The sequence below is a fragment of the Bufo gargarizans genome, unplaced genomic scaffold, assembly GCF_014858855.1.
Source record: "Bufo gargarizans isolate SCDJY-AF-19 unplaced genomic scaffold, ASM1485885v1 fragScaff_scaffold_689_pilon:::fragment_2:::debris, whole genome shotgun sequence".
NCBI classification, from domain to species: domain Eukaryota; kingdom Metazoa; phylum Chordata; class Amphibia; order Anura; family Bufonidae; genus Bufo; species Bufo gargarizans.
Window position 1 is genome coordinate 248,736 of NW_025334165.1, and position 126,265 is coordinate 375,000.

Consider the following 126,265-nt stretch of genomic DNA (forward strand, 5'->3'; position numbering starts at 1 on the left):
GCTGTGCTTGGTGAGCTGAGAGAAGGCCACAACGCTCACAGGATTGCCGGTGCCTTCTCAAACAGTTGATTGGCGGTGATCCAGTGTGTCGGACCCCCACCGATCAGATCAAAATCTTGAAAAACCGTTAAGTATTCTGGCGGCAGTGCCCAACTCGCCGCGAGGGAAGACACCGGTATTACACAATGCATCTAAAATGCAAAATGAAGCAACTGTGCAATGGATCGGAATAAAAAAATAATAATAATAATTTTTAAAAAAGTCTCATCGTCCTATGTCTGCAGCCCATATGCAGACTTATGAGTCTCCATGGTAACAAACCCTGGGGAGTATAATCTTTCGCCATTTCTTCCATTTGTCCCCTACTGTGCATCTTTATAGCCTACTAGGACAGACAGATCTGCAGGACCAGACTACACAGAGTCTGTAGTCTGTTACCATGGAGACTCATACATCTACATGGGATCTGCAGAACCAAAACGGTAAGAAATTTGCTTCTTTTTTTTTTAATCTATATTCACCGAGACAGGGCTCAGCCGCCTCCGACTCTCCAGTTGTTGTTAAACTACAACTCCCAGCATGTTGCCTTCGCTTCTATAGGGAACAGAGGAGCAAATGTGCATGCTGGGAGTTGACATTTCACAACAGCCTTGAACTTCTCTGGTGCTGGCTCTAATTACAAAGTTTGCTGAACTTGTAGTAAAGTCAGTCTCCCTGCTGCAGTGCATCGTGGGAGCTGAGCTGTCGTGTCACATGACTGCGTCTCAGACTATTCACTGTTCTCGGAAAGAAAGCTGCGCTGTCACTTGGGGGCTTTGTATTGAGGACCATACGAGGAGGTGCGAGCCGTACCGGACACTTTCACCCTCTTGACCGTCTTGCTGGAGTTATTGGTTACGTGCACGTTCACACTGATGGGCTCCCCGTGGTAATACAGCTGGAAAGAGACGGCATTTTAAGAGGAAGATGATGATAATTATTATACACACGCGGACATAACGTAGGGAAGATGGACGTCACAGAGGAGAACGGGAGGTGGGCCCGGTGTGCTAGGAACCAGAGCTGCATCGGAACACTCATCATGTAATGCCACATTCAGCCTGCAGAGGCCACTGCAGGGGAAAGTGTGGCCGGATCCACGGTGGTAATCATATTTACCTGCCCGCTGGATTCCGGCTCCATCGCTACCGCGCCGGCTTTGCAGGCATTGGGTTTCTCCGCATTAAAAACAGATGCTGACTTGAGGAGACCCGGGACCTGCAAAGCCGGCGGTCATGTGACCACCGCAGCGGTGATAGGTCGCCCATGCGCTATGTCATTGACTGCAGCACATCACCCGTGTCAAGCCAGATGTTGACGCAGGAAGACCCGGGACCTGCAGTGGTCGGATAGTGATGGAGCAGTAAACCCAGCGGTGGGGATCGGGCAAGTATGGTCCAGCCATGCTAGGGGGGGGGGGGGGCGCAAGTAAGAAACATCCCCAGAGGTGAACAGCCCCTTTAAGACTAGATATAACTGATTGTGGAGGGAGACAGGGGCCATCTTCAATGAGACGACCCCAGAAGGTTAAAAAACTAAGAGTAACATAAAAAGCAAAAAAAAATAAAAATAATTATATATATATATATATATATATATATATATATATATATATATATATATATTAAAAAAATTATGATATTAACAGGATAAAAAAACTTTACTAAATAAAATATTCAATTAATATAACAAAATAAAATTTTACTTGGAAAAAAAAAAAAAAGTCATTCAATAGTAAAACTGAATGAAAACAGCAAAAAATAAAAAAATAAATTGTTAAAAAACCAACTCCTTCCCGTACCTCCTTATCAAGCGAAGCCTCCAGGTGCAGCGACCGGTCGGACATCAGGAAATGCCTGGTGGTCTCGGCTATGGGCTGTGGCCCCGACTTCTCTGGGGCGAACTGCACCTTCCGGATGACCAGACGCACGGAGTTCCTGCCACCGGAGGGGAAAAAAATAAAATAAATAAACGTACAGGATTAAGATGAAAGTTGTCAGAAATGCCCTTGCCGCCCACATTGACCAATCAGTGCTCAGCTTTCATTTCATAAAGGGGAAAGAAACAGGATGTGAACAGAGCCCTACCTATGTTGATACACTGTAACAAACCTTCAGCTCTCAAAAAAATAAAATCAAGTTTCTATTCAACTGCAAGCAGAGATCTTGAAAACATTGTCAAACAAGACAGAACTGGACACTATGGGCCACGCTTAGGACGAATACAGAAAGCAGAGCGCACGTGACCTCTGCGTTATTAACCAAACATGGACTTGACCGACGCCACCCCGCAGGCGTCAGCTGTTTCGGAGGAAGCTGGGTGGCAATAAGCAGGGACCATCGCCCAGCTCGCAGGGCTAGTATTGATTTTCATGCTCGCCAGCTGCCCTGAAGGTCACCGGGAAGGTCCTGCCCGTGGCGGTGTGTCTGTGCTGTATGCAAGGGGCAGGCGCATAGTAAGCGATTGCCATTTATGCAATTGCTTATTACATCTCAGTACATCGCCCGACACACAGCAAATAGCTATAGCCCGCCAGGGCCGCACCTCCCCTCCTCCCCATCAGGACAGCAAGCATGCCCTCTGTTGGCCTTAAGCTCCGCCCCAAACGCCAACATTTACCTCGCTAGAATAAACATTGATAGCATACCGCCATGGGCAGGGCCTTCCTGATGACCTTCACGGCAGCTGGCGAGCAGGAAAATCAATACTAGCCCTGCAAGCTGGGCGATGGTCCCTGCTTATTGCCACCCAGCTTCCTCCGTATGGCGCTGCCCCCCACCTCCACGACGCCCTCTGCCGTGTATGATCAACCAGCTGTAGTACTCTGCTCCGCTAATACCCCGCTGTGATATCGGTGCCCCCCTCCGTTTGTGCCAGCGGGGACCGTAACGAGCACGGACCTGAAGGTGATCAGGTGGATACAGTTTACTGCTCTCTGTTATCAGGCGGCCGACGACAGCATTATTCCCAGCCCCCCTGCGATGACTCCGTTATTTCCCAAATCTCCAGACACGTCATACGTGAAGCAAGAGCTTGCAATCTAAAAACAGCGGCGTGCAACACGCCTGTACTAGCTGGGGCTAATTATAGATGTAGCGGCCCTTTAAGAGAGCGCTCAGTGCACTTCCCCTTCACGTTAATAGTAACAGGCTGCGAGCGGAAACTACCGCGCCTCCTGGCGGGTGACCACAGACTGGGGGGGCTGACAGTGTAATATAGATTGTGTAATAACACCTACATATAGAAGCGCTCCTTATTAACCCCTCAAGGACAAGCTCACTTTTTTCCCTCGTCTGCTCAAATTTTTGCCTCCTAGGTGCCACTTTTGGGCACACATACATTAAAAGGGGTTCTCCGGGCTACAGATAGAGGCGACCTATCCCCAGGATGGGTCATCAATATCACATTGGTGGGGGTCCGAAACCCGGAACCCTGTTGATCAGCTGTTTCAGGCAACCGCTGGGGCCAGGAACTATACCAGTGTACGGTGCAGAAGCAGAATGCGCCGTACTGTGTGTAGATTCTGGCGCCGGCTCAGCTCCTATCCACTTGAATGGGAGCTGCAGTACCCGGCACTGCCACTACACAGAGGATGGCGCCGTCAGCTTCCAGCTGCATACTCTGTAGTGATCGGCGGATGCAAGATGACAGACCCCCGACGATCTGAAGATAGGTCATCAATATCCATAGCCCGGAGAGCCCATTTAAAAAGGTATACTATGAATGCAGCACTCAAATGGTTAGAGATCCGGCGGCTATGTATGGCCCCGATCCCGATTTTCCCCCGCTCATACTGGTCATGGCTGGGTTGATGGGGTCTGTCTGGTAATCCTTGCGTCTGAGAGATACAATAATAATAATGGCCACAAGTAACAGGATACAACCGATGCAGAGTTTTACAGCAATGGATACAGCAGCGACTGACCCCCAACTAAAAACCAGCTCCATTGGTCAGAACACAACATGGGGGTCGCAGCGTTCGCCAAGGACCCCTCCGGATGATTCATTTCCTATGAGTTATGTATGGGGTGTAGTTACCTGGAGACGCGGCATCAACATCACGGAAGTCTCCTGGCCCCGCGTCCCATAGGGGACAGTATATAAAAGGGAAACACCGCAACCAACGCTCAACCCTTAGGGGACGCTTCCTCCAACTCTCCCGGTAATAAGCAAGACAATATAACCCAGCAATTACCGCACACAAATACATTATGGAAATGACGCAGACACACTGCGCCCACGGCAGATTTTAGTATACCGCTCCGCCATGACAAGTAAAAATATATCGGAAGAGACTGAAAGTGAAAACGGCGTTTTTCTATCTTATTCCTATTCAGAGATATGATCTCTAGAAATTACAGAGCCCAAGCCTGAGGCTGCACTACCGACAGGTCCTGGGGACATTTCCCTTTTCTGATTTCGGGGATGTCCACTCTTGTACCGGGGGATGAGGTGTGGCTTCAAATGCCCATCCTCGTCAATGTTAACCCTCCTTTGGCGTGGATCTCTCAGTAGTGCAGCCTCAGGTTTTAGGTCTTTAACTTTGAGTGATCATATCTAAGCACAGGAAGGAGATATCTAACGAGGGTTTTCCCATTTTTTGATTTCACTCTCAAGGGTCTCCTTTCAGGTAGCATTACTGGGGTACCTAGGTGTGTTGCTCTGGGTACTGAGATTCCAAGCCTCACCTTTTGTGCATCTTTTCCTCCATGGATTTGGCACAGAAGGCACGGATTTCATAATCAACACCGCAGGCCTGGAAGGAATGCAAGACGAGGAGAGTCAGCATGTACGACACTGGGCGTGCCCCCTGCGGGAGCTAAAGCGTTCACCGGTGCCGCTTGAAAAGAGGGGGTCTTCATGAGACAACCCCTCTGTGTAGACATGGTCCACTGGAGATGTCAGTACTACCACCCAGGTGTAACTCACCTTCCCGGTGTCCTCTGGTCCTGGCTGGAGCGTCACTGAACATGGCAAGTTCTGTGGAATCTGAAGAGGAAGAAAAGTGACTGAAACGCGCCGGTTGGTAACAGAAGAAGGATCCGGGGAGGGAAGGGAAGGGAAGGAAGCAGGGAATGAGGAGGCCTGACACTCACCGTGAAGTAGAAGGGGTGGGCCTGGTCCCCCAGCTTCTTGACCAGCCGCTCCTGCAGTCGGGTGAGAGGTTTCTTCTCCTCGGGCAGTGGGGGGAAAGCCTGGAACGTGGAGATGAAGAGGTCCTTCCGGAACGACAGGCCCAAGACATCCAGGTCCTCCCGGCCATAGCGAAAAGCGCAGGTCAGTGTGACGTAGACTGCGGGGAGAGAACGAAAGAGAGGGGTCAACAATGGCGAGGCTAGTCTTCAGTGATGTGCAGGGGGGGCACTGGCTACCACCAAAACTTGTACGACCTCGTTTCTCATGGTGACCGGCCTAAAACAAGCCTGTAGCACAGCAAGCACAACGTCCTGTGCATGCAAATGGTGGTCACCCACAGGGGAGGAGAGGTGGTCGCTAACCGGATCCATAAAAGTCTGTGGAATTCACTGAGGGGAAGGAGCAAGGACAACACTCTACAAAGGCACATACAGCTAATGATACTGTGTATATGGTGTGGCGGGGGAGGACTTCAATTAAAGGGGCGCTCCACAGCTAAATGTGACTTCATGTGCAGAACATGGGGAGTTCCGGTACAAATGATTTATAATCTAATATATAAAGCTGAGCGTGTGTGTCCGCTAAAGGAATCTGCACTGTCGCATTTACAATCTCTCAGCTCTCTAGGACGTACCGTTCCTGAGATATTCCCAAAAAATGCATTAGCCAATAGAAGCTTGGTCACATGACCCTTATCAGCCAATAGAAGCTCGCAGGTCCTCCAGGTTTCCATAACAACCCAGCCATTTATCTTCACTGCTGTAGATGAGCTTTAAAGGAAATCTGTCACCAGGATAATTGCTATTGAAGTAAAGCCCTGGCCTAATAGCACTTAGTACCTTATTTCAAGATGTGCCTTTGTTCCAGCAATAGATGTTTTTATCCTCTAAAAATCCAGTTTATTTGGTATGCAAATTAGCCAGTAAGGTGCCCAGAGGGGCGTCACTCTTGCAGGAAGAGCCCCCTGCCACAATGTGCCCACCCTCAAAAGACTTACAACCCCGCCCCCAGGTCCCACTAAGCCACGCCCCTTATCTAGTTAGGCCATGTCCCCTCTCACTCCTGAGCCAACAGGGATTGAAAAAATTAAGGTAAAAATCAACTTCTGTCAGCAGCAGGGGTGGGAGGGGGGGGGGGGGGGGGTGACTTTCTCCCTGCAGCTCACACTCAGACAGCACAGTGCTGCTGTCTGAGAGCGAGCTGTTCTAAAGGACAGCCTTGTCTCCTTCCAGGCCTTGCATCAGACGGAGGACAGGGAGTCTGAAAGCCGGACTGTTCAGCCTAAAACTGAACCTCTGGCCACCCTAGGGGCAGGCTGCTGTGGAGGTCACAGTTAGGCCCCTTTCACACGGGCGAGTATTCCGCGCGGGTGCAATGTGTGAGGTGAACGCATTGCACCCGCACTGAATCCTGACCCATTAATTTCTATGGGGCTGTGCACACAAGCAGTGATTTTCACGCATCACTTGTGCATTGTGTGAAAAATCGCAGCATGTTCTATATTGTGCTTTTTCCACGCAACGCAGGCCCCATAGAAGTGAATGGGGTTGCGTGAAAATCGCAAGCAAGTGCGGATGCGGTGCGATTTTCATGCACGGTTGCTAGGAGACGATCGGGATGGAGACCCGATCATTATTATTTTCCCTTATAACATGGTTATAAGGGAAAAATAATAGCATTCTTAATACAGAATGCATAGTACAATAGCGCTGGAGGGGTTAAAAAAATAAATAAAAATAATTTAACTCAACTTCATCCACTTGCTCGCGCAGCCCGGCTTCTCTTCTGTCTTCTTTGCTGTGTGCAGGAACAGGACCTGCGGTGACGTCACTCCGGTCATCACATGATTCATCACCATGGTAAAAGATCCTGTGACGGACCATGTGATGAACGGGGTGACGTCACCACAGGTCCTTTTCCTGCACACAACAAAGAAGAAGACAGAAGAGAAGCCGGGCTGCGCGATCAAGGCGAGTTAAATTATTTTTATTTATTTTTTTTAACCCCTCCAGCGCTATTGTACTATGCATTCTGTATTCAGAATGCTATTATTTTCCCTTATAACCATGTTATAAGGGAAAATAATACAATCTACAGAACACCGATCCCAAACCTGAACTTCTGTGAAGAAGTTCGGGTTTAGGTACCAAACATGCCAATTTTTCTCACGCGCCTGCAAAACGCATTACAATGTTTTGAACTCACGCGGAAAAATCGTGCATGTCCCCGCAACGCACCCGCACCTTTTCCCGCAACGCCCGTGTGAAAGAGGCCTTAAGGGTATGGTCCACTATGGAGGTCAGTGTTAAGGGGCAGATTGCTGTAAAGGCCACTGTTAAGGGGACGGGCCCCTGTGGAGGTCACTGTCGAGGGGGTGGTATGCTGTGAAAGTCACTGTTAAAGGGGAAAGCTGCTGTAAAGGTCAAAGTTAAGGGAGTGGGCTGCGGTGGAGGTCCAATTTTAAGGCACAGGGCACTGTGGGGAGGTCACTGTTAAGGGGGCGGAGTACTGTAGATGTCACTGTTAGGCCTCTTTCACACTACCGTTTTTTTTTTCCGTTTTGCGGTCCGTTTTTTGCGGTCCGTATATGGAACCATTCATTTCAATGGTTCCGCAAAAAAACGGAATGTGTTCCGTATGCATTCCGTTTCCGTATTTCCGTTCCGTTGAAAAGATAGAACATGTCCTATATTTGGCCGCAAATCACAGTCCGTGGCTCCATTCAATGGGTCCGCAAAAAAAAAACAGGAACACATACGGAAATGCATCCGTATGTCTTCCGTATCCGTTCCGTTTTTTGCGGAACCATCAATTGAAAATGTTATGCCCAGCCCAATTTTTTCTATGTAATTACTGTATACTGTATATGCCATACGGAAAAACGGAACAGAACAACGGAACGGAAACGGAACCACAACGGAAGCAAAAAACGGAACAACGGATCCGTGAAAAACGGAACGCAAAACACTGAATTCAACATACTGTAGTGTGAAAGAGGCCTTAAGGGGGCGGAGTACTGTAGATGTCACTGTTATAGTGTTGATATCTTTTAAGAACACACAAACATTAAATGAAATAGATTAAATATACCCGAGCGGCTCCTTCAGCTAGTATATACATATATATTTATATTGCCATGGAAGAATAAATATACACAAGGAGGGGAAATTAATAATTACCTTTGCGGTCCTTCAGATAATCCGTATCCACCAGAACCACTCCATCTACAAAACAAGACACCAATGGGTGAGGGGCCCGACAGCACTACATTACACACCGGGCGCAGATCCAAAAAACCCACCCCCAGTGCTGAATTCACAATTCTGCAGGCGTCAGAGACTATATCTCCACATACTACCTCCTTGGGTATAATACAGCAGGAGTAATGTAATGTCTGTACACAGTGACTCCACCAGCAGAATAGTGAGTGCAGCTCTGGAGTATAATACAGGATGCAACTCAGGATCAGCACAGGATAAGTAATGTATGTACACAGTGACTCCACCAGCAGAATAGTGAGTGCAGCTCTGGGATATAATACAGGATGTAACTCAGGATCAGTACAGGATAAGTAATGTATGTACACAGTGGCTGCACCAGCAGAATAGTGAGTGCAGCTCTGGAGTATAATACAGGATGTAACTCAGGATCAGTACAGGATAAGTAATGTATGTACACAGTGGCTGCACCAGCAGAATAGTGAGTGCAGCTCTGAAGCTTTATCTCCAACTTGCTTCCCTCACCATCAGCGGTACTTTTGGGGGATGAGCCCAAACAAACAGTGTGTCCAACATGGACAATACTTCTAAGGTCCAGATAACAGTGACAACGCCCTGGCTGGACACTACTGGGAATTTCTACCGCAGCCCTCGGTGACACTAGGAGCTGTGTCTGTGCCATCCTGGTCATCTACAAGGGCACCAGAAGTTTGGGACAACATGGTGAGAGATCTGGGGTCTCACTCAGCTTTCCGGGAGCCCAGCATGGCATGTTGTCCGCACTGCTGCCCGGGTGTCGGCCTCCTCATTTTCAGCTGCAATTCTCTTAAAGGCGCAGACTTCCATAAACATAAAACCCAGACACCATCCTGGAATAAATCGGTTCTCACCAACAGGATCTACTCGATCAAGGTGATCCACAAAATCCCTCTTCCCCAGGTAGACCGTCAGCTGCAGAGAGAGGAGGTGAGGTTAGATAAGGAATGTACTTTTGCCCCCCAGACAGTTGAGTAGAGCTCCCCCTGCTGCCCCCCGGTGACATTACCACATCCCGCAGCTGCTTCTTGTAGACAGTGAGGCCCCGGGGTAGGACGCAGCGGATCCTCTCCAGATCGGACAGGTCCATCCTGGCAGCTCCTTATCTGCTGTGTGCAGCGCTCTATCTCTACCCCCTCCTGGTGTTTACCGCTCCCTCTGCCCGTCCCACCCGGGGGACCCTCCGCAGGCCTCTGGAGATAAGACTACACTTACTATTGGCGGACCACATGGGCCCAGGGAAGCTATGGCGACAGTAACATTAGGAGCTAACCCCTTCCTCACCGCAGGGCAGCAAGGATCCACAAAGGAGCACTTACCTTACAATTCGGGCTGGATTTCTTGAAAACTCTGCAAAGAAAAAAAATATATGACGTTAATGTTATAATAATCGTATTGTTGTGATGTCATCATACGTCACACACACACACGTCCAGGCGAGCATGTGATGTCATCATATGTCACACACACACACGTCCAGGTGAGCATGTGATGTCATCATACGTCACACACACACACGTCCAGGCGAGCATGTGATGTCATCATACGTCACACACACACACCCGTCCAGGCGAGCATGTGATGTCATCATACGTCACACACACACACCCGTCCAGGCGAGCATGTGATGTCATCATACGTCACACACACACCCCCGTCCAGGCGAGCATGTGATGTCATCATACGTCACACACACACCCCCGTCCAGGCGAGCAGGTGATGTCATCATACGTCACACACACACCCCCGTCCAGGCGAGCATGTGATGTCATCATACGTCACACACACACCCCCGTCCAGGCGAGCATGTGATGTCATCATACGTCACACACACCCCCCCGTCCAGGCGAGCATGTGATGTCATCATACGTCACACACACACCCCCGTCCAGGCGAGCATGTGATGTCATCATACGTCACACACACACCCCCGTCCAGGCGAGCAGGTGATGTCATCATACGTCACACACACACCCCCGTCCAGGCGAGCATGTGATGTCATCATACGTCACACACACCCCCGTCCAGGCGAGCATGTGATGTCATCATACGTCACACACACACCCGTCCAGGCGAGCATGTGATGTCATCATACGTCACACACACCCCCCCGTCCAGGCGAGCATGTGATGTCATCATATGTCACACACACACCCCCGTCCAGGCGAGCATGTGATGTCATCATACGTCACACACACACCCCCGTCCAGGCGAGCATGTGATGTCATCATACGTCACACACACACCCCCGTCCAGGCGAGCATGTGATGTCATCATACGTCACACACACACCCGTCCAGGCGAGCATGTGATGTCATCATACGTCACACACACACCCGTCCAGGCGAGCATGTGATGTCATCATACGTCACACACACACACGTCCAGGCGAGCATGTGATGTCATCATACGTCACACACACACACGTCCAGGCGAGCATGTGATGTCATCATACGTCACACGCACACCCGTCCAGGCGAGCATGTGATGTCATCAAACGACAGACACGCCCAGGAAATCATGTGAACGCCTCACCCCTGCTCACTGTGGATGTATATTTTATATAGGCTATGCCTTCCAAGAGTCAGAAAATCTCTATTTGCAGCACGGGTCTACCTTGGGTCCTGTTTACCATTCCTGCAGGGGATTTCACTTTTCTTCCCCACCTCTGCTTGTTGTCAGTGAAGCGTTCCTGCTCTTTATTTACAGGTAGACTCACCCGCTGAGGGTTTGTTACAGTCACATCCAGTGCAGACCAGCAGCACAAAACCCTCTCCTGACCCAAAAAGTCTGTTACAGTGGATCAGGCTGGAGTCTGGACTGCAGACAATTGTAACAAACCTTCAGCTGCGAAAATTATTAGATCACGATGGAGGGGTTTCCTGATTGCCATTCACTGCCAGCAAGCAGAGGTCTTGAAAATGGTACAGAACTGAAAAGACAAAACAGGTAGAACTCAGCATAATTGTTGACGCAGAGAAGCGCTTCCTTCCTGAACGCCCGCTGATGAGGAGGAGGGCGACAGCTGCGCGGAAAGGAGCAGCACCTCTGACAGTCACAAGGCCGATAGATTGTAAGCTCTGCCTGCACACGTCCCACCCAGCTTTCCCAGACTCCTGGCCGGAGGCAGGCCTCATCCAACTCGCCCAGAGACAGATACAGCCATGATAAAGGCATTGCTCACAGCAACCAATCATAGCGCAGCTTTCATGTGTAACACAGCTCCTGAAAATTGAAAGCTGCGCTGTGATTGGTTGCTATGGGCAGCCCTGTTGTCATGGCGCTCCCCTAATGTTTTCTATAGGCTGGGGCCATTAACCCTTTCCTGCAGGCTGTACGCCCAATATGAGGAGCTGTGCCAGTGGCTGGAGTGCACGCCCACGGCAATGGCTGTGCAGCCCCTTACACGCCTTGGTCAATAGCAACGGCGGCATCTAGGGGGTTAGCTAGAGGAAGGGGACTCCTGCTGTGTGACTAGGAGGCCAGGCCTGTCAGTTTACTGTTGACAGGCAGCAAAGATATATGGGGGTCATTTATCAAATCAGTGTAAAGAAGAACTGGCCTTGTAGCCCATAGCAACCAATCAGATTCCACCTTTCATTTTTCACAGCTCCTTTGGAAAATGAAAGGTGGAATCTGATTGGTAGCTATGGTCAACTAGGCCAGTTCTACTTTACACCTGTTTGAATGACCCCAATAAAGTTTATTTAAAAAACAACTGTGGGAGGTTCGGCAGGTGCCTGTGTGCAAATCCTGTCCTCCACGTCGCACGACTAGTTTCCCTTGTAAATGCGGCGCCCCCTCCATAGTGTACACAGGTAAATGAGCGCGCCGCGTACATAATACCACCGCCATCTACCCAGGACGAGGGGAGCGGGGGCTCCATGCAAAAAAGGAGGACATAGAAATGCGAGAACAGCAGTGGAGACTGACAGGGCAGGGGGTTAGGAGACAGAACGGGGCGCTAATCAACAAAAAAGGAAGGAAGGAACAGGAAAAAAAGGGAAATGTGAATGTTACCCAAGAAATACGACCGCAGCGGCCGGCGGAACAGGAAGCCTGGTGCGCGCAGGAAATATGCCCCTCTCCCCCATTTAATGACTAATGTCCCCACAGCTCACTCTCCGCTATCGACCAAAGATGGCGGGACACAAGAACAGTAAGATTCCTTTAATCCGGCATCTTTAGGTCCATCAAGATGCCAGATCATCAGAAATTCTGGACTATCAGACATGGAGGGCATCGCTTATATGAGAGCTGGCGCTACGGAGACCGCCACAGGGACAGGCGCCTCGCCAAACCGCAGCGCCGGACTATCAGACGTGGAGGGGATCGCCACAGGGACAGGCGCCTCGCCAAACTGCAGCGCCGGACTATCAGACATGGAGGGCATCGCTTATATGAGAGCTGGCGCTACGGAGACCGCCACAGGCACAGACGCCTCGCCAAACTATCAGACGTGGAGGGGATCGCCACAGGGACAGGCGCCTCGTCAAACTGCAGCGCTGGATTATCAGATGTGGAGGGGATCGCTTCGGAGACCGACCACAGGGACAGGTGCCTCTTCAAACTGCAGCGCCGGACTATCAGACGTGGAGGGGATCGCTTCGGAGACCGCCACAGGCGCCTCTTCAAACTGCAGCGCCGGATTGTCAGACGTGTTCTCTCTTATCAGGATTATTGAGGATTCCTCTATGAGGGTCCAACAATCCAGAACATCTAATAGTCCGGCATCTATCAAGTGTTATGTACGGCGGCGGATCAAAGGAATTACTACGAAGACATGAGCCAGCAGGGGGCGACACTGGGCAGGAGAGCAGAGACGTGCGCTCCCTCCTGACGGACTGAGATTTAGCAGAACTTCACCACGTAAAGAGGATTCCAGCTCTGGGGGTATTAATTCAGCACTGGAGCCGCCCCTTTAAGGCTCTGGACGTGGAAGCTGCACGGGCGCTCTCTGCATATAAGGGATAAGACACCGTTCTATAGGGGACAAGGACAGCAGACACAAAACAGAGATTGGGGGAGCGCCAGGATGAGCAGAAAAGGCAGGACAGGCGAGGATGGAAAAGCAACAGGAGGATCAGGATGAGCAGACAGTTAGGCCAGGATGTAGGCCCCCAACACGGGTTATAACCCAACATTCATACAGTCCTGAATGGCAGCAGTAGGAGGTCAGAGGAGTGCAGGACACAGCAGGAGGCACGCCGGGGGTAACTACTCCCATCGGACACATGAGCGAGGACTATCAGAAGTCAGCTGTAATGTGGCCATAGGGGGCGTCACCTCTAGTACAGGTATGTCCTGGGGCAGGAGATACCAGCGCACGCCCCGGCGGGCAGGAGATACCAGCGCACGCCCCGGCGGGCAGGAGATACCAGCGCACGCCCCGGCGGGCAGGAGATACCAGCGCACGCCCCGGCGGGCAGGAGATACCAGCGCACGCCCCGGCGGGCAGGAGATACCAGCGCACGCCCCGGCGGGCAGGAGATACCAGCGCACGCCCCGGCGGGCAGGAGATACCAGCGCACGCCCCGGCGGGCAGGAGATACCAGCGCACGCCCCGGCGGGCAGGAGATACCAGCGCACGCCCCGGCGGGCAGGAGATACCAGCGCACGCCCCGGCGGGCAGGAGATACCAGCGCACGCCCCGGCGGGCAGGAGATACCAGCGCACGCCCCGGCGGGCAGGAGATACCAGCGCACGCCCCGGCGGGCAGGAGATACCAGCGCACGCCCCGGCGGGCAGGAGATACCAGCGCACGCCCCGGCGGGCAGGAGATACCAGCGCACGCCCCGGCGGGCAGGAGATACCAGCGCACGCCCGGGGGAAGTATATACCAGTGTACCCCCGGGGGCAGTATATACCAGTGTACCCCCGGGGGCAGGAGATACCAGGGCACACCCGGGGGCAGGAGATACCAGGGCACACCCGGGGGCAGGAGATACCAGGGCACACCCGGGGGCAGGAGATACCAGTGCACACCCGGGGGCAGTAGATACCAGTGCACACCCGGGGGCAGTAGATACCAGTGCACACCCGGGGGCAGTAGATACCAGTGCACACCCGGGGGCAGTAGATACCAGTGCACACCCGGGGGCAGTAGATACCAGTGCACACCCGGGGGCAGTAGATACCAGTGCACACCCGGGGGCAGTAGATACCAGTGCACACCCGGGGGCAGTAGATACCAGTGCACACCCGGGGGCAGTAGATACCAGTGCACACCCGGGGGCAGTAGATACCAGTGCACACCCGGGGGCAGTAGATACCAGTGCACACCCGGGGGCAGTAGATACCAGTGCACACCCGGGGGCAGTAGATACCAGTGTACCCCCTGGGGCAGGAAATACCAGCGCACACCCGGGGGCAGGAGATACTAGTGCACACCCGGGGGCAGGAGATACTAGTGCACACCCGGGGGCAGGAGATACCAGTGCACTATATATACACACACACATGACAGATACGGGACTCACTCCGCGCAGAACTCACCGTGTTCCCGCTCTCTCCCCCATCTTCCCGGATCCTCCGCCTCACACACGGGGCCGCGCTTACTGCCTTCCTCCCCTGGCGAGAACGCGCACGGTTTCACACAGGGCGGGGCCACCGTGTACGTCCACAGCCACTGTGAGTTATTATTGGCTGAGAACGGTTCGGGCTGACACGCCCACCTACGTCATTGATACGGCGGTGATCCCGCCCCCTGAAGGTGTGTAGTGACGTCATGACGTGCAAAGACTGATGGCATCTCCGTGGGGGAGATTCGGGATTGAAACCCTCTGATTGGTTGAGGGTGGTGCGCTTACAGATATGTAAATTAGCTGGCTGAGCCGGCGTTCTGATTGGCGGACTCTGGGCAATAGGCATCTATACCAATCACGTGCTTCTGATAGGTATACAGGGAGGGGCCCCTGAGTACAGTGACAGGTGAAAGGGGCCACATAAAAGAAGGAGTGCCGCCATAGTGACAGACACGGTGTAGTCACGTGACACTGTATGGAGAGAAGCATTGGTCATGTGATTCAGGTGTGTCAGTCAGTGCCACTGCCACAGGTGTGTAAAATCCACCACAGAGGGGAGCACAGCGCATACAGGGCCCGCGGCCATTACCGCGCAGTCCAGAGCCTCGGCACATATCTGGGCATAACTACAGACAGTATCACACATGGCAGGATTAGATACACAGCTCAGCAGGCAGTATCACACAGGATAGGATTAGATACACAGCTCAGCAGGCAGTATCACACAGGAGAGGATTAGATACACAGCTCAGCAGACTGTATCACACAGGATAGGATTAGATACACAGCTCAGCAGACAGTATCACACATGGCAGGATTAGATACACAGCTCAGCAGGCAGTATCACACAGGATAGGATTAGATACACAGCTCAGCAGGCAGTATCACACAGGAGAGGATTAGATACACAGCTCAGCAGACAGTATCACACAGGATAGGATTAGATACACAGCTCAGCAGGCAGTATCACACAGGATAGGATTAGATACACAGCTCAGCAGGCAGTATCACACAGGAGAGGATTAGATACACAGCTCAGCAGACAGTATCACATATGATAGGATTAGATACACAGCTCAGCAGGCAGTATCACACAGGATAGGATTAGATACACAGCTCAGCAGACTGTATCACACAGGATAGGATTAGATACACAGCTCAGCAGACAGTATCACATATGATAGGATTAGATACACAGCTCAGCAGACAGTATCACACAGGATAGGATTAGATACACAGCTCAGCAGACAGTATCACACAGGATAGGATTAGATACACAGCTCAGCAGGCAGTATCACACAGGATAGGATTAGATACACAGCTCAGCAGACAGTATCACACAGGATAGGATTAGATACACAGCTCAGCAGGCAGTATCACACAGGATAGGATTAGATACGCAGCTCAGCAGACAGTATCACACAGGATAGGATTAGATACACAGCTCAGCAGACTGTATCACACAGGATAGGATTAGATACACAGCTCAGCAGACAGTATCACACAGGATAGGATTAGATACACAGCTCAGCAGACAGTATCACATATGATAGGATTAGATACACAGCTCAGCAGGCAGTATCACACAGGATAGGATTAGATACACAGCTCAGCAGGCAGTATCACACAGGATAGGATTAGATACACAGCTCAGCAGACTGTATCACACAGGATAGGATTAGATACACAGCTCAGCAGACAGTATCACATATGATAGGATTAGATACACAGCTCAGCAGGCAGTATCACACAGGATAGGATTAGATACACAGCTCAGCAGACAGTATCACACAGGATAGGATTAGATACACAGCTCAGCAGGCAGTATCACACAGGATAGGATTAGATACACAGCTCAGCAGACTGTATCACACAGGATAGGATTAGATACACAGCTCAGCAGACAGTATCACACATGATAGTATTAGATACACCTCTCAGCAGGCAGTATCACACATGATAGTATTAGATACACCGCTCAGCACACAGTATCACACATGGCAGGATTAGATACACAGCTCAGCAGGCAGTATCACACATGATAGGATTAGATACACAGCTCAGCAGACTGTATCACACAGGATAGGATTAGATACACAGCTCAGCAGACAGTATCACACATGATAGTATTAGATACACCTCTCAGCAGACAGTATCACACATGATAAGATTAGATACACCGCTCAGCAGACAGTATCACACATGACAGGATTAGATACACCGCTCAGCAGTCAGTATCACACATGACAGGATTAGATACACCGCTCAGCAGACAGTATCACACATGGCAGGATTAGATACAGCCGTGTACATAGTGGACAGGGATGTGGCTTTCTGCTTCCTCTTTCTGTAGCAGATGGGTTTTCTGTTGCATCACAGGACGTCACATACAACACGTACATACAATAAAGCCGCCATATACAGGGGGAGGTTATCTGTGTAGAGGAGACAGGCACAGAGCGCTGCTGCACAGAGGGTCGATATAGAAGTCTCCCGCTGTCCAAGTACTGGAGCTAAAAAAGGGAAACAAAAATGTATAAAAAAATAAATTATAATTAAGAAAAAAAACTTTCCCAGTAAAAATTATTCATAATGTCACAAAATGTAAATGAAATAAAATTAAACATAATTGGGATCATAATGACAGTAACTATAAAACTATCACTGAAGTCACATTGCTATCTGTCTATCTATGAGATCTCACACGAGTGCCGGTCACCGCCGGGCCTGCGCAATATTAAGATCAGTGCCTCTGCCTATAGTAGTCAGAGCGCATGCGCAGCCCGGCGGTGACCGCCGCTTGTGGAGATATCCAAGCCAGGCTAGGAGGACTGCAAGGTCACAAGCTGAGGGGCCTGGGCACTTGCAATATTTTTCAAGATCTCTATGTGGGTCAGACACATGAGAAGTACTATTCTAATAAGAGGTGGCGGGAGGCGTTCTACAACGCGACCTGTGTAGGTGACAGACTCCCTTTAACGTCATCAGATGTCACATAGTATCTGGAAGACCCTGACATTATTGCAGACCTCACCCTTGCAGTATCCTCATAGTGGTCACCACGCCTGTTTCCTGCACATTATGCTGACATATCTGCTCCATTTCATTTTAAAATTTGAAATCTTAAACGGATGTGGTCTCACAGATCTACACAAGCACTTCACATGTCACATAGACTACAACGACAACTGTAACTTTTATCTTTGAAATCAGAAAAAAACTGTGATTCCGAAATGTCAGGACAATCATGCACATTATATATCTATTACACAGGAATACATATTCTGGGTAACAGAATATAAAACTACTATAATACTGCCTCCTATGTACGAGAATATAACTACTATAATACTGCCTCCTATGTACAAGAATATAACTACTATAATACTGCTCCTATGTACAAGAATATAACTACTATAATACTGCTCCTATGTACAAGAATATAACTACTATAATACTGCCTGCTATGTACAAGAATATAACTACTATAATACTGCTCCTATGTACAAGAATATAACTACTATAATACTGCCTCCTATGTACAAAAATATAACTACTATAAATACTGCCTCCTATGTACAAGAATATAACTACTATAATACTGCCTCCTATGTACAAGAATATAACTACTATAATACTGCTCCTATGTACAAGAATATAACTACTATAATACTGCCTCCTATGTACAAGAATATAACTACTATAATACTGCCTCCTATGTACAAGAATATAACTACTCTAATACTGCTCCTATGTACAAGTATATTACTACTATAATACTGCTCCTATGTACAAGAATATAACTACTATAATACTGCCCTATATACAAGAATATAACTACTATAATACAGCTCCTATGTACAAGAATATAACTACTATAATACTGCTCCTATGTACAAGAATATAACTACTATAATACTGCCTCCTATGTACAGGAATATAACTACAATAATACTGCTCCTATTTACAAGAATATAACTACTATAATACTGCTCCTATGTACAAGAATATAACTACTATAATACTGCTCCTATGTACAAGAATATAACTACTATAATACTGCCTCCTATGTACAGGAATATAACTACTATAATACTGCCTCCTATGTACAGGAATATAACTACTATAATACTGCCTCCTATGTACAAGAATATAACTACTATAATACTGCTCCTATGTACAAGAATATAACTACTATAATACTGCCTCCTATGTACAGGAATATAACTACTATAATACTGCCTCCTATGTACAAGAATATAACTACTATAATACTGCTCCTATGTACAAGAATATAACTACTATAATACTGCTCCTATGTACAAGAATATAACTACTATAATACTGCTCCTATGTACAAGAATATAACTACTATAATACTGCTCCTATGTACAAGAATATAACTACTATAATACTGCTCCTATGTACAAGAATATACCTACTATAATACTGCTCCTATGTACAAGAATATAACTACTATAATACTGCCTCCTATGTACAAGAATATACTACTATAATACTGCCTCCTATGTACAAGAATATACCTACTATAATACTGCTCCTATGTACAAGAATATAACTACTATAATACTGCCTCCTATGCTACAAGAATATAACTAATATAATACTGCTCCTATGTACAAGAATATAACTACTATAATACTGCTCCTATGTACAAGAATATAACTACTATAATACTGCCTCCTATGTACAAGAATATAACTACTATAATACTGCCTCCTATGTACAAGAATATAACTACTATAATACTGCCTCCTATGTACAAGAATATAACTACTATAATACTGCCTCCTATGTACAAGAATATAACTACTATAATACTGCCTCCTATGTACAAGAATATAACTACTATAATACTGCCTCCTATGTACAAGAATATAACTACTATAATACTGCTCCTATGTACAAGAATATAACTACTATAATACTGCTCCTATGTACAAGAATATAACTACTATAATACTGCTCCTATGTACAAGAATATAACTACTATAATACTGCTCCTATGTACAAGAATATAACTACTATAATACTGCCTCCTATGTACAAGAATATAACTACTATAATACTGCCTCCTATGTACAAGAATATAACTACTATAATACTGCTCCTATGTACAAGAATATAACTACTATAATACTGCTCCTATGTACAAGAATATAACTACTATAATACTGCCTCCTATGTACAAGAATATAACTACTATAATACTGCTCCTATGTACAAGAATATAACTACTATAATACTGCTCCTATGTACAAGAATATAACTACTATAATACTGCTCCTATGTACAAGAATATAACTACTATAATACTGCCTCCTATGTACAAGAATATAACTACTATAATACTGCTCCTATGTACAAGAATATAACTACTATAATACTGCTCCTATGTACAAGAATATAACTACTATAATACTGCCTCCTATGTACAAGAATATAACTACTATAATACTGCCTCCTATGTACAAGAATATAACTACTATAATACTGCTCCTATGTACAAGAATATAACTACTATAATACTGCTCCTATGTACAAGAATATAACTACTATAATACTGCTCCTATGTACAAGAATATAACTACTATAATACTGCTCCTATGTACAAGAATATAACTACTATAATACTGCTCCTATGTACAAGAATATAACTACTATAATACTGCTCCTATGTACAAGAATATAACTACTATAATACTGCTCCTATGTACAAGAATATAACTACTATAATACTGCTCCTATGTACAAGAATATAACTACTATAATACTGCTCCTATGTACAAGAATATAACTACTATAATACTGCTCCTATGTACAAGAATATAACTACTATAATACTGCTCCTATGTACAAGAATATAACTACTATAATACTGCTCCTATGTACAAGAATATAACTACTATAATACTGCTCCTATGTACAAGAATATAACTACTATAATACTGCTCCTATGTACAAGAATATAACTACTATAATACTGCTCCTATGTACAAGAATATAACTACTATAATACTGCTCCTATGTACAAGAATATAACTACTATAATACTGCTCCTATGTACAAGAATATAACTACTATAATACTGCTCCTATGTACAAGAATATAACTACTATAATACTGCTCCTATGTACAAGAATATAACTACTATAATACTGCTCCTATGTACAAGAATATAACTACTATAATACTGCTCCTATGTACAAGAATATAACTACTATAATACTGCTCCTATGTACAAGAATATAACTACTATAATACTGCTCCTATGTACAAGAATATAACTACTATAATACTGCTCCTATGTACAAGAATATAACTACTATAATACTGCTCCTATGTACAAGAATATAACTACTATAATACTGCTCCTATGTACAAGAATATAACTACTATAATACTGCTCCTATGTACAAGAATATAACTACTATAATACTGCTCCTATGTACAAGAATATAACTACTATAATACTGCCTCCTATGTACAAGAATATAACTACTATAATACTGCCTCCTATGTACAAGAATATAACTACTATAATACTGCTCCTATGTACAAGAATATAACTACTATAATACTGCTCCTATGTACAAGAATATAACTACTATAATACTGCTCCTATGTACAAGAATATAACTACTATAATACTGCCTCCTATGTACAAGAATATAACTACTATAATACTGCTCCTATGTACAAGAATATAACTACTATAATACTGCCTCCTATGTACAAGAATATAACTACTATAATACTGCTCCTATGTACAAGAATATAACTACTATAATACTGCTCCTATGTACAAGAATATAACTACTATAATACTGCTCCTATGTACAAGAATATAACTACTATAATACTGCTCCTATGTACAAGAATATAACTACTATAATACTGCTCCTATGTACAAGAATATAACTACTATAATACTGCCTCCTATGTACAAGAATATAACTACTATAATACTGCTCCTATGTACAAGAATATAACTACTATAATACTGCTCCTATGTACAAGAATATAACTACTATAATACTGCTCCTATGTACAAGAATATAACTACTATAATACTGCTCCTATGTACAAGAATATAACTACTATAATACTGCTCCTATGTACAAGAATATAACTACTATAATACTGCTCCTATGTACAAGAATATAACTACTATAATACTGCTCCTATGTACAAGAATATAACTACTATAATACTGCTCCTATGTACAAGAATATAACTACTATAATACTGCTCCTATGTACAAGAATATAACTACTATAATACTGCTCCTATGTACAAGAATATAACTACTATAATACTGCCTCCTATGTACAAGAATATAACTACTATAATACTGCTCCTATGTACAAGAATATAACTACTATAATACTGCTCCTATGTACAAGAATATAACTACTATAATACTGCTCCTATGTACAAGAATATAACTACTATAATACTGCTCCTATGTACAAGAATATAACTACTATAATACTGCTCCTATGTACAAGAATATAACTACTATAATACTGCCTCCTATGTACAGGAATATAACTACTATAATACTGCTCCTATGTACAAGAATATAAGTACTATAATACTGCCTCCTATGTACAAGACTATAACTACTATAATACTGCCTCCTAGCTGTGAGGACGTGTGTCAGCTCTCCTGAGGCTTTGGATGTCTGGAGAAAGCCCAGGGCGGGGCCACTCTGGGTGGGAATGCTCCCCAAGCAAGGCCCAGGCTTCAAGGCCTATTCTGGGAAACAATTCCCAGACCTCTCACACCATGGATAAACATCCAAAAGTTTCTTTGGAAGGAAGGAATGTTCCGAGTGTTGCCAGTCCCAGTGCAGCAGGAAGCAAAGAAGAAAAGAAAATGTTTGAAGTAAAGAAGGAGACATCCCTGAGTAAGAGCATGGCTGCAGGTGTGCAATCCACCCCACCCGCAGGCAGACAGAGGAGAACGTCCCTGGAGAAGCAGACCATGCAGGAGAATCTGCAACAGTCTGTCCTGATGCGGTCTGACCGCACACGTTATGGAAGTGGGAACAGCGCAAAAGTCGCCAACACGACAGATGAGACCAGAGGGAGTACTGCAGGAAGGCTTCATGGGGCCACAAGTGCGGTCACTGGGAAGAACCAGGGGCCCAGTCACCAATCTGGAGATAGTGACCTCGCAGCAGTGACCACGGCTGCACCAAGCCCAGTGCAAGGACCAAGCAGAGGGACGCCTGTAAGGAGCCATTCTGTGAGTACACTGCCGACACAGCCCCCCAATACTCAGCGTGCACCAGAACTATGTCTGGCCGAGCGGATCCCAGCTCTGGTCAAGAGACTAGAGACATTAAAAAAGACAAAACTACAGCTGCAGAAGCAGATAGATTGTGTCTATAAGCTAAAGGCAGCAAACCCCAACAATCAGGCTGTTCACGACAAGAAGCTGAGCTCCCTCGCTGTGCAGCTCGCTGACACTGTGCAGGACATGGAGGCTGTATTGGAGCAGATGGGACCAGTCGCTGAATCCTTCAGGAACCAGCAAAGACATGAGGAAAGACCTGCGCCAGAACCATCTCCATCTAAACCCAGGTCTCTAACCTGTCCAGATGACACCCAGCAGGCCTGTGCAAGACCAGTCCTCAGACCAGCCAGCTTCCCTTTTGAGAATTAGAATTTGTACAGAGAAGTGGGAGAAAGTGTCCAGCACCAGCAAAGACCTGCAGAGACTCCTCAAAAGGTACCACAAGTTCCAGCAGTTTGTACTGTGAAGCAGGACTATGGACTCCAACCAGAAGGTAACTCTGCAGTAGCAGTGCAGTCACCACAAGCGCTGGGGGGCAGTAGAGAGCAGCAGGACTGTGGACTCTCGCCTGAAGGTAACTCTGCAGTAGCAGTGCAGTCACCACAAGCCCTGGGGGGCACTAGAGAGCAGCAGGACTGTGGACTGAAACCAGAAGGTAACTCTGCAGTAGCAGTGCAGTCACCACAAGCGCTGGGGGGCAGTAGAGAGCAGCAGGACTGTGGACTCTCGCCTGAAGGTAACTCTGCAGTAGCAGTGCAGTCACCACAAGCCCTGGGGGGCAGTAGAGAGCAGCAGGACTGTGGACTAAAACCAGAAGGTAACTCTGCAGTAGCAGTGCTGTCACCATGAGCCCTGGGGGGCAGTAGAGAGCAGCAGGACTGTGGACTAAAACCAGAAGGTAACTCTGCAGTAGCAGTGCAGTCATCACAAGGCCTGGGGGGCAGTAGAGAGCAGCAGGACTGTGGACTCTCGCCTGAAGGCAGCAGTGCAGCAGAGAGCTCACAGGTCATGGCTCAGCAGGACTGTCGGGGCTTTGTAGAGCAGGATCATACTGCCAGTGACTGCATGTGATGTTACTGATGATGTTTCTGCAGAGGGGAGCGCTTCACAGTCTGTGTGGGATTTGGGGTCATCTCTAGACTCGGGTCCACCATTAGATCAGCCTTCAGAGGCTTGTGACCCGCAGAGTATAAAGGATGATGGTGGGGAGGGGGCTGTACAGTCTGATGCACAGCACTTCCCCCCTTTAGTTACTCCAGAAGTGTCAGACCCGCGTAGTGCAGGCGGTCAGCAGCCACCACAGCGCCCCCAAGTTCAGCAGGAGGGTGGAACTGGTGGTGTCTCCTCTGGTAATGCCTGGAGTCGTGGGTCACCATCCTTCACATCTAATGTGAACTATACAGGTCAGGCTTTTAAGAGGAGGAACGTGGTCAGGTTCAGACATAGAGGGGCCAAGGAGGAGTTGCCACCAAATGGGTTTTCCTGCCATCTAACATCCTGGCAGTGATAAACCTTCCTGACAGGCAGGGGTATGACGTCAGCTTTAAACTCATGTCTGACCTGGACCGCTTCTGGGCTCATTTCTCCCGGGTGAGAGATGCTGATGGCTGGAATAAGTTCAGCCTCATCCCCATCTCTAGACCAGACACAGCAAGCGTCACCATAATATTCTGGAACGAGTCGGTACCCTACCAGGATATTGTTGTATGGCTAAAAAGACACTGTGACCTAATGTCAGATCTGACCAAGACTAGGGACGAGGATGGCATATGGACTGGGGGGTGGAAGGTCCTGGTAAAGTTACGGCAGGTTAACAACATTACCCAACATCTGCCCAACTCATTCTTTATTGGCCGGGAGAAAGGGGTATGCTTCTATGCGGGTCAGCCTGGAAAATGTTTTAAATGCGGAAAGGCCGGTCATATTGCGAGTGTGTGCACCCTGGTAAAATGTAATTTATGCGGGGAGATCGGCCATGTCAGCGCCACCTGCCAGAACATCCGGTGCAACCTCTGTGGTAGGATCGGTCACTCCCACAGGGACTGTCCAGACGCCTGGCATAATGTTTGTAAGGACTTCCCTGATGAGGACTTGCTGGAAGGGGCAGATGACCTAGAGGAGGAGATGTTGTTGTCAGGGTCAGCAGTGACACCGCCCGAGCCTCAGCACAATATGGGTGACAATATAGGTGACATAGTGCCTGACCAGTCCCAGCCAGGAGCCACTGAGGGGAACGGGGAGGTCACTGAGTAGGTTGTGGGCACGTCGTCTTCTGCCCCAGCATCAATAAATCCACAGAAAAGACGGAAGAAGGACAAAACCAGCCGTAAGCCTGAGGGGGAATGAACCACTGTCCAAAAACCTTCCAAAAAGAAAGTAGACCCCGGGTCAGGTGTCATGACCATAACAAATAGGTACGGTGTCCTATCAGAGTCAGACGCTGAGGAAGAGATGGAGAGAGAGTTAAAGAGAGTGGTAGATGAATTTAATGAGGACCAAGAGGGCGACCCCCCCACAAAAAGGAAACCCCTGCGAGCTAAACGTCTGTCCGAATCAGACATGGAGACAGGTGGTCGGCAGGTGGGCTCAGACTCAGATCTATGATTATGGGGGTAATATCTCTGCTACTTGTGCTTTGCTTTGCTTTGATGGCTGACTTCAACCTTAAAGTGTTCTCCAGTAATGTGAACAGTGTCAGAGTGAGGAGGACCAGGCATGCGGTTTATGAACATCTAAGGTCTCTTGATGCTGATATATTCTTCCTACAAGAGATACGTTTAAATACGTTAGGACTCTTACGGGAAGCCGAGCGTGAATGGCGGTCTGGTCCATCCTTTTGGTCACTGGCTGTAGAACCAAGTGCCGGGGTCTCTATCCTCTTTAACACCAATGATGTAACTATACATAGGTTGACAGAGGTATTGATGGGAAGGTGCCTAATTCTGGAAGTTACTATTCAGGGTAGGAGGCTCCCTCTCATCAATATCTATGGTTCGCAGACAGTGACTGAAAGGATTAAAGGGGTTATCCCATCATAATGATCACTGTTAAATCTGTTAATGATTTGACAGTGATCATTTTTGTAAATATACTTTATTAACAAATCCCCACCGATTAGGATAAAATTCATACCCACTTACCTGATTGTTGTGACTCGGTCTCCCCTGGTTACGACCATTGTTCTTCTCCAAAAGCCGGAAGGTCGCGCTTGCCCAGAAGACGACTCCTTTTCTCCCGGCCGGTCCGCTCGCTGTTCTGAACGCGCACGCTGCCGCGCATGCGCGACAGTGACTTCTTCCCAACCAGAATAGTACAGAGCTGCGAACGCGCACGCCGGCTCTGTAGGAATAAGTCACCATTGCGCATGCGCGGCGGCGTGCGCATTCAGTCCAGCGCGCGGCACGGCCGGGAGAAGACTTCAATCAAGATGAAGCCCGTCCCCAGCCAGAATCCAGGAAGTGAACGCGCGGTGGCAGCAGGTAAGTATGAAAACGCTTAGTGGGATAACCCCTTTAACCTTTATAATGAAGTGAAGCCATATCTCTTCACATCTATCCCTATCATCATGGCTGGAGATTTTAATGCCGCCAGGGCATCTAGTGACAGGACCTCTAATAGGCCTCTTACCAGAGACCAAGGTCCTAAACAGAATCATTCAACAGGCCGGGTTGTCAGATGTGTTTGTGCAGGGTGGTCGGAAACCAAAATTTACTTATTTTTGTGGTGAAAGAAGAAGTCGGATAGATTTAGCTCTGGTGAGTCCTACAGAGACCATTGGTGAGAAAGATGAGAAGATCGTCCCTTATTCAGACCATCTGGCCTTATATTTCTGTTTGGGTGTCACAAAGTGTTCTGGGACAGGTAGAGGGTTATGGAGACTTAATTCCAGTCTATTAGAAGACCCTTCGGTTCAGAGTCATGTTCACTCTCTTATACAGAGTCAGCTAGAGAGAGTGGACTTTTATGGCAATATGGCCGACTGGTGGGAGGATGTCAAGGATGAGATCAGATCCCTCTTAAAGAGACTGTCAGTTATAAAGGGGAAGAGTAAGTATGGCCAGTATCTCAAGCTGCGGAAAGAATTGGAGTAACTCTATTCGGCGGGAGGGGGTGACCAACAAAGGATTGACCGGCTGAAATCTGAGATGAGGCAGTATCAGTACAGCAGGTATACCTCCCTGGTTCTTGAACGGGATTATGGGACCTTAGGGTCTCCTGATCCCTTTGAGAATTGCCGGGAGTGAGTGGCAAATAAATCTGTCACCGGTCTCGCTGACCCCCAGGGTGTTTTGCAAGAATCTCGGGAGGGTATCCTGGGGGTGGTGAGATCTTACTATGCTGACTTGTTTCAGAGGAAGGTTTTGGATAGTGACAAGATGACCCAATTCTTGGAGGCAACTCCGCTCCCTGATACTAATGATTTGGACTTTTCTCCTTTGACAGCAGATTTGACGGTGGCGGAGGTTAAAGAGGCCATTGATAAGTTACATCTGAAGAAGGCACCAGGTCCAGATGGGATAACAGCAGAATTCTATAAGACATTCAGAGACCTCTTGGCCCCAATCCTCGTGGATGTATATACAAATTGTCTAGAAAGTCACCTGATGCCTCCATCCATGAGAGTGTCCTCGCTGATTCTGCTGTCCAAAGGTAAAGAGCCGAGTGACATCAAGAACTGGAGGCCGATTGCCCTCTTTAATGTCGACAGAAAGATTCTGGCAAAAATTCTGTTTTCTAGATTAGTTTGTCTGTCCTCAGCACTGTTGTCAGGCTGTCAGTTTGGCACAGTAAAATGGCGGAACATCTCTGGAGCAGTCCTCTCGATAAGGGAGATGTTTGAGAGATGTAAAGCTCTGAGGTGTGGGAGATATGTCGTGAGTCTTGACCAGGCTAAAGCCTTTGACAGAGTAGATCATGAGTATCTATGGGCCACTTTGTCAAAGTACGGTATGCCGGGGCAATTCATCGATTGGCTGAAGACTTTGTATTGCGAGGCTGAGAGCTTTCCTCTGGTCAATGGTTGGCAGGGTGATACCTTCAGGGTTGAGGCAGGGGTGAGACAAGGTTGCCCACTGAGTCCACTGCTGTATGTATTTGCCCTAGACCCATTCCTGAGGTCACTGCAGGAGTGTGGTTTTCAGGGGGTGTCGGTCCCCCATTGCCTGCCCCTGAGTGTTGTTGCCTATGCGGATGATATGACTGTAGTGATATCTGAGCCTCGTGAGGTGGAGATGTTGTCTGCAGCCATCAGAAGTTACTCGGAGGCCTCAGGGTCTCTGGTCAACCTTGAGAAGAGTCAAGCTCTTTGGATATCAGACAGTGATCCAGATTTTGATCTGCCACAATTTGTGAGAGCCTCCACCTATATTAAAATCCTAGGGGTCAAATTTGGGAGGGATGATAACGGCAAACTAAATTGGGAAGAGAAGTTGGAAGCCGGAAATGCAAAGGTTCAGCGATGGAAGAACTGGAGGCTGACCTATAGAGAAAGGGTTAAAATGTTGAAGACTTACCTGGTCCCTGTCTTCTTGTATGTCTCTGTCGTTTTTCCTTTGCCGGAATCTTTCTCCGCTAGGCTCTTTAGCCTGTTCTTCCAACTGTTGTGGGGGAACAGGTTGAACCTGATAAAAAGAGGGATCACCTACCTACAGAGGAGAGAGGGTGGGTTGGATATGCTGAATCCAAGGGTGTTCTTTGACTCCATGTTTCTAAAAGTTAATTTTGGTTGCCTGAACTCAGAGAACAGCTCCCTGTGGGTGAACAGTGTCAGGGACTGGATATTGCCTTTTGCAGAATCTTGGGTGCGAGGCGGCAGTCTCAAGAGGGGTCGATGGACGAGTGACTACCTCCCCCAGTACTTGGACTATGGGCTGAAGTGTGTGAGAAGGTGGAAGATAGAGAAGTCCTACATTGAGGGTAAGCCAAGGAAAGATCTATATGTGAGGATCTGTAGGGCTTTCTTTTGTTCTCCACTAGTCTTGAGGGATTGTGTGACTAGCACTTTACAAGAAAGTCTGAAGCTCCTCAATGGCAAACGTCTCCCCGCCAAATTCTTTGACATAGCTTGGTTGTCATTACATGGAAAGCTATTTGTTAGGGGTAACCTAAAATTTTTAAGTGTTTCAGATAGGAACTGTCCTCTCGGTTGTTAGCAGGAGGAGACGATGGAGCGCTTCATATCTGACTTCAGGGTTGGGAGGAGAATAAGGGAAGAGGTGTCACAAAAGCTAAACATCCCATTACTGCAGTCCCTGACTTATCCTGACATCATCTATGCTGTTCCATCCAGAAATAGTAATGTAGACAGGGGGACAATGTACCTGATCATTTCAGTCATAAAATACTACCATTGGCACATGAGAACCCGCGTGTCTATACACAATGAGCCATTCCACCACACCACAGCCGTAAGCCAAATAATGTCCGGGCTCCTGTGAGTTAAGTCATTAGAGATAAGGAGTAACCTGAATAATAGGAAATTATGGAGGAATGTGTCTTTGATTTAAAACAGAAAATATGTTATTTTGTGTTTGTTTTGTTTTTTTGCCCCCCCCCCCTCTTCTTTTTCCTCCCCAGCAAATGTGGACTTTATCAGTTTAATATAATTCTATAGGCATTCTAGCTGAGTAGTCATTGTGTGTACAATGCCTGTTATTTTTTGGGTTTTGTATTGTAAGAATGTATTTTTATTGTATTTTTTTTGTTTGTTTTCACAATAAAAATTGACTCCTATGTACAAGAATATAATTACTATAATACTGCTCCTATGTACAAGAATATAACTACTATAATACTGCTCCTGCATACAAGAATATAACTACTATAATACTGCTCCTATGTACAAGAATATAACTACTATAATACTGCTCCTATGTGCAAGAATATAACTACTATAATACTGCCTCCTATGTACAAGAATATAACTACTATAATACTGCTCCTATGTACAAGAGTATAACTACTATAATACTGCTCCTATGTACAAGAATATAACTACTATAATACTGCTCCTATGTACAAGAATATAACTACTATAATACTGCTCCTATGTGCAAGAATATAACTACTATAATACTGCTCCTATGTACAAGAATATAACTACTATAATACTGCTCCTATGTACAAGAATATAACTACTATAATACTGCTCCTATGTACAAGAATATAACTACTATAATACTGCTCCTATGTACAAGAATATAACTACTATAATACTGCTCCTATGTACAAGAATATAACTACTATAATACTGCTCCTATGTACAAGAATATAACTACTATAATACTGCCTCCTATGTACAAGAATATAACTACTATAATACTGCTCCTATGTACAAGAATATAACTACTATAATACTGCTCCTATGTACAAGAATATAACTACTATAATACTGCTCCTATGTACAAGAATATAACTACTATAATACTGCCTCCTATGTACAAGAATATAAACTACTATAATACTGCCTCCTATGTACAAGAATATAACTACTATAATACTGCTCCTATGTACAAGAATATAACTACTATAATACTGCTCCTATGTACAAGAATATAACTACTATAATACTGCTCCTATGTACAAGAATATAACTACTATAATACTGCCTCCTATGTACAAGAATATAACTACTATAATACTGCTCCTATGTACAAGAATATAACTACTATAATACTGCCTCCTATGTACAAGAATATAACTACTATAATACTGCTCCTATGTACAAGATATAACTACTATAATACTGCCTCCTATGTACAAGAATATAACTACTATAATACTGCCTCCTATGTACAAGAATATAACTACTATAATACTGCTCCTATGTACAAGAATATAACTACTATAATACTGCCTCCTATGTACAAGAATATAACTACTATAATACTGCCTCCTATGTACAAGAATATAACTACTATAATACTGCTCCTATGTACAAGAATATAACTACTATAATACTGCTCCTATGTACAAGAATATAACTACTATAATACTGCTCCTATGTACAAGAATATAACTACTATAATACTGCTCCTATGTACAAGAATATAACTACTATAATACTGCTCCTATGTACAAGAATATAACTACTATAATACTGCTCCTATGTACAAGAATATAACTACTATAATACTGCTCCTATGTACAAGAATATAACTACTATAATACTGCCTCCTATGTACAAGAATATAACTACTATAATACTGCTCCTATGTACAAGAATATAACTACTATAATACTGCCTCCTATGTACAAGAATATAACTACTATAATACTGCTCCTATGTACAAGAATATAACTATTATACTGCCTCCTATGTACAAGAATATAACTACTATAATACTGCTCCTATGTACAAGAATATAACTACTATAATACTGCTCCTATGTACAAGAATATAACTACTATAATACTGCTCCTATGTACAAGAATATAACTACTATAATACTGCTCCTATGTACAAGAATATAACTACTATAATACTGCTCCTATGTACAAGAATATAACTACTATAATACTGCTCCTATGTACAAGAATATAACTACTATAATACTGCTCCTATGTACAAGAATATAACTACTATAATACTGCTCCTATGTACAAGAATATAACTACTATAATACTGCTCCTATGTACAAGAATATAACTACTATAATACTGCTCCTATGTACAAGAATATAACTAGTATAATACTGCTCCTATGTACAAGAATATAACTACTATAATACTGCCTCCTATGTACAAGAATATAACTACTATAATACTGCTCCTATGTACAAGAATATAACTACTATAATACTGCCTCCTATGTACAAGAATATAACTACTATAATACTGCTCCTATGTACAAGAATATAACTACTATAATACTGCTCCTATGTACAAGAATATAACTACTATAATACTGCCTCCTATGTACAAGAATATAACTACTATAATACTGCCTCCTATGTACAAGAATATAACTACTATAATACTGCTCCTATGTACAAGAATATATCTACTATAATACTGCCTCCTACAGTGCCTTTAAAAAGTATTTATACCTCTTGAACTTTTCCACATTTTTTATTTTTACACCTGTCTAAGTTAAATGTATTTTTGTTGGTATTTTATGTGATAGGCCAACAGAAAGTAACAAGTATGTGTGAAGTGAAAAGAAACTCATACATGATTTTCGACATCTGGAAGGTGTGGTGTGCCTTTATATTCAGCCCCCTGATGTAGGACCACCTTCCACTGTAATTCCAGCTGCAGTCTGTCGGGGAGGTCTCTTCCAGCTTTGTACATCTAGAGCAGGGGTGCACAACCTTTTCTGGTTGGGGGCCACGTTGTGAGCCTGAACCAATTCCAAGGGCCGAAAATAAAACTTAAAGGGGTGATACCAACTGAAATACTATTTTTATGGCATATTGAACATATAGTATATATCATAAATGTCTAGTTACACTTCTAGTACTCCCATTTAATGAGAAAATACATGAAAGATACATGTGAGCAGCCACAAGACATAGACGCATACATGTCTGTTACCAGATGATTGGGGGCCGCACAGAAAGGTATCGAGGGCCGTATGTGGCCCCCGGGCCGCAGGTTGTGCACCCCTGATCTAGAGGCTGACATTTTCGCCCATTCTTCTTTGTACAATAGCTCGCGCTCAGTCAGATGGGATGGAGAGCGTCTGTGAGCAGCAATTCTCAGGTCTTGTCCCAGATTCTCAGTGGGATTTAGGTCTGGACTGTGACTGGGCCAGTCTAACACAGGAATATGCTTTGATGTAAACCTTCCATTGTAGCTCTGGCTGGATGTTTAGGGTCGTTGTCCTGCTGGAAGGTGAACCTCCGCCCCAGTCTCAGTCTTTTGCATCCTCTAACAGATTTTCCTCTAGAATCATCCTGTATTTAGCTCCATCCATCTTCCCATCAGTTGTGACCAGCTTCTCTGTCCCTGCTGAAGAAGAGCCTCCCCACAACATGATGCTACCACCACCATGTTTCACGGTGGGGTTAGTTTGTTCAGGGTGATGTGCAGTGTTAGTTTTATGCCATTTACACCAAAAAGTTCAACTTTGATCTCATCGAAGCTCCACCTCTGACATCCATGGTACGTGGTGCACCACAGTTTCCACATCTCTTATTCACAATGGTGTAATTTGTCCACTCACCGTACGCTGTCACCATACCAGCTCGAGAACAATGCACAGTTTCAGAAATACTGAAAGTCAATGAAAGTCGATGAAATTTTAAATTGCCCCTTTTACCCATGACAGTAACGAGGGATATGTGTGCAGACTACCACACACCTTATATACCCACCGAGCCCCCTCAGCATATGTGGCTTCCTTCATGATCTACACACTGCCGACCTCAAAAGTAGGAAGTGGTCAGAATAATGTGACTCAACTGTGTCATAATCGTAATCCTAGTCATGTATCATACTTTTAAAAACAACGTTTTCACTTTTTCTGGTGCTGCCTGTTATTATGACGCATTCTGCCACTGCCACTGCCACATAAAGCTGAGATGATGATGATTATAATTTTTTTTATAGAACTGGTGATATGGACATGGTGCTGTTGACTTTGAGGACCTCTATTATCTTCATGATCATTACAGTATGGGTTATTTTATGGTTTTTCAAACAAGACTTCTACTAAAGCCCATATTTTTAGGACTGGTGATCTTTCACTGGTTTTGGACGTGGCCCCTTTATATATTCTGTGGACGGCTCGTTGTTTTACGCACATAGCGGTTTCTTCCTTGCCGGGCACGGACCTGTTATTGTCTGCCAATGTCATAAGATGTGTTCCTCTGTCATATAGGGATTGATGGTGCTGAAGAGATGTCCCTTTGTTAAAATATCTTCAAATATGTAGCTCTGTAACTGTTGTGGAACTTGCTTGAGCTTCACATTTTTCCTCCGGATATATTTTTGAGATATCCTTCCCTTCACTTCAGGACGGTTCTTTCTAGAACCTTCTATGTGATGGCTCCATTTGCCGGTCAACAGCTTTGTTGGCATTGCATACTCATACCTACAGGCAAATGCACTCTTCACGACGCCTCTTTGACCAGTAAAGTTGGCTCTCTTCTGTTGTTTAATCGACAATTGGTTTTTTTTATCCTCTAGGGGTCACTTTTTTGGGGTCAAAATAATCACTACACCCCTAGATACATTCCTTGAGGGGTGTAGTTTCCAAAATTGCGTCACTTTATTGGGGTTTCCACTGTAGGGAGTACCTCGTCAAATGCAACATAGCGCCTGAAATTTTTTAAAGCCCTGCCATGTGCCCATACAGCAGTTTACAACCACATTTGGGGTGTTGCCGTATTCAGGGGAAAATGGGTAACAGATTATAGGGTGCTATTTCTCCTGATACCCCTTGTGAAAATAAAAAAATTGGGGCTAAAGCAGCATTTTATTGGGAGAAAAAAATTATTTTTTCATTTTCACAGCCAAGTGTTTCTAAATTCTATGAAACTTCTTTTGGGTCAAAGCACTCATTATAACTCTCGAAAAGTTCCTTGCGGGGTCTAGTTTCCAAAATCGGGTCACGTTTTGAGGGTTTCCACTGTAGGGGTATCTCATGGTCTCTTCAGACGTGACATGGTGCCCAAAAACCATTCCGGCAAAATCCGCCCTCCAAAAGCCAAATGGCGCTCCTTCCTGTCTGAGCTCTGCCATGTCCCCATACAGCAGTTCACAACCACACAGGGTCAGACTGACCCACCAGAGTACCAGGGGATCCTGTTGTGGGTACCGGCCCTGATTTAATAGTTGGTTCCAAGGGTCCAGGAGAAAATACCCATTTGGAGCTTCCTTTTGAGACAATCACTTGCCATTATGGTCTATTTCTTTGATTCAAAATAAATTAGATATTATTGATGCTATACTGGATATGTCCGGAGAATAATTTCCTCTGGTGGGCCCCAGGAACCCCAGTCTGACATTGCAACCACTTATGGGGTGTTTCTGTAAACTGCTGAATCCGGGTAATCAATACTTTGTTTGTTTTGCTGTTAACCCTTGTTGTGCTACAGGAAAAAAATGGATTAAAATGGAAAATCTGCAAAAAATTACAATTTTAAATGTCATCCCCCATTTGCTTTAATATCTGTGAAAGACCTAAAGGGTTAACAACGTTTCTGAATTCAGTTTTGAATAATTTAAGAGGTGTAGTTTCTAAAATGAGGTCATTTATGGGTGTTTTATTTTGTTATTTCAGCCCCTCAGTCACTTTAGAACTGAAATTGACTTTAAAGAGGTTCTCCCATGACTAACGTAGTCAGACATCATACAGGACATGACAACCTCTGTCTAACAAAGCTAGAACCAGCCCTGTACCTCACATGGATCCAGAGATCTCCACATCCATTGCTCTGCTAGATTTAAACCAAGCTGACGGCTCAGGGGGAGTGTCTTTTCTGCTGCAGCTCAGGGGGCATGTCCATGCTCTCCCTATCACAGCTGAGGGGGCGTGTCTCAGCTCTCCCTATCACAGCTGAGGGGGCGTGTCCATGCTCTACCTATCACAGCTCAGGAGGCATTCAGTAGAACCGCCTCAGTTACCCAGCGCAACCAATCAGATTCCACCTTCTATTTTCCACAGCTCCTTCGGGAAAATGAAAGGTAGAACCTGATTGGTTGCTAGGGGTAACTAAGCCAGTTCTACTTTACACCGGTTTGATAAATCTCCCCCATGGTGAATGTTAATTAATACCTATTTTATGAAGTATCACTATCAATCTTAAAAGCAGAGAAATTCAGATTTAGAAAATTGCGAATTTTTTCAAATTTTCAGTAAATTTTTTACTTTTTTAATAAATAAAAGGTAAGACATATCGACTCAAATTTACCATTAACATGAAGCACAATGTGTCATGAGAAAACAATCTCAGAACGGCGTGGATACGTAAAAGTGTTCCAAAGTTATTACCACAAAGTGACGCGCGTCCGATATGGATATTGGGGCTGCGGGTAAGTGGCATTTAATACACGGCACTTATGTATTCTGATTACCCATGTTGCCTCCTTCCCTGGCTGGATTTATTTTTCCATGACATTATACACTGCTCTGTCCGTGGTTACAACCACCCTGCAATCCAGCAGCCGTGCTTGCACACTAGGCTATGTGAGCTCCCGTGGTCCCGGCCACCAGAGAGGCTGTGCTTTTTCCTATACCCAGCTGGATTGCAGGGTGGTCGTAACCATAGAAACGAGCACTGTGTAATGTGATGGAAAAATGAATCCAGCTAGCAAAGGAGGCAATACGGAGAATCCCAATACATTAGTAAGTGGCTCATATTAACTTCCTCTTCATAATAAATGCTATTTGCTGAAGCGAGACAACCCCTTTAAGGGGTTAAACAAGGGGTTTGTAAACATGGCGCTCTATTCTGGTGCCTGTTTTTAGGAGGTCTGCATTTTCTTGGCGGGGAGCTAGTCTGGTGTGCGGCAGTGTCCAGGAGGGGATCAGTCAGGGGTACGGTGTGGTTGTCGGAGGATCTGTATATATTTAAGGGTTTCTGTGTATACTGGATCTGTTCTGGGGTCTGTATAAAGAGGTGTCTGGTCTGGGGTCTATGGGGGTCATTTATGAAGCTGGAATATGCCTAAAACTGCAACTTCTCCTCGCTCACACCAGGCCTAAAAAAGTGGGCGTGGCATGGGCGGGAAGGGGGCGTGTCATTTACCATTCTCTATGCCTGTTTCAGAAAAAGGTCTAAATGTAAGACAGTTCCAGGCGGTCTTATATTTACAAGTGGCGCTGGATGCGCCAAAGCTATGTATAGGCCGGCGCATGTTCATAACTTTCACAATCCACTGCCAGTGATGGGGCTTTATAAAGACCGGCGTCTAAAATACCAGTCTTAATAAACGCAGGTCTGGGGTCTATATTGTTATTTAGAGGGTCTCATCTGGGGTCTCTATTGTTATTTAGAGGGTCTCATCTGGGGTCTCTATTGTTATTTAGAGGGCCTCATCTGGGGCTCTATTGTTATTTAGAGGGCCTCATCTGGGGTCTCTATTGTTATTTAGAGGGTCTCATCTGGGGTCTCTATTGTTATTTAGAGGGTCTCATCTGAGGTCTCTATTGTTATTTAGAGGGCCTCATCTGGGGTCTCTATTGTTATTTAGAGGGTCTCATCTGGGGTCTCTATTGTCATTTAGAGGGTCTCATCTGGGGTCTCTATTGTCATTTAGAGGGTCTCATCTGGGGTGTCTATTGTTATTTAGAGGGCCTCATTTGGGGTCTCTATTGTTATTTAGAGGGCCTCATCTGGGGCTCTATTCTTATTTAGAGGGTCTCATCTGAGGTCTCTATTGTTATTTAGAGGGCCTCATCTGGGGTCTCTATTGTTATTTAGAGGGCCTCATCTGGGGTCTCTATTGTTATTTAGAGGGTCTCATCTGGGGTCTCTATTGTTATTTAGAGGGCCTCATCTGGGGTCTGTATTGTTATTTAGAGGGCCTCATCTGGGGTCTCTATTGTTATTTAGAGGGTCTCATCTGGGGTCTCTATTGTTATTTAGAGGGCCTCATCTGGGTCTCTATTGTTATTTAGAGGGCCTCATCTGGGGTCTGTATTGTTATTTAGAGGGTCTCATCTGGGGTCTGTATTGTCATTTAGAGGGTCTCATCTGGGATCTCTATTGTCATTTAGAGGGTCTCATCTGGGGTCTCTATTGTTATTTAGAGGGCCTCATCTGGGGTCTCTATTGTCATTTAGAGGGTCTCATCTGGGATCTCTATTGTTATTTAGAGGGTCTCATCTGGGGTCTCTATTTTCATTTAGAGGGTCTCATCTGGGGTCTCTATTGTCATTTAGAGGGTCTCATCTGGGATCTCTATTGTTATTTAGAGGGTCTCATCTGGGGTCTCTATTGTTATTTAGAGGGTCTCATCTGGGGTCTCTATTGTTATTTAGAGGGTCTCATCTGGGGTCTCTATTGTCATTTAGAGGGTCTCATCTGGGATCTCTATTGTTATTTAGAGGGTCTCATCTGGGGTCTCTATTGTCATTTAGAGGGTCTCATCTGGGGTCTCTATTGTCATTTAGAGGGTCTCATCTGGGATCTCTATTGTTATTTAGAGGGTCTCATCTGGGGTCTCTATTGTCATTTAGAGGGTCTCATCTGGGGTCTCTATTGTCATTTAGAGGGTCTCATCTGGGGTCTCTATTGTCATTTAGAGGGTCTCATCTGGGGTCTCTATTGTCATTTAGAGGGTCTCATCTGGGGTGTCTATTGTTATTTAGAGGGTCTCATCTGGGGTCTCTATTGTCATTTAGAGGGTCTCATCTGGGGTGTCTATTGTTATTTAGAGGGCCTCATTTGGGGTCTCTATTGTTATTTAGAGGGCCTCATCTGGGTCTCTATTGTTATTTAGAGGGCCTCATCTGGGTCTCTATTGTTATTTAGAGGGCCTCATCTGGGGCTCTAATCTTATTTAGAGGGTCTCATATGAGGTCTCTATTGTTATTTAGAGGGCCTCATCTGGGGTCTCTATTGTTATTTAGAGGGCCTCATCTGGGGTCTCTATTGTTATTTAGAGGGTCTCATCTGGGGTCTCTATTGTTATTTAGAGGGTCTCATCTGAGGTCTCTATTGTTATTTAGAGGACCTCATCTGGGGTCTCTATTGTTATTTAGAGGGTCTCATCTGGGGTCTCTATTGTCATTTAGAGGGTCTCATCTGGGGTCTCTATTGTCATTTAGAGGGTCTCATCTGGGGTCTCTATTGTCATTTAGAGGGTCTCATCTGGGGTGTCTATTGTTATTTAGAGGGTCTCATCTGGGGTCTCTATTGTCATTTAGAGGGTCTCATCTGGGGTCTCTATTGTCATTTAGAGGGTCTCATCTGGGGTGTCTATTGTTATTTAGAGGGCCTCATTTGGGGTCTCTATTGTTATTTAGAGGGCCTCATCTGGGTCTCTATTGTTATTTAGAGGGCCTCATCTGGGTCTCTATTGTTATTTAGAGGGCCTCATCTGGGGCTCTAATCTTATTTAGAGGGTCTCATCTGAGGTCTCTATTGTTATTTAGAGGGCCTCATCTGGGGTCTCTATTGTTATTTAGAGGGCCTCATCTGGGGCTCTATTGTTATTTAGAGGGCCTCATCTGGGGTCTCTATTGTTATTTAGAGGGTCTCATCTGGGGTCTCTATTGTCATTTAGAGGGTCTCATCTGGGGTCTCTATTGTCATTTAGAGGGTCTCATCTGGGGTGTCTATTGTTATTTAGAGGGCCTCATTTGGGGTCTCTATTGTTATTTAGAGGGCCTCATCTGGGGCTCTATTCTTATTTAGAGGGTCTCATCTGAGGTCTCTATTGTTATTTAGAGGGCCTCATCTGGGGTCTCTATTGTTATTTAGAGGGCCTCATCTGGGGTCTCTATTGTTATTTAGAGGGCCTCATCTGGGGTCTCTATTGTTATTTAGAGGGTCTCATCTGTTCGTTTAGAGGGTCCGTTTCACCTTACGGACTTAGCCATTTTTTGCAAATCTGACCAGTGTCACTTTAAGTGCTGATAGCATTAAAACGCTTTGACTTATCCAGGCCATTCTGAGATTGTTTTTTCGTCACATATTGTACTTCACTAATTTGGTAAAATGAAGTAAAAAAAAATCATTTTTATTTATAAAAAAAATACAAAATATACCAAAAATTTGTAAAAAATTGCAAATTTCAATTTCTCTACTTCTATAATACATAGTAATACCTCAAAAAATAGATATTACTTTACATTCCCCATATGTCTACTTCATGTTTGGATCATTTTGGGAATGATATTAAATTTTTTGGGGGGATGTTACAAGGCTTAGACGTTTAGAAGCAAATCTTGAAATTTTTCAGAAATTTTCAAAAACCCAATTTTTAGGGACCAGTTCAGGACTGAAGTCACTCTGTGAGGCTTACATAATAGAAACTACCCAAAAATGACTCCATTATATAAACTACACCCCTCAAGGTATTCAAAACTGATTTTACAAACTTTGTTAACCCTTTAGGTGTTCCACAAGAATTAATGGAAAATAGAGATACAATTTCAAAATTTCACTTTTTTGGCAGATTTTCCATTTTAATAATTTTTTTCCAGTTACAAAGCAAGGGTTAACAGCCAAACAAAACTCAATATTTATGGCCCAGATTCTGTGGTTTACAGAAACACCCCATATGTGGTCGTAAACCGCTGTACGGGCACACGGCAGGGCGCAGAAGGAAAGGAATGCCATACGGTTTTTGGAAGGCAGGTTTTGCTGGACTGTTTTTTTTGACACCATGTCCCATTTGAAGCCCCCTGATGCACCCCTAGAGTAGAAACTCCAAAAAAGTGACCCCATTTTAGAAACTACGGGATAGGGTGGCAGTATTATTGGTACTAGTTTAGGGTACATATGATTTTTGGTTGCTCTATATTACACTTTTTGTGAGGCAAGATAACAAGAAATAGCTGTTTTTGGCACCGTTTTTATTTTTTGTTATTTACAACATTCATCTGACAGGTTAGATCATGTGGTATTTTTATAGACCAGGTTGTTACGGATGAGGCGATACCTAATATGTATACTTTTTTTTTTATTTATGTAAGTTTTAAACAATGATTTCATTTTTGAACCAAAGAAAATCATGTTTTAGTATTTCCATAGTCTGAGAGCCATAATTTTTTCAGTTTTTGGGCGATTAACTTGGGTAGGGTATGATTTTTGCGGGATGAGATGACTGTTTTATTGGCACTATTTTGGGGTGCATGTGACTTTTTGATCGCTTGCTATTTCACTTTTTGTGATGTAAGGTGACAAAAAATGGTTTATTTAGCACAGTTTTTATTTTTTACGGTGTTCACCTGAGGGGTTAGGTCATGTGATATTTTTATAGAGACGGTCGATACGAACACGGCGATACCAAATATGTATATATTTTTTTATTTATGTAAGTTTTACACAATAACAGCTTTTTTAAAACAAAAAAAATGATGTTTTAGTGTCTCCATATTCTGAGCTATAGTTTTTTTATTTTTTGGGCAATTGTCTCAGGTAGGGACTCATTTTTTGCGGGATTAGGTGACGGTTAAATTGGTTCTATTTTGGTGGGCAAACACCTTTTTGATTGCTTGCTGTTGTACTTTTTGTGATGTAAGGTGACAAAAAAATTGTTTATTTAGCACAGTTTTAATTTTTTATTTTTTACCGTGTTCATCTGAGGGGTTAGGTCATGTGATATGTTTATAGAGCCAATCGATACGGACGCGGCGATACCTAAAATGTATACCTTTTTTTTCCTCCTATTTTTTCCCAATTTTTTTTTTTTTTACTTTATTTGTGGAAAATGACGTTTCTGTTTATTTTTACTTTAAACTTTTAATTTTTTTGGGGGGGAAACTTAATTTTTTTAAACTTTTTTTCACCTTATTTTTTGTCCCACTTTGGGACTTGAACTTTTGGGGGTCTAATCCTTTACAATGCATTCCAATACTTCTGTATTGGAATGCATTGGCTGTATGAGTAATACTGTTTGTATTACTCATACAGCTTCCGGCCTGTGAGATCCAGGGGGCTGGATCTCACAGGCTCGTCACCGGAAGGTAGCGCGATGCCTTCCTTAGACATCGCGCTGCCTTCCATGCAATCGGGTCCCCCCCACAGCCGGATGGGGACCCGATGGCACCGCTGACCACCGCTGCCGCACCAGGTAAAAGCTGCAAACCGCAGGTCTTAATTGACCTGCGGTTTGCGGCGATCGCCGATACGGGGGGGGGGTCACATGACTCACCCCAGAGTTGTGACAGGATGCCCGCTGAATTATTTCAGCGGGCATCCTGTCACAATTAATCCCCGCTGCGCCGCAATCTACTTTTAAACTTAGGACGTACCGGTACGCCCTGAGTCCTTAAGGACTCGGCAAACGTGGCGCACCGGTACGTCCTAAGTCCCTAAGGGGTTAAGATTCATTATATAATGTAAGGTAAGCTCAATGACACAGCAGGCACAACAGAAAGCATAGAGTTAAACTGTTGTTGCTGGGCAGGAGTCTTAACCAATCACAGCCAGCCTCACACAGCCCAGGAGTTTTAACCAATCACAGCCAGTCTCACACACAGCTTGTGTGGGAAATTCCCCTAGGAGGAGCTGCTGGAATCATTATTCACCAGAGGAGAAGAGCTGAACAGGCATTCACTCAACTAAGAGCTGTGTTTTATGGAAGCAGAGAGGCCAAAATAGGTATTTAACCACCTTAGGACCGCCGTACGCAGGATTGCGTCCTGCCGGCGGTCCTGCTCTTCTGGGTGGACGCATATACGCGTCCTCCCGCGAGACGCGAGATTTCCTGTGAACGCGCGCACACAGGCGCGCGCGCTCACAGGAACGGAAGGTAAGCGAGTGGATCTCCAGCATGCCAGCGGCGATCGCTGGCAGGCTGGAGATCCGAATTTTTTAACCCCTAACAGGTATATTAGACGCTGTTTTCATAACAGCGTCTAATATACCTCCTACCTGGTCCTCTGGTGGTCCCTTTTGTTAGGATCGACCACCAGAGGACTCAGGTAGGTAAGTACAGTAGCACCAAACACCACACTACACTACACCCCCCCCCCCCGTCACTTATTAACCCCTTATAAACCCCTGATCACCCATGATCACCCCACATAAACTCCCTGATCACCCCCCTGTCATTGATCACCGCCCTGTCATTGATCACCCCCCTGTCAGGCTCCGTTCAGACGTCCGTATGATTTTTACGGATCCACGGATACATGGATCGGATCCGCAAAAAGCATACGGACGTCTGAATGGAGCCTTACAGGGTGGTGATCAATGACAGGCGGGTGATCACCCATATACACTCCCTGATCACCCCCTGTCATTGATCACCCCCCTGTCATTGATCACCCCCTGTAAGGCTCCATTCAGACGTCCGCATGATTTTTACGGATACATGGATACATGGATCGGATCCGCAAAACACATGCGGACGTCTAAATGGAGCCTTACAGGGGGTGATCAATGACAGGCGGGTGATCACCCATATACACTCCCTGATCACCCCCTGTCATTGATAACCCCCCTGTAAGGCTCCATTCAGACGTCCGCATGCGTTTTGTGGATCCGATCCATGTATCCATGGATCCGTAAAAAATCATGCGGATGTCTGAATGGAGCCTTACAGGGGGGGTGATCAGTGACAGGGGGGTGATCACCCTGATTACCCTGATCACCCCCTGTCATTGATAACCCCCCTGTAAGGCTCCATTCAGACGTCCGCATGCGTTTTGTGGATCCGATCCATGGATCCGTAAAAAATCATGCGGATGTCTGAATGGAGCCTTACAGGGGGGGTGATCAGTGACAGGGGGGTGATCACCCTGATTACCCTGATCACCCCCTGTCATTGATAACCCCCCTGTAAGGCTCCATTCAGACGTCCGCATGTGTTTTGTGGATCCGATCCATGTATCCATGGATCCGTAAAAAATCATGCGGATGTCTGAATGGAGCCTTACAGAGGGGGTGATCAGTGACAGGGGGGTGATCACCCTGATTACCCTGATCACCCCCTGTCATTGATAACCCCCCTGTAAGGCTCCATTCAGACGTCCGCATGCGTTCTGTGGATCCGATCCATGGATCCGTAAAAAATCATGCGGATGTCTGAATGGAGCCTTACAGGGGGGGTGATCAGTGACAGGGGGGTGATCACCCTGATTACCCTGATCACCCCCTGTCATTGATAACCCCCCTGTAAGGCTCCATTCAGACGTCCGCATGCGTTCTGTGGATCCGATCCATGTATCCATGGATCCGTAAAAAATCATGCGGATGTCTGAATGGAGCCTTACAGGGGGGGTGATCAGTGACAGGGGGGTGATCACCCTGATTACCCTGATCACCCCCTGTCATTGATAACCCCCCTGTAAGGCTCCATTCAGACGTCCGCATGCGTTCTGTGGATCCGATACATGTATCCATGGATCCGTAAAAAATCATGCGGATGTCTGAATGGAGCCTTACAGGGGGGGTGATCAGTGACAGGGGGGTGATCACCCTGATTACCCTGATCACCCCCTGTCATTGATAACCCCCCTGTAAGGCTCCATTCAGACGTCCGCATGCGTTTTGTGGATCCGATCCATGTATCCATGGATCCGTAAAAAATCATGCGGATGTCTGAATGGAGCCTTACAGGGGGGGTGATCAGTGACAGGGGGGTGATCACCCTGATTACCCTGATCACCCCCTGTCATTGATAACCCCCCTGTAAGGCTCCATTCAGACGTCCGCATGCGTTCTGTGGATCCGATCCATGTATCCATGGATCCGTAAAAATCATGCGGATGTCTGAATGGAGCCTTACAGGGGGGGTGATCAGTGACAGGGGGGTGATCACCCTGATTACCCTGATCACCCCCTGTCATTGATAACCCCCCTGTAAGGCTCCATTCAGACGTCCGCATGCGTTCTGTGGATCCGATCCATGTATCCATGGATCCGTAAAAATCATGCGGATGTCTGAATGGAGCCTTACTGGGGGGGTGATCAGTGACAGGGGGGTGATCACCCTGATTACCCTGATCACCCCCTGTCATTGATAACCCCCCTGTAAGGCTCCATTCAGACGTCCGCATGCGTTCTGTGGATCCGATCCATGTATCCATGGATCCGTAAAAAATCATGCGGATGTCTGAATGGAGCCTTACAGGGGGGTGATCAGTGACAGGGGGGTGATCACCCTGATTACCTGATCACCCCCTGTCATTGATAACCCCCCTGTAAGGCTCCATTCAGACGTCCGCATGCGTTCTGTGGATCCGATACATGTATCCATGGATCCGTAAAAAATCATGCGGATGTCTGAATGGAGCCTTACAGGGGGGGTGATCAATGACAGGGGGGTGATCAGGGAGTCTATATGGGTGATCACCCCCCTGTCATTGATCACCCCCCTGTCATTGATCACCCCCCTGTCATTGATCACCCCCCTGTCATTGATCACCCCCCCGGTAAGGCTCCATTTAGACATTTTTTTTGGCACAAGTTAGCGGAAATTTTTTGTTTGCTTTTGTTTTTTCTTACAAAGTCTCATATTCTACTAACTTGTGTCAAAAAATAAAATCTCACATGGACGCACCATACCCCTCACGGAATCCAAATGCGTAAACATTTTTAGACATTTATATTCCAGACTTCTTCTCACGCTTTAGGGCCCCTAAAAAGCCAGGGCAGTATAAATACCCCACATGTGACCCCATTTCGGAAAGAAGACACCCCAAGGTATTCCGTGAGGGGCATATTGAGTCCATGAAAGATTGAAATTTTTGTCCTAAGTTAGCGGAAAGGGAGACTTTGTGAGAAAAAAACAAAAAAAATCAATTTCCGCTAACTTATGCAAAAAAAAAAAAATTTCTATGAACTCGCCAGGCCCCTCATTGAATACCTTGGGGTGTCTTCTTTCCAAAGTGGGGTCACATGTGGGGTATTTATACTGCCCTGGCTTTTTAGGGGCCCGAAAGTGTGAGAAGAAGTCTGGGATCCAAATGTCTAAAAATGCCCTCCTAAAAGGAATTTGGGCTCCTTTGCGCATCTAGGCTGCAAAAAAGTGTCACACATGTGGTATCGCCGTACTCAGGAGAAGTTGGGCAATGTGTTTTGGGGTGTCATTTTACATATACCCATGCTGGGTGAGAAAAATATCTTGGTCAAATGCCAACTTTGTATAAAAAAATGGGAAAAGTTGTCTTTTGCCAAGATATTTCTCTCACCCAGCATGGGTATATGTAAAATGACCCCCAAAAACACATTCCCCAACTTCTCCTGAGTACGGCGATACCAGATGTGTGACACTTTTTTGATGCCAAGGTGGGCAAAGGGGCACATATTCCAAAGTGCACCTTTCGTATTTCACCGGTCATTTTTTACAGATTTTGATTGCAAGGTACTTCTCACACATTTGGGCCCCTAAATTGCCAGGGCAGTATAACTACGCCACAAGTGACCCCATTTTGGAAAGAAGACACCCCAAGGTATTCCGTGAGGGGCATGGCGAGTTCCTAGAATTTTTTATTTTTTGTCGCAAGTTAGTGGAATATGAGACTTTGTAAGGAAAAAAGAGAAAAAAAAAAATCATCATTTTCCGCTAACTTGTGACAAAAAATAAAAAATTCTAGGAACTCGCCATGCCCCTCACGGAATACCTTGGGGTGTCTTCTTTCCAAAATGGGGTCACTTGTGGGGCAGTTATACTGCCCTGGCAATTTAGGGGCCCAAATGTGTGAGAAGTACCTTGCAATCAAAATGTGTAAAAAGTGACCGGTGAAATCCGAAAGGTGCACTTTGGAATATGTGCCCCTTTGCCCACCTTGGCTGCAAAAAAGTGTGACACATCTGGTATCGCCGTACTCAGGAGAAGCTGGGGAATGTGTTTTGGGGTGTCATTTTACATATACCCATGCTGGGTGAGAGAAATATCTTGGCAAAAGACAACTTTTCCCATTTTTTTATACAAAGTTGGCATTTGACCAAGATATTTCTCTCACCCAGCATGGTTATATGTAAAATGACACCCCAAAACACATTCCCCAACTTCTCCTGAGTACGGCGATACCAGATGTGTCACACTTTTTTGCTGCCAAGGTGGGCAAAGGGGCACATATTCCAAAGTGCACCTTTCGGATTTCACCGGTCATTTTTTACACATTTTGATTGCAAAGTTCTTCTCACACATTTGGGCCCCTAAATTGCCAGGGCAGTATAACTACCCCACAAGTGACCCCATTTTGGAAAGAAGACACCCCAAGGTATTCCGTGAGGGGCATGGCGAGTTCCTAGAATTTTTTATTTTTTGTCGCAAGTTAGTGGAATATGAGACTTTGTAAGAAAAAAATAAATAAATAAAATCATCATCATTTTCCGCTAACTTGTGACAAAAAATAAAAAGTTCTATGAACTCACTATGCCCATCAGCGAATACCTTAGGGTGTCTACTTTCCGAAATGGGGTCATTTGTGGGGTTTTTCTACTACCTGGGCATTGTAGAACCTCAGGAATCATGACAGGTGCTCAGAAAGTCAGAGCTGTTTCAAAAAGCGGAAATTCACATTTTTGTACCATAGTTTGTAAATGCTATAACTTTTACCCAAACCATTTTTTTTTTGCCCAAACATTTTTTTTTTATCAAAGACATGTAGAACAATAAATTTGGCGAAAAATTTATATATGGATGTCGTTTTTTTTGCAAAATTTTACAGCTGAAAGTGAAAACTGTAATTTTTTTGCAAAAAAATCGTTACATTTTGATTAATAACAAAAAAAGTAAAAATGTCAGCAGCAATAAAATACCACCAAATGAAAGCTCCATTAGTGAGAAGAAAAGGAGGTAAAATTCATTTGGGTGGTAAGTTGCATGACCGAGCGATAAACGGTGAAAGGAGTGTAGTGCCGAAGTGTAAAAAGTGCTCTGGTCATGAAGGGGGTTTCAGCTAGCGGGGCTGAAGTGGTTAAAACAGTTATATAATGTTTCTACTGGTAATGTAATGATTAGAACTGTATACTGAACCAGTTATATGTGTGTTTACTTACAGTTCCACCAATTGCAAATACCATGCAACCAAATTGCAATTGCAAATTCCAATTCCATATTGCAATCCAAATTGCATACAACCATACCAGATCATACTCAACCAATCTACTAATATTTACTGCTAACTGCATACTGCAAATTGCGACCAAATTCAGCAAGTAAACTATTAGTTAGACCTCAGATATACCTCCCAGAGAGATCATAAAGTGCTTAAATACCCTAAAGTGACAGTACAGATACTGAAGAGAGAAATATATCCACGATTTTATGTTGAATGACAAGATTGAACAGTTGAACCACCATCTTATGCATACCGCCATTTTGTGATATCTTTTCAATACGTGTTATGCACATGGACTATCTGCTGCGGAGGCGGCAGTGTTATATATGAAGAAAAGTGGAAGTTAATAAAGAAGTTATTTCAAGCATTTGGTGTGCTCTTTAAACCTACTGTCTCCATAGAACGGCGCTAGAGGACTTACAGAGTAACAGACAGTCTGGTTAGACTAAAAGTCAGAGATATCAGAATTCTTCTAATGCCACAGCACAAAAGGCACTTCATAGTGCTGCCCCTGCCACAGGGTCTGAGGTGTATATTTACTGTAATGGGTCTAGGGTCTGTATCTATGCTGGGATGGGATGGGGGGGTCATATGTACTAGTTATGGTTGTAATTGGGCGGGGCATGAGAAAAAAAACATTTCTAACGCTTTTCGTCCCTCTTTTCGGAATCTCCGATACCCCTTCTCATAAACTGTCATAAGAATGATGTCCGCAGTGTCTCCGGCATAAATACATTGATGGTTATAACATGAACCGATACGGGCCAGGTGGCCTGACTCTTAAACAACATTTTAATGACCAATTAAATCCACTAATGGGGCAGATAGGGTTGTAACATGAGAACAAACATCACCTTTATTGCAGCCATATGTACTAAAAGACATCATAAAAACTGCAGGCTACCCTAGCAGCGGCCACATCACTATGTACAAGAGGGCTCTTAAAGCTACACTGTCCTTTTATTTGTTCTTCTCACAACTTAAGCCTTATGTTGTTGTCTCTATGTTATTTTACTGTCTTGTACCCAGGAATGGACCACCCTGATCCCAAAAACAGGTCCTAAAATCTCTACAAAACAGATTGGAGGCTTACAAGGTGTTCCCAAGTTGGATCAGTGTTGGGTTCCAGGACATGATAACCACAGTATGGACCTCCATGTTAAAGGGAAACCACAATGTCTGGTTCCATCAATTCAACCTGATGATTGTCCATGGTCTTCTGCTCCACCCCATGTTTCCCTGAGTGGCTCCTGCTATGAGTTACAGTTACCTTGCTCGGTGGCATCAGGTTTCTCAGTCCTGGCAGTCAATTTAAAGGGCAATCATCCTGCCATTCATTGCTTTTTTTTTTATTTTAGATCCATACCATATCCTGGCTACTGTTCTAATTGACCCTAATCCTGACTCCTGATTGTCTCTGATCCTGACCTCTGCGTTGGTCCTAGATATTGCTCATCTCATTCTGATACCTGATGACCTACTCCTGTGTCTGACTCTTGGTTCCTTTGCTGAATAAGCCCCTGTCATGTCCACATCCTGAATGCTCTGGATTGCTATGGTCCTTGTCTCCATTCCTGGTGATGCTATCACGACACTTGCACTACCACCACTAATCCATGACTATTCTGTGGACTGCGACCTGGGGATCTTCTTGAAGCAAATACTACTTTATCTTGTGGGTGCTAAGAATGATGACCAGGAGATCCCTTAAATTTTGCACCCTAGTCACAGAAAGAACATATACCTGAAACATTTCTGTGCAAAGAGGTATCTCCCATGAAACTATGTCGCCAACACCAACTACTGAGGGGCAAGCATAACGGAACAGCTGTCTATAGATATCTGGCTTGGCTGTATTCCCTTGTCAAATGTCAAGGCTTGTTGGAAAGTCAGATCGTGACTCATAGGGGGGCACTTCCAATAGGAAGTGGATATACCTAGGAGATAATGTCTTGGTATATTTGTTTCCCATGGAGCACTGCCAATAAGTCTCCATACCATAAAGCACTTCTAGTAAGTCTCCATATAGGACTGGTCTCTTTAAGGAGGTTCAGCACCCTGCATAAGTTAGAACATGTGTGGAAACTGGAGCCTGAAGACAACGGGACTGGAAAAAGGAACCAAGTAAGGAGGTGGACATTGGAAAAGACACAGGGGTGGTGGCCAAGTAGGTAAAAGCAGTGGGCAGGTCTCCATTGATGTCATTGCCTATTATTTTAGATGTTTGGTTAGTTGAACCATCTCTGTAATGACACATAGGACCTATGGCACTGTCTTCACCTGTTCTTGGGCAGGAAGTACACAACAGAGGCCAGAGGTAGACCGGGGGATGGTAAGGTGAGTATGATTTCTTGTATTACTTTTAACTTTCAAAGTATTTTTTGTTTATTTAATTGGCTGAGGGGTTCTGCACTTTGTTTTAACTGATGATCTATCCTCTGGATAGATCATCAGCTTCTGATCGGCGGGGGTCCGACACCCAGGACCCCCACCGATCAGCTGTTTGAGAAGGCAGCGGCGCTCCAGTAGCGCCGCAGCCTTCTCACTGTTTACCGCCGGCCCACTGACGTCACGACTAGTATCAACTAGCGTGGGCGGGGCTAAGCTGTGTTCATTTGAATGGAGCTTAGCCCCGCCCACGCTAGTTGATACTAGTCGTGATGTCAGTGGGACGGCGGTAAACAGTGAGAAGGCCACGGCGCTACTGGAGCGCCGCTGCTATCTCAAACAGCTGATCGGCGGGGGTCCTGGGGTTTCGGACCCCCGCCGATCAGAAGCTGATCTATCCAGAGGATAGATCATCAGTTAAAACAAAGTGCAGAACCCCTTTAAGTTTAAAGAGAACCTCTCAACTGGTAAAAATCTACCTCCCTCCTTCAATCAGCACCACTCCCTTGAGTAACCCGGTGTTTTATTTTTTTCTCTATTGGACCCCTCACCCTATTCCCGAGTTATCGGTAGTTTTTGGCACCCAATGTGTAACGGGGGCAATCTTTTGCCAAGAGGCTGTACACAAAAGGGGAGATTTATCAACATGGTGTAAAGGAAAACTGGGGCCCATGCCAACCAATCAGATTCCACCTTTCATTTTCAAAATGAGCTCTGGAAAATGAAAGGTGGAATCTGATTGGTTGCTACGGACAACTAAACCAGTTTTCCGTTACACCAGTTTTGATAAATCTACCACACAAGATCACTTCTCCTGTGAGCGCTAAGTGATGGGGGACCGCCCCTTAGCTAAACATGGCCGCCTTTTCATAACAGGCGTTTAAAAAAAAAATCCCTATATTACTCAAGGGAGCGGTACAATTGAGGGAGGTAGGTAGATCAGAGAGTAGGCAGCTCTACAGAGCCTTCATTTTTTTTTTAGCAGAACTGTTGTAATCTGTTAGACTTCATGAGCACAGAGTCCTGGTTGACCAAGCTCAGATATAACCTCAGAGCTGACCAGGATTCTGCTCTGAACTGATGAGGTCCAAAAGACAGAAACAAGCTAGCCCAAGTATAGATGTAGACCTTGTCCAAAGATTTATTTTACAGTTAGATGTTTAGGGAGGGGAGACTATGTAATTTGAACCTTCTGGAGGAGAGCTGTGTACATGCCACCCTTCTGGTTCATCTTAAAAAGGACCTTTCATGGGATTATGGGTTTCAAGCTGGTAGCGTGGTCCAATCGCAGCGGAGAGCGTCACAGCCAGGGAGAAGAAAAACGCCCATTGAGAAACCCAGCCGTCTCCTCCTGCCTGTACGATACCCTAAATTAACATATGAGGCGCCAAAAACAGCAGGGTACATAGCGCCGGAGTGAAGGGGTATATTAGAGAAAAAAAAGTGCTAGAATCTGTAGGGGCCGCCCTATAAGCATACCAGTTTGTAACCCATGATCCCATGAAAGGTCCGCTTTAAGAAAATCCTCTTCTGAGGCTTCATGAGCAGTTTTTCACTCACTGTGATCCTTCAAAACCCACATTTTTGAAGGCAGCGCCCATTAGCTATAGTCTCCAGAAAACGCTCATCCTCCTCATAGAACAACATTGCTCAACGTGTCTTCAAAACAAGGAATTCCGACAAGTAGGGAGTGTTGCTGAAACATGCACAATACTGCTATAGTGAGGTAATATTGTGCCCCCGGTGACAGCAAGCGTACATATAGAGAGACAAGGTCAGAGAAACAAGTAGAACGTATACCAGCTGTACATATATCATTATATTACCCAGGTTATACCAGCATGGTCCATATCACTATATACAAGAAGATGTATGACTTATACCAGCTGTACATATATAATTATATACCGAAGATGCCCAGGTTATACCAGCATGCTCCATATCACTATATACAAGAAGATGTATAACTTATACCAGCTGTACATATATATCTGCAGTTTACTCAGTTTCTGCGACACCGCAGATCTGCTCCAAGCCGCAAGGAGCCACAAGGACCTGATGTACGAGGGTTCACATTTACAACTATATCCAGATATAGCCCCCTCTACTCTAAACAAACGCTGCACTTTAATACCACTTACAGACTACCTACGGAGTCACAAGATACTTTATCGTTGGCTCTACCCCTTCGGCCTTACTCTTAGTAAAGAGGGGAAACGCTGCACTATTCGTATGCCATCAGACTTGCCCTCGGTGTGGTCACACCTGGATATAGATCCGCTTCAGATGGACTCATGGCTACCGTCAGATATCACCACAAGGAAGCTGCTGCCTCTGTCCAAACTAGACTCGTGGACCTCGGTGTCCAGGCACAAGCCAGCAACTGCCAAGAAGTTAAAGAACTGAACTTTATACCACATGTTACAGCGTCAGGCTGCCTAACTTCCCTCAGTATCTCTACACTTTAATTTCTACACTTCCACCTTTCTATCCGTCTTCTATTTCTTTCTTTAGGTGGTCTTACTCCCGATGGAAGAGTGGGCTCTCAGGGGAGGTTGCAGATGATGCTCCCCCTACACAAGATGGGTGCCACCCTGCCGCAACTGGTTGGGACAGTAACTCAATGATCTGCTGCCTCTCCTCATATTGGTTCTGTGGCCACCGGCCGTCAGACATAAGACAACAACCACTAGGGAGTCTAAGAACTGATATGTATCTTCGATTTCACAGTGACTGACGATTATTCTCTCCTTAATGGCTATACCTTTAGGAATTATTTTCCCATCGTTCTGTTCTTCTCATATATCTTTCTTTAAGTGGGCTCGCCTCCGGCTGTGGGATTGGGCTCCCGGAGATACTCACGGACGGTGGCTCGCTTGCGCTGCATGGGGGCCGCGTTGCCGCAGCTGGCGGGCTTGAGCCCTCAGGGCGTATAAAAGTACTATTAGCAACTACCTGTATGACTCTTGCTGCTTCACTGACTTAATTTGGTTCTTTCTAAGAAATGATCTTCAGAACTACGACGGTGGCGCTTACATTCTTTCGTCAGGGGTATAGACTCACCTAGAAGCAGCGATGGTCCTACTTATCTACAGCTTATTCATATACAGTAAGGACCGTGGGTCTGGGATGCCAGATCAGGATGTCTGCTGATTATCTTCTATCCCCCCACATCCGTACTTTATCTGTACCCTTGGTCTCAACAATCATATGATATCTTATGTTCTGGCATATGGTCAACCATGACTATTGGTTGCATTAGTTTGTATTTGGTTCTTTGGTTCAAAAGTTTAATTGTATTTATTATCCTTTTCACAATTGCTCAGGTCGCTCCCGGGATCACTCGTCATAGAGGATATGTTCTTCACGCCATTCCATCTCCGTGGCTTCCATAATCACCACATCTTACAACGTTGAGGACTCAATACACCACAGAAAAGGTTGCAGGTAATCGCTCTCCTAAAGAAGGGCAAAAGTGATATTTGTTTCCTTCAGGAGATGCATCTCAAAAAACAACAAAATACCTATTTTTCCCACACACATATTATAACCAATGGTTCCATTCAACCTTTAGAGTAGCGGCAAGGGGAGTTAGCATAGCCATTGCTAGGAAGGTTCTCTTCGAACCCATCCTGACCCAGTCTGAACCAGAAGGGTGTTACATATTCGTTAAAGGAAAAATTGGCCAGGTGATGTTCTCTTTGGCTAGTCTTTACACCCTAATAGCAAACAACATAATTGGATTAAATTTACACTAAGTTCCACAGCTTTGCTGAGGGTGTAAGGATAGTGGGGGTGGGGGATCTGAATATTTCTCTAAACCCGACTGTTGACACTTCTACGGGAACTTCAGCTGCCTCACAAAAAACAATAGGAAGTATCCCAAAAATCCTTAGGGAGACTCATCTAGTAGACACCTGGAGGGCTATGAATGCAACCCTCAGGGACTTTACATTTTATTTGAATGTACATCATACATTCCAACGACTGGATAATATACTGTATTTCTGTCAGATAGCCAGCTGGAGATGCTCCTGAACTCCAGCATAAGTCCTATGATGGTGTCTGATCACGCATCTGTGTCCACCACCCTTTTCTTCTCCACTATCCCTGTCAGAGAATGGACCTGGTGACTCAACGAGACCTTATTGGACTCGGACGAGGCCTTGCTCAATATCAGCGACAAGCTTTCCCACTACTTTCAAGATAACCAACCTTTAGACACCTCTCAGACCATAGTCTGGGAAGCACATAAAGCAACTTCATCAGAGGTGAATTCATCGCCTTGGGAACAAAATTCAAAAGGGAGAGACAAAAATTATTAAATTCAGTCTTATCCCAGATAGCCTCTTCAGAAATAATTAAAAAAACAATCCAAAGCACTTACAAAACAAGAGGAACTACTCGCCCTAAGACAAAAGTTAAAAGAACTATTAAATATCAAGCGTATCAGTACGCGAAGTTCAGATATTATGCACACGGGGATAAGGGTAATAAATTGATGACATATTTAGTTAAAAAGCGAAAAGAAGCCCAATACCTCAAAAGCATCAAAACACATTCCAGGAGTATAACACTAAAAATAATGTGAAGGAATTTAACAAGTTCTATCATTAATTATATAACATTCAACCCCACTCGCCACTAACAGACAGCTCCTGAATTAACTGCTTTCTAAAGGATCTACATCTCAGATCCCTCACAGAACGGCTCTTCCCTATTATCCCCAATTTCACCAGAAGAAAGTTCCAAAATCATCAAGTCCATGCCCGTTGGAAAGGCCCCTGGCCCTGATATTATAAGAAACTCCTACCAACCCTTCTTCCACATATCACATCCTGGTGTCAAGCTTTAATGGCAGGCGGACATCCTCCGAAACAAGCCCTAGAGGCAACAATTCTGCCTAAAGAGGGCAAGGATGAAAGGGTTTGTGGCAGTCTCTTTTAAACTTAGATGTAAAAATATGGTCCAAATTGTTAGCGATTAGGCTCAACAAGATAATCCCTGAGATCATACACCCGGACCAAGCTGGGTTTGTTGCAGGAAGAGAGGGACATTTCCACTCTTGCAGGATTCTAAACGCTATTAAATTAACTTCCTCTTATTCTCCTCGGGACAGATGCAGAAAAGGCTTTTGACGGGGTCAATTGTTTTTTTATGCAGCGCACTCTACTTAGATTCGGGATTCCAGATTTATTCGTCCCAGCGATAATGTCTCTATACCACAACCCCAGTGCCAGAGTACGTGTCAATGGGACGCCTTCGGAAACCTTTGACATTGGAAATGGCACTGGGCAAGGTTGTCGTCTGTCACCAACCCTCTTTATTATAGTCATGGAAACACTTCTTCAAGAAATCTGAGAAAATCCACTTATAAGACGCCTAAAAATTGGGAAGGAGGAACATAAATGTGCTGCGTTTGCAGATGATTTGTTGTTAATGCTTACACATCCTACAAAAGCCTTTCCACTGCTTATGGAAATATATTCGAAAATTTGGGAACATTAGCTAATTTCGAAATTAATTATAGCAAATCACAACACAACAGGTCAGACATTTGAGTACCTCCTTCCCCTTTAAATGGCAACCTGATAAACTCAAATATCTTGGGATCTCCCTAACTAAAAAGCATTCATCTCTGTACTCAGCAAATTACCTACCTCTTAAAAAACAGGTTAAAGAAGAATTAAACTCTTTGTCCCTGCCATACGTTTCCTGGATGAGTAGGAAAAACCTTTTGCAAACATATATTATGCCCAAATTCCTCTACTTACTTCAAATGGTTCCTATCCATGTGCCTCAATCATTCTTTGCTTTAGTGCGCAGTCTGTTCAAAGGCTTTCTATGGAAGGCTAAGAAACCAAGATTAGTAGACTGATCAGAGATCGCTTACATGGGGGCTTTAATCTTCCAGATATCAAAACATACTATAGGGCAGTCCAGATGAAAAGATGGCTCCAGCGATGTGTCCCAAAATGTTGTTTCCTTGGCTCTAATATAGAATTAGCGAATATTTCAGATAAACAACTAGCGGGATTGTGGGGTATCCCTGTTCCATGCCCGGTGGGGGAGGGTCTGACCAAGGGAGTATACAATACTATAAAAGCTCTGCATACAAGTAGGCCGTTATTCTTCTTCTTTAATCCCATTCCTTCTTTTCCCTGATGCCAGGGATCACCCTTCTTACTGGCGCCTCTTCAGAGAAATGACTGTCTCTGACCTGAAAGCAAGTGCAAAAACACCCTCAGATATAGATTATTTGAGTCTACAATATATTAAGGAATGTTACTTTCTTAATCAGAGGGACTTCAGAAGCTCCTGCTCAAAATTGCATTCCCAGTTCAGAATTGAGACAGAGATGACATGGTTCGAGAAACTAATAAACAACTCCACAACCCTAAAACACTCCCTTTTTGTTTTTATAAAACACTACAATCCGAAGGCGCCAAAGTTACACCAGCCTATATCAAACACTGGGAAAAAGACCTGGGGAAATCATTTACTGTCGCGGAAATTGACCAGATCCATCTGAGGTCATATGGCTTCTCAAGGTGTATTACAATACAGGAACACTCCTATAAAACTTTGACCAGATGGTACAATGACCCTAGCAAACTGTATGGCATCAGTCTCAGGGAAACGAACACCTGTTGGAGATGCTTGAGTAACATTATATGTCATAACTCTATCTGTCTGTCTCCTACCTTGGTTTCCATCGGAGGGCTGGTTCTCAGGAGCTAATGACCTCCCAACATGGCTAGTTCAGACAGCAAGATTGCTGATTTCCTTCCGTTGGCTCAGTGATGTCCCTCCCTCTCTTGACCATTGGCGGGAAAGTTTGGACCAGATGTACCTCATGGAGGAACTGGCTAGCTGGGCAAATAAATCTCATTTAAAGTTCTTGCGCTTATGGTCGCCATGGAAGGCCCATAGGACTAGCGCCTTGAATACATAAAGTATCTTGTACATATTAATAAGAATGACATAAGGTTCAAAAACAAGACTCCTCTGACCGATGCTCCTTTGACAGAAGATCAGATGTGTGGAACGACTCTAATCACCCACTGCATAAATGTGATCCCGACCCCGACCTAGGGTTGGATAACCTTCAATCCTCAGACCTATTTGCGAATATTTTTTTTATTTTATTTTTTGTCTTTTTGTTATTTTTTTTTCTTGCTCTTTATATTCTTTGTTCACTTACCCACCTTTTAAGGGAATTGATCTAAGTAGACCCTCATACCCAGCAGGTAATGTATGTCATGTGCATTAGACTTACCAAAGAGAGTGTATAAAGTATCTTACCTAAATCTGGACATACGGTATAAAAACATTTTGGTATGTAGTAATGACTGCTTGACGCGTATCATATGATATATTTGTCCTTTCAATAAAAAGATATTTGTTAAAATATTTTAGATTTTTTTTAATCATTTATAGATTGTATTATTATTATTATTTGGAGCAGGACTACCTTCTACCAGATATCCCGGAATGGCTTTTTGATTATCTAAGATGTAATATTTATTATATATTATTTTATTACATTTAATTGAAATTATATTATTATTTGCTCATGCAGTGATTGATGACCGTGGCCTGGACTTTATTGTGGGTCCTCGGTGCTGCTCCCTTTAAAGGGGTTATCTAACCCCTATAATAATCCCCCTAATGTCCGAGCCTGTCAGATAGGTTATACTTACCCGGCTCCCCAGCACCCGTGTCACTCCTGATGCCCTCATGGCATATATTCCTTTATCAAAGTGGAGCTGGATTTCTTCAAACCCCCTTTTTTTTGCATACAGCTGCCCGTTACCTGACTCGGGCTATCCGTGCTCACAGCTGAAGGAGGGGCAGGTGAGAGCCGCTGAACTGTCCTTTTCTTTACATAATTATTATTCTGTCCCATTACTTTTGGTCCCTTAACAAGTGGGAGGCACAGATGCAAACTGTTGTAATTCCTGCACCGTTCACCTGATTTGGATGTAAATCCCCTCAAATTAAAGCTGACAGTCTGCAGGTAAAGCACATCTTGTCCGTTTTTTTAAATCCATTGTGGTGGTTGTATAGAGCCAAAAATGTTAGAATTGTGTCCATGTCCCAATATTTATGGACCTGACTGTACATCCCTAACTTCTGCATCTTATATATCAGATATTTGGAGGGTGAATATAGTGAGCTCTGATATACAGGACACATAGAATTATAATGAGAATATTGTCTCTTACAGGAAATTTTCTTCAGAGCAAAATATATTGCATTCCTTGAAGGTTCCTCAGAACCCCAGAAATTATGGAACTATGGGGTATCCCCACAATTTCTACTGATTTTCACCAAACATCCTATAACAGAGGTTCTCTGGTTTCCATGATTTATCGAGCTGATAGAGAGCAAAGCCCACACAGGACTCCCCTCTGCCAGCTGTGGCTGAAACCCTCACTCAATATGTCTCTCAGCTTTGAAGGATAACAGGCATTGAGAACAGGGGACACTATTGATTTGGGAAGATATTTAAGCCAGTATCAGATGTAGGTCCTCTACAATCTGAGAAAAGGTGGTGTCCACCCAAACCCCCACTTTACTATTCTTATCTGGGGTATGTGGGGACTCGCTCTGGTAGACAGGATTAGCGGACGCAGTATAGAGGCAACAACAAGTTCTTTGGATCAAACAGTTCAGTGTTTTATTCACACTTTAGGCAAGTGACAAAACAAGCAAACAAAAAGTCACCTTGCGGTGTTGGTGGTAATTCACCCATGTGGCAATTCTGCCTCAAAGAGTCCTTGCTGATGGCAGCACCAACCTGTTTTCACACCAAACAGTTAGCAAGCCTTCATCCAGACACAAGGCTCCCAGATCCCACACAGAGATCTTGCTTCTGAGACCAGCTGCCTATTTAAGGACAGCCAGGTGCTGCTAAAACCCGAAGCGGCATTTAAAATCCGGTCCGGTATTTGACCTCACCTGGCTGTAATTCAGCCCAGCAGCACATGCTGGGAGGAAAATACCTGTTTTCCCAGAAAAAACCTCTCACTGTGTTACCGGTATTAAAGCCACTTCTTGTCCTTCAGGAATTCTAGTCTGAGGACATTGTTCCCCATATTTGGATCTAAATCCAGCAACTTGGGGCAAATTCCTTGCTTGTATTTGGTTGTATCGTTCGTATAATACAGGGATGGCCAACGTGCGGCTCTCCAGCTGTTGTAAAACTACAACTGCCACCATGCCCTGCTCTAGACTGATAGCTGTAGGCAGTGTGGGCATGCTGGAAGCTGTAGTTTTGCAACAGCTGGAGAGTCTAAGGTTGGCCATCCCTGGTATAACAGTTTATGTTCAGGAGATCTCCAACTTTCCCAGAAAGTAGATGAGAAGATACAAATAATCCAGGAACCTCCATAGATGGTGCATAGGATACAAAAGTCTACATTACATCTATCACTTGTGTTCTAGGGATTCCTCTTTGACCCAGTTGGGCACATACCAGGACATGAGAGTGGTACATTGGCTAAGTAGCCTCTCCAATGCGGGGGCTTTTTATCTGGGACCCTACGGGGTAAATCTCATTTATGTGTTGTGGCTAGAAGAAGCCCTTGTGATGGGACACCATTTCTAATCTAATTACCAGGATTTAGTGAGTACAATATCTCCTTATGGAGGGCACCTTAACCATCGATGTTATAAGATAGCGATGGCGGCTATCAAGTGACGTCACATAAGACGTCATAAATCTTTGTGAGTGAACCTATTACTTCTCCATGACAAGCCAACTGTATTACAGAGGATCTATATCTTGTATATGAGTGCGGAACAACTACAAACAGCGTTGTAATCTGTGACAACCAATCAGAAGCTTGCTTTATATTGTATCTTTACTGTAAAATAACAGGAGCTCTCTGATTGGTCAGGCTATATTTACTATATATCCGCCCATCATTAGCATTAAATATTCAAGACTTTATTATTCTTCTTTTTATTACAGGACGACCCACCACCTGTGGTTCCCAGAAAAAAAAAAAAACATCTGAATGTGGGATCACCCTTCATGTTCAGCTCTTCGGCGGTGTGTCCTGTGCCATCCTGATGTCACCCCACCTCCTCATAAGTGAGATCACGGCATATAAAGGGTGAAAAACCCGGAAGCGCGAGTGAAGATGTCGGTAGTTAATTTTAATGCGCTGAGACTCGCTGAAGAGACTCAGGGCATAAACGCTGTAATTCTTATTTTGGCCACGAGGTGGCAGGCCAAGATAAGAAATAACCAATTCTCAGTAATAAATGGATTTAAAAAATTGTTCAGAATTGAAAAAATAAAATTGGGATTTTGTAGCCTAAATTACAAGCTTCAAAATCATAACAAAAAAACAAAACAAAAATTACAGTTAACTAAATAATATAAAAGTTTAAATCACCCCCTTTTCTGATAAAAAAAAACCCCCATAAATTATAAAAAATATAAACATCATCAGTATCACCATTGCCGAAAACAAACCGTACTATAAAAAAAATGTTTCCAATACGGCTAATGGCGTAACAGAAAATAAAGGGTCAAAATGGCCAATTTGCTATTTTCTCATTGCTTCTCACAAAAAATGTAATAAAATGTGATGAAAAAGTCACATACACTTCAAAATTGTATCAATAAAAACTACAGATTGTCCCGCAAAAAATAAGTCCCCACAAAGCTCAGTATATATAAATATAAAAAGTTATAGGTGTCAGAATATGGTGATGCAAAAAAAAAAAGTTTACATTTATTTTTACGCTATTTAGACATAAAAAACCTATACATATGGGGTATCGTTATAATCGTACTGACCCATAGAATGAAGGGCATGGGTCAGTTGTGCGTCCGACAGAACGCTGTGGGAAATTCGGATAATTGGACATGATTTGGAAAGACATAATGTATGACCAGGATGTGAGGAGGAAAGAACTGCCTGTAGAGCTCAGAGACAGGGTTGTGTGGAGGCTCAGGTCTAAAGAAAGGGACAAAAACATTTCTGCTCCACTTTAGAACAACCAGGACTCTTTCTAGAGGACTAAACTAAGTGATCTGGGAAGAAGAGACTTGGTAAGACAGGTGGCCAATAACCCAGTGGTCACTCTGGCTAAGCTCCTTGGATCCTCTGGTTAAAAGACAACATTGAGGTATAGTAACTATTTATAGCCATGTGGCCGAGTTTTCAGCTAAAAGGGTAGAATAGGGTCATATATATGTAAAACTATAGGTGTGGATATATAAGTTAGTACATATATATGTAGAGGTTAGAGAGTTGGATGTTATTTGGCCATTTCACTATAATAATGATCTATATATAGTACAAAGGGCTACTCACAGATATGTATATATGATTAGTGATTAATGGGGTCATTATAATCATATAGAACAAAAAGGGGGGTCATATATAATTGACAGGGTCACATCGTCCCTAATCGGGTCATATAAAGAGGATCATTCTGATATATAGGGTCATGCAGATCTACATGATCCTATTTATATGACCCGATTGTGGACGATGTGACCCTGTCAATTATATATGACCCCCCTTTTTGTTCTATATGATTATTATGACCACATTAATCACTAATTATATATAACTATCTGTGAGTGGCCCTTTGTACTATATATATATATATATATATATATATATATATATATATATATCATTATTATAGTGAAATGGCCAAGCAACATCCAACTCTCTAACCTCTACATACTGTGACACAGTGAGGGGTTTGGTCTGGGAAAACAGTATTTTCCTCCCAGAATGTGATTTACAGCCAGGTAAGGTCAAATACCGGACCGGAATTTAAATGCCGGTCCGGGTTTTGGCAGCACCTGGCTGTCCTTAAATAGGCAGCTGGGCTCAGAAGCGAGGTCTCTGTGTTGGGATCTGGGAGCCTTGTGTCTGGATGAAGGCTTGCTACCTGTTTGGCATGAAAAATATTGTGAATATTGGCACTTCGAGAATTTGTGAATATCTAGAATATAGTGCTGTCACAACCAGACAGCTGAGAAGCTCTGACAGAAGCCTTTCAGAACCTCCTCCTTGAGTTTTCTTTGTTCTGGTGTTCAGTTCCTCATCTCGTTAGCCTCTCTCAGCTGTCATGTAGTTGGACTGATTGCTTCCCTTTAAATTCCTCCCCATAATGCATTACTGGGCAGCTTATACTTCTTCCTGGAGTGTGTGTGCATGCTGATCCTGTTTCCCAGTCTACTTGTCACGGAATGTGTACAGGTAACAAGGCAAAACAACATGCATAATTGACTCGCTGCATCCAAAAGCTAAGGAACAAAAGGGAGACCCCTGTAGAAGACCTGGCACTTTCCCTGGCTGCTCAGCCTATGCATAGATCCGAATGGTGGAGGTATGCATATCCACGTACCTTGACTATATAACCCCTGAGCACCCTACAATAGTGAGGGGACACGACCACCGGCTCCCTACACCAGACACGGAGGGAGTCAGGGTCACCTGGGATCCAGCAAACAGAAAATGACAGATAACAGTTTAACACTTAACTTAGTAGAGGAGAGGAGAACCAGATCAGCATGCACACATACTCCAGGAAGAAATATAAGCCGCCCAGAAAAGCCTTCTGGGGAAGAATTTAAAGGGAAGCAATTAGTCCAACACATGACAGCTGAGAGAGGCTAACGAGAGGAGAAGCTGAATACCACAACACAGAAACTCAAGGAGGAGGTTCTGAAAGGCCTCTGTCAGAGCTTCTCAGCTGTCTGGTTGTGACAGTACCCCTCCCTCTACGAGTGGACTCCGGACACTCAGAACCCACCTTCTCAGGATGGGACCTATGGAAAGCCCTGATGAGACGAGAGGCTTTAATGTCCGTCACTGGGACCCACATCCTCTCCTCAGGACCATACCCCTCCCAGTGAACAAGGTACTGAAGAGAACCGCGGACAAGACGAGAATCCACAATCCCAGAGACCTGAAATTCAAGATTCCCATCAACCATAATCGGAGGAGGAGGCAAAGGCGAGGGTACAATGGGTTGAACATAAGGTTTCAATAAGGACTTATGAAAAACATTATGGATCTTCCAAGTCTGAGGAAGATCAAGACGGTATGCAACAGGATTGATGACAGACAGGATTTTGTAAGGCCCAATAAACCTAGGACCCAACTTCCAGGAGGGAACCTTCAATTTGATATTCTTGGTAGACAACCACACCAGATCACCAACATTCAGGTCCGGACCAAGCACACGTCTCTTATCTGCCACACGCTTATATCTCTCACTCATGCTCTTTAGATTATTTTGAATCTTTTGCCAAATAGATGACAAAGACGAGGAGAATCTGTCCTCATCAGGTAAACCAGAAGACCCCTCTCCCGAGAAAGTCCCAAACTGTGGATGAAACCCATATGCACCAAAAAATGGTGACTTATCAGAGGACTCCTGACGACGGTTATTTAAAGCAAACTCAGCAAGGGACAAAAAAGACCACCAATCCTCCTGATTCTCCACCACAAAACAACGCAGATATGTCTCCAGATTCTGATTGACGCGCTCTGTCTGGCCATTCGACTGCGGGTGGAAAGCAGAAGAGAATGACAACCGAACCCCCAAGCGAGAACAGAAAGCCTTCCAGAATCTGGAAACAAACTGCGTGCCCCTATCAGAGACTATGTCTGAAGGAATACCGTGCAATTTGACAATGTGATCAACAAATGCCTGCGCCAGCATCTTAGCATTGGGCAAACCAGGAAAAGGGATAAAATGCACCATTTTGCTAAAACGGTCCACCACCACCAGAATCACAGTCTTCCCCGAGGAACGAGGCAGGTCCGTTATGAAGTCCATGGACAGATGTGTCCAAGGACGGGAAGGAATGGGTAAGGGAAGGAGAGGACCTGATGGCCGTGAATGAGGGACTTTGGCACGAGCGCAAGTCTCGCAGGCTGCCACAAAACCCTCAACCGACTTACGAAGCGCAGGCCACCAGAATCTCCGAGCGATGAGATCCAGTGTGGCTCTTACCCCCGGGTGCCCAGCAAGGACCGTATCGTGGTGTTCTTTAAAAATCTTGTGTCTTAAAGCGAGAGGCACAAACAACCTCCCAGGAGGACAAAGATCAGGAGCCTCTGACTGAGCTGCCTGCACCTCTGCCTCCAATTCAGGAAAAAGAGCAGAGACCACCACACCTTCAGCCAAAATGGGACCCGGGTCTTCAAAATTCCCGCCTCCCGGAAAACAACGTGACAGGGCATCTGCCTTCACATTCTTAACTCCAGGGCGGAACGTGACAACAAAATTAAACCTAGAAAAGAACAACGACCATCTGGCCTGTCTCGGGTTCAGACGCTTGGCTGACTCCAAGTAGGCCAGATTTTTATGGTCAGTAAATACGGTAATAGGGTGTCTGGCTCCCTCTAGCCAATGACGCCATTCCTCAAAAGCCAACTTGATGGCCAACAATTCCCTATCTCCCACATCGTAATTTCTCTCTGCGGAGGAGAGTTTTCTTGAGAAAAAGGCACACGGTCGCCAATTGGCAGGAGAGGAACCCTGAGACAAGACCGCCCCCACACCCACCTCAGAAGCATCAACCTCAACTATGAAGGGTAACGAAACATCAGGTTGCACCAAGATGGGAGCGGAAGCAAAACTCTCCTTGATATCAGAAAAAGCCTTACGCGCCTCTACTGACCAAGAAGAAAAATCTACCCCCTTTCTGGTCATATCAGTGAGTGGTTTAACAATAGAAGAATAATTCAAAATGAACTTCCTGTAATAATTGGCAAAGCCCAAAAAACGCATCAGCGCCTTTTGATTCTCAGGAAGCTCCCACTCAAGCACAGCGCGGACCTTCTCGGGGTCCATGCGAAAACCAGAAGCGGAGAGAAGAAACCCCAGAAATTGAATTTCTGGAACCGCAAACACACATTTTTCCAGTTTTGCATATAATTTATTCTCCCGCAGAATGAGCAAGACCTGACGTAAATGTTCCTTATGAGTTTTGAAATCGGGAGAAAAAATCAAAATGTCATCCAAATACACCAATACAAATTTTCCCATCAAATGATAAAAAATGCTGTTCACGAAATGTTGAAAAACGGCTGGGGCATTCATCAAACCAAAAGGCATAACCAAGTTTTCAAAATGGCCCTCAGGGGTATTGAAGGCCGTCTTCCATTCGTCTCCTTCTCTGACCCTGACCAGGTTGTATGCCCCTCTTAGATCTAATTTGGAAAAAACTTTAGCCCCAACAACCTGGTTAAATAGGTCCGGGATCAGAGGAAGCGGATAAGGGTCACGAATTGTGATATTGTTCAGCTCCCTGAAATCCAGACAAGGTCTTAAAGAACCATCTTTTTTCTTAACAAAGAAAAAACCAGCGGCAACAGGTGACTTCGAGGGTCGTATGTGTCCTTTTCTCAGACTCTCAGAGATATAAGCACGCATAGCGATCCTCTCAGGTTGGTAAAGATTGTATAAACGAGATTTAGGCAGCTTGGCGTCTGGGATGAGATTAATAGGGAAATCGTACTCCCTGTGCGGGGGCAAATCCTGAACTCCACTCTCAGAGAAGACATCCGAAAATTCAGAGAGAAAAGATGGTACAGTCTTAGTAGCAACCTCAGAAACAGATGTCGTGAGGCAATTCTCTCTGCAAAAGTCACTCCAACCATTTATTTGCTTCGCTTGCCAATCAATGGTGGGGTTATGCTTAGTGAGCCAGGGCAGCCCCAACACCAGAGGGGTGGGCAAACCGCTAAGGACGAAACATGACACATCCTCAACATGAGCATCACTCACAATTAAACGGATATTGTGAACTATGCCCTTTAATGATTTCTGAGAAAGTGGAGCGGAATCGATAGCAAAAACAGGAATATCCTTTCCCAAAGTGCGCACCTGGAAACCATGAGTTATCGCAAATTGATTATCAATGAGATTGACCGCTGCTCCACTATCCACAAAAATCTCACAAAAAATGTTCTTGCTCTCTAGCGCCACCCTAGCCGGCAGGACAAAACGGGAACTACAAGCAAACGGAAAACCTTCAATTTCCGCCTCAACCCTGCCAATAGTAACAGACGGAACATTTTTCAAAGATTTTTTCCTCTTTGTTTCTTTATTACTCCCAGAAAACTGCCTGAATCTCCTAGAGGGACAAATATTTGCCAAATGATTAATACCTCCACAACAAAAACAAACCGTCCCATGCGGGCTGAATCTTCTACTGTCAGAAGTAATCAACCCCAGCTGCATGGGCTCCTGCTCAGAAGGGGCTGACGGCGACTGAGACCCCTGCGCACAGAACGGGACCGCTGCACAGTCCTGGGACCGAGTATGACAGGAAGGAGATATCTCTCCTCTCTCTCTAAGACGCCTGTCAATACGAACGGCCTGAGACATAGCAGAGTCCAAGGAAATAGGCCTCTCATGAAAGGCAAATGCATCTTTCAATCCCTCTGAAAGACCATGGCAAAATTGACTTCGGAGTGCAGCATCATTCCAACCAGTATCAGCTGCCCATCTCCGAAATTCTGAGCAGTATATTTCTGCGGATTGTTTACCCTGGCATAAGAGACGTAGTCTAGACTCCGCCAGAGCAATACGATCCGGATCATCATATATCTGACCCAGGGCTAAAAAGAATTCATCCACTGAACGGAGGGGCCGTGCCCCCTCCGGCAGCGAAAAGGCCCAGGACTGAGCGTTACCTCTGAGCAGCGATATAATGATCCCCACCCTCCGTTCCTCATCTCCAGAGGAAAGGGGAAGAAGGCGAAAATGGAGTTTGCGAGCCTCTCTAAAACGCACAAAATTCTCACTACCCCCGGAGAACGTATCCGGGAGCGAGATCTTAGGCTCAGAACAAGCTCCATGAACGCAAGCTGAACCGGTCACTTGAAGCTGAGAAAAAGTCTTACGGAGGTCAGCTACCTCCAATGAAAGACCCTGGAAGCGTTCAGCCAAAAGTGAAACCGGATCCATGCTTAAGACGGTTTTGGCGGCTTATAATGTCACGGACGGTGTACAGGAAACAAGGCAAAACAACATGCATAAATGACTCGCTGGATCCAAAAGCTAAGGAACAAAAGGGAGACCCCTGTAGAAGACCTGGCACTTTCCCTGGCTGCTCAGCCTATGCATAGATCCGAATGGTGGAGGTATGCATATCCACGTACCTTGACTATATAACCCCTGAGCACCCTACAATAGTGAGGGGACACGACCACCGGCTCCCTACACCAGACACGGAGGGAGTCAGGGTCACCTGGGATCCAGCAAACAGAAAATAACAGATAACAGTTTAACACTTAACTTAGTAGAGGAGAGGAGAACCAGATCAGCATGCACACATACTCCAGGAAGAAATATAAGCCGCCCAGAAAAGTCTTCTGGGGAAGAATTTAAAGGGAAGCAATTAGTCCAACACATGACAGCTGAGAGAGGCTAACGAGAGGAGGAGCTGAATACCACAACACAGAAACTCAAGGAGGAGGTTCTGAAAGGCCTCTGTCAGAGCTTCTCAGCTGTCTGGTTGTGACACTACTACAAAGTTAAGTGCTGTACATTTATCTGTTATTTTCTGTTTGCTGGATCCCAGGTGACCCTGACTCCCTCCGTGTCTGGTGTAGGGAGCCGGTGGTCGTGTCCCCTCACTATTGTAGGGTGTTCAGGTGTTATATAGTCGAGGTACGTGGATATGCAACCATCCACCTTTGGGATTTTTGCATAGGCTGAGCAGCCAGGGAAAGTGCCAGGTTTTGTGCAGGGGTCTCCCTTTTGGTTCCTTAGCTTTGGATCCAGTGAGTCATTTATGCATGTTGCATTGTCTTGTTTCCTGTACACCGTCCGTGACAAGTGCTATATCTTCGTAATCGTGAGTATCCTAGATTTTTTTTCATCAGTACACATGATCCCTCACTGCTTCTGGCTTGTGGGCCAATGAGAAGGCTGCAATATCTTTGACTTTAGGAGTAGTATTGATCGCAAATTTTCGTATCGTTAATTTTCCGATTGCCAATTTTTGCAATCAAGAAAATAATGACGAGATCAGGAATTCTCGAATTCACAAATATATGACGAATATTCGCCAAAATATTCACGAAATATCGTGAATTCGGATATTGCCCCTGCCGCTTATCACTGGTAGCAACACAGAAAGTAGACATCATAGGAATAAAGAACCAAAGACAATTTAAAGCAAGAAGATTACACAAAACGCAAAGAAAACCCAGAAAATACAGAAAACACACAAGTATCCATCTCCAAACGAAACAGGTGACACACACAGTCTATCCATCCACACATTTTTCGAAAATATACACATTAAGACAGAATATATCAAATATGTCCCTCGTAACATCAACAACACAGAATTTAAAAAAACGCAATGCTGACATAAAACGTAAGAAAAACGCAATGAAAACGCATCTGTACTTTATTGCTTTATGATTTTTCCACCTGTTTATTCAATGTATAATTAGCAAGGTTCGTTTAAATCATTCACAGAAGATATATTTTATGTAGTATTTTAAATACGGTTATTATTTTTTCTGTGAACACAAATGGCACCCAACAATCCTAACCAGAATTTCCCAATTCCCCTGCAACCAGGTTTTCGGTGAAACCACTAACACTATAAAAAGGAGGTAGCTTGGAATTCATTCAAAACCACTGATGAAGAGGTGAGGTCATCTTGAAACGCGTCTGGCGTGGACAAGAATCCATACTACTAAGTTTTGACCTGCAGGTCCAAAAAAGTGCACCGCGAAAGTAGAGACAGTAAAGAAAACCTTAACGTTTCCTGCCTCCGTCACAGGATTAAAGCCGAGTAACTTGGCCATACATCATCCCACGTGGGACGCCAACCTCGAGCACTGAACATACTATATAACAGAGGAAAACCTCCCGGCTCGGGATTAAAGCCGAACCACATGACCATACATCATCCCACGTGGGACGCCAACCTCGAGCACGGAACACACTATATGACAGAGGAAAACCTCCCGGCTCGGGATTAAAGCCGAACCACATAACCATACATCATCCCACGTGGGACGCTGACCTCGAGCACGGAACACACTATATAACAGAGGAAAACCTCCCGGCTCGGGATTAAAGCCGAACCACATAACCATACATCATCCCACGTGGGACGCTGACCTCGAGCACGGAACACACTATATAACAGAGGAAAACCTCCCGGCTCGGGATTAAAGCCGAACCACATGGCCATACATCATCCCACGTGGGACGCTGACCTCGAGCACGGAACACACTATATAACAGAGGAAAACCTCCCGGCTCGGGATTAAAGTCGAACCACATGACCATACATCATCCCACGTGGGACGCCGACCTCGAACGCTGAACATACTATATAACAGAGGAAAAAGTAGAAACAGTTTAGGTTTCCCGGGGTTCATCCACCACCAGGTGCAGCTCCCCGCCTCTCCCATTGAAGTGAATGGGAGAGCACCGCGCATGCGCGGCCACCGCTCCCGTTCATTTCTATGGGGCCGACAGAAATAACCTATTTTTGGCGGCTCCATAGAAATGAATGGAGGGTGGCTGCGCATGCGCAGTGCGCCCTCCTCAAGTTTCTCCACTCCGTTCTCCTTGTAGGTGCAGGTCCCTAGCGATATGCCCCCATTGTCTAAGATGGGATAACCCCTTTATTGTTGGGGGCTTTTCTGAAGGTAATTGTGTTTTTTTTTTCTTTGGGATAAACCCCCCAAAATCTGATAATTTTTCAAAACGGACCAGTTTTTGCATATAGCATTTCTTATCAAGCCTGCATTATTACTACATTGTGTGATACAAGCTAGTCTTAGTCGTCTTACCCTTCACCGGGATTATTTCATTTGTAGCACTCTTTTTTTCGTCCTTTTTCTTTTTACCCTCTTTCACCTCCTCCTTACATTTCTCTAAAAAACTTCTCGTCTATCCTTTTTCTGGGAGCCTGTGCTCCATTAGTATACTGTTTGTTATACTCCTACATAACTTGGGATTTATATATTCCTCCTCCCAGGCGGCTATGAATAAATTAGCAAAACTGGGGGTGAATTTCGCCCCCATCGCTGTCCCGGTCAATTTATCTATGATCTGTATTATTATGTCTATTTCTACAACCATTGTGCGTCTGGTGCTTATATACTACCGCCACACCATGAACATCCATCTACTGTGTGGTCACTCCCCCTTGTAAGCCACCGATTGTCCTCCTCCCCTCCCTGGAGCGTGGAGCGCAGTGGATATCCGCTTCTTCCATCAGCAGCTACTTCCGGTTGCGCTCCCCACGTTTCCGGTTACCTTGCCCTCCAGGGTGGAACGCATCGCACTCCGGATACATTCCAGCTGACGACTTCCGGTGCGTCACATCCGGTATCGGCGCTTTAGCGCGCCTTCTACCTGAAAACTCGGCCACATGGCTATAAATAGTTGCTATACGTCAATGTTGTCTTTTAATCACCTTGTATGTATTTGTACCTGCTCCTGAGGAAGGGGAATATTGTCCCCGAAACGCGTTGAGCCACATATTATTTGTTGAAATAAAGGGATGGATCAGAAGCCTCCAGACGTGTGCTGCCATCCATCTTCAACATCTCTACGTGCGATCCTGTCAGGGGGGAGTCAAAGTCTCAGGTGTCTAGAGTTTATCCTGCTGACTACCCCCCAGCGAAGTCAGGGTTGAGGGAAAGCTGAATGGAGCAAAGTACAGAGAGATTCCTAATGAAAACCTGATCCAGAGCTCTGGACCTCAAACTGGGCTGAAGGTTCAACTTCCAACAAGGTAATGACCCTAAGCACACAGCCAAGACCACACAGGAGCGGCTGAGAGACAACTCTGTGAATGTCCTTGAGTGGCCCAACCAGAGCTGTGACCTGAACCCAATGGAACATCTCTGGAGGGACCTGAACATGGCTGTCTACTGACGGCCACCATCCAACCTGAGAGGATCTGTAGAGAAGAATGGCAGAAAATCCCCAAATCCAGGTGTGCAAACCTTGTGGCCTCATCCCCAAGAAGACTGGAGGCTGTAGTCACTGCCGAAGGGGCTTCAACTAAGTCCTGAGTAAATGGGCTGAATGTCAATTATGCCAATTTGAGATTTTAGTTTTTCCATTTCAATAAATTACCGTATTTTCCGGCGTATAAGACGACCCCCAACTTTTCTAGTTAAAGTATAGGGTTTGGGCTATACTCGCCGTATAAGACTACCCCTCCAACGCTATTTAGTTTGGCATCAAGATCTGCAGGTAATTGTTGTGCAGTTTCCGTCTTTTGCCTCGGTGCCATATTATGCCTTTCCAGGAATCTAGTGCACCGGGTACAGCGGCCGTACATCTGTCGCTGTGATCCGGGTTAGATTTGGCCACTGAAGTGCAAACAAACGTATTTTATTTCGTGTCACTACATAACCGTTTTGGCGATGCTCATTCACCATGTCTGCTACATGTTTTTCGAGTTCTGGCCAATGTGGGGGGCCTCTTCTTAATGCACACTTACCCCTTGGCATACTTTTTAATGCTTTTAATTTGCTTTCCAGTCGCAAACCATCTTTTCTGTTACTCCATATTGTCTTGCAGCAGCGCAGTTATTATGTTCCATGGCAAAGGTTACAACTTTAAGTTTGAAACGGGCTTCATATTTCTTTCTTCTTGCTGGTAGAGCCATGATGGGGTTTTGACTGTTAGCCATTTGTATACTGTACTGTATGTACTGGTGCTGTACTGTATGAACCGGTACAGATACTGGTGCTGTACTGTATGTACTGGTGCTGTACTGTATGAACCGGTACAGATACCGGTGCTGTACTGTATGTAGATACTGGTGCTGTACTGTATGTACTGGTGCTGTACTGTATGAACCAGTACAGATACCGGTGCTGTACTGTATGTACTGGTGCTGTACTGTATGTACTGGTGCTGTACTGAATGAACCGGTACAGATACTGGTGCTGTACTGTATGTACTGGTGCTGTACTGTATGTACTGGTGCTGTACTGTATGAACCGGTACAGATACTGGTGCTGTACTGTATGTACCGGTGCTGTACTGAATGTACCGGTACAGATACTGGTGCTGTATAGTATGTACAGATACTCGTGCTGTACTGTATGTACTGGTGCTGTACTGTATGTACTGGTGCTGTACTGTATAAACCGGTACAGATACTGGTGCTGTACTGTATGAACTGGTACAGATACTGGTGCTGTACTGTATGTACCGGTACAGATACTGGTGCTGTATAGTATGTACAGATACTGGTGCTGTACTGTATGTACTGGTACAGATACTGGTGCTGTACTGTATGTACTGGTACAGATACTGGTGCTGTATAGTATGTACAGATACTGGTGCTGTACTGTATGTACTGGTACAGATACTGGTGCTGTACTGTATGTACCGGTACAGATACTGGTGCTGTATAGTATGTACAGATACTGGTGCTGTACTGTATGTACTGGTACAGATACTGGTGCTGTATAGTATGTACAGATACTGGTGCTGTACTGTATGTACTGGTACAGATACTGGTGCTGTACTGTATGTACTGGTACAGATATTGGTGCTGTAATGTATAAACTGGTACAAATACTGGTGCTGTACTGTATGTACTGGTGCTGTACTGTATAAACCGGTACAGATACTGGTGCTGTACTGTATGAACTGGTACAGATACTGGTGCTGTACTGTATGTACTGGTACAGATACTGGTGCTGTATAGTATGAACTGGTACAGATACTGGTGTTGTATAGTATGTACAGATACTGGTGCTGTACTGTATGTACTGGTACAGATACTGGTGCTGTACTGTATAAACCGGTACAGATACTGGTGCTGGACTGTATGAACTGGTACAGATACTGGTGCTGTACTGTATGAACTGGTACAGATACTGGTGCTGTACTGTATGTACTGGTACAGATACTGGTGCTGTACTGTATGTACTGGTACAGATACTGGTGCTGTACTGTATGTACCGGTACAGATACTGGTGCTGTATAGTATGTACAGATACTGGTGCTGTACTGTATGTACTGGTACAGATACTGGTGCTGTACTGTATGTACTGGTACAGATACTGGTGCTGTATAGTATGTACAGATACTGGTGCTGTACTGTATGTACTGGTACAGATACTGGTGCTGTACTGTATGTACTGGTACAGATATTGGTGCTGTAATGTATAAACTGGTACAAATACTGGTGCTGTACTGTATGTACTGGTGCTGTACTGTATAAACCGGTACAGATACTGGTGCTGTACTGTATGAACTGGTACAGATACTGGTGCTGTACTGTATGTACTGGTACAGATACTGGTGCTGTATAGTATGAACTGGTACAGATACTGGTGTTGTATAGTATGTACAGATACTGGTGCTGTACTGTATGTACTGGTACAGATACTGGTGCTGTACTGTATAAACCGGTACAGATACTGGTGCTGGACTGTATGAACTGGTACAGATACTGGTGCTGTACTGTATGAACTGGTACAGATACTGGTGCTGTACTGTATGTACTGGTACAGATACTGGTGCTGTACTGTATGTACTGGTACAGATACTGGTGCTGTACTGTATGTACCGGTACAGATACTGGTGCTGTACTGTATGTACTGGTACAGATACTGGTGCTGTACTGTATGTACCGGTACAGATACTGGTGCTGTATAGTATGTACAGATACTGGTGCTGTACTGTATGTACTGGTACAGATACTGGTGCTGTACTGTATGTACTGGTACAGATACTGGTGCTGTATAGTATGTACAGATACTGGTGCTGTACTGTATGTACTGGTACAGATACTGGTGCTGTACTGTATGTACTGGTACAGATATTGGTGCTGTAATGTATAAACTGGTACAAATACTGGTGCTGTACTGTATGTACTGGTGCTGTACTGTATAAACCGGTACAGATACTGGTGCTGTACTGTATGAACTGGTACAGATACTGGTGCTGTACTGTATGTACTGGTACAGATACTGGTGCTGTATAGTATGAACTGGTACAGATACTGGTGTTGTATAGTATGTACAGATACTGGTGCTGTACTGTATGTACTGGTACAGATACTGGTGCTGTACTGTATAAACCGGTACAGATACTGGTGCTGGACTGTATGAACTGGTACAGATACTGGTGCTGTACTGTATGAACTGGTACAGATACTGGTGCTGTACTGTATGTACTGGTACAGATACTGGTGCTGTATAGTATGAACTGGTACAGATACTGGTGTTGTATAGTATGTACAGATACTGGTGCTGTACTGTATGTACTGGTACAGATACTGGTGCTGTACTGTATAAACCGGTACAGATACTGGTGCTGGACTGTATGAACTGGTACAGATACTGGTGCTGTACTGTATGAACTGGTACAGATACTGGTGCTGTACTGTATGTACTGGTACAGATACTGGTGCTGTACTGTATGTACTGGTACAGATACTGGTGCTGTACTGTATTCACCACCACATGTATCTGCTCCCCAGATAGACTCTGCTTTCTCACCACAGATAAGATGCACACCAAACTTCATTAGAGATCTGCCGTTCCAGCATTAGAATTGGCTGCAGTGCAGATGCTCCTGCGTCCCCCTGCCTTCCCTCAGAATCGCCAATCCAACCCAGTATACAACAACCAGCCAATCACGGCAAGCGATGTACCGGTATTTTCTGTGCACACTGCATACAAAGCCTGCTTGGATTGGGTGGGTCAGCTCTCCCTGCCTGCCCAGCCCTCCCTGTCTTCAAGACGATCTGAGCGGTAGTACACAATGTGATACTGCCGGCAGGAGAAAACCACTGAGGGCAGGGAGAGGGGGCTGCTTCAGGAGCGGCTGCCCGGGGTGCAGCACACGGTGGCTCAGCTAGAGGGCGCCTGTCCCTGAAGCTGGAGAAGGACAGCTTCTCCACTCCGGCTAGGAAGTACGTTTCAGCACGCCGTATACCGGCGTATAAGACGACACCCGACTTTTGAGAAGATTTTCATGTGTTAAAAAGTAGTCTTATACGCAGGAAAATACAGTAGTAAAAATGTCTAACATCCTGCTCTCACTTTCTCATTATGGGGACTGGGTGCAGAATGACGGGAAAACTGGAATTTTTTTGAATTTTATTTTAGCACAAAGGCCCCAAAATAACTAAATCTGAAAAAAGAAAGGGTGTATGGAACCGGTCGGGATCCATTTCCCGGAGAGACATTGAGAATTAGGGGCAGTAAATGGGGTCCGGTCCCATAGCTTGTATCAGCCGACCACCTTCCCCCCCTCTATTCCGGATTTGATCCTCCCCCATGAGTTTTGCCGCCTCTTCATCTTCCCTGAAGCGGTGGACCTCAGGTTCCTCACAATGGCCGATCAGCCGCCTCTTCCTGCCTGGATGTCGATGTTGGATGGGAACGCTCCAAATTGCTATATGTCGTTTCATGTCATTTTATGCATTTCATTTGTCACAGCTGCTAAATTCCTATTATCAGGCTGGTGAATGCATTACATACATCCAACACTAGAGGTCTCTGTAACACCATTTATGTAGGTCAGCCACAGGAAGTTAGTGAGAGATCAGGAGGAGAGGACACAGACTTGTCTCTGCTCTCCTGGGCCTAGCCCGGGGGACCATACTACTGCAACCTTCGTAGTCCAAGACTAGGACTTATTGATCCTTTACTGTAATACGAGTTTGTTTCCATAGTAACAGGTCTGACAACTTGTACGGATGCACTGTTGGCTATACCACAGCGTTGTGTATGCGTGTCTTCTGCCCGATCTATGTATTGCATATGGCGTCATTTATGCTACCAGAAGGAGGTTAAAAGCCCATAAAGCATTTTCGATTTTCTGAAGGATATATAATGACCTGGAGGTGAAGATTCTCTTAAAAAGTTTTTAGATGATATAAATAAAAACGAGTTTTATATAACACTTACAGTCAGCGCGGGTTTAAAGTTTATTTATTCATATATCTATATAATATCTTGGGGGTCGGCAATCAACCCATATAAACCCAGCAGCGGCATTATCAAGTGTTAATAATAGGCTTGACCACTATTTTGAGGCGGGAGCGCTAGTATTACTTTTGCTTGTCTCTAATTGTTGTATCTTGTGCAACCTTTTCAAAGAATGGAGCAGAGAGTTTGCCTGCCATCAGGGAGACCGCCCTTGGGTTGCTGAATTACTGAATATTGCTGGATTGCTAAATGCAGAATATTTACTTACAGAGGATCCAAACTATTATTGAAAGGCTGAGTAACCAGAGCAAGATCAGGAACCAAGTACAAGTAAGATCATCACCCTTATACAGCTGCGCTGGAACCTACATACACCACCTCACGGAGCCTGTTGTTGGGATTTACAGCTTTACCATCTGTACTTATGACAAAGTGCTGCTAATGGATTATACTGATTGCAAGACTACAATTTACAAGGAAAGTTCCTGTTTGGTTCAACTACTGCCTCTTTCTATCATTCTACTCTATCTCCTAATTGCACCTCACGGTGCTGGCGTCACGAACAGAGGGGTCCAGCCACCAAAGCACCCTAAGCATACCCACTACCATCAAGGGCAGCTCGACTTCCATCTGGCTGGTGTTCCCTGCAGCAGAGAGTGCCCCAGGAGGAATTAGTGCTGTCTTCCTCATCACTGCAGGCCGGCCCAGGGAGCTACGGCAAAAGTGAGTACAACTACTACACCCATTCGGCACACCGTTACACTCACATATTGCCCCTGCAGTCCGGCACGGTGCAAATGATTTGTATCTTCGCGGTGCCAACTCCTTTATACCTGTAATGGTGACTGTACTGATAGTCACCCAGCTTTCCTCACATACTCACCTCTTCCCGGGACCACCCCAAATCTGCCTGGGCTTACATAAGCTCTGCCCATTTTCAGCATGAATTTGCAGGGACCGTCTCAGAAAATTTGGGACAATCCCGTCCAGTAGTTTTGCAGAAAAACGACTTTTATAATTATGCAAATTAACCCTGAAGGTGCCCAGAGGGGCGTTATGTTCCCCTTTGTGTGCCCAGTAATGCCCCTCTTACAGTGCCCAAAACGCCTTCCTCCTGAATCCCTAACCGCCCACAGCATCTCATCCCTCTCCTCCTCCTCCCTGACGGCCGAGCGAAGTCTCGCGCAGACGCAGTACCCACTGAGGGCTGCGCCAGTGCGATTTGCTGGAGACTGAGGGCAGGAGCTTCATCGTCGTCACTGGGCTCGGCGCATGCCCAGTGATGTCCGATGCTCGCTCTTCCCTCAGTCTCCAGCAAATCGCACTGGCGCAGCCCTCAGTGGGTACTGCGTCTGCGCGAGACTTCGCTCGGCCGTCAGGGAGGAGGAGGAGAGGGATGAGACGCTGTGGGTGGTTAGGGATTCTGGAGGAAGGCGTTTTGGGCACTGTAAGAGGGGCATTACTGGGCACACAAAGGGGAACATAACGCCCCTCTGGGCACCTTCAGGGTTAATTTGCATAATTATAAAAGTCGTTTTTCTGCAAAACTACTGGACAGATTACAGTATAGAACAGCACAGCCGATTCAAGGTAAGCTGTGGAGCATGACTGGTTTAAAATCCGAATTTGGGTTATGAGAGGTGACATTATTCTGCTTACAAAATGTGGATAGGGGATTTTTGTAACCGGAATACCCCTTTAAGTGCTTGGTGTATATTGTCTGTATACATTTGGAGACACTGGGCATATTTGTGACTGAAGTGCCAAGGGGGCGTGTTCTATATTAATGGGCGGAGCAAAAGGTACCCAACTTTGATAGCTCCCTTCTGAAGTAATGGCAGGTATGGGTTATGCTGCTGTTGCCATGTGATTAGCAGCAGTGTCTATGGTTATTTTCTGGTTTCCATGCGGTTATCTCCGGTTGCTATGGTGATGCCCGGAAGAGAGGCCGGTCTGGTTACTATGGATCCGTCGGTTACCAGGGATACAGCTGGCGGCGCGGAGCGGTGACGTCACGGGGAAGCGGCGCCGGCTGATGACGTGCCGTGGCGGGAAGATGGCGGCGACGTGTGTCGGGGTCCGCATGATGGAGGCGGCGGTGAGCGGGCTCCTGGAGCACGAGCTGAGTGACGGGGAGCTGGGGGAGACGATCCGGGCGCTGCGGGAGCACGGAGCCCTGCGGGGAGAGGTGAGGAGCGGGAGTCGCCATTGTGTGCGGAGCTGACTGCGTGATGTGCGGGGCCGGGGGGACACGGGGACAAGAAGTGCCCCCCCTGCAGGCGGATCCCATCACTGCAGCCTACTCTCATCATAGCCTCGGGTGTACCCCTACCCCCATCATATCTCCAGCTGTACTCCTACCCCCATCATATCTGCAGCTGTACTCCTACCCCCATCATATCTGCAGCTGTACTCCTACCCCCATCATATCTGCAGCTGTACTCCTACCCCCATCATACCCTCATTATCTCCAGTTGTAATCATACCCTTATATCCCCAGGTGTACTGCTACCCCTATCATATCTCTGGGTGTAACCCTGCCCCCGCTGTACTGTTCTGCTCCAGTCACTCTTCCTCTCTCTCGGTTTCAGGCCTCCTCGGCTGCAGTCTCCGGCCTCCTCAGCTGCTGTAACTCCCGCCTGTCGTCTGCAGCCACACGGTATGTGCCAGTCCCTCCCGCCAGGTGGCGCTCGGTGCTGTAGGGGGCGTTGCCCCTTGTGATGATCTGTGTCTTGCAGGACGGAGGGTCTGTCGCTGCTCTCGCTGGTGGTGGAAGAGTCGTCCACAGATGTGTTCCAGCAGCACTGTGTGTCCTGGATCCGCAGCGTCCTGCAGGTCATACAGGTGAGGCGCTGCGTGGTTCGTTGGGCGTTCCCTTCACGGTGTCCAATGGCCGTAAAAGGGGGCGTGCAGTTTAGAATATGCAACACCTGTTAGCCATTGACGCTCCTTAGGATGCGACTTGTCTTGAGCTGCACGAGGCCAAGGTTTGGATTGTATGTCGCTGTCTGCACACACCGCTTCTGAAATGCTCTGTGCTGCTGTGATCACCCCGATGCATTCTGTTTTCAGAGTAGAACAGATATGGATGAGGCGGAGATGAAGAACAGTAATGTACAGGTGCCCGCTCCTGCGTTGATCACTGTGCTGTGTCCCTCTGCACCCTGCTCTGTCCTGGGCTCCGGGTGCTCCACCACTGGGTGCTATGCCTGGCTCCGGACCTCCCTGTATTACCGTACGCTGCCTTCTTCTCTCCCCGCAGTCCCAGGACCCTCCGCGGGTGATCAGCCTGGCCGTGTTTGTGCTGCGCTCCCTTCTCGCCCACTCCTCCGCACTTCCCGAATTATCCCGAGAGATCTCCACCAATCAGATCCCGGGACTCCTCACCTCGCTGCTGGGCCTGAGGCGCCAGGTAAGTGCGGCGCTGACCCCGTCGGTGGAGCGGCTCCAGCTGTGGTCGGTGTGTCTAATGCTCCTTGTCTTCCAGTGTCTGGTGTCTGCGCTGGAAGGAATCCGCTCCTGCATGATCTCGTACCCCCGGGCCTGCGGCTCTCTGCGGGTAACGTATCCTGCCTCCTCCATTAACACCCCTCAAGAAAACGTAAAGGGATGGTTGGCCGTGGGAGAACAACATTTTGGGGATCACATGATTTACTGACTAACTTATTAAAGGGGTTATCCGAATCTGGAAATAACCCCCACACCCCATACACCCGGGGCCCTCACACTGAATATACTTAGGAAAAAATATGGATGGGCACTCATATATGGAAAAATGGGACAGAATTTATTTAAACATATAATAAAACATCAATAAAACAAATAAATAGTAAAATGAAAATGTATGAGGATATTTTCTGGTTGGAGGTCACCTGCTCAGATAATCTCCACTAGTACGGATAACTTTCACCAGTACGGATAACTTTCACCAGAAAATATGCAGTCCTCTATACCATTAAGATTGTATTAAACATTAGCAATAAATCCTGTATCAAAAATGAAAATGTACACATAGGTGTCAAGCGCTGTTGATTTTCCTTAGTTGATATAATTTGTATCTTATTGTGAATATACAAGTAGCGATATGCAAGTAGCGATATGAATATCAACTATATGTCTTGTTATGGATGCACTAGAATAGTACCAAGTCCGAGTTATTTTTCCTATCCAGGTAATGAGAAATGTCCAGTCTCTATTGTTTGCTTGTAAAAAAGCTGGAAGATATTCTTGGCAGATCACTAGATATATTTTATCTGGTCTAGTTTCAATCTTGCTAATATATGAATTTACCGTCTCATAGTTCTTTACCCACTATGTGGGCTTACCTTTGCCTGGTATAGATTCACTGGGACAAGTGGATCGACTGCTGATCTGTGTTAGAAGCCGGCGTCCCGGCTGTAAAGCAGGTAGCGTTCCACGTGTATATCCCAGATACTTCCGGCAGCTGGTTTGGTTTGAGAAGCTGCGTACTCGTACCTTCAGGCGCAGGTAAATGACGTATTGGAGGTCTCGGGCTGGAGAAAGTTTATTTTTTCTTTCTCTTTCTTTTCCTTTAGAGTGCACTTTTGTCCATGGAGACGGGGTATTATTCAATTGTTATAATACCCCGTCTCCATGGACAAAAGTGCACTCTAAAGGAAAAGAAAGAGAAAGAAAAAATAAACTTTCTCCAGCCCGAGACCTCCAATACGTCATTTACCTGCGCCTGAAGGTACGAGTACGCAGCTTCTCAAACCAAACCAGCTGCCGGAAGTATCTGGGATATACACGTGGAACGCTACCTGCTTTACAGCCAGGACGCCGGCTTCTAACACAGATCAGCAGTCGATCCACTTGTCCCAGTGAATCTATACCAGGCAAAGGTAAGCCCACATAGTGGGTAAAGAACTATGAGACGGTAAATTCATATATTAGCAAGATTGAAACTAGACCAGATAAAATATATCTAGTGATCTGCCAAGAATATCTTCCAGCTTTTTTACAAGCAAACAATAGAGACTGGACATTTCTTATTACCTGGATAGGAAAAATAACTCGGACTTGGTACTATTCTAGTGCATCCATAACAAGACATATAGTTGATATTCATATCGCTACTTGCATATCGCTACTTGTATATTCACAATAAGATACAAATTATATCAACTAAGGAAAATCAACAGCGCTTGACACCTATGTGTACATTTTCATTTTTGATACAGGATTTATTGCTAATGTTTAATACAATCTTAATGGTATAGAGGACTGCATATTTTCTGGTGAAAGTTATCCGTACTGGTGAAAGTTATCCGTACTAGTGGAGATTATCTGAGCAGGTGACCTCCAACCAGAAAATATCCTCATACATTTTCATTTTACTATTTATTTGTTTTATTGATGTTTTATTATATGTTTAAATAAATTCTGTCCCATTTTTCCATATATGAGTGCCCATCCATATTTTTTCCTACATTTATTTCACTTTTGAGGGGTGTCTCAATTTTGGTTGGTGCACCTGCCCTGAGAGAGCAGGAGTGAGCGGATCTCTATAACATTTTTTCACTGAATATACTTACCTGGCTCCCTGCCCCTTGTGCCACTTCTGGTCCCCACACGGCCGCCGCTGCTTCTCCCTGTGCGCGGATGTAAACAGCAGGCGGTGATGGGGACGAGCCTCCCTAGCGCCAAGGGTGATGCTCCCCGTCACTGCCTGCCACAAGGGTGACGCTAGGGAGACTTATCCCCGTCACCGCCTGCCACAGGGAGAAGCAGAGGCAGCCGTTCGCGTTCGGGGACCAGTAGCGGCGCAGGGAGCCAGGTAAGTAGAATCTGTATGGGGGGGGGGGCATTTCCACCCTCAGGTAATCACTTTAACTCTTTCTTGGAGGGGGAACGGAGAAAACCCCATAACTCTGTTTCGTTCTACTGAGTTGTTTGAGGGCTTGATTTTGGGGTGAGAATTAATTAAAAAAAAAATGAAATTCTGGCAGTATTATAATTATTATTTTTTTACGGTATTCACTGTGCAGCATAAATGACACGATAATTGTTTAGCGCGGGTCGTTACGGATGCAGCGATACTAGGGGATTTTACTTTGCTATTTTTTCCATTGAAAAGTGTTGTAATTGCAAAAAGTGTATATATTTTTTTTATTAATCTGGAGATTTTTTTTATTTAGTAACGCTTTATTTAGCTTTTACAATGTATTAGTACCACAAGAGACATGCGATCGTATGGTCGCTTCTATAATACACTTCACTGCTTATGCAGTACAGGATATTATACTGACGGGCACAGCCCGATAGGGATCCCTGGGGGCAGGCCTGAGACCTCCATTAGGCCCCAGCGGCCATACTCCGACATCGGCGCTCTGCGATTTCACTTGTGTCGGTGCCGGTGTGTCAGAGAGGATGCCCCAGTCTGTATTGATTCTCATAAGGGGGCGATCTCGGTGTCAGAATCTTAGGGGCTCCGTTCTCCGTGATGGCAGGAGGGGTTACTGTCCGGGATTGGGCAGGAATGATGCCAGCCTGTTAGCCCGGATCTCTGTGGTGAATTTGCCTGCGCCTCTTTTGCCGCTCTTGGTTGCGGCAGCTTGTGACGGGTTACGTTTTTATATTTAGGAGATGTTAGGCTGGGGTCGGACGTTTAGCCCCCTCCTAGCACCTTTGCTCATGCCTTCTGATCTCATACGTAAGGTTCTTCTCTCCTGCAGGGGAAGCTGACGGCGTTTTTTCTCAGTCTCCTGGATGAAGAAAATGTGCAGATCCAAGAGGTAAACCTCCTGTAGATGGCGGCAGTCCCGGCCGTGCACAGGTTCCTGAGATTTCACATGGAAAGGGCTATGGACAGCTTCATGGAGTATGCGATCACAATCCGTTTTGTAATTGGGGCACGTGTCCTCCTCTCCAGACAAGGTCTCATCACGTCGCCCTTCTCTCTGCTCTTCTGAACCGTATCCTAAGCCGACGGCTTTACGACCACATAAAATACATCTATCAAACAGATGAGCCGTTGGCAATGTCGGAGGACACGTACCGGCTGCAGAAGACTAGGAGGATCTTGTATCAAAACATGCAAATGATATGAAGCTGTCCATCGCCCTTAAAGGGATTGTCCGGAGATCTCTACCCTCCTCTCCGTTCTCGGTTCGTGGCTCCCAGGTCGTGTCAGCTTCCGCACAGCTGGTCATGTGGACTCTATGACTGGCCTCGGCGGAGACGTGTTCTCAGGCAGCAGTGCCATGCTCCTTGGGGACATGCCCCCGCTGTCCTGTTATTAGCTGACCCAATCTGTGTGGAAACCGGGAGTCCAGTGAACGCAGACTGGGAGCCGCAGAGCCATAGAAGGGGGGGGGGATAAAAAGAAAAGAAAAACACTTTAAAGGGTTACTCCAACCATAAATGATGACTGGAGGACCCATTACCATGATTAGAATGAAGGGGCCGCAGCAAAGTGTCCAAACATGGTTGGGATTTCATCACAACGGAACGGCATAAACTGCTGCAAGGACTAAGGCTAGGACTACACGACGACGGTTTCTATAATGATGGTCTATGATGTCGCGCTGCATTGCGACAGTCGCAAAAGATCCATTTGAGCTGGATTTTTCTGCGACTGTCGCGGTCGCAGCATGTCGCATTGCGGCACCACATAGACAATCATAAAAATAGTTGCGACAAAATGTCGCCATGTAGTTCTGCCCCATCTGTCGCGCAGACCTAGCCTAGATCCACTGTGGAGTCTCCTCTGGTCCGTGACCAGATCCACGCCAGTTACCTGCAGATATCGTGCGCCGCAAGGTAAATGGGAAAATCTGCGGCATAAATTGACGCGCTGAGGATTTAAAATCCGAATTGTGTCAGTTTCCATGGATTTGCTCCGATTTTTGACCGAGCGCGTGGATAAGATTTATAGAGTAACTAAACCTTTATAACAGCTTTAATTTGATGGCCCTAATAAGACGATCTCTAATATATTTCATTAATCAGTTTTATATTTTTCGTGCACTGCTGACGGCTCGGTGGAGTACGGGCTGTGAACACACAAGCAGGGAGGATTACTAACCCCTGGCATAGCACATGGGTGCCCTGTACTATGCCAGGATTACCCGAGCGGAGCGGCTCCGCTAACAGCGGACATGCAGGACTCTTAGATTAGCGGAGCAGGCAGAAGAAGGAGCCCGCTCCGCTCAGCTAATCCTGGCATAGTACATGTGTAGAGAATACCCATGTGCTATGCCAGGAGTTAGTAATCCTCCGGGGGGCACGGGCAGCAATATGCGCTCCTGCCTGTACTCCCTGCGCTGCCGCTGCCCATTCATAAATTTTTAGGGACATCATATTAAAAAAAAGGTTTAGTAACTCTTTCAATCTGCAGTGTATGTGCCGTGGGGCGGCGCCCTACCGGAGATCTGTGTCTGTGCTGACCCCAATACGGACCGTGGGTGACATGGGAGAGGGGACAATGGGGACACAGCAGTAACACCCGTTTCTGCCCGCAGCTGGCCTGTCAGTGCTTTTCTCTCCTGCCGTCTCTGGGCTCCGGCTTTTCGCAAGGCATAAAACACACGGAGAACTGGGAGCGACAGATCCAGAGCGTCCTGTGCTCGCTGCACGCCGTCTTCCAGCAGCTGTACCAGGCGGCCGAGACAGGTGAGCGTCCCCAGGACTTCCAGTATGTCACCGTATCCGGCATAGCCAGATAATGCCGGGAACCGATAGAATCCCCAGTGGGGCAGGACTTGTGCTTCTCTTCTGGATCCACTTCTGCAGGAGAATCGACATCAAAACCTCTTCCAAAAAAAAACTTACTTTGAATTTCTGTACAAAAAGTAAAAAGATGATATTTTGTGCTTCTTTTTTCTCCAGCTTTGTGGGACCCTGCCCCCCCCCCCCCCCCCGATTGGTCCTGCGGTGGTCAGCACACTTGCCTGCACCCCGACGCTGTGTTCTGGCTTCTTTGTTCCCCCTCTGCCATTGACGCAATGTAGTCCCCACGTGTAAACTTCGCTTTGCCCCCCCCCCCCCCCCCGAGTGTCACACGTCACTGCTGCAGCCAGTCATTCGTATCAATGGCAGTGAGGGACCCAAGTGTGCTTCCCTCTGCAGGTCTTGCAGGAGGGCCCCCAAATCTGGAAAATGTTTGAGTTCATACTAAAAGGGTTGGACTATGTTCACATAAGGTTTGTGATGTCTGATCAGCGTGTAAGCTCCTCAGGGTCACGTTAGTGAGGCAGAGGCCGAGAGTTAAGTCCCTTGAGCCTCCATCTTGGCGGTCCAAAGTACGGACGTGACTGTGCATGAGGGCTCGCTGTCAGAGCTGATCTAGGTCTGCCGGGGGGCACTTGGTGATCATGCATCCGGCATGTCCAATAGAGGCGGCAGCATGGCCCCCTCCTTCCACGCCTCCAGGAATATTTACATCGGCGCCCCCTCCTGATAACATAGGCAGCCGTTATTAAGAAGTGAATTGCGGACGCCAGTCTCCTCCATGTTTCCCTCATTTTCTGCCCTTCTCAGACACCACCCGCTATGAAGGTCCTGGCACAGAGCTGGAGCTCCCTGTCCTGGAGGATGATGGGGCTTCTAGTATCCTTCAGCTGGTGAGGAGATTCACAGCCCTGGGGCAGTGCGTCTGTCTGCTGTTAAGGTAAGGGTGCAGCCGGCTTCTTAAAGGCGCAGAGTCTGCATTTATACCGCTGACTGTAAGTACATGTGCGTGTGTTACAGGGAGCAGTTCCCAGCCCCTGTGCGGGTTCCAGCCTCGGATGTCCTCAATCTGGTCTGTCGAGTGGTCAACCTGAGTGCCAAGAACCTGGTGAGTAGCTCCCGGAGGGGTCTGTACCGTGGTTTTGAATCTGGGAGAGGGGCTTTGTGGCTTGTGATGGCTATAGGTTTGCCGTCGGCCATACGCACGCTACTGATTGTTGTTGTCTCCTCCGTGTTGTAGAGCTGGCAGGGAGAGGAGGCCCTAAAGCTGCTGCTGCTGCCCAGCGTCCACAGGAGCGCCCTGGACATCCTGGAGGCTGCAATCTTAGCGTAAGATTAACTCGCCGAATACGGTTTCATGTGAACGTATGAATGAGCTCTATTCACCCTGTGCGTGAGGGCGAGACTCATCCTGTCGCCCCCAACATATACAGATTCCTTACCATGTGAGGGTTTCAGTCTGACTTACTCCCAGGTATGTGGCAGTGCTTGAAGCCATGTATGAGGGTGGTGCGGAGTGTCACCCCTGGATGGTGCAGTGTATGAGGGTGGTGCGGAGTGTCACCCCTGGATGGGGCAGTGTATGAGGGCGGTGCGGAGTGTCACCCCTGGATGGGGCAGTGTATGAGGGCGGTGCAGAGTGTCACCCCTGGATGGGACAGTGTGTGAGGGCGGTGCAGAGTGTCACCCCTGGATGGTGCAGTGTATGAGGGCGGTGCGGAGTGTCACCCCTGGATGGTGCAGTGTATGAGGGCGGTGCGGAGTGTCACCCCTGGATGGGGCAGTGTATGAGGGCGGTGCGGAGTGTCACCCCTGGATGGGGCAGTGTATGAGGGCGGTGCAGAGTGTCACCCCTGGATGGGACAGTGTGTGAGGGCGGTGCAGAGTGTCACCCCTGGATGGTGCAGTGTATGAGGGTGGTGCGGAGTGTCACCCCTGGATGGTGCGGTGTATGAGGGTGGTGCGGAGTGTCACCCCTGGATGGTGCGGTGTATGAGGGCGGTGCGGAGTGTCACCCCTGGATGGTGCGGTGTATGAGGGCGGTGCGGAGTGTCACCCCTGGATGGGGCGGTGTATGAGGGCGGTGCGGAGTGTCACCCCTGGATGGTGCGGTGTATGAGGGCGGTGCGGAGTGTCACCCCTGGATGGTGCAGTGTATGAGGGCGGTGCGGAGTGTCACCCCTGGATGGTGCGGTGTATGAGGGCGGTGCGGAGTGTCACCCCTGGATGGTGCAGTGTATGAGGGCGGTGCGGAGTGTCACCCCTGGATGGGGCGGTGTATGAGGGCGGTGCGGAGTGTCACCCCTGGATGGTGCGGTGTATGAGGGCGGTGCGGAGTGTCACCCCTGGATGGTGCGGTGTATGAGGGCGGTGCGGAGTGTCACCCCTGGATGGGGCGGTGTATGAGGGCGGTGCGGAGTGTCACCCCTGGATGGGGCGGTGTATGAGGGCGGTGCGGAGTGTCACCCCTGGATGGGGCGGTGTATGAGGGCGGTGCGGAGTGTCACCCCTGGATGGGGCGGTGTATGAGGGCGGTGCGGAGTGTCACCCCTGGATAGGGCGGTGTATGAGGGCGGTGCGGAGTGTCACCCCTGGATGGTGCGGTGTATGAGGGCGGTGCGGAGTGTCACCCCTGGATGGGGCGGTGTATGAGGGCGGTGCGGAGTGTCACCCCTGGATGGTGCCGTGTATGAGGGCGGTGCGGAGTGTCTCCCCTGGATGGGGCGGTGTATGAGGGCGGTGCGGAGTGTAACCCCTGGATGGTGCAGGGTATGAGGGCGGTGCGGAGTGTAACCCCTGGATGGGGCAGTGTATGAGGGCGGTGCGGAGTGTCACCCCTGGATGGGGCGGTGTATGAGGGCGGTGCGGAGTGTCACCCCTGGATGGGGCGGTGTATGAGGGCGGTGCGGAGTGTCACCCCTGGATGGGGCGGTGTATGAGGGCGGTGCGGAGTGTCACCCCTGGATGGTGCAGTGTATGAGGGCGGTGCGGAGTGTCACCCCTGGATGGGGCGGTGTATGAGGGCGGTGCGGAGTGTCACCCCTGGATGGGGCGGTGTATGAGGGCGGTGCGGAGTGTCACCCCTGGATGGTGCAGTGTATGAGGGCGGTGCGGAGTGTCACCCCTGGATGGGACAGTGTGTGAGGGCGGTGCGGAGTGTCACCCCTGGATGGGGCAGTGTATGAGGACGGTGCAGAGTGTCACCCCTGGATGGGACAGTGTGTGAGGGCGGTGCGGAGTGTCACCCCTGGATGGGGCAGTGTATGAGGACGGTGCAGAGTGTCACCCCTGGATGGGACAGTGTGTGAGGGCGGTGCGGAGTGTCACCCCTGGATGGGGCAGGGTATGAGGGCGGTGCGGAGTGTCACCCCTGGATGGGGCAGGGTATGAGGGCGGTGCGGAGTGTCACCCCTGGATGGGACAGTGTGTGAGGGCGGTGCGGAGTGTCACCCCTGGATGGGGCAGGGTATGAGGGCGGTGCAGGGAGCTGCGCTGTAATCTCTCGTCTTCCTCCTTCACAGGTGCGGCTCTCGTCTCCTGCCGTTTTCCTCTGTCATCTGCAGATTATTTCCGCAGGTTCTCAGCTCCTGGGCGTCTGTGAGAAGTGCAGGCGGCTTCCCCTCCGGTCAGGAAAAGCCTTATAGGTGGGTGTGAAGAGTGGGCAGTGCCAGGTGTATCTTACCTAGAGGAACAGACAGGGCGGGGGTTCTTAAAGGGGGTTTCCCTAAAGTATAAGGGATGATGCTACTAGTTATAGCCCCTGCTGTCCTATACTGGGGTCTTCAGATTCGGTAATGGTGTCTGTGTTGCAGCTCTCTCCGGGGGTCAGTGTACCAGGTCCTGGAGCGCTGGGTGATGATGTGTGGAGTCTCCTCTGGCATCTTGCAGGGCATGTCCCACCATTCGGACATCCTGCTGGCACATCTGCTCAGTGACGTCTCTCCGCCTGCAGACGCCGTGAAGGTGAGCTGAACTTGCGCCCCCTCCCCCGCCTCCTTCTCCACGATCTTTACTCACTGTCTCTCCGCAGATGTCTGGGTTTGTGCAGCTCGGAGCAAAGAAGCAGAAAGTCTCGGAGGTCGGGAACAGAGAATTTCAAAGCCACCGGAAGCGGGAAAGCAGCGCAAATACAGAGCTGTGTGCGGCAGCTCTACGAGGTAAGAGAGGACACACCCAGAGGGTCCTTCATTCACATCCTGACCATAGGAGCCACCAGTATACAATCATGAGCCATAATATTCCCACCACCCCAGACCCTTCGAGGCGTGGACTCCACTATACCTCTAGAGGTGTCCTGTGGAGTCCGGCAGCAGATCCCGTACATGTCTGTGTGTGACCTCCATGGATCGGAGGATCAGATTAAGGCCTCAGGAATTTAGAGACAAGTCATCACCTTCCTGACCAGCTTGCATTGTGGCCTGGGCATTTCTGAAAGCGACCACTGCCATGAGGGGGCACCGCTATACTGGTACAGTGGTTAGACAGATGGTACATGTTGCATCTACTGGATGCCAGGCTTTCCCATTAGAACATTGCCCAGAGCATCCCACTGCCTCCGCCGGCTTGTCTTCCTCCCATAGTGCATCCTGGTGCCACCTCTTCTCAAGGTAAGTGACGCAGCTGGCGGTCTACATGATGTGACGGGATTCATTAGACCGCGCCGCTGCCTTTTATTGCTCCCTGACCATTGTGCCGCCCCACATGGCTCTGTGAGATCTGACCAGACGGGCTAGCCCTCACCCCCACGTGCACCCATGACCCTGTTGTCCTTCCTCTGAGTGCTTTTGACGCACCCCTACATACCAGGGACACCCTGCAGGACCGGCCTCTGTGCCAGTCGACCACCCATCACAATTTGGCTCTTGGTCACTCCGGACTGACCATGTTTGGCCTAATACAATCATCTCTGACCAGATCCTTGCCTCCAGACAGTCAATGATTTACGCCTGTCCTGTTTTAATGTAATGGCTGGTGATCCTTTGGTCCTGGCCGCAGGAGCTTACGCTTTCCTTTCTTTTCCTCCTAGCCCTCTGCGCCATTATCCTGTATGGAGGATCTCTGATCAAAGAGGATACTCATCGGGTGAGTGCACTCCTGGGCCGCCAGAGGCCTCAGCCACCTGCTTAAAAATTAAGGGAAAACCGGTCCTGACCTAGTCCTGCCCGCACATCTGATGGTTTTGTTACAATGTGGTGCTTGCTGTGCCTATTGAATGGGGACTTTGAATGTACTATAAAAATGATTTAAAGGAGAAGTTATACCCTATCCTACCACTATGCGAATGGGGAGCCCGTACCCCCACTGAAATTAAAAGGGTTCTGCAGTTTGTTTTAACTGATGATCTATCCTCTGGATAGATCATCAGCATCTGATCGGCAGGGGTCCGACACACGGGACCCCCGCCGATCAACTATAGCAGCGCCGCGGCCTTCTCGCTTTTTACCGATGGCCCAGTGACGTCACGACTAGCATCACTGGCCTGGGCGGGGCTAAGCTCTGTTCACTTGAATGGAGCTTAGCCCCGCACATGCTAGTTAATACAAGTCGTGACGTCACTGGGCCAGCGGTAAACAGTGAGAAGGTTGCGCCGCTGCCTTCTCAAACAGCTGATCGGCGGGGGTCCCGGGTGTCGGACCCCTGCCGATCAGATGCTGATGATCTATCCAGAGGATAGATCATCAGTTAAAACTAACTGCAGAACCCCTTTAAGGAACGGCAAGTTGAGCATGCACACTGCCGATCCATTCTTCTGCACTCAGCTGTTTCTGGGATGAATGGAGAGGCAATGCACATGTTAAATCTGCCATCTGCACAAGGGGCCCCCACTTATGATCAGCCATCTAATAGTTATCTCCTGTCCTGTGGATAGGGGATAACATTTCACAACCGGATTACCCCTTTAGGCTCCATTCAGACGTCCGTATCCGTTCCGCACCCATTAATTTTCAAAAGGGTCCGGAAAAGATGCGGACAGCACAGAGTGTGCTGTCCGTATCCGCACTTCCGTTCCGCGGCTCAGCAAAAAAGTGCAATTTGCGGATCCACAAAACACTTACGGTCGTGTGAATGGACCCTTAGTGGAGTGTCTGCACGTACTTTTTATGACTGGTGCCACCCTGCAGGGGTATTGCAGCTAGCCTTGCATGTTTGTTTCATGACCGCTGCCACCTTGTGGCGATGCCTTGTTATTGCACATGGCCTGACGTGAGACATTCCACCCGCGATGTTCTAGGGCTCCTTACATCTTTGGCGTTTATACCAGATTTATGCCTCTGTGTTCCCTCCAGCGTCTCCAGGAGTTGTCCATCCCTCTTCTGATCCGTCTCCAGCAAGGTCCAGATCAATGGATCGGTCCCTACGCCAACAGCGAGTGTCGGAAACAACTTTATCGGCTGCTGTTATCCTTAACGCTGACCCCCAGCCCTCGGCTTCCTCCCCCCCTGCACTGTGCCATCAGGATCTTCAGACTGGGGTTGACCGAGGAGAACTTGCAGGTAGGAGGGCGGCCATAATGAACGTGGGAGAGACCTGGGGTTTGCAGGGTTCTCAGCATTTGTTGTCTTATTGCAGGTGTCCATGTTCTGCACAGAGGCTCTTGCTATATGCAGGGTCATTATCCACCCCCGAGTGCCCAGCCTCCAACGCCCTCTTCCACAGCACGGCCCTCGGCCTCCTATGCAAGCAGAGGTTCCAGTGCAGCGACCCCCGGCTCCTCCGCTTTCGTTCCCCACCCCTCTACCTGTAAATCATCTTCCTGCCAGGACCCCGGTTCCTCCACAGCTCGCAGAGCCACCGGCTCCACCGATCCCCTCGCCTCCAGAGACTTTTGGTGGGAAAACCCCATGTCCCATCTTTATCCACTATGAGAAGGAAGAGACATCCGACGTAGAGATCTCCCTGGAAAGTGACTCGGATGACAGCGTGGTCATTGTCCCTGAAGGTCTCCTACAGAAGCCCATCCCAAAATCTGAACCTTCCCCTCCCTCTGTAAAACCTCCCAGTGAAGAGACCTCCTCAGCGGAGATCCCCGCCCAACCTGTAGTGCCATCACCCACCACAGCGGCAGCACCCCCCCCACTGGCCTGCCCTGGTTCCTCCCCTGCTGAGATACCGATTGCTGCAGAATTACCTCTGCCGCCACCAACTGCATCTGCCTCGGCTCCACCAGAAGGTGACATGGTCATCAACATTAATAGCACCGATGACGAAGAAGAGGAGGATGAAGATGAAGATGAAGAAGGCATGTATGATGATGAGGAAGAAGAAGAATATTACGATGAGGAAGAGGACGACGACTTGGAGGGTCTGGAAGACGAGGAAGAAGAATTTGATGATGATGAAGGACTGACGGAAGATGATGAGGAGGAGGAGGAGGAGCTGGATGCCGAGGTGGAAGAGGAGGAAGATGAAGGGGAGGAGGAGGATGGGCTAATCGCTGAAGATATGCAGATGACGCCCTCTATGGAGACCATGCCAGAACCAGTCCAACCAGTGATGCACAATCCAGAGGCAGAGGAAGGTCCCCCGCGTTTGTCCCCCGTCCAGGAGGATGACGCTGGAGACACGGATCTTCTGATGCTGGTAGAGAGTGAGGAGCGAGAGTCGGGTGGGGAGGCTCTGCAGGACCGGCTCTCAGAAACGGAGGTCACATCCAGCCCATCACCTCCACCTGTACTGAGCCCACCTCCGGCTGCCCCCACAAAGGAGGAAGAGGAGACTGAGACACCAGACGTCACAGAAAAGGAACCCGTTCCCGAGCCTGAACCCCCTGCTGTGGAGGAAGATCCAGCGGAAGAATCACCGGAGGAGGAGAAGAAACCAAAGCCACATGTGGTGGTGGAAGAGGAGGAGGAGGAAGACGTAGATGCCATGGAGGAGCCTGAGGTGAGAGCACCTACTTCCTATAGGACCTCCACCCTCTGTTCTTAGCAGTTAGCTTGTCTTGGAGGCAGTCAGATTGATAATACAGCACCCATAGAAATTGACGGGTGTTTTTGTGATGCATAGACACCCCCACCGCCCATCAACCTGTCCTGATGAGCATCAGGCAGTAGCCAACCTGTGCTGCTGTTCACTTGGGCACAACGCTCGGCCGCACACTACATCTCCCACAATTCACTGCAGAGAGATGTGAAAGGGGAAGATGAACAGCACCATTGTAAATGCAGCTCTGGCTGTGACTAGAGTAGTGTGAGCCCACCGTAGCATTCTTCACATTGTAGTCATCTTTTTGTTTGTTTTCCTCTTCCCACTCCAGGACGAACCTCCGGATGCAGACTCTATGTTAGCGGACTTCATCGACTGCCCTCCAGATGACGACAAAGACCCGGAGCCCCTCGCCACGTGACATCGTCGGCGCCTCTCTCGTCCTAAACATGGCTGCTTGTTTTTGTTCAATGCCCCGCAAGGCGCACCATTGGGGGCTACAACATGAAGAGCTCTGACTGCAGCAAAACAATACCTCCCAGAACTTGATGGGAGTTGTAGTTTTGCCACAGCCATAGCTCGGTAGGCTGTACATTCATCTTTGGATTTTTCCCTCTTCTTTTTTTTTATTTTTTTATTTTTTTTTTTAACCCTTAATGGTCCTCTGGCTGGTTTAGTTTGTACCCTTCTGGTTTTTGGGGGGAATAGTGATATTTTTGGCTGCCAGTAGGTGAACGACATCCGCACTTAGGGTTGTTTTTGTTTTTTTATTTCACTTGAGATTTTTTTTTCTTCATATTTTTTTTAATTTTTATTCTTTGACAATAAAAATCTGGGATGCAGCCGTGTCTCCTTCAGTTTTTGACATCGCTCTGGACTCTGATATTCTTTTAATCCAGAACATCTTGTAATCTGGAACGGGCGAGGGATTAAAGTGATGGCGACAGATCATGTTGTGGACAGTCTCTGCCCTTACATGTGAGATTTCCGTAGCCATCTGAAAATCCGGCAGTTCTTAGGCCTGAAGCTGCCAGATGGCTGTGAGGTCGGATCCTGGGTACTGGCAGGTCATGTGATCTGAATAATGACCGCTTTTGGTGGGAGCGAGGGGCAACATACTGTACGTTGACTACTGCAAAATTGTTGGTGCTGCTTTGGCTGTGACTGGAGTATAACGGCACAGACAGTTGATTTAAGTGTGTTCAGGGTGTGATACGGAAGCAGCGGTCATCATGTGTCCACCGCTGTCGGCCCTTTCCTGTCCTTTGATGCACGTTGTAGCCGGCAGCAGAAGTCTGGTCACGCTGTGGGGTTCATGCGGGCGGGTTCTCTGGTGCTGAGCAAAGTAGGGCGATTCTACAGAGCCCTGAAAGTGGTGGAGGGCGCACTGCGCGTGCACTCATTTCTATGAGGTCGCCGAAAATAGCCGAGAGCTGCCGTGGCAATTTCCGTCGGGCCCATAGAAGTGAATAGGAGCGGTGGCCCCCGTATGAGCCATGCTCTCCCATTGCCTTCTATAGGGAGCTAGTTTGATGGTGTCGGGACCCAGGGAAACCTGAGGTCCTCCTGCCACCACTTTCCCGGCTCTGTTCTCGATTGCTGGGACCCTATCATTGTGTTAGATGGGAATACCCCTTAAAAATTGGTTAAAGATGCCAGAGAAACGGGCAAAAATGTACGAATAAGGTTAAATATGAAAATCACGAGTTGGAGGGCACTCGGGTCTCTAGAGTTTATAGGGAGATCCCCCGAATCTTATGCTGCCATTTATAAAAGCAAACACGTTTCGGGACTAGCGGTCCCTTCCTCAGTGGTAGGCAGTATACGGATTTGCTCTCCTTTATAATGGCAGCATAAGATTCGAATTCGAGGGAACTAAAGATGAAAGTACAGCTCTGTATACACTTGGACGATGATCTATCTGAACCACGAATAACAAACTACAGATACCGCTCCTATTCAAACTGCATACTCCGTATCGGGAATCACTCGGGACGCCCCGCAACCAATCAAGGAACGGGTCACGTGGGACGCTGTATCGGCGCGCGGGCTGTGTCCAGCCGCCGGGAAGCAGAGACTTCTGCAACATAGCGAGCTTCCAAGGAGTGGTAAGGTACAGACCAGTATATTCAAGCGCTGCTATATGTGTTCCAAATTGTGACAATTGCGAACCGTATCTTTGTACTCGGCCATACTGAGTCTATCATACCGACTCTGCTCCCATCAACCTCGTATTCGGCTACATCGTGCCCAACACATTCATCTTTGTATTCAGCTATACTGGGCCTGTTGAAAGAGTTGGAGGGCAATTCCGGCATTTTTTCCCATTGACATGCATTAATGCCGGATCTGGCCCCGAGTGTTCCAGCAAAACGGATCTGGCCTTGCGGTCCGGGCATGCTTTGACCGCAAAAAATGTGAAAAAAAAATAAATTGGCGGATCAGTTTTTTCGGAGAGACTGATCCGGCATTTTAATGCACTTGTCAGACAAATCCGGATCCTGATCCGTCTGACAAATGCCATCAGTTTGCATACGTTTTGACGGATCCGGCAGGCAGTTCCGTTGGCAGAACTGCCTGCCGGATCCGTCAAAACGTATGCATACTGATGGCATTTGTCAGACGGATCAGGAATCCTCTGCCGCAAGTGTGACGGGAGCCTTAGTCTATCATAGTTTTGTTGTTGAACCATATGATTGACTATTTGCAGGAAGGACCACAGTGCTGATCTTATGAGCATTTATATATATATATATATGTTTTTATTGTTATTGCTTTTTATAAATTTTAGTGCTACTTACATCGATGTGGATTTGTGAGCCAACATTCAGTAACCTTTTTGGCATATTTAGCCAATAACAGTGGACTTACCGTAGGAAGATGGGTGTTTGCTCCTGAATTCAAGATACCGTAATGGTACAATATGTATATATATTAGGCAGAAGATCTAGATTCACATTAGCGAGGAATTTGCAACTGTGTATCACTGTGTTTTTAGTTTGTTGTATTGATATAATAAGGGGTGTCCTGTACGCCCACAGATAGTTGAGTGCCCCCCTGTTTACATTATTTATCAACCGACAACGGGTATACCGAGGAGTGTTCACTTTCTGCGACAGGAGGCGGCAGGGGGAGCCATTGTTATTTTGCTTGTTGTAACCTTTTGGGATATACACCCCCAAGTGAACTGTTTAAGGCCGCCTGTGCTTCCCGTTGCCGTATTGCGGATCCGCAATACACAGGTGCCGTTCCGTGGGCATTCCGCCTCACAGATGCGGACCCATTCACTTCAATGGGTCCGCAAATCCGGAGATGCGGAACGGAAGCACCACGGAGTGTATTATCTTTTTGCGGAACGGCCGGATCGCGGATCCATTAAAGTGAATGGGTCCGCAATCCGCTGTGGCTGCCCCACGGACTGTGTTCGTGCATTGCGGCCCGCATTTTGTAGGCCGTAGCACGACCACGGGGCGCACACGTTCGTGTGCAGGGGGCCTAAGTGGAATAGTTTGAACCAGGGGAGTAGCTAAGGCTCGTGGGCCGTGGTGCAAGAGTTCAGCTTGGGCCCCTGTTCCCTCAGTGCTTTGTTTGTCTTCTTATGTGGCACAAGGTCTTTGGTCCCCCTCGGGCTCCTGGGCCCGGTAGCGACTGCTACCTCTGCACCCCCTATAGCTACACCCCTGGTTTGAACACACCACAATTGAAATGTAATTCATGTATTTTAATAGGAATATAATGCACTACATCTCCCTATAAACTCTAGAGACCTGAGCGCCCTCCAACTCTGGATTTTGAATTTTGTAGCACTAACTTTCAAGGGCTTGGGGTGTTGCCCTCGGAGAGAGCACCTTTCCAGGGTAACACCTGCTGGCGGGCCACTGTTATTTTATTCATTCTTTCAAGGTTAAATATGAGACACTGTTCTACTTCCCAAAAACCAGGGAGAGAATGTTTCCTGGTCATCAAGAATTGGATGAATGTCTGAAATAGGTTAATTTGATGAAAAATTCTCTGAAGTGTAGGAGGCTGTCCCAAATGCCGATTCAGCAGAAGTAAGCCAGTGCAAACAAAAAAAGCTGTGTTGCCCTCAGAATAGTCATCATGAATAAAGGAACCCAGGGATAGTAAAGCAGATTCACTATACAAAACTCTTATGCCTCGGCGGCCAGTAGAATGCCCCTGACATCTTTTTCTGTGGCAGAGGCACTGTGAATCTGGCTGAGCAAGTTGCGTCAAAATGTGTAAGCGGAGGCTACCTAGAGGACAGATCCTACTGAACTTTTATTCAAGTCGGCATCATAGTTCCTCCATGATGCTCCTATGAACATTGTAAAATTGTCCTCTGGATCCTTGGCACTCACTAATGCTTCCAGATGAGATATTTGGATCAAAAGTGGTCTGCCAATGAACCATTTCTGCAATCTGCCTTTTCAACCAGGTTCCTTGTTTGTTCCTCAAGTAGAGAAATCGAAGTCTCTGAACAATGGTAAAGGAGTGAAGTTCACAGACACTAAGAAGAGCACCCTGTTAGTTCCTTTCAGGAGCAAATAGAAGATCTTCAAGTTCAGGCCCAACTAGAAATTGCCAAATCGTTGACACCAAGAGTATGGGTGTGCAGATAGGGACCAGACTGAAAATTTTCTCCTATGTGGTCGAGGCCTTCATCAGAGACAACAATAAGAAAAGAAAAAAATCGATTTACTCGTGTTCAGAGGATTTCCAGATGCCTTTTTTTTCCAACACAAACAAGAATACTGGTGTTCTTCATCTTCAGAGATTCTTTGGAAAAGGTGGTATTCGAAGAAGTACCATCTTCAGACAGAGGTCCCTGGTGAAGAGGAAATTCAAAATGAAGATCATTTGGTCAGTCAGCGGGTTCTGGAGAAAAGGGATTTTCTGGCTATACTACATCTCATGGATATCTACCTGCACATCCCCGTATTACGCAGCCACAGGAAATTTCCCAGAATCACAGTACACACAGACTTGGACATCCTTCATTTGTAATTCACTTCCTCGGCCTTCAGTATTTAATCTGCTCCCAGAGTTTTACCAAGATCACAGAGATTCTAACAGGGTCCCTAAGGATGCAAGGTGGGACTGACATCCCGTACCTCGATGATTTGCAGGTGAAGGCATCCTCCAAACAGCTTCTGATGGATCTGCACCCAACCATGCAGATGTTACAAGATTAAGGCTTCGGATCATTTAGAGTTCCAACTCAGGAGCTGAAATACCTGGTTTCATTGTAAACTTTCATCACCTAACAAAAAACACCTCATGGAGAAGAGATGCCATCCTGAAGTGGGCGAGTCACCCCAAAGTGTCCTTTCACTATGACATGAAATCGTCATCGATGTAATACTATGGACCTTATCTCATTCTCTGCTCCCTCCAAGACAATATACACTCCTTGGAACGGATGTCCCAAGAGCCTCAGAGAAGGGGCTTTTTAGGTGCATCAATCAACTTAAGAGCTGAAGTGGTGGCTAAAAATTCAACATCTGCTACATGGCAAATTTCTGATTCTACGGGCTCCAGAAAGTGCCTCTGCCTGTGGCACATATGTAGACAGGTGGTGGGACCACAAAATGTGGCACAAGAAGAGTGGGTTGTCCTCCAACCGGAAAGATCTCAGGGCTGTCAGACTGGCCTTGGCTTTCTTCCAACCTTGTCCCCACAACCACCAAATGCTGGGGCCTACAATCTTCTCAGTGGTGACAGAGGAAAATACAAAAACTCTCTGTAGTGCACTCGCCATGTTCTAGCATTAGATGATTTATCAGCTGGGAGGAGAAGCTGGTGTGTATATGTATTCCACCAGGAGTGGTCACAAAGAGTCTGGAGGAGCAGATAGAAGCCCTGGTTATTCTGCCCGCACAGGGCCTGGTTCCCGCTTCTGTGATCACTCTCCATGGGCAGGTGGTAGAGTCTGCCATGCATTTTGCTCATTCTCTCCTAGAAGGGGATTCTCTTTCCTCATCCACACAAGTTACACCTGGTAGCATTGAAGCTGGCAAGGACAACCTGTTAAACTTACGATTTTCACTGAGGGTATTAGTGCTATAAGAAAAAAAAAACACTTGTGCAATTTACAACAATCAATGCGCAGTGGCAAAGCAAGGCTTCTAACCATCGTCTTGTTAGGACTTTCCTCAGAGCCTTAAAGAATCTCAGCCAAGCATATAGAAACATAGAATGTGTCGGCAGATAAGAACCATTTGGCCCATCTAGTCTGCCCAATATACTGAATACTATGGATAGCCCCTGGCCCTATCTTATATGAAGGATAGCCTTATGCCTATCCCATGCGTGCTTAAACTCCTTCACTGTATTTGCCGCTACCACTTCTGCAGGAAGGCTATTCCATGCATCCACTACTCTCTCAGTAAAGTAATACTTCCTTATATTACTTTTAAACCTTTGCCCCTCTAATTTAAAACTGTGTCCTCTTGTGGTAGTTTTTCTTCTTTTAAATATGCTCTCCTCCTTTACAGAGTTGATTCCCTTTATGTATTTAAAAGTTTCTATCATATCCCCTCGGTCTCTTCTTTCTTCCAAGCTATACATATTAAGGTCCTTTAACCTTTCCTGGTAAGTTTTATCCTGCAATCCATGGACCAGTTTAGTAGCTCTTCTCTGAACTCTCTCTAGAGTATCACTATCCTTCTGGAGATATGGCCTCCAGTACTGCGCACAATACTCCAGGTGAGGTCTCACCAGTGATCTGTACAGCGGCATAAGCACTTCACTCTTTCTACTGCTTATACCTCTCCCTATACATCCAAGCATTCTGCTGGCATTTCGTGCTGCTTTATTACATTGTCTTCCCACCTTTAAGTCTTCTGAAATAATTACTCCTAAATCCCTTTCCTCAGATACTGAGGTCAGGACTGTGTCAAATATTCTATATTCTGCCCTTGGGTTTTTACGCCCCAGGTGCATTATCTTGCACTTATCCACATTAAATTTCAGTTGCCAGAGTTCTGACCATTCTTCTAGTTTTCCTAAGTCCTTTTCCATTTGGCGTTTCCCTCCAGGAACATCAACCCTGTTACATATCTTTGTGTCATCAGCAAAAAGACAAACCTTACCATCGAGGCCTTTTGCAATATCACTTATGAAGATATTAAACAAAATTGGTCCCAGTACAGATCCCTGTGGAATCCCACTGGTAACATGACCTTGTTTTGAATGTTCTCCATTGACTACAACCCTCTGTTGTCTATCATTGCCAAGGCGCCTCCTTGTGACTTGTCCATAATGCTAGCTGCACAGACTAATCGTCAGTTTACGCCACAAGAAGACCCTTCTCTCGGATTCATAATTTTTTTAAGTCTTTACAGAAGTCATCACCTCTGCAAGGTGTACTAGCGAGCTGTAGGAGTTGTCCTACAAGGAACCGTATCTCAGAGGTCTCTAGGGGATTATCTGATTCCTCCATACTTGAGAATGTTACGCTGGAGATTGGCAGTCCTTGATGTCAGGACTGTCTTAACATATATCCAAAAGCGATACCTTCAGAAAATCTCAGGCCCAGTTTCTTCGACATCAAGAGCCAGAGAGCAAAAAACGCCAGTAGCTTAGTACAGTCAAGTCCATAAATATTGGGACATCAACACAATTCAAAAATTTTTGGCTCTATACACCACCACAATGGATTTGAAATGAAACGAACAAGATGTGCTTTACCTGCAGACTGTCAGCTTTAATTTGAGCGTGTTTACATCGAAATCAGGTGAACGGTGTAGGAATTACAACAGTTTGCATATGTGCCTCCTACTTGTTAAGGGACCAAAAGTAATGGGACATAATACTAACCATAAATCAAACTTTCACTTTTTAATACTTGGTTGCAAATCCTTAGCAGTCAATTACAGCCTGAAGTGTGGAACGCATAGACATCACCAGACGCTGGGTTTCATCCCTGGTGCTGCTCTGCCAGGCCTTCTTCAGTTCCTGGGGCGTTTTGTCTCCAGCAAGTGAAATGCTCAATCGGATTCAGCTCAGGTGATTGACTTGGCCATTGCATAACGTTCCCCTTCTTTCTCTTCTTTGTCAGCAGTCACATCATCAATAAATACAAGAGAACCAGTTCCATTGGCAGCCATACATGCCCACGCCATGACACTACCATGCTTCACTGATGAGGTGGTATGCTTAGGATCATGAGCAGTTCCTTTCCTTCTCCATACTCTTCTCTTCCCATCACTTTGGTACAAGTTGATCTTGGTCTCATCTGTCCATAAGATGTTGTTCCAGAACTGTGAAGGCTTTTTTAGATGTCGTTTGGCAAACTCTAATCTGGCCTTCCTGTTTTTGAGGCTCACCAATGGTTTACATCTTGTGGTGAACCCTCTGTATTCACTCTGGTGAAGTCTCCTCTTGATTGTTGACTTTGACACACATACACCTACCTCCTGGAGAGTGTTCTTGATCTGGGCAACTGTTGTGAAGGGTCTTTTCTTCACCAGGGAAAGAATTCTTCAGTCATCCACCACAGTAGTTTTCCGTGGTCTTCCGGGTCTTTTGGTGTTGCTGAGCTCACCGATGCGTTCCTTCTTTTTAAGAATGTTCCAAACAGTTGTTTTGGCCGCGCCTAATGTTTTTGCTGATGGGTTTGTTGTGTTTTTTCAGCCTAATGATGGCTTGCTAACTGATAGTGACAGCTCTTTGGATCTCATCTTGAGTTGACAGCAACAGATTCCAAATGCAAATAGCACACTTGAAATGAACTCTGGACCTTGTATCTGCTCATTGTAATTGGGATAATGAGGGAATAACACACACCTGGCCATGGAACAGCTGAGAAGCCAATTGTCCCATTACTTTTGGTCCCTTAACAAGTGGGAGGCACATATGCAAACTGTTGTAATTCCTGCACCGTTCACCTGATTTGGATGTAAATACCCTTAAATTAAAGCTGACAGTCTGCAGGTAAAGCACATCTTGTCCGTTTCATTTCAGATCCATTGTGGTGGCGTATAGAGCCAAAAATGTTAGAATTGTGTCCATGTCCCAATATTTATGGACCTGGCTGTAGCTTTTTCAATTTATTAGTGCTACAAGAGACATGCGATCGTATGGTCGCTTCTATAATACACTTCACTGCTTATGCAGTACAGGGTATTATACGGACGGGCACAGCCCGATAGGGATCCCTGAGGGCAGGCCTGAGACCTCCATTAGGCCCCCGGCGGCCATACTCTGACATCGGCACTCTGCGATTTCACTTGTGTAGGTGCCTGTGTGTAAGGCCGTGAGCGGTCCGTGGTAACCCGGCCTGGATTCCTGCTGAGAGCAGGAGCGCACAGTGTCATCGGTTGCTATGACGCCGTGCGCTTCCTGCCGCTGATGCCCTACAGTAATACACTGGTATAGATCATATGAGTGTATTACTGTAGTGCAGCGGCGGCACAAAGCGCATGGCGTCATAGCAACCAATGACACCGTGCGCTCCTGCTCTCAGTGGGAATCCAGGCCGGGTTACCACGGACCGCTCACGGCAGTGGGAGAGGATGCCTCCTCCCTCTAAACCACTGGGTGGGTGGAATGCGTTTTGATGCGTGATAAAACACTGAAGGTTTACAAACAACATCTCCTAGCAACCATCAGTGATAAACGCATCGCATCCGCACTTTATTGCGGATGTGATGCGTTTTTCACTGAAGCCCCATTAACTTCTATGGGGCCTGGGCTGCGAGAAAAACAGGAGCGCGCAGCTTTATAATGCTGCGTGTCTCTGCCTGACCTTACTTCCACAGACACACACGGTCCGCAAAACCCAGATACCGGCCGTGTGTGTTCCACGTTTTGCGGACTGTCCGTCGCTCTATAGAACAGTCCTATCCTTGTCTGTAATACAGTCAAGAACAGGACGCGTTCTGTATGTTTGCGCGGCCGCGGAACGGACATACGGTGTGCTGTCCGCCACTTTTGCGGCCTCACTGAAGTAAACGGATCCGGAAGAAAATGCAGATCAAATGAGGACAAAAAATATGTTTGTGTATTATTTTTTTTTTTTCCCGTTTCCTTTCAGTTTTTTTTTTTTTGCGGCCTATATGTTAAACCATTCGCTTCAATGGGGTTGCAAAAAAATAAATAAAACGGAAATGATTCTGTATGCGTTCTGCAAAAAAAAAAAATAGAACAGGTCCCATTACTGTCCGCATTAGGGACAAGGCTAGGACGCTTCTACTGGGGGCCGGACGTTCTGTTCCGCAAACAGTTAGTAGCCGTGTTTTGCGTAAGGAGTGTGATTTGCACGAAGGACGCGCCTTATAGGGTCCACAGTGACTGGTTGTACCTAGGGGGCTTTAACCCATTTGTGACTTGCTGACTACAGGAAATGGGAATTTCGGTAAATATATATATTTTTGTCTTTCGCGTCCCAATGGGCCCCATTTCTTACATTGTAAGAAAAAAAATATGTCATCCGCTTGCACGCATGGAGAGACTCGCTTCTCATCGGGACCCGATATTCCCAGCATTGGAGACATCCGTTATTTTTCACTGGGGTGTGACTGTAGCCTAACGCCGACTCACTTCGCGTATATTATATTTCCGCCATCTCTTATATGACGTCTTTTCCTCCAATCACAACCGAAGCTGCATTTACGTTTCTGCAATACGCTGTATTGTATTCTCTATTAGGTCGCCCCGTAACCTGACCCTACACTACAAGTCCCAGGAGTTTTTTTTTTTACTGCCATAACCTGGCAACTCCGGAGCGGCACCGCTGCAGACAGGACCCGGTGCCCCCATAGCGGCAACTGAGCGCCCCCAATGTCCTATAGGAACAATATGAGACTGGAGCCCCTTGGCTTCACCGTAAACACGCACACTTGGCTCGGCCGAGCTTGCACGTGCCCGACCTCCAATGGCAGGTGTCAGAGAATGATGGATCAGGCTTGTTGGCTTCTTACAGGAGATGAGCAGCTGCCAGAGAAGGAGGACAGCCGCTTATCCTGCTCTCACAAGCATTGGGCCGAGCGTGCATGTGTCAGGAGAGGAGCATGCGCAATGTGTAGTAGTCTATGTCGGTCAGAGATAAAGGTTGTCGGGGTGTCCAGCTACAATACAGCACCATGTCACGTGATATTCCCCTCCCGCTGTCATGTGAGAAACGACTTCGCGGATTGTCCCCTCCCTCTTCCTGTAAGACCTGGCTGCCCTCAGCTGGTACGGCTTCGTAGACACGCCCCCTTCTGCGTCCACAGCCAATGAGCGCTCAGCTGCGCGCTCCAGCGGCCGTCAGCTGACCGGGCCAGGTAGTTGGAGAAGAGCTGAGCTCGGCGTCGGTCATGGTGTCTCTGCTGTGCTGCGGGCCCAAGCTGGCCGCCTGCGGGATCGTGCTGAGCGTGTGGGGCGTCATCATGCTGGTGAGTGGCTGGGTGCTCCCCTTCATACATTAGCCCTGGGAGCCTCCAGGCAGAGAGGGGCATATTGGGAATTTACGGGGTCTGCGGACCCTAATGCATCACACTGTCAATTCATTAGGGGTTACCCTTTAATTTCTTAAAGGGGTTATGTCAGTAAAGGGTTAAATGATAGGGTGGCGCTTTTTTTGATTCTTCGCCGCTTCTCTTTTCAGTATCCTTGGTGTACGAGTCATGTGACCCCCCCCCCCCCCATGTAGTTCCCCAAAATCTTGGATGACACTTAAAGGGGCGGCGGTCCCAATAGAGTCTAGATCTGGAGGTCTATAAAGGGGTTAATCAAGGCGTTTCAGGGTCATCGCGTGTGTGGCTTTTTACAATGGGGCGATTGTCTGCGGGCCCCATTAAGAACGCCGCCCGGGCTTCCCTTCCTCGAGATCTCTGCGTGCTGTCAGTGAGTGGAAGCGCTGAGGCTGTGACTCTGCAGGCCTCACAGCTGAGGGTTCGTTACAATGACCCCTCGTACAGTAGGACGCCCCCCACACGGATACGTGGTAGAAAAAACGTGTCTGGGATGCAACTGTAACAAAGCCTCAGCTGTAAGTCGTGGCGGGTTTAGAGGTCAGCGAGGTTTCTATTCACTGCTGGCAAGCAGAGGAGCAGCAGGCCGCAGTGTTGACTGTACGCAGGAGGAGGTGCAGAGCGGTGTGTACTGTAAGCAGCCCCTGTGTGTACATGTAAAGCTGCTGCCCGCCTCTGACCGCCCGCTCCTGGCACAAACCGGTCCTGATCAGTCTGCAACCGTTTCCCTGAAAAGCTGGGAGACGACAAAATGGCTGCCTACACTGGGTTGTCACCCAGCTTTCCCGCATGGCCAGCGACTCGCACCACAAGCCTGACCACCCCCCCCCCCCCTTTTCTCTTTATATTCACTTCTTGATAATATGGCTGCTCCCAGGTTGTCACCTAACAGGAATGATCACCGATAACAAGGAGCCCCGCGTGGCGATGCGTTGTGGTCCTGAACCATGGCGACAACATCCAGGGGTGATATTGATTCCATGTCGCCCCAATACCATAGTGGTGGCATAATATGTTCTAGATGGAGCTGCCCTTTAAGGGGGCGTCCATGTATCTGCTGCAAAGTATGGCATGTAACCTATCAAATTAAAGGGCAGATGACTGCGGACGCGGGGGGCGGGGTTATTATGTGTTCTGGACGATGCAGTCATCGCAAAGGGGTTTGCACGATATATAGCTGGGGTGGAACTGTCCCCATGTGGGTGCTGGATAGTGTCCATCCAGTGACCCCCCTCACATGACCATCTCATGGCCCAGGTGGCACAGCTGGCTTATTTGGGAATGGTGGGGGGTGGTCTAACTAATGGCCGAGCTTGGAGAAACTTTGGCGCCCAGTAGTTTAACCCATTCGTTGCCTCAGTTGAGTGACCGCAGCAGGGACACTGGACCTACAAGAGGACTCCAGGGTGGTTGGGGGTGCACTACTAAAGGTGACCATACACGTTACATAGCTAATGGCTGGACGCTGCTCCGGACCTCGGCCGAGCATGCATGTGTCTAATGGAGAGGACCCCGGAGGAAGGTTGTCGCTGTGAGAACCAAGGGTTGATCCCTGTCATAAAAGATTTCCACAAAAGTGGAGATTATTTAGATTAAAATGTTGTCCTCCCGCATAAAACGCGGCCCGAAAAATGAGTGTGTCCTTAAGGTCCAAACGGGATCTGTCATTAAAGGGGTGGTGCAAGAATGGGCCGGACCTGTAGCAGGAAGATGACTTGCCTGCTCCCCGCTCCTTCTCCGCTGGGTGACCTCGCTGAAAACATCCAGTATGACATCACCGCGGCAGAGTCCGGATCCCCTTATGTCATGGCAAATGGTCACTTAGGGGATCCGTCCTCTGCCGCGCCCAGTGATTGGCTGCGATGAGGTCATAGCAGATGTTTTCAGTGAGGCAGGCCGGGAGAAGGAGGTACAACCCCCTTAAGGAGTTAAAATGGTGCTGTGTAATGATTGGTCGGCGCGCACTCTGCGGACCTCGGGCTGTCTCCGGAGACTCCAGAGCTTTATTAATCCTTTTTTTTGGCTTGATGTTTTAGGTGCTGCTCGGAATATTCTTCAACGTCCATTCTGCCGTCCTGATAGAAGATGTTCCATTCAGCCACGAAGATCTGTTTGATGAGTAAGTCCTCCTTCTTGTAGACTCTCCACATCTTCTTACATGTCCTCCTCCTTGCAGATCCTCAGTGTCTTCTCTCATGTCCTCCCTCGTCGTAGTCTCTCAATTTCTCACATGACCTCTATCCTTATAGACTCTCCACATCTTCTCCTCTCCTTGTAGACTCTACATGTCTTCTCACTTCCTCTCCTAGATTCTCAAATGCCATCCCTGTGTGTAGATTCTTCACATGTATTCCTCATACGTCCTCCCTCCTTCTAGATTCTTCATGTCTTCCCTTCACACATCCTCCCTCTTTGTAGACTCTCCACATATTCACCTCACATGTCCTCTCTTCTGGTAGATTTTCAACTACTCGTCCTCTCACATCCCCCCTCTTTGTACACTCGCCACGTTTTCTTTTCGCACTTCCTCTCTCTCTCCTCGTAGACTTTTGACGACATCTCCTTTCTGTCCCCTCGTCCTTGTAGACTCTCTCTCCACCGCCTTGTCCCCCCCCCCCCCTCGTCCTTGTAGACTCTCTCTCCACCGCTTCGTCCCCCCCCCCTCGTCCTTGTAGACTCTCTCTCCACCGCTTCGTCCCCCCCCCCTCGTCCTTGTAGACTCTCTCTCCACCGCTTCGTCCCCCCCCCCCTCGTCCTTGTAGACTCTCTCTCCACCGCTTCGTTCCCCCCCCCTTGTCCTTGTAGACTCTCTCTCCACCGCCTTGTCCCCCCCCCTCGTTTTTGTAGACTCTCTCTCCACCGCCTTGTCCCCCCCCCCCTCGTCTTTGTAGACTCTCTCTCCACCGCCTTGTCGTCCCCCCCCTCGTCTTTGTAGACTCTCTCTCCACCGCCTTGTCCCCCCCCCTCGTCTTTGTAGACTCTCTCTCCACCGCCTTGTCCCCCCCCCCCTCGTCTTTGTAGACTCTCTCCACCGCCTTGTCCCCCCCCGCTCGTCTTTGTAGACTCTCTCTCCACCGCCTTGTCCCCCCGCTCGTCCTTGTAGACTCTCTCCACCCCCTTGTGTCTCTCTCTCTCCACCGCCTTGTCCCCCCGTCTCGTCCTTGTAGACTCTCCACCGCCTTGTCCCCCCCCTCATCCTTGTAGACTCTCTCCACCCTCCACCCCCTTGTCTCGTCTTTGTAGACTCTCTCTCCACCGCCTTGTTCCCCCCCCCCCGTCCGTCCTTGTAGACTCTCTCTCCACCGCCTTGTTCCCCCCCGTCCGTCCGTCCTTGTAGACTCTCTCTCCACCGCCTTGTTCCCCCCCCCCGTCCGTCCTTGTAGACTCTCTCTCCACCGCCTTGTCCCCCCCCCCCCGTCCTTGTAGACTCTCTCTCCCCTGCCTAGTCCCCCCCTCGTCCTTGTAGACTCTCTCCACCGCCTAGCCCCCCCCTCATCCTTGTAGACTCTCTCTCCACTGCCTTGTCCCCCCCTCGTCCTTGTAGACTCTCCACCGCCTTGTCCCCCCCTCGTCCTTGTAGACTCTCTCCACCCCCTTGTCTCGTCCTTGTAGACTCTCTCTCTCCACCGCCTTGTCCCCCCCGCTCGTCTTTGTAGACTCTCTCTCCACCGCCTTGTCCCCCCCGCTCGTCTTTGTAGACTCTCTCTCCACCGCCTTGTCCCCCCCGCTCGTCTTTGTAGACTCTCTCTCCACCCGCCTTGTCCCCCCGCTCGTCTTCGTAGACTCTCTCTCTCCACCGCCTTGTCCCCCCGTCTTGTCCTTGTAGACTCTCTCTCCACCACCTTGTCCCCCCGTCTCGTCCTTGTAGACTCTCTCCACTGCCTTGTCCCCCCCGCTCGTCTTTGTAGACTCTCTCTCCACTGCCTTGTCCCCCCCTCGTCCTTGTAGACTCTCTCTCCGCTGCCTTGTCGTCCCCCCCCTCGTCCTTGTAGACTCTCCACCGCCTTGTCCCCCCCTCATCCTTGTAGACTCTCTCCACCCTCCACCCCCTTGTCTCGTCTTTGTAGACTCTCTCTCCACCGCCTTATCCCCCCCCTCGTCTTTGTAGACTCTCTCTCCACCGCCTTATTCCCCCCCCTTAGTAGACTCTCTCTCCACCGCCTTGTCCCCCCCGCTCGTCTTTGTAGACTCTCTCTCCACCGCCTTGTCCCCCCCGCTCGTCTTTGTAGACTCTCTCTCCACCGCCTTGTCCCCCCCGCTCGTCTTTGTAGACACTCTCTCCACCGCCTTGTCCCCCCCGCTCGTCTTTGTAGACTCTCTCTCCACCGCCTTGTCCCCCCCTCGTTTTTGTAGACTCTCTCCACCCCCTTGTCTCGTCCTTGTAGACTCTCTCTCCACCCCCTTGTCTCGTCCTTGTAGACTCTCTCTCCACCCCCTTGTCTCGTCCTTGTAGACTCTCTCTCCACCCCCTTGTCTCGTCCTTGTAGACTCTCTCTCCACCCCCTTGTCTCGTCCTTGTAGACTCTCTCCACCGCCTTGTCCCCCCCCCTCGTCCTTGTAGACTCTCCACCGCCTTGTCCCCCCCCTCGTCCTTGTAGACTCTCCACCGCCTTGTCCCCCCCCTCGTCCTTGTAGACTCTCCACCGCCTTGTCCCCCCCTCGTCCTTGTAGACTCTCTCCACCCCCTTGTCTCGTCCTTGTAGACTCTCTCTCTCCACTGCCTTGTCCCCCCCGCTCGTCTTTGTAGACTCTCTCTCCACCGCCTTGTCCCCCCCGCTCGTCTTTGTAGACCCTCTCTCCACCGCCTTGTCCCCCCCGCTCGTCTTTGTAGACTCTCTCTCCACCGCCTTGTCCCCCCCCGCTCGTCTTTGTAGACTCTCTCTCCACCGCCTTGTCCCCCCCCTCGTCCTTGTAGACTCTCCACCGCCTTGTCCCCCCCTCGTCCTTGTAGACTCTCCACCGCCTTGTCCCCCCCTCGTCCTTGTAGACTCTCCACCGCCTTGTCCCCCCCTCGTCCTTGTAGACTCTCTCCACCGCCTTGTCCCCCCCTCGTCCTTGTAGACTCTCTCCACCCCCTTGTCTCGTCCTTGTAGACTCTCTCCACCCCCTTGTCTCGTCCTTGTAGACTCTCTCCACCCCCTTGTCTCGTCCTTGTAGACTCTCTCCACCCCCTTGTCTCGTCCTTGTAGACTCTCTCCACCCCCTTGTCTCGTCCTTGTAGACTCTCTCCACCCCCTTGTCTCGTCCTTGTAGACTCTCTCCACCCCCTTGTCTCGTCCTGTAGACTCTCTCTCCACCCCTGGTGTAGACTCTCTCTCCACCCCCTTGTCTCGTCCTTGTAGACTCTCTCTCCACCCCCTTGTCTCGTCCTTGTAGGACTCTCTCTCCACCCCCTGTCTCGTCCTTGTAGGACTCTCTCTCCACCCCCTTGTCTCGTCCTTGTAGACTCTCTCTCCACCCCCTTGTCTCGTCCTTGTAGACTCTCTCTCCACCCCCTTGTCTCGTCCTTGTAGGACTCTCTCTCCACCCCCTGTCTCGTCCTTGTAGACTCTCTCTCCACCCCCTTGTCTCGTCCTTGTAGACTCTCTCTCCACCCCCTTGTCTCGTCCTTGTAGACTCTCTCTCCACCCCCTTGTCTCGTCCTTGTAGACTCTCTCTCCACCCCCTTGTCTCGTCCTTGTAGACTCTCTCTCCACCCCCTTGTCTCGTCCTTGTAGACTCTCTCTCCACCCCCTTGTCTCGTCCTTGTAGACTCTCTCTCCACCCCCTTGTCTCGCCTTGTAGACTCTCTCTCCACCCCCTTGTCTCGTCCTTGTAGACTCTCTCTCCACCCCCTTGTCTCGTCCTTGTAGACTCTCTCTCCACCCCCTTGTCTCGTCCTTGTAGACTCTCTCTCCACCCCCTTGTCTCGTCCTTTGTAGACTCTCTCTCCACCCCCTTGTCTCGTCTTTGTAGACTCTCTCTCCACCGCCTTGTCCCCCCCCCGCTCGTCTGTGTAGACTCTCTCTCCACCGCCTTGTCCCCCCCCCGCTCGTCTTTGTAGACTCTCTCTCCACCGCCTTGTCCCCCCCCCGCTCGTCTTTGTAGACTCTCTCTCCACCGCCTTGTCCCCCCCCCCCGCTCGTCTTTGTAGACTCTCTCTCCACCGCCTTGTCCCCCCCGCTCGTCTTTGTAGACTCTCTCTCCACCGCCTTGTCGTCCCCCCCGCTCGTCTTTGTAGACTCTCTCTCCACCGCCTTGTCCCCCCCCGCTCGTCTTTGTAGACTCTCTCTCCACCGCCTTGTCCCCCCCCCCGCTCGTCTTTGTAGACTCTCTCTCCACCGCCTTGTCCCCCCCCGCTCGTCTTTGTAGACTCTCTCTCCACCGCCTTGTCCCCCCCCCGCTCGTCTTTGTAGACTCTCTCTCCACCGCCTTGTCCCCCCCCCCCCCGCTCGTCTTTGTAGACTCTCTCTCCCACCGCCTTGTCCCGTCCCCCGCTCGTCTTTGTAGACTCTCTCTCCACCGCCTTGTCCCGTCCCCCGCTCGTCTTTGTAGACTCTCTCTCCACCGCCTTGTCCCCCCCCCCCCCCCCGTCCTTGTAGACTCTCTCTCCACCGCCTTGTCCCGTCCCCCCCGTCCTTGTAGACTCTCTCTCCACCGCCTTCTCATGTCCTCTTATTTAATTTGATTCTTCATGTAGTCTCCTCACACGTCTGACTTCTCATTAATGATGTCTTCTCTTCTCCAGCCCCAAGCCTCCCAGCAAGCTGTATGGCCTATATGAGCAGGTCTCATATAATTGCTTCATCGCAGCTGCCATCTACATCGTCCTGGGCGGCTTCTCCTTCTGCCAGGTCCGGCTGCACAAGAGGAAAGAGTACATGGTGCGCTGAGCGTCCTTCCTGTAACCTTGAAGACTATGTGATGAGGCACAGATGAAGATGCTGAACCTTCTACTTTCCTTAGTGGCTACTTCACTCACACCCCCCCCCCCCCCCCCCCCCCCCCCAACATCTCTCCTTGTAGACCATCAAATCCAGGACTCCCATCATCTGTATGGTAGTGTCCTCTCACACCCAGCCTCCAGACCTTCATCATTGTGTCTCCACCTTCATCCAACCCTGAGAAGATGTCTTCAGCCCTCGGGCCTTCACTCTTGAAGGACTGATTCCTGATCTGGAGGTTGATTGTTACCTCAGATGTGACTTGTGTACATTCCTGAGCCCGCCCGTCCACCCCTCGTCTCCCTCAGATCTTTTTCCCTTCTTGATGTTCTGAGATGTTATTTAAGATGTAAATGTTTAATAAAGTGATGAGAGTTGTGTGATATAAAGACGGCTCTGTGGGTGTGAACACCTAAGCGTAGTGGTCTCCTGAAATACTCTGTGCTGCTGGGGACCCTTTCAGCTCCTCAGGTCTGGGAACCTACCATGTGTGGCCTTCCATTCCTCTCATTTCATCATGACTTTGCCTGAGTCACATCATCACATTAATGATCAATGCTTCCCATAGCCCCTCTGAAATACTCTGTGCTGCTGGAGAACCTTCCACCCATTCTGGCTTGAAGCCCCCCCTCCGTAATGAATCACCACCTCACGTTTGGTCCCTGCTGCTCATGTTCCTCTCCTGAAATACTCTGCGCTACTCCAATCTGACTTGAGGCCCCACCACTAGTCTTTGGTCGTTGCCCTCATTGCATGTCGCTACCTCTCACGGTCCTCTCCTGAAATACTCTGTGCTGCTGAGGCAAAACATAATTTACATCAGAAGGCCGGTTGGGCATGTTGAGAGTTGTAGTTCTGCAGAGCAGGGAGTCGGAGACACTGTAAATAATAATGGCTATATCCTGGTTGGATTCCCACTGAAGCCTGTGTGGGGAGGGGAAGTGACAACCACTTGGCACGGGGTCTGAAGAGCGCCTCCCATTCCTGGCCAGCTGGTGTGTTCGGGAGCAGGACACCGCCTCGTCCAGCAGAGGGCGCCAAGTAACAGGAAAACTGCAGCGGGAAGCACAGTGTCAGTCTTCTATGTAAAAACTGTTCATCCTGAGCTCTCTGCTTCATGAATATAATGCTAGAACTACAGTGAGGACTGACACCACTACCTGCTCAGACTCATCCAGGATGCGTTGGCATTCTGGTGGTCTAATATCACAGGCTCATAGTATCCTGGGGGCCTGAGAAGCCGCGGCCGTCTGAATGAGGCCGTTAGTACCGAAACAGGTGGTGTGCACTACATATAGCAGAGCGGACTCGTCACTACCTACAGCTCTATGTACCAACATGAGCCTAAATAACATTCTCAGCTCTGCTACATCCACACGCGCGCAAGGCGGGAAGCAATCGGCAGCCAATAGGATTACAGCACCGAGGTCACCCCTCCAATAGGAGAAAAGTAAAGGCGGGGCATTGGCTGGTGATTGACAGCCCGCTGCAGCCTATCGTAGCGAGAGATTGCTGTGGGCGGGCTCTGGACTCAGCCGGAGCGTCAGCAGACGGAGCCAATAACAGCGCGGCACTGGCGGACGCGCAGCGAATAGGAAGCGGAAAAACCGGGGACGGTTCTACAGCGGTTCACCGGAGAGGGAGACGGCTGCAGCTAGGCGGGGAGCTAGCAGCGGAGAGCTCGGCTCCACCACAGGCATCTTCTGATCTGGCGCCATGACGTCAGCATCGACTAAGGTACCCCGCTTGCAGTATAGACATGTGATTGGTGCGGCGCAGTCATGTGATCGCCTGTCCAGCCGCGTTGCATGCTGGGAAGTGTAGTTCTAAAGCCGCAAACAGGAAAGGCATAGATGAGCCAGTATCTGCTGCACTGGTGGCGGCAGAGGGGCAGAACTACAACTCCCAGTATGGCCTCTATAACAGCGTGTAGTCCTGTAGCCGGTGACTACTACCACCTGGTGCCTCTGAGGACTGCAACTCCCTCCCAGCATGCCCTCCAACAGCTGCTGGAGTATGCTGGGACTTGTAGTTCTACCCTGAGATAACGGGAAGTGACGTGAAATGTGTTTGCAGTTGTAATAAAGGATTTCTTCTTCTTATTTCCAGGTGGGGGAGATCTTCTCGGCAGCCGGCGCAGCCTTCACCAAGCTGGGCGAGCTCACCATGCAGCTGCACCCGGTGACGGACTCCTCGCCCGCCGGGTAACTGTCGCCTTAGGGCTCCTGTGGCAATAAAACGGACGTGAGCGACCGACGGCGCTGAGATCATGGCGGGCGCACCTCGCGTTCTACGGGGTCGGTCTGTGTGGCCTCGTGTCACTTCCGTCCCGTGGACAGAAGTATCTGCTTCTCCCTTTAAAGGGGTTGTCCATCCTTAGCACATGGCCGCTTCAAAAATGGGTACATGTACCCGCGTGTCACCTCCCACCCCGGGCCTGGTGCACCCAACTGATATACGAAAGTGCACCAATCATAGCGCGTAACCACAGAGGGGCAATACAACTAGTCAGATGTTTATTGCGGGCTCATGCACAGGACCGTATGTATTTTGCAGTCCGTAAAAAATACGGATGACGTCCATGTGCATTCCGTATTTTGCGGAACGGAACAGCTGGCCCCTGTCCGTAATGCGGACAATAATAGGACATGTTCTATTTTTTTGCAGAAGGGAAATACGGACATACGGAAACGGAATGCACACGGAGTACCTTCCGTTTTTTTTGAGGACCCATTAAAGTGAATAGAATGGACACGGAGCGAAAAAACGTTTGTGTGCATGAGCCCTAAAGGGCATCTGTCAGCAGGTTTGTACCTATGACACTGACCTGTTACATGGGCACTTGGCAGCTGAAGGCATCTGTAGTGGTCCCATCTTCATATGTGCCCGCAGTGCTGAGAAATATGATGTTTTATTATATGCTAATGAGCCTCTCAGAGCAACGGGGGCGGTACTGTTGCACCTAGAGGTTCTGCTCTCTCTCTCTGCAACTGTCGCGCCCTCTGCACATTGATTGACAGGAGCAGGTGTGATGACATTTTCACGCCCTGTCAATAAAAGTAGACAGGGAGCGGCAGTTGCAGAGACAGCAGAGCCTCTAGGAGTAATGGTAACGCCCCCGTTGCTCCTAGAGGCTCATTTGCGTATATTAAAACATTACTTTTCTCAGCAATGAACATGGGACCAACACAGATGTCTTCAGCTGCCAAGTGCCCATGTAACAGGTCAGTCAGTGCCATAGGGACAAAACTGCTGACAGATGCCCTTTAAGGGGTTGTCTCTTCTCAGACTGCTGGGACCCAAACCAGGCCCCAGTAGAGGAGAGCGCACGGTGCGTGTGCGGGGTACTCTCCATTAGTTTCTGTGAGAACACGGAAGTCCCATAGAAATGAATGGAGAGCGCAAGCGCGGCTACCGCTCCTTTCACTTCTGCTGGCGGCTGCTCGGCGCTCACTTTAGGTGTCCCATTATGGACATATCTTAGCGCTATGCCACCAATGTCATAAATAATAAAAAAGTCATACATAAAACCGAGTCACCTTACACAGACGCCTGAGGCTGGGGATTTCACATACTTCCGTATTTTTTTTCACTAGCGTTACTGCAGCGCTTTTTAGGAAGCCTTTGGCGCCTGCGGTCTTCCTTGCAGTCATGTTGCTTGCAGCCGTTTTTAGCTTTGGTACACGGTTATTCCGCCCTCCCGTGATGCCGCCTCCCTTCTTGCACATTCAGTTTTTATCTATGGATTTTTACATATTCATTTCCTATTACCAGAGATTTGACTCATTTTATCATACCTAATATGTAGGTTTAGATCTTCCTTCCGAAAATCGGCTCCGCTCCCGTCCACATGTTGTGTGCGGTTTTGCGTCTTAGCCACATTCGCTTCATTCACTCGGATCTGCAGTACCAGACACAACCTGTGGACAGGTGTGGCGCTGTTTCTGAAGGAAAGCAGCTACATGTTTATAAGGCCTCTTGCACACCACCGTATGGCTTTTTCGGTATTTTGCGTCCGTGTGCATTCCGTTTTTTTTGAGGAACGGAACAGCCGGCCCCTGATCGAACAGTCCTATCCTTGTCCGTAATGCGATAATAGGACATGTTCTATCTTTGAATGGAACGGAAATACAGAAACGGAAGACATACGGAGTACCTTCCATTTTTTTTGCGGATCCATTGAAATGAATGGTTCCGTATACGGAAGGTAAAAAACGGAGCGTAAACGGAAAAAAAATCCTGGAAAATCCCTTTAGGGCTTATGCACATAAACGTATTTTCTTTTCGTGTCCGTTCCGTTTTTTTTTTCTTTTATTTTTGCGGACCGTATGCGGAACCATTCATTTCAATGGGTCCACACAAAAAACAAAGTTACTCTGTGTGCGTTCCATTTCCGTATGTCCGTATTTCCCTTCTGCAAAAAAATAGAACATGCCCTATTAGTGTCCGCATTACGGACATTGATAGGACTGTTCTATTATAAGGGGCCGGCTGTTCCGTTCCGTAAAATTTACGGAATGCACACAGACGTCACCCAAATTTTTTGCGGACCTCAAAATACATACGGCCGTGTGCTTGAGCCCTTAGTCAGCTGGAAAGATATGATCAGAACAAGCATCTGTGAAGGTGATGCTCAGGGGGGCACTTACTTTTGGAAACACAACCTCGCCACCAATTACCCATAAGGGACACGGTCACAGGTTACACTCAGCGTCTTATTGCGCCTCCCAGGAATGAGACCCCCAAACTAGAAGGGGGTGCAGCGTGACTAGGTGTACAGTAAGGGCAGCCCTAGTGGCAGCCCCAGGTACTGCATTGAGGCCCAAGTGATGTGGAAGCCTAAATTTATACGACACGTTCCCCAAGTTCTGACTAAGGGGGTGTAATCATTTTTGCATCTGGTTTGGGAATATATCAGGTGGAATGGGGGAGGGGGTTGGGTGTGATTAAGGGTGTGTCCCTGTCTCTTTTTCCATGTCTGACCCCCGTCTCTGGTTTCACTCCCGATCTCCCCTTGTGTCTCCTTAGGGCCCGCTGGACAGACACTGAGATTCAGATGTTACACGCGGCCGTCAGACGCTTCGGGGAGGACTTAAATCAGATCAGCTCAGTAATCAAGGAGAGGACAGTGTAAGGAGAGGGGTGGGAGGTAGAATGAAGGACAGGGGGCACGCCCGTGGGTATAAGACCCTTCCTGTATGGTCCCCCTCATTCTCCCTGTTGTACCCAGGTTTTGCCCGTCTTTCCTATATTTCCGCCATAACCTGACATCTTACCTTGTCTCCCCCCCTAGGGCTCAGCTCAAGTTTGCCGTGAAACGGAAGATCTACGACGACAACGGCGTCCCCCTGTCCTCAGATTCCTCTAAGAAAGTGGTGAAGAAAGTGATCTCCGTACCCTCCGTCATGTCCGTGCAAGCGCCACCAGCGGTCGGAGGAACGAGTCTTCCAGAGGGGTCTCAGAGCGCCATGAGGAAGCGCAAGTCGTCCGGTGAGCATTGGAATAAAGGAAGGAACATGGCGGGGAAAGGGGGGGGGGGTGTCAGCGGGATTATGGTTCTTACTACTACTCGACCGTTTCTTCCTGCAGATGTGACCCTCAGTGCCTTGAATGACTCCGATGCCAACAGTGACTTGGTGGACATTGAGGGACTGGGTGACAGGAGCACGGTGAAGAAACTCAACTTTGATCAGGGTGCGACATTCATGTATAAAGATGGGGTCGTTTCTGGTGGGAAAGGGATTCTGGGAGTGCAAGTGACGGGGTTAAACCTTACAGCTGCTGTCCTCCTCCGGTCACACACATCTCACCAGACCCCGCTCTCTGTACTCTGGGTCCACTCTGCTTTCCTTCTTCTCCTCCGTCCAGGCCCTGATCTCCCTCAGGGCCCAGATCTTGACCAGTCCGGCCTCTTCTTATGTCTCTCTACTAGAGATGAGCGAGTCGCCCGGTACGAATCGATCCGCTCATCTCTAGTCCCTACGCCATAGTCTTGATTAGACCCTGCAGTCAACTCCCTCTTTACCTTGCAGCTTCTCTGTCGTTTCATCCTTCTGTCCCAGCTGGACCCATCTATTCTTCACCTCTGGACTTTGCCTTCCTTTCCCTCACCCATAACCAGGGCCCTCGTCCCTGTCCTCTCACCAAGCCACTGTCCCTCCTCCCGCCAGTCCCTTTTCCAGCTGGACCCATGTCTCGCCCCGTCAGACCCTGTTCCTCTGCTGTTATCAGACTGGGCCCTGCATTGCATTGGACCTTGTGGTCTGGACACTTGTCTTTCTGCTATGAATGAGCCCCCTCCTTCACCATCTTCCCTTCCAACTCACACATCTGTCCCAGCTGAACTCCTTTCTGCCTCTGGATTCAGCTTTTTACCGGACCCTCACTATAGACTCCTCCGACCAAGACCCCCCCTCTCCTCCCACCAGACCTTCTCTCCCATGGGTTCCCGTCGGACCCATATTTCCTCTTTCTCTCCTTTTTCCTTCTCCTTTCTTTGGACCTGAATCTCCCAGGGCTCAAACCATCCCTGATATTCCCTCTCCTGTTGCCTGACCCCAAGCCTTCTCCCTTTGGACCTCAATCATCTCTTGCTCCCCTCACCCGTGTCTTCTACCCTCCTCCTTTGCCCTGCTCCACACCATCCCTTCCCCCATCTCTAATTCTTCTTTTTTCATTGCAGAAAACCTAAACTTGGATTCCAGTTTTATAATGAACTCCAGTGACCTCCCGCTGTTATCCCGCTGACCCTGCACCCGCTCACCCCTTGTAAATAGCAGGTTCCCCCACATCTCCTGAAGTGTCTGAAGATACCCGACCTGTGTCCTCGTCCCCAGAAGACCTGTCCTCCTCCGATCTTGTACTAAAGTTGTGAATTGCATTTTTTTCAAATAAAATGGTTAAAAATTTTTGAACAAATTCTTGTATTTGTCTTCGTCCAGCCGCAGCGTGTTTGTTTCCAACACCCTGAAGCAGCACAAACAGAACTGGCAGTAAAAACCGCTAGGGCACTGCCAATATCTGTGTGCTGCTAGAGGGACATGGTCACCGGTGAAATCTCCATTGGCAGATGCAGCTGGCATCTGTGCTGTCCTGGGCGCGGGCATCCTGCTATCTACTGTGTAGGACAAATACCTACTTAAAAAATAAAATAAAAATTACAGTAATATTTTTTTTATAAATGACCGATTTTGCTGGGTAAATATTCCACAAATTAACGCCTATGAATGTTGGCACGATTGCCAAATTGACAACTGCTGGCCATGCCCTACCTCCAGCCTGGCCCAGGCTTTGTCCTCCTTGTTACACTGGATTTGGCAGGGTGATGGCTCGTGTCCGAGGGCTAATACGCAGCACAAATACCCGTCGTTATAGCGAGACTGGCACCGCATGCGCATCACTGGAAAACCCTGGCATTTCCACGGGTATTTATAGAAGCTGGCACTATCTTCTATATATAGTTTGCTTGTATTGTCTATATTAAGGAAGTCGGATTCAGGATACACCGTAATAATTGTCATTTCGCATGTTAAATATCGCCCATTCCCGCCGATCGTCACCGTTATTTTAATCTATATATATATATATTTTTTGCAATATTCTAATAAATAATAAAAATGAAATTACAAAAACAGTTGGTTACATTTTGATATAAGGCAGTGCCCACCTCAACATACAGCACGGGTTGCATGGGCACATCCACCGAGCAGTGGGCACGGCCCTGTTCTATTGTGAATGCTGTTACATGTGGGAGGCAGCTCGAGATGCCGCAAAAAAAAAACAAAAAAACGTAGATGTGGGTTCCATGTTAATAGAATTAGGCAATCGCCATCCCGAATTTGTGCCAGTGGAATGTGGAAAAAAGCGAAAAAAACAACGTAAGCTCCTTGACCCAGGGTGCCAACCGCCCGCAATAGAATAAGAAAGGGGCACACTGCAGAGACAACAGAAGGACAAAGAAGCTGACCCGTGCCCAGACCTTACCCCTCTTCTCCACATAGCACCTTCTTTTTTAACATCTTTCTTGCAAAATATCTCTCGCCCGTTTCCGGCGGCCACCCCCCCTCCCCCGCCGCGTTTGCTCACTTACCTTTTTATGTACACCCTAGGTGTATAATTAATTTTTGGAGATTTGCTACCCACAGCTTTTTTTTTTTTTTTTGCTCCCTCAACCCCCCCTCTCCCTCTGCGCATCCTCTCTCTGAGACACATCAGACAGGCACCCATATCTTTCTTGCACTCTCTGTTGCACCCCATTATTTAAGGCTGTGGACTTCGGGGGGCAGCATAGGGCGTCTCCCTCGACCCCCTCACCCTGTGTGGAGAAGTTGCGTCCAAGACGAGTGCTCTCTCTCCCTTTCTGTCTTTCCCAGCAGAAAACTCTCTTCTCTCCCCCCACACAACTTTCTACACTTAAATCAAATGCGTTTGACTTGACAGAAAAATCTCAAAAAATTTGGGGGCGTGGGCGAAGGGGAGAGGGGCGCCGGGGCCAAATTTGGAGGCTGTAGGTGAAACGGGGCGCAAGATAAAAATAGGGAAACGAGGGGGTTGTTTGAGGCCCGAAGTTAACTAGTCTGACTCGTGTTTTGACTTCGTGCCAAGATAGAACTGGAAGACGAGAAGGACGGGAGGGAGAGCAGAGGGGATAAAGAGCAGGAGAGAAAGTTGGGGGAAAAAAAAAAGAGTTGGAGTCGAGAGGAAAGCAGAAGAGAAGGACAGTGAAGTAAAAACATATAAAAAAATAAGCAAAAAACATTCGCTGTAGCTTTATGTATGTAATATAAAAATAAAAAATAAATCGGACTGAGGCAGGAAAGGAGAACGGGAAGTGGAGAACTATTGAAGCAATTAGGATGAAAGAAGTGTTGAACTTCTCTATTCGCAAAGACGTCACGAGTATTAGATGGTCTAAAAATAATAGTGAAAATCATATAAAAAAACCTAATGAAACAAAAAGGTCTAAAATATCTGGAATTATTTTAAATAGAAGCAAAAATGTGGTTACTGTGAAAAACAAGAACTATATATCCCAAAGGGGCTGACCTCCACTCGTCACGCGTCGATGGCCTATACCAAGGATAGGAAACAGAAAAGCGATAGAATAACAACTCCAGTGGCATGTGGAATTCAATCAAGAGCTTTTTTTATTTTTGGATTTTTCAAGACTTTACAAGTATCTGATCTGTGGAGGTCCAACACCCAGGACCCCCCGCTGATCAGCTGTTCTGAGAGCGCCGCGGCCTTCTCCGTGCTCACCTATGCTGGGTGCAGTGCTGCTGTGAGTGCCGGGTCACGCGTTTCGGACCGATCCTGAGGATAGGTGATCAGTGTTAAAATCTCTGAAAACCCTATTAAGTAAAACAGGGGTAGGCAACCTCCGACACTCCAGATGTTGTAAAACTACAACTCCCAGCATGCATACTTCCTCTGCTCCTCTCAGAACTCTCACAGAAATGAATGGAGCATGCTGGGAATTGTAGTTTTGCAACAGTTGGAGTGCCAGAGGTTGCTGACCCCTGAAGTAAAACAAAGGCCGACTTTCGGTCTTGTCCCAGACCTTGTTCCAATAAAATAAACATAGATACATATGACTAATTAGTGTACGTAGAAAAAGTTTCTGAATAAAATAATGATATATAAATAGTCAGTACAAACCAACATTAGTGTACCAAAAGTATAATAAGTATAACACCATAAAGTCTGCAAATTGAAAGAAGGTATGCAAATCAGCTTTCAGCGAGCTCTTCCTCTAATACCACCAGATGTAAGGTAGCTAACCAATAAGTCAATGTTTGACCTTTTAAACAGGTCTTGAGACATGACTTGAACAATAACTAAGCCAGCATCTCATCTGCAGACAGCTGTTTTGGGGTGATTCAGTGCATAGCAGAGGGTAATAGATTAACTGGGTGAGGGGCATAAGTCAGGGTTCAGGGAAACTATATATCCTTATGGAAAGTGCTTAATTGGCATGAGGAGACTTAGAGGCCAGGCAACTCTGGAATTCTGGGAAGAAGGTATGCAAATAAGCTCTTAGCAAATTCTGCCTCTAATTCTACCAGATGTAAGGCAGCTATCCTATAGTTCAATGTTCAACCCTTTAAACAGGCCTTGGGACATGCCTCAGATATTAAGCCAACATCTCATCTGCAGACAGATGTTTTGGAGTGGTTGCCCCTCATCAGTGCAGAGCAGAGAGTACTGGATTAACTGGGTGAGAGGCCAAGACAGTATTTGGGGGTACTATATCTCCTTATGGAAAGTGCTTAATCAGAGTAAGGAGACTTATAGGCCATACATGCTCCTTTGGAATTCTGGGAAAAAAGGGGTGCAAATGAGCTCTTAACAAGCTCTGCCTCTGATGCCACCAGATGTAAGGCAGCTATCCTATAAGTCATTGCTCAACCCTTTAAGGAAGCCTTGAGACATGACTTGAATAATAACAAAACCAGCACCCCATCTGCAAATGCGGTACTAACAGCCTAGGTCATGATCTATTGAGTAGTAGAAGGGTACCTAGGCTTGCTCAGAGCTCATTCACATACCCTCTTCTAAGAATTCCAGAGGAGCGTTGCCTGGCCTACAAGTCTCCTCGAACCGATTAAGCTCTCTTCATTAGGAGATATAGTATCCCCCGGATCCTGACCTAGGCCTCCCACCCTGTTAAGCCAGTACTCTCTGTTCTGCACTGATGAGGGGCAATCACTCAAAAATAGCTGTCTGCAGGTGAGGTGCTGGGTAAGTTATTATTCAAATCATGTCTCAAGGCCTGTTTAAAAGGTCAAACATTTGCTTATAGGATAGCTGCCTTACATCTGGTGGCATTTGAGGCAAAGCTTATTAACAGATGATTTGCATCCCTTCTTACCAGAGTTGCCTGGCCTATAAGACTCCTCATTACTATTAGGCACTTTCCATGAGGAGATAAAGTATCCTTGAATCCTGACCTAGGCCTCTCACCTAGCTAATCTCTGCTCTGTACTGATGAAACAGCTGTCTGCAGATGAGATGCTGGCTTAGTTATTGTTAAAGTCATATCTCAAGGCCTGGTTGAAAGGTCAAACATTGACTTATAGGATAGCTGCCTAACATCTGGTGGCATCAGAGGCAGAGCTTGTTAAGAGCTGATTTTCATACCCTCTTTTGATTTCCAGACTTTATGCTGTTAGAATGGTGATTTGTGCTGATGATATATACATCTGCCGTTATTTTATTCCTAAACTATTACTATGTACACTGATTAGTCACATGTTTATTTAGGTTGTGAACAAGGTCTGGAACAAGACCAAAACGTTGGCCTTTGTTTTACTTAAGCTGGATGGAAAAATATAGAAGTTCTTGATTTAATCGCACATATCACTGGAGTGCGTGGCTGCTTTTCTATTTATTATACTCAGGAGGACTTCTCTACCACCGACCATCATTCTGGGGTTGTGGCAACTTGTGAGTTGTGCTATGGCCCTATTCACTTCCATTATTTTTTGAGACTGCACCGCTACACAGTGATCTTTGTCCCGGCTAAATTCACCATGTAACCCCAACCTTAAATATTATAAAGATATTATTGATTAGCCTATCCCTTTATTGGCTGAGAGAAATTAGAAATGATAATTACAAGCTTACAGAGCACCGCGACTCCTTACACACTTCTTTTGAAGTTCAAGGTAATGGTCCTATGTACAAGAAAATGACTATAGCTGGTCGAGAATCTGACAGATAATCGCTAATGAGTATTCACAGGAACGCTCATTAGAGATTATCTTTTGGTGTAAAGATGCCGCTGATTACCTGATAAATGCTCGTTCATCGGGTAATCGCATCATTCATGCTGACATCTAAATCATGGTTTGCCGGCAGCAGATCATGCTGTGTAAATAGCGTCAGCTGCCGGCAAACAAGTCTGTATGGGGAAGAGCGATGGCATTAGTGATCTCTCCTCCCCATACTGTGGAGGAGATTGCTGCATATAAATGTGTCTCCTCCACTGACCAACAATATACTACAATAATGCTGCCTCATATGTACAAGAATATAACTACTATAATACTGCTCCTATGTGCAAGAATATAACTACTATAATACTGCTCCTATGTACAAGAATATAACTACTATAATACTGCTCCTATGTACAAGAATATAACTACTATAATACTGCTCCTATGTACAAGAATATAACTACTATAATACTGCTCCTATGTACAAGAATATAACTACTATAATACTGCTCCTATGTACAAGAATATAACTACTATAATACTGCCTCCAATATACAAGAATATAACTACTATAATACTGCTCCTATGTACAAGAATATAACTACTATAATACTGCTCCTATGTACAAGAATATAACTACTATAATACTGCTCCTATGTACAAGAATATAACTACTATAATACTGCTCCTATGTACAAGAATATAACTACTATAATACTGCTCCTATGTATAACTATAATACTGCTCCTATGTACAAGAATATAACTACTATAATACTGCTCCTATGTACAAGAATATAACTACTATAATACTGCTCCTATGTACAAGAATATAACTACTATAATACTGCTCCTATGTACAAGAATATAACTACTATAATACTGCTCCTATGTACAAGAATATAACTACTATAATACTGCTCCTATGTACAAGAATATAACTACTATAATACTGCTCCTATGTACAAGAATATAACTACTATAATACTGCTCCTATGTACAAGAATATAACTACTATAATACTGCTCCTATGTACAAGAATATAACTACTATAATACTGCTCCTATGTACAAGAATATAACTACTATAATACTGCTCCTATGTACAAGAATATAACTACTATAATACTGCTCCTATGTACAAGAATATAACTACTATAATACTGCTCCTATGTACAAGAATATAACTACTATAATACTGCTCCTATGTACAAGAATATAACTACTATAATACTGCTCCTATGTACAAGAATATAACTACTATAATACTGCTCCTATGTACAAGAATATAACTACTATAATACTGCTCCTATGTACAAGAATATAACTACTATAATACTGCCTCCTATGTACAAGAATATAACTACTATAATACTGCTCCTATGTACAAGAATATAACTACTATAATACTGCCTCCTATGTACAAGAATATAACTACTATAATACTGCCTCCTATGTACAAGAATATAACTACTATAATACTGCTCCTATGTACAAGAATATAACTACTATAATACTGCTCCTATGTACAAGAATATAACTACTATAATACTGCTCCTATGTACAAGAATATAACTACTATAATACTGCTCCTATGTACAAGAATATAACTACTATAATACTGCCTCCTATGTACAAGAATATAACTACTATAATACTGCTCCTATGTACAGAATATAACTACTATAATACTGCTCCTATGTACAAGAATATAACTACTATAATACTGCTCCTATGTACAAGAATATAACTACTATAATACTGCCTCCTATGTACAAGAATATAACTACTATAATACTGCCTCCTATGTACAGAATATAACTACTATAATACTGCTCCTATGTACAAGAATATAACTACTATAATACTGCTCCTATGTACAAGAATATAACTACTATAATACTGCTCCTATGTACAAGAATATAACTACTATAATACTGCTCCTATGTACAAGAATATAACTACTATAATACTGCTCCTATGTACAAGAATATAACTACTATAATACTGCTCCTATGTACAAGAATATAACTACTATAATACTGCTCCTATGTACAAGAATATAACTACTATAATACTGCCTCCTATGTACAAGAATATAACTACTATAATACTGCTCCTATGTACAAGAATATAACTACTATAATACTGCTCCTATGTACAAGAATATAACTACTATAATACTGCTCCTATGTACAAGAATATAACTACTATAATACTGCTCCTATGTACAAGAATATAACTACTATAATACTGCTCCTATGTACAAGAATATAACTACTATAATACTGCTCCTATGTACAAGAATATAACTACTATAATACTGCTCCTATGTACAAGAATATAACTACTATAATACTGCTCCTATGTACAAGAATATAACTACTATAATACTGCTCCTATGTACAAGAATATAACTACTATAATACTGCTCCTATGTACAAGAATATAACTACTATAATACTGCCTCCTATGTACAAGAATATAACTACTATAATACTGCTCCTATGTACAAGAATATAACTACTATAATACTGCCTCCTATGTACAAGAATATAACTACTATAATACTGCTCCTATGTACAAGAATATAACTACTATAATACTGCCTCCTATGTACAAGAATATAACTACTATAATACTGCTCCTATGTACAAGAATATAACTACTATAATACTGCCTCCTATGTACAAGAATATAACTACTATAATACTGCTCCTATGTACAAGAATATAACTACTATAATACTGCTCCTATGTACAAGAATATAACTACTATAATACTGCCTCCTATGTACAAGAATATAACTACTATAATACTGCTCCTATGTACAAGAATATAACTACTATAATACTGCTCCTATGTACAGAATATAACTACTATAATACTGCCCTCCTCTAGTACAAGATATTATAATCTACTATAATCCTGCTTCCTATGTACACGAATCTAATCTACTATAATCCTGCTTCCTATGTACAAGAATATAACTACTATAATTACTGCTCCTATGTACTAAGGAATCTAACTACTAATACTACTCCTATGTACTAAGAATATATCTGACTATAATACTACCCTATGTACAAGACATACTAACTACTATACTACTGCTTTTGCTATGTACCAAGAATAAACTACTATTAATGCTGCTCCTATGTACAAGAATATAACTACTATAATACTGCTCTATGTACAAGAATCGAAATACCTACCTATATACTGCTCCTATGTACAAGAATATAACTACTATAATACTGCTCATATGTACAAGAATATAACTACTATAATACTGCTCC

General features: G+C 46.6%; 4 protein-coding genes across 6 annotated transcripts in view; 3 read left to right on the top strand and 1 right to left on the bottom strand.

The window, feature by feature from the left end:
• ARRB2 (arrestin beta 2) overlaps positions 1-15,041 on the bottom strand; it is a 23,780-nt gene extending 8,739 nt beyond the window's left edge. Inside the window, exons 1-9 of one of the 2 annotated variants that reach the window (XM_044273457.1) lie at positions 14,925-15,041; positions 9,749-9,779; positions 9,284-9,344; positions 8,355-8,399; positions 5,136-5,332; positions 4,969-5,028; positions 4,728-4,795; positions 1,841-1,976; positions 853-937 (exon numbers count right to left, since the gene is read on the bottom strand). In XM_044273457.1, coding sequence (XP_044129392.1) covers positions 853-937; positions 1,841-1,976; positions 4,728-4,795; positions 4,969-5,028; positions 5,136-5,332; positions 8,355-8,399; positions 9,284-9,344; positions 9,749-9,779; positions 14,925-14,947 — 706 coding nt within the window. In that variant the 5' untranslated portion in view covers positions 14,948-15,041. Of the gene's footprint in view, positions 1-852; positions 938-1,840; positions 1,977-4,727; positions 4,796-4,968; positions 5,029-5,135; positions 5,333-8,354; positions 8,400-9,283; positions 9,345-9,438; positions 9,613-9,748; positions 9,780-14,924 lie in introns of those variants that run through there. The other variant, XM_044273456.1, reaches the window with a different exon arrangement.
• Positions 15,042-78,287: 63,246 nt separating this feature from the next.
• PELP1 (proline, glutamate and leucine rich protein 1) lies at positions 78,288-94,385 on the top strand. The gene is made up of 17 exons (XM_044273459.1): positions 78,288-78,440; positions 78,844-78,911; positions 78,991-79,096; positions 79,515-79,664; positions 79,740-79,811; positions 82,948-83,007; positions 84,736-84,886; positions 85,754-85,883; positions 85,964-86,051; positions 86,184-86,272; positions 88,465-88,587; positions 88,756-88,906; positions 88,974-89,100; positions 89,970-90,025; positions 91,231-91,437; positions 91,514-92,827; positions 93,201-94,385. The coding sequence occupies exons 1-17, from the start codon at positions 78,288-78,290 to the stop codon at positions 93,288-93,290; spliced, it is 3,135 nt and encodes a 1,044-aa protein (XP_044129394.1). The 3' UTR covers positions 93,291-94,385.
• A 9,711-nt stretch (positions 94,386-104,096) lies between these two features.
• RNASEK (ribonuclease K) lies at positions 104,097-111,640 on the top strand. The gene is made up of 3 exons (XM_044273463.1): positions 104,097-104,250; positions 106,365-106,447; positions 111,056-111,640. The coding sequence occupies exons 1-3, from the start codon at positions 104,173-104,175 to the stop codon at positions 111,198-111,200; spliced, it is 306 nt and encodes a 101-aa protein (XP_044129398.1). The 5' UTR covers positions 104,097-104,172; the 3' UTR covers positions 111,201-111,640.
• Positions 111,641-112,828: 1,188 nt separating this feature from the next.
• On the top strand, positions 112,829-118,169 carry CUNH17orf49 (chromosome unknown C17orf49 homolog). 2 transcript variants are annotated; one of them, XM_044273461.1, is made up of 6 exons: positions 112,829-112,988; positions 113,361-113,455; positions 116,280-116,381; positions 116,545-116,741; positions 116,841-116,945; positions 117,934-118,169. In XM_044273461.1, the coding sequence occupies exons 1-6, from the start codon at positions 112,968-112,970 to the stop codon at positions 117,996-117,998; spliced, it is 585 nt and encodes a 194-aa protein (XP_044129396.1). In that variant the 5' UTR covers positions 112,829-112,967; the 3' UTR covers positions 117,999-118,169. The 2 variants fall into 2 exon arrangements, with proteins under 2 accessions (XP_044129396.1, XP_044129397.1); XM_044273462.1 differs by lacking the exon at positions 116,280-116,381.
• Positions 118,170-126,265: the final 8,096 nt, after the last annotated feature.

Excerpts from the sequence above, each read along its gene's own strand:
- PELP1 (XM_044273459.1), top strand. The coding sequence starts at position 78,288 with ATGACGTGCCGTGGCGGGAAGATGGCGGCGACGTGTGTCGGGGTCCGC. Across the intron at positions 83,008-84,735 it reads AAAATGTGCAGATCCAAGAG|CTGGCCTGTCAGTGCTTTTC; the intron begins GTAAACCTCCTG and ends TTCTGCCCGCAG. Across the intron at positions 84,887-85,753 it reads GTACCAGGCGGCCGAGACAG|ACACCACCCGCTATGAAGGT; the intron begins GTGAGCGTCCCC and ends TGCCCTTCTCAG.
- RNASEK (XM_044273463.1), top strand. The coding sequence starts at position 104,173 with ATGGTGTCTCTGCTGTGCTGCGGGCCCAAGCTGGCCGCCTGCGGGATC. Across the intron at positions 104,251-106,364 it reads TGTGGGGCGTCATCATGCTG|GTGCTGCTCGGAATATTCTT; the intron begins GTGAGTGGCTGG and ends TTGATGTTTTAG. Across the intron at positions 106,448-111,055 it reads CACGAAGATCTGTTTGATGA|CCCCAAGCCTCCCAGCAAGC; the intron begins GTAAGTCCTCCT and ends TCTCTTCTCCAG.
- CUNH17orf49 (XM_044273461.1), top strand. The coding sequence starts at position 112,968 with ATGACGTCAGCATCGACTAAG. Across the intron at positions 112,989-113,360 it reads TGACGTCAGCATCGACTAAG|GTGGGGGAGATCTTCTCGGC; the intron begins GTACCCCGCTTG and ends TCTTATTTCCAG. Across the intron at positions 116,742-116,840 it reads GAGGAAGCGCAAGTCGTCCG|ATGTGACCCTCAGTGCCTTG; the intron begins GTGAGCATTGGA and ends TTCTTCCTGCAG.